General features: G+C 42.8%; 1 protein-coding gene across 2 annotated transcripts; it reads left to right on the top strand.

Annotated features, from left to right (window-relative positions):
- Positions 1–45,286: 45,286 nt before the first annotated feature.
- LOC110520177 (contactin-associated protein-like 5) lies at positions 45,287–106,965 on the top strand. Of its 2 annotated transcripts, XM_021597311.2 has the most exons (24): positions 45,287–45,514; positions 57,572–57,682; positions 62,175–62,368; positions 71,551–71,698; positions 72,924–73,127; positions 73,825–74,009; positions 74,130–74,273; positions 75,282–75,549; positions 76,369–76,512; positions 81,702–81,870; positions 89,830–89,936; positions 91,062–91,181; positions 92,421–92,621; positions 94,349–94,505; positions 94,992–95,119; positions 95,315–95,485; positions 96,149–96,367; positions 98,122–98,361; positions 99,847–100,071; positions 100,182–100,315; positions 100,949–101,036; positions 102,821–103,024; positions 104,837–104,911; positions 105,598–106,965. In XM_021597311.2, the coding sequence occupies exons 1-24, from the start codon at positions 45,430–45,432 to the stop codon at positions 105,831–105,833; spliced, it is 3,957 nt and encodes a 1,318-aa protein (XP_021452986.2). In that variant the 5' UTR covers positions 45,287–45,429; the 3' UTR covers positions 105,834–106,965. The 2 variants fall into 2 exon arrangements, with proteins under 2 accessions (XP_021452986.2, XP_036830456.1); XM_036974561.1 differs by lacking the exons at positions 45,287–45,514; positions 57,572–57,682; positions 62,175–62,368 and adding an exon at positions 69,928–70,056.
- The last annotated feature ends 37,214 nt before the right edge of the window (positions 106,966–144,179 follow it).

The following is a 144,179-nucleotide window of genomic DNA, read 5'->3' on the forward strand; positions in this document are numbered from 1 at the left end:
TATACCTATAACTGGAACCTCCAACAGGAGCTAGCCAGCAAACTAGCTAGTAGCTACTCCTATTCCCCAGACTCTCTCATTTGTTGACTTCTGTAACCGTAAAAGCCTTGGTTTCATGCATGTTAACATCAGAAGCCTCCTTCCCAAGTTTGTTTTATTCACTGCTTTAGCACACTCTGCCAGTCCTGATGTCCTAGCCTTGTCTGAATTCTGGCTTAGGAAGGCCACCAAATTTTTTAAAATCTCCATCCCCAACTACAACATTTTCCGTCAAGATAGAACTGCCAAAGGGGGCGGAGTTGCAATCTACTGCAGAGATAGCCTGCAGAGTTCTGTCTTACTATCCTGGTCTGTTCCCATACAGTTCGAGCTTCCACTTTAAAAAATCCACCTTTCCAGAAATAAGTCTCTCACTGTTGCCGCTTTTTATAGACCCCCCTCAGCCCCCAGCTGTGCCCTGGACACCATATTTGAATTAATTGAATTAATTAATTGAATTATCTTCAGAGTTCGTACTGTTAGGTGACCTAAACTGGGATATGCATCCCGGCCGTCATACAATCTAGACTAGATGCCCTCATTCTCACACAAATTATCAAGGAACCTACCAGGTACAACCCTAAATCCGTAAACATGGGCACCCTCATAGATATCATCCTGACCAACTTACCCTCGAAATACACCTCTGCTATCTTCAACCAGGATCTCAGTGATCACTGCCTCATTGCCTGCATCCGTAATGGGTACGCAGTCAAACGACCACCCCTCATCACTGTCAAACGCTCCCTAAAACACATCAGCGAGCAGGCCTTTCTCGAATGACTGCCTCGCCTGATTCATCAACTACTTCTCAGATAGAGTTCAGTGTGTCAAATCGGAGGGCCTGTTGTCCGGACCTCTGGCAGTCTCTATGGGGGTGCCTCAGCCAGGCAGAGACAGCAAGGGCAGTTCGTTGCTCCAGTGCCTTTCCGTTCACCTTCACATTCCTGGGCCAGACTACACTCAATCATAGGACCTACTGAAGAGATGAGTCTTCAATAAAGACTTAAACGTTGAGACCGAGTCTGCGTCTCTCACATGGGTAGGCAGACCATTCTATAAAAATGGAGTTCAATCGGAGAAAGTCCTGCCTCCAGCTGTTTGGACAGAAAATCACTGATTTTTGAAATGTTACGTAAATGGAAAAAATCTCTGTTTTGTCTGAGTTTAACAATAGAAAGTTTGCAGCCATCCACTTCCTTATGTCAGAAACACAGGCTTCCAGCGAGGTCAATTTTGGGGCTTCACCATGTTTCATTGAAATGTACAGCTGTGTATCATCCGCATAGCAGTGAAAGTTAACATTATGTTTTCGCATGACATACCCAAGAGGTAAAATATATAGTGAAAACAATAGTGGTCCTAAAACGGAACCTTGAGGAACACCGAAATGTAGAGTTGATTTGTCAGAGGACAAACCATTCACAGAGACAAACTGATATCTTTCCGACAGATAAGATCTAAACCAGGCCAGAACTTGTCCGTGTAGAACAATTTGGGTTTCCAATTTCAAACAAAGCCTCCTTTACTTATGCTGCTAAACACAGACTCGTAAAACTGACTATCCTACTGATTCTTGACTTCGGCGATGCCATTTACAAAATAGCCTCCAACACTCTACTCAGCAAATTGGATGTAGTCTATCACAGTGCCATCCGTTTTGTCACTAAAGCCCCATATACTACCCACTACTGCGACCTGTATGCTCTCGTTGGCTGGCCCTTGCTACATATCCGTCGCCAAACCCACTGGCTACCAGGTCATCTATAAGTCTCTGCTAGGTAAAGCCCCGCCTTATCTCAGCTCTCTGGTCACCATAGCAACACCCACCTGTAGCACTTGCTCCAGCAGGTATATTTCACTGGGCATCCCCAAAGACACCACCTGCTTTGGCCACCTTTCCTTCCAGTTCTCTGCTTCCAATGACTGGAACGAATTGCAAAAGTCACTGAAGCTGGAGACTCATATGTCCCTCTCTAACTTTTAGCATCAGCTGTCAAAGAGCTTACATTTCATGTGCCTATACACAGCCCTGTAAATAGCCCACCCAACTACCTCATCCCCATATTGTTATTTTTTTTCTCTTTTGCACCCCAGTATCTCTACTTGCACATCATCATCTGCACATCTATCACTCCAGTGTTAATGCTAAATTGTAAAAATGTCACAACTATGGCCTATTTATTGCCTTACCTCCCTAATCTTACTACATTTGCACACACTGTATATAGATGTTTCTATTGTGTTATATACTGTACGTTTGTCTATCCCATGTGTAACTCTGTATTGTTGTTTTTGTCGCACCATGTCACAGTTGTAAATGAGAACTTGTTCCCAACTGGCCTATCTGGTTAAATAAAGGTGAAATAAAATAAAAATAAAAAAGGAAGGAGCTTGTTCAGACCGTGGATTTTAGCCAAGGACTGTTCTATCCATTTGGCTAGCTGTGACAAAGAGTACATTTCTTTATATTTGACAGGTGAAGCCATTGAGCAGGTAAGTCTTTGACAATAGTGGAATGCATTTTGCTGATTCAGGTATTATTACAAATCTCCTTCAAAATGAGAGCGGGTTCTGCAATATATCAGAATGCCGGATAGGAGGAGTACCATGTCCGTGAGTGATTCCAACCACCAGCAATGCAACTCTTCACGCTTTTTTTCATTTCTGTGGTAAAGATGTGGTAAAGATCTGTGGTAAAGACAAAAATCCCATTTCACCTAAACAGAGTGACTCCCACATGAATGATCTATTCACGAGAGAGAAAATAATTCTGATATAAAAATAATTTCCCCATGTTTATGCGAAAGTATATTCAGAAACATACTGTAAATGATAGAAGAGCATAATGAATTCATAATGAATCATATTCAATAAATATTCAAATAAAAAATACAATTTTAGGGTGTGTAGACTTGACCGTAAAATGCTTGTTACGAGCCCTTCCCAAAAATGCATAGTTAAAAAGAAATAATTAAAGTTAAGTTAAAAAGAAATAATAATAATTAAGTTTCATACAGGGAGTACCAGTACCAGATCAATGTGCAGGGGTGCAAGGTATTTGAGGTAAATACAGTGCCTTCATAAAGTTTTCACACCCCTTGACTTTTTCCACATTTTGTTGAGTTACAAAGTGGGATTAAAATGGATTTAATTGTCATATTCTGTCAACCATCTACACAAAATACTCAAAGTGTCAAAGTGAACAAAAAAAATACAAAATGTGTAAAAGTTCATGAAAAATATCTTGACTAGATAAGTATTCAACCCACTGAGTCAATACATGTTAGAATCAGCTTTGGCAGCAATTACAGCTGTGAGTGTTTCTGGTTACGTCTCTAAGAGCTTTGCACACCTAGATTGTACAATATTTGCAGATTATTCTTTTTTAAATTCTTCAAGCTCTGTCAAGTTGGATGTTGATAATTTTCATTCCAATTCAAGTCAAAACTGTAACTAGACCCACACAGGAACATTCATTGTTGTCTTGGTAAACAACTCCAGTGTATATCTGACCTTGTATTTGAAGGTTATTGTCCTGCTGAGAGGTGAATTTGTCTCCCAGTGTCTATTGGAAAGCAGACTGAACCAGGTTTTCCTCTGGGATTTTGCATGTGCTTAGCTCTTTTCTGTTTCTTTTCATTCTAAAAAAATGATCTAGTCCTTGCCGATGACAAGCATACCCATAACATGATGCAGCCACCAACATGCTTGAAAATATGAAGAATGGTACTCAGTGATGGGTTGTGTTGGATTGGCCCCAAACATAATTGTATGCAGGACATAATGCTCTGTTCTAATTTAGTGCCATATTGCAAGCAGCATGTATGTTTTGGAATATTTGTATTCTATACAGGCTTCTCTTCTTTCCATTCTGTCATTTAGGTTAGTATTGTGGAGTAACTACAATGTTGTTGATCCATCCTCAGTTTTCTCCTATCACAGCCACTGGTTAAACTCTGTTTTAATGTCACCATTTTTTTATTTTTGTATTTTTTATTTCACCTTTATTTAACCAGGTAGGCTAGTTGAGAACAAGTTCTCATTTGCAACTGCAACCTGGCCAAGATAAAGCATAGCAGTGTGAACAGACAACACAAAGTTACACATGGAGTAAGTGAACAATTAACAAATCAATAACACAGTAGAAAAAGAAAAAAAGGGGAGTCTATATACATTGTGTGCAAAAGGCATGAGGAGGTAGGCGAATAATTACAATTTTGCAGATTAATAACACTGGAGTGATAAATGATCAGATGGTCATGTACAGGTAGAGATATTGGTGTGCAAAAGAGCAGAAAATTAAATAAATAAAAACAGTATGGGGATGAGGTAGGTAAAAATGGGTGGGCTATTTACCGATAGACTATGTACAGCTGCAGCGATCGGTTAACTGCTCAGATAGCAGATGTTTGAAGTTGGTGAGGGAGATAAAAGTCTCCAACTTCAGCGATTTTTGCAATTCGTTCCAGTCACAGGCAGCAGAGAACTGGAACGAAAGGCGGACAAATGAGGTGTTGGCTTTAGGGATGATCAGTGAGATACACCTGCTGGAGCGCGTGCTACGGATGGGTGTTGCCATTGTGACCAGTGAACTGAGATAAGGTGGAGCTTTACCTAGCATGGACTTGTAGATGACCTGGAGCCAGTGGGTCTGGCGACGAATATGTAGCGAGGGCCAGCCGACTAGAGCATACAAGTCGCAGTGGTGGGTGGTATAAGGTGCTTTAGTGACAAAACGGATGGCAGTGTGATAAACTGCATCCAGTTTGCTGAGTAGAGTGTTGGAAGCAATTTTGTAGATGACATCGCCGAAGTCGAGGATCGGTAGGATAGTCAGTTTTACTAGGGTAAGTTTGGCGGCGTGAGTGAAGGAGGCTTTGATGCGGAATAGAAAGCCGATTCTTGATTTGATTTTCAATTGGAGATGTTTGATATGAGTCTGGAAGGAGAGTTTACAGTCTAGCCAGACACCTAGGTACTTATAGATGTCCACATATTCAAGGTCGGAACCATCCAGGGTGGTGATGCTGGTCAGGCGTGCGGGTGCAGGCAGCGAACGGTTGAAAAGCATGCATTTGGTTTTACTAGCGTTTAAGAGCAGTTGGAGGCCACGGAAGGAGTGTTGTATGGCATTGAAGCTCGTTTGGAGGTTAGATAGCACAGTGTCCAAGGACGGGCCGGAAGTATATAGAATGGTGTCGTCTGCGTAGAGGTGGATCAGGGAATCGCCCGCAGCAAGAGCAACATCATTGATATATACAGAGAAAAGAGTCGGCCCGAGGATTGAACCCTGTGGCACCCCCATAGAGACTACCAGAGGACCGGACAGTGTGCCCTCCGATTTGACACACTGAACTCTGTCTGCAAAGTAATTGGTGAACCAGGCAAGGCAGTCATCCGGAAAACCGAGGCTACTGAGTCTGCCGATAAGAATATGGTGATTGACAGAGTCGAAAGCCTTGGCAAGGTCGATGAAAACGGCTGCACAGTACTGTCTTTTATCGATGGCGGTTATGATATCGTTTAGTACCTTGAGCGTGGCTGAGGTGCACCCGTGACCGGCTCGGAAACCAGATTGCACAGCGGAGAAGGTACGGTGGTATTCGAGATGGTCAGTGACCTGTTTGTTGACTTGGCTTTCGAAGACCTTAGATAGGCAGGGCAGGATGGATATAGGTCTGTAACAGTTTGGGTCCAGGGTTTCTCACCCTTTGAAGAGGGGGATGACTGCGGCAGCTTTCCAATCCTTGGGGATCTCAGACGATATGAAAGAGAGGTTGAACAGGCTGGTAATAGGGGTTGCGACAATGGCGGCGGATAGTCTCAGAAATAGAGGGTCCAGATTGTCAAGCCCAGCTGATTTGTACGGGTCCAGGTTTTCCAGCTCTTTCAGAACATCTGCTATCTGGATTTGGGTAAAGGAGAACCTGGAGAGGCTTGGGCGAGTAGATGCAGGGGGGGGGGGGTGGAGCTGTTGGCTGAGGTTGGAGTAGCCAGGCGGAAGGCATGGCCAGCTGTTGAGAAATGCTTGTTGAAGTTTTCGATAATCATGGATTTATCGGTGGTGACCGTGTTACCTAGCCTCAGTGCAGTGGGCAGCTGGGAGGAGGTGCTCTTGTTCTCCATGGACTTCACAGTGTCCCAGAACTTTTTGGAGTTGGAGCTACAGGATGCAAACTTCTGCCTGAAGAAGCTGGCCTTAGCTTTCCTGACTGACTGCGTGTATTGGTTCCTGACTTCCCTGAACAGTTGCATATCGCGGGGACTATTCGATGCTATTGCAGTCCGCCACAGGATATTTTTGTGCTGGTCGAGGGCAGTCAGGTCTGGAGTGAACCAAGGGCTGTATCTGTTCTTAGTTTTGCATTTTTTGAACGGAGCATGCTTATCTAAAATGGTGAGGAAGTTACTCTTAAAGAATGACCAGGCATCCTCAACTGATGGGATGAGGTCAATGTCCTTCCAGGATACCCGGGCCAGGTCGATTAGAAAGGCCTCATGGTGAATCCCTAAGCTGTTTTCTTCCTCTCTGGCAACTATCTTTGTAGTGACTGGTTGTATTGATACACAATTCAAAGTATAATTAATAACTTTACCATGCTCAAAGGGATATTCAATGTCTGCTTTTTATTTTTTAACAATCTACTGAACCAATATGTGCCCTTCTTTATGAGGTATTGGTAAACCTCCTTCATCTTTGTGGTTGAATCTGTGTTTGTATGTCACTGCTCGACTGAGGGACCTTACTGGTATTTGTGGGGTGCTGAGATTAGATAGTCATTCAAAAATCATGTTAAATAGTATTATTGCACATAGAGTGAGTCCATGTCACTTATGTGACTTTTTAAAGACATTTTTACTCCTCAACTTATTTAGGCTTGCCATAACAAAGGGATTGAATACTTATTGACTCAAGACATTTAAGCTTTTAATTAATTATTGATTTGTAAGAATGTCTAAAAACATGATTCCACTTTGACATTATGGGGTATTGCGTGGAGCAGAGTGATATAACGGCTCTCGTGGGTTGAAGAAGGAGACCGAGGTGCAGCGTTGTAGGCGTTCATTATTTATAATAAACTGAACACCGCAACAAAATAACAAAGTAGAAAAAACGAAAGCACACAGTTCTGTCAGGCAACAAAACAGCTAAACAGAAAATAACTCTCCAACAAAACCCAAATGCAAAATCACAACTTATATATGATCCCCAATCAGAGACAATGATAGACAGCTGCCTCTGATTGGGAACCACACGAGGCAAAAACAACAAAGAAAACATAGATTCTCCCACCCGAGTCACACCCTGACCAAACCAAACATATATATATATATATATATACAGTGCCTTGCGAAAGTATTCGGCCCCCTTGAACTTTGCGACCTTTTGCCACATTTCAGGCTTCAAACATAAAGATATAAAACTGTATTTTCTTGTGAAGAATCAACAACAAGTGGGACACAATCATGAAGTGGAACGACATTTATTGGATATTTCAAACTTTTTTAACAAATCAAAAACTGAAAAATTGGGCGTGCAAAATTATTCAGCCCCCTTAAGTTAATACTTTGTAGCGCCACCTTTTGCTGCGATTACAGCTGTAAGTCGCTTGGGGTATGTCTCTATCAGTTTTGCACATCGAGAGACTGACATTTTTTCCCATTCCTCCTTGCAAAACAGCTCGAGCTCAGTGAGGTTGGATGGAGAGCATTTGTGAACAGCAGTTTTCAGTTCTTTCCACAGATTCTCGATTGGATTCAGGTCTGGACTTTGACTTGGCCATTCTAACACCTGGATATGTTTATTTTTGAACCATTCCATTGTAGATTTTGCTTTATGTTTTGGATCATTGTCTTGTTGGAAGACAAATCTCCGTCCCAATCTCAGTCTTTTTCAGACCCCATCAGGTTTTCTTCCAGAATGGTCCTGTATTTGGCTCCATCCATCTTCCCATCAATTTTAACCATCTTCCCTGTCCCTGCTGAAGAAAAGCAGGCCCAAACCATGATGCTGCCACCACCATGTTTGACAGTGGGGATGGTGTGTTCAGCTGTGTTGCTTTTACGCCAAACATAACGGTTTGCATTGTTGCCAAAAAGTTCAATTTTGGTTTCATCTGACCAGAGCACCTTCTTCCACATGTTTGGTGTGTCTCCCAGGTGGCTTGTGGCAAACTTTAAACGACACTTTTTATGGATATCTTTAAGAAATGGCTTTCTTCTTGCCACTCTTCCATAAAGGCCAGATTTGTGCAATATACGACTGATTGTTGTCCTATGGACAGAGTCTCCCACCTCAGCTGTAGATCTCTGCAGTTCATCCAGAGTGATCATGGGCCTCTTGGCTGCATCTCTGATCAGTCTTCTCCTTGTATGAGCTGAAAGTTTAGAGGGACGGCCAGGTCTTGGTAGATTTGCAGTGGTCTGATACTCCTTCCATTTCAATATTATCGCTTGCACAGTGCTCCTTGGGATGTTTAAAGCTTGGGAAATCTTTTTGTATCCAAATCCGGCTTTAAACTTCTTCACAACAGTATCTCGGACCTGCCTGGTGTGTTCCTTGTTCTTCATGATACTCTCTGCGCTTTTGACGGACCTCTGAGACTATCACAGTGCAGGTGCATTGATACGGAGACTTGATTACACACAGGTGGATTGTATTTATCATCATTAGTCATTTAGGTCAACATTGGATCATTCAGAGATCCTCACTGAACTTCTGGAGAGAGTTTGCTGCACTGAAAGTAAAGGGGCTGAATAATTTTGCACGCCCAATTTTTCAGTTTTTGATTTGTTAAAAAAGTTTGAAATATCCAATAAATGTCGTTCCATTTCATGATTGTGTCCCACTTGTTGTTTATTCTTCACAAAAAAATACAGTTTTATATCTTTATGTTTGAAGCCTGAAATGTGGCAAAAGGTCGCAAAGTTCAAGGGGGCCGAATACTTTCGCAAGGCACTGTATATATATATATAAATAAGGATATCTAAGGTCAGGGCGTGACAAGTGAACAGTCTTTGGCAATGTTCCTGGAGTGCCGCAGGTACCGCAAGATTTTGTTCCAACTAGGCATCATACCTGACCAACTGACTTAATTGATCAGTTCAGTGATTGCCTAAATTCAACAAACCTACGGCACTCCGGGACCAGGGTTGCCTTCCCTTGGTCTATGGCTTGTGTGACTGGAGTCTTTTGCACTTTTACAGGCTTTCCTCTGACACTGCCTGATATAGAGGTCCTGGATGGCAGGGAACTCTGCCCTAGTGATGTACTGGGCTGTCCGCACCACCCTCTGTCGCGATTTGTGTACGAGGGCGGTACATTTTTGATACCAAGGATGCATCCCATCAAGATGCTCTCAATGGTGCAGCTGTAGAAATGTTTGAGGATCCGAGGGCAAGTGCCCTCTTCATGACTGTGCGGATATGTGTGGACCATGTTAAGTCCTTAGTGATGTGGACGCCAAGGAACTTGAAACTCTCTACCCACTCTGCTACAACCCAGTCGATGTGGATGGGGGCGTGCTCTCACCTCTTTCTCCTGTTATCCACAATCAGCTCCATGGTTTTACTGATGTGAGGGAGAGGGTGTTGTCCTGGGGCCACACTGCTAAGTCTCTGACCTCCTTCATGTTCTGTATGCTGCCTAATTGCCATTGGTGATCAGGCCTACCACTGTTGTGTTGCCAGCAAACCTTATGATGGTGTTGGAGTTGTATGTGGCCTCACAGTTGTGGGTGAACAGGGAGTACAGGAGGGGACTAAGCACACACCCTGAGGGGCCTCCGTGTTGAGTGTGGCAGCGGTGTTGTTGCCTACCCTCACCACCTGAGGCAGGCCCGTCAGAAGTCCAGGTTCAAGGTAGGTGTTCACTCCCAGGTTCCCTAGCTTGGTGATAAACTTAGATGGGACTATGGTGTTGAACACTGAGCTGTAGTTTATGAACAGCATTCTCACATAATTATTTCCCCTCTTGTCCAAGTGGGAGAGGGCAGTTTGAAGAGCAATTGAGATTGTGTCATATGTAGATCTGTTGGGGTGGTATGTGAATTGGAGTGGGTCCAGGGTGCCTGGGATGATGGTGTTGATGTGTGTCATGACCAGCCTTTCAAAGCACTTCATAATTATAGATGTGAGTACTACAGGTCGATGGTCATTTAGGCAGGTTACCTTGGAGTTCTTGGGAACATGGACAATGGTGGTCATTTTGAAACACGTTTGAATTACAGACTGGGACAAGGAGAGATTGAAAATGTCTGTGGAGTCACTTGCCAGCTGGTCTGCACATGCTTTGGGAACACGCCCTGGTATTCCGTCTGGCCTTGTGAGTGTTAACCTGTTTAAAAGTTTTACTCACATCGGCCACTGAGAGTGAGACCGGGCTTTCACACAAGACTGGGCTTTCACACAACAGGGCTTTCACACAAGACTGTGTTGTATTCTTCGAAGCGGGCATAAAATGTATTTTGTGGTTTGGGAGTTCTGCATCACTGAGCATCTCACGGCTAGGTTTTCCTTTGTAACCTGCTGTCGTCTGCAAGCCCTTCCACATACAATGAGTGTTGGAGTCGGTGTAATGGGATTCCACCTTCCACCTTCCTCCTACAGTATATTGCACATTTGATGTCTCATCAGAAGTAGGCTTTCTTGTATGCATCTGTGTCCGTGTCCCGTTTCTTGTAAGCAGTAGCTCTAGCCTTCAGCCCAGCGTGAATATTGCCTGTACTCCATGGTTTTTGTATCATCTATGCACTTGTTGATGAAGCCCTTGACTGATGTGGTAAACTCTTCAAAGCTATGAATTCCGGAACATGTAGCCTTGAGTCTGCTTCATCGGACCACTTCCACGTTGTTTGCGTCACTGGTACTTCCTGTTTGAGCTTTTGTTTCTAAACAGGAAGCAGGAGAATAGAGTCGTGGTCAGCTTTGCCAAAATAAGGACAAAGGAGGACCTTGTATGTGTTTCTGTGGGTAGAATAAAAGTGGTCTAGAGTTTTAACACCCATAGTAGTGCATGAGATGTGTTGGTAGAAGTGTCATAGAATGGTTTTAAGTCTCTGTGGGTTAAAGTCTCCGCCCACCAGAAACGCTGCATCTTGTTTGTTTTATGGCTCCGTACAGTTCATTGAGTGCCAAAGTGGTGCTGGCTTGCGGAGGGATGTAGACAGCCATGGAGGAGAGTGCCAGTGGATTTTCTCTTCGTCTCAGTCTCACCAAGATACCTGCTCGTCTGCCATGTATACGACTGCAGTGTTTTGGTAGCCCATGAAACAAAGGAATGGGGTCCTGTATGAACAAGGGAACAGCTGAACTGTCGATCTGATGTCCAAAAGTGCTTGGCAGTCATGTATAATAATAGTATGAACTTTCTGTATAGAAAAAAAAGAGAAGCATGCAATCTTCCCAAATGTTAAGATCTACAATAATGTATTTAAAAATAAATTAACTAGGCAAGTCAGTTTAGAACAAATTATTATTTACAATGTCGCCCTAGGAACAGTGGGTTAACTGCCTTGTTCAGGAGCAGAACGATAGATTTTTACCTTGTCAGCTTGTGGATTCGATCTAGCCACGTTTTGGTTACTGGCCCAACGCTCGAACCAGTAGGCTACCTGCCGCCCCACCATTTATAAATAAGAGTTCACAAAAAAAGAATCAGCTCCAGCAATTCAGCCCCGGAACAATCTCCTGTTTAAAAATGATAAATTGCTCTTGACAGGATAATTCACTAATTTATATTTTTAATCAAATCTTAAGTCCCCCTTGAGTTCATTTCAGGAAGTTTTTTACTCCATTATTCTGCCTCTAACCATTTTCAATAACAAGTCAATCAGCCTCTGGTTATCTGTTCTGGATTCCCTTCATTCCTAACACGCTCCAGCTCAGACTTAGCTGTTCTGCCTGAAATGAACACAGTTTGAGTGAGTGTGTGTCTGTGTGTGCATGTGTGTGTGCGTGCGTGTGTGTGTGTGTATGTGTGTGGTTTTGTCAGATAAACTGCAAATATATCACATCTGAGACATATTCATAATGTCTAATTGTCCGTTTTATCACTCTAAATGCTGCCAGCTATTTAGATTTTTTAATTCACTTTTCAGCAAACACTTGCAAATTGCAAATGAGCTGTCAGGTTGTGTTAATTCCATTTTCATAGAGATAGGCCTGTGGTCCTGCCATCTATACAGGGGTAGTCTCTCAGACAAAAGGACTTTACTTCCTATTGATTTTATACCGTCTCATATAGCCTTATGTTTGGGACTATATACAGTTTATCTATGTAAATAATGGCCAATAGTCAGACTAGTAGTGTGTGGACTACTTACCTCAAGGGATATGCATATAAGAGCATACACATTTTGAATTTCGTATGCCTTTAACTTTGGAAACACTTTGATTTGACTTTGGTTGGATGAACTTATGCTTACATTTTTTACATATGAGGTTTAAAATTCTTAATGTCAAAATGCTGCCATTTCCCCATCAAATACATTTAGACTGAAAGACTCGGTCAAATGCAATATTAAAATGCCACAATCCCCATCTGTTCAAAGGCACTTTGAGGTAGACATTTGCCTTTCAGAAAATCACCATCTCCACGTCATTCATCTTCTTTCATTGGAGGCGCAGAGGTTTTCTCCTGTTTGCTGGATCATTGGGCTGGTTTTCCGGGCGATTTAACTAAGGCGACACATCAGCAGCGTGATGCACATAAAGCAGGCATTCATTCCTTGGTGATCACATTTAATTCCGTTTTTAAATAGCAAAAATTACTGATCTTATCACAGACAGATGAGGGAGTCGCTCTCTGCTACCTCTCAGCTGTGTTACATTATATGGTGGTACAACATCAATATGTAAATTCTCCCTGGTAACCTGTTTGAAGAAGGGGGACTGAATAACTGGGATAGGGAGATCATTTTTATTAGACTGTGCTGGATAGAGGACACATTCAAATGTCAGGAACTAACATTGATACCATACATTTCAGTTGGAACAGTTTGTGGGGTCTACATTATCCTCAGTACTGCCAATCATTTGATCATTGATTACATTAGAATTGGCTGTCAATGCAAGCTTGGTAAACTTTTCAAACTTTAAAATCAAACATTGGCTTGTTATCTTGAAGGGATGGTAGTTATGAAATCATAGTATCATGGTAGACATTATAATCTAAATTGTATTCAGCAAGCTTTCATAATCTGAGAACATTGTGTAGAGATTGTCTGAGAAAGTTTCCTGGTATATCTACAACCTAGTCTGAGTACCCAGACTGAAAGAAAAATCATATTTTTGGACGAATAATTCAATTCTACAAAGATATAATTGGTTTCACAACTATAAATGATCTTCACCCAGGCTTCCCTAAACCAAGAACATTGTGTAGATATTGTTTTGGAGTCTGTGAAAGTTTGTGTGGTATATACAGTGCCTTTAGAAAGTATTCACACACCTTGACTTTTTAAACATTTTGTTAATGTTACAGCCTGAATTTGAAATGGACGAGATTGAGATGTTGTGCCACTGATCTCCACACAATCTCAATGGTACACTTGTTTTGTTTTTTTTACATTTTTACTAATCAATTTAAAAAATGGAAGCTGATATGTCTTGAGTCAATAAGTATTCAATCCCTTTTTTAATGCAAGCCTAAATACATTCAGGAATAAAAATGTTCTTAAAATGTCACATAGTTAGTTGCATGGACTCACTCTGTGTGCAGTAATAGTGGTTAACATTATTAGCCCATCTCTGTACCCCACATGTACAATTATCTGTAAGGTCACTCAGTCGAGTAGTGAATTTCAAGCGCAGATTCAACCACAAAGACCAACTAGGTTTTCAATACCTCACAAACAAGGGCACATAAAAAAAGAAGACACTGAATATCCCTTTGAGCATGGTGAAGTTCAGTGCTTGACTTGGATTGAAATAGGTGCCGTTAATCATTTTGGGTGCCACTACTGTTCATATTTAGGTGCAGGAGCTACACAATACTTTTGCGCTAACATTCTATAAGAGAAACAGGAGCTCAAGCAGTTGAACATTTGAGGTGATGTGCTAAGCTCCGGTGAGCTCCTGCCCAAGTCAAGCACTTTTGAAGTTATTAATTGTGCTTTGCATTGTGTATCAATACACTCAGTCACTACAAAGATACAGTTGCCAGAGAGAAAGGAAACCGTTCAGGAATTTCACCATGAGGCCAATGGTGATTTTAAAACAGTTACAGAGTTGAATGGCTTTGATAGGAGAAAACAGTGGATGGATCCACAACATTGTAGTCACTCCACAATACTATCCCAAATGACAGAGTGAAAAGAAGGAAGTCTGTACATTACAAAAAAGTATTCCCTGTTTGCAATAAGGCACTAAAGTAATACTGCAAAAAAGTGGCTAAGAAATTAGATTTTTGTTCTGAATACAAAGAATTATGCTTAGTGCAAATGCAGTACAACACATCACTGAATACCACTCTTCATATTGTGGTGGCTGCATCATGTTATGGATATGCTTGTCATTGGCTGGGACTTGAAAGTTATTTTATTTTTATTTTTTATTTTTTTTTTGGGGGGGGGGTTAAAATAAACGGAATAGAGCTAAGTTACAGTTTTTATTTAAATCGGCTTGGAAATCTATGGCAAAACCTGAACATGGATGTCCAGAAATGACTGGAAGTCTATGGGTATCTACTAGCATGCTTGCAGATACCCTTAGACTTCCATTGGCTAGCGAAACTACCTCTAACTTCATACTGGACACAGAGCCATAAGAATGTTATGCACAAGTTCATCTAACTCTAGGGAAGTAGAAGAGGGTACGACAAAACCTATTCCCCCTCAGGAGACTGAAAAGATTTGGCATGGGTCCTCAGATCCTCAGAAGGTTCTACAGCTATACCATCCAGAGCATCCTGGTTGAATGGTTGAATCATGCCTGGTATGGGAACCGCTCGGCCTCCGACTGCCAGGCACTACAGAGGGTAGGAGCTGGGACCAAGCTTCCTGCCATCCAGGACCTTTTTACCAGGCGGTGTAAGAGGAAGGCCCTAAAAAATGTCAAAGACTCCAGCCATCCAGTGCCAAGTCTAGGTCCAAGAGGCTTCTAAACAGCTTCTACCCCCAAGTCATAACACTCCAGAACATCTAATCAAATGGCTATCCAGACTATTTGCATTGCCCCCCGTCTTTTACGCCGTTGCTACTCTCTGTTGTTATCATCTATGCATAGTCACTTTAATAACTCTACATGTACATATTACCATATTACTAACCGGTGCCGCACACTGACTCTGTACCGGTACCCCCTGTGTATGGTCTTGCTATTTTTGTTTTACTGCTGCTCTTCAATTACTTGTTACTTTTATTTCTTATTCTTACTCATGTTTTTATTTAAATGTAACTGCGTTGTTGGTTAGGGGCTCGTAAGAAAGCATTTTGCTGGTGCATTCGGCGCATGGGACTAATAAAATTTGATTTTGATTAGATAAAGAACTCCATTTCAAACATCTCAAAGTATCCATTTAAGGGAGTATTTAATGTTTTAAGATGGTGTAAAGAAAGATCAGGAAATTATTATCTATATTTTTTTTACCTTTCTGTGTCTCACCTTTCCATAGAGGATCACATTAGTGTGTATCCCAAACTGTTCACATGCTACAGACAGAATTTGGCAGATCGGAAGGAACCAACTTCAGAGCAAAATGTAGAGGACCAGGGTGTTCATGAGAGTCTCATCTTTCCATCGAGTGGTCAAATTAGTTTGCAGGTCAAACCGTTCAGACGTCACAGACGTTTTTGTGAGAATACCGATTTTAGGAATGTCTCCGAGTCTGACAAACACCGCTGTAGCTCGGCCACCTTCCACTGCACTCAAGTCTCTTTGGTGTCTTCTAGGGCACCTGAGAGGAGCTGCTTCCTCCCAGGCAGATGGTTAAGCAACTCCGCCCATTCATCCCCATCAGCCAATCAAATTAAAAAAGCAAGCGTGCCATCGTCCGTTTGAGCAAGATTAACTATTTTCCACAGTAGTGACCTTCACAGCTAGCTAACGTTAGCACATTGCAAAAAAATACAAATAAATAAATTACAAGATCATTTTCATATTATACTGGCTAACCTTCTACAACACTGAAACGGCAAGACTGTTTACAAACTTTACAGGCAGACATGTAGACTAGCTTAACTGCTTTGCAGGTTAGTTGTCTTTTCAAAGGAGCTAACTAGCTAGCTACATATTGGCTAGCTATATAGCTAGCTAATATTTTTCATCCAGCTAACTACATAATACTGCAAGTAGAGCTACTAATTTTACTAACTGCTTAGCTAGTTATTTTATCTGGAGCAATGGCCTAATATAGCAAGCTACATCTTAGATGGCTGATAGATACAGTACCAGTCAAAAGTTTGGACACACCTACTCATTCAAGGGTTTTTCCTTGTTTTACTATTTTCTACATTGTATGGAATCATGTAGCAATCAAAAAACTGTTAAACATATCGAAATACATTTTATATTTGAGATTCTTCAAAGTACCCCTTTGCCTTGATGACTTTGCACACTCTTGGCATTCTTTCAACCAGTTTCACCTGGAATGCTTTTCCAACAGTCTTGAAGGAGTTCCCACATATGCTGAGCACTTGTTTCCACCAGTCTAATGTCCATTGTCCATTGCATGTTTCTTGTCCCAAGCAAGTCTCTTCATATTATTGGTATCCTTTAATAGTGGTTTCTTTGCAGCAATTCGACCACGAAGGCCTGATTCAGGGTGGCAGAGTAGCCTAGTGGTTAGAGTGTTGGACTAGTAACTAAAAGGTTGTAAGTTCAAGTCCCTGTAGCTGACAAGGTACAGATCTGTTGTTCTGCATCTGAACAGGCAGTTAACCCACTGTTTCTAGGCTATCATTGAGAATTTGTTCTTAACTGACATTTTTTTATTAATACAGTCTCCTCTGAACAGTTGATGTTGAAATGTGTCTGTTACTTGAACTCTGTGAAGCATTTATTTGGGCTGCAATATCTGAGGCTGGTAACTCTAATGAACTTATCCTCTTCAGCAGAGATGCTGTAACTCTGGGTCTTCCTTCCCTGTGGCGGTCCTCATGAGAGCCAATTTCATCATAGCACTTGATGGTTATTGCGACAGCACTTGAAGAAATGTTCAAAGTTCTTGACATTTTCCGGATTGACTGACCTTCATGTCTTAATCCTTTGACGCATATGATCACGTATTTGTGATCATTGTTGAGTGGTCCTTGCAGCGTACCGTCTCAAATATGTGATTTGGAACAGTAGCAACAGAACGTATGACGCAACAAACACGTCTAAACAGCATTGTTGTCTGAACAGCATCTAAATATTTTTTTTTGTGCTAACAGAAAATAAAGGTCTTAAACTTTATTCCTCAATTTGACCTTTTATTGTAAAAGATAAATGCAATCTTCATCATCCAAGCATTACACGGAACACATTCAAAGCCAAACTCATTCCATAAACCAGTCTAAATAACAGGTTGCGCTGACAAAAAAAAAACATAAGTTAGTGACCTAACAGCTAGACTAGTTTACAATGTACCACATCTCTGGTGGGCACAAGAGACTAATATAATTTTGTGAATAAAATAAATGTGTGTCAGCTAAGCTAACAGCAGCTAAATTCTTTATGATGGCAGCCATGTTTGTTTATGTTTGACTTTGCGAAAACTCCCTAATCCCAGAATGCCATTCACTTCAAGATGCAAATAAACAGTCAAAAAAAGTCAAAATTGGCTGTGCTCATTGCCTGAAAAATGTTAACTTAGTTTAGCCACTTTCAGCATATTACAATTCATCCATGTACTTGTTACATTGTATACAAGAACCGGAGCACATGACTTGACAAGTCGTTTGCCATTTTTTACAAATCACAAAGTAATTAACAAAGAAAATAACACACCCAATACAAGTCTACTGTCTAGCCTTTTTTTCACCTTTATTTAACCAGGTAGGCAAGTTGAGAACAAGTTCTCATTTACAATTGCGACCTGGCCAAGATAAAACAAAGCAGTTCAACACGTACAACAACACAGAGTTACACATGGAGTAAAACAAACATACAGTAGAAAAATAAGTCTATATACAATGTGAGCAAATTAGGTGAGATAAGGCGGGTAAAGGCAAAAAAAGCCATGGTGGTGGAGTAAATACAATATAGCAAGTAAAACACTGGAATGGTAGATTTGCAGTGGAAGAATGTGCAAAGTAGAAATAGAAATAATGGGGTGCAAAGGAGCAAAATAAATAAATAAATACAGTAGGAGAAGAGGTAGTTGTTTGGGCTAAATTATAGATGGGCTATGTACAGATGCAGTAATCTGTGATTTGCTCTGACAGCTGGTGCTTAAAGCTAGTGAGGGAGATAAGTGTTTCCAGTTTCAGAGATTTTTGTAGTTCGTTCCAGTCATTGGCAGCAGAGAACTGGAAGGAGAGGCGGCCGAAGGAGGAATTGTTTTTGGGGGTGACCAGAGAGATATACCTGCTGGAGCACGTGCTGCAGGTGGGTGCTGCTATGGTGACCAGCAAGCTGAAATAAGGGGGGACTTTACCTAGCAGGGTCTTGTAAATTACCTGGAGCCAGTGAGTTTGGCGACGAGTATGAAGCGAGGGCCAGCCAACGAGAGCATACAGGTCGCAGTGGTGGGTAGTATATGGGGCTTTGGTGACAAAATGGATGGCACTGTAACAGACTGCATCCAATTTATTGAGTAGGGTATTGGAGGCTATTTTGTAGATGACATCACCGAAGTCGAGGATCGGTAGGATGGTCAGTTTTACAAGGAGATGTTTGGCAGCATGAGTGAAGGATGCTTTGTTGCGAAATAGGAAGTCAATTCTAGATTTAACTTTGGATTGGAGATGTTTGATGTGAGTCTGGAAGGAGAGTTTACAGACACCTAGGTATTTGTAGTTGTCCACATATTCTAAGTCAGAACCGTCCAGAGTAGTGATGCTGGACGAGCGGGCAGATGCAGACAGCGATCGGTTGAAAAGCATGCATTTAGTTTTACTTAAATTTAAGAGCAGTTGGAGGCCACGGAATGAGAGCTGTATGGCATTGAAGCTCTTTTGGAGAGTTGTTTAATACAGTGTCCAAAGAAGGGCCAGAAGTATACAGAATGGTGTCATCTGCGTAGAGGTGGATCAGAGACTCACCAGCAACAAGAGCGACATCATTGATGTATACAGAGAAGAGAGTTGGCCCAAGAATTGAACCATGTGGCACCCCCATAGAGACTGCCAGAGGCCCGGACAAACAGGCCTAACCATAGCGTGAAAGCTAAACAGGGATGAAACTATTTTAGGGGGGTTTGTGGGGGGTTTTCAAGTGCATGGGGGGTATAAATGGGGGAAGGTATGGGGTGATATGATGCAGGAAATATTACTATGATGGGGGATTTATCAATAAATGGGGGGCAAACACAAGTGAAGTTTATATGTTAAATAAAAATACAAATCCCTGGAAAGGGGGGTTGCCAACTCTGAGTTTCAATCTGATGCCAAGTTCAAAACAATTAGGAACAGGGAAATTGCTGACTTCCAACTTTAGTGTATTCAATACAACTGGGAACTCGGGAAAAACAAGCTCCGACTGGGAAAAATTGTTTTGAACAGTCATCCAACTCCGAATTCCAACTCGGGAACTCGGGCCTCTTTACAGAGCTCCGACCTGAAGATCATTGATATCATAATTTTACCTATTATTTTTTCAGAGTTCACAGTTGTCTTGAAAGCACCAGCTTTGGTGTGAAAGCAACATCTTTGGTGTGACAGACACTTACGTGACAACCAGAATGCATTGTATGATGTCAACAAACATGGTGCCACACAAAGCCACAAATAGCTTAACATTAGCTCATCATAATCAGTACAAACTTCATAAAAGTATTTTACACACATCACATGTGCTATTACAATCTATGCAAGAATTGGAATGCATGATTTGTCACCAGAACTTGAAAACATGTGAATAAAACGGTAGATACATTATGATCCATACAAACATATGTTGTGCTACAGCAGAAATGACACCAAGATATACAGAAAATAAGCATCTTACTTTGATAGGAACGCACACATGTCCAAAGTCCAATTTGTAAGGAAAACAACCATGAAGGCATGAAGGGAGCCAACCAGAAAATGTGCTGGGGGAAATGTTTGAGCAAGGCCTGTTCTGACTAGAGATGCACAATGTCTTCATACTTGATCTGGGGAAACACTGGGGAAGTGCTTGGGCTCTAGTTGAAGAGAGAAGTTGTCCGCTCATAAATGCCTCAAACATAAGTTGTCTGCAACAGTGAAATGGGCTACTTCTTATGTGAATTAACGAGGAGGCGGAACACACCTCAATTCAAACTGTTGTTTATAAAACCTGTTAGAAAATGATTTGAAATTGACAAGTTGAAACATAACCTATAGATAATGAGCAGGCGGCGTGTCATGATTTGAGGGCAGTGCAGGTAACTGTCCTGTTGCATAACAATTGGGCTCTACAGACCCTGGTTCGATCCCGGGCTGTATCACAGCTGGCCGTGGTCCCATAGGGTGGCACACAATTGGCTCAGTGTCGTCTGGGTTAGGGAAGGGTTTGGCCGGGTGACAGTCATTGTAAAATAAGAATTGACTTGCCTAGTTAAATAAAGGTTACATTTAAAAAAATACAAATCACATTTTGGAACAGTGAAAGCATTCTGACCTCATGACCTTATGTGCATGAAAAAACAGTTAGAGATATTTGGAACTCACACGTGAAAAGGGAAAAGTAATGATGGACTGTATTTTCTCTTTGCTTATTTGAGCTGTTCTTGCCATGGTATCAAAACTTTTGACTGGTACTGTATACAAATATATTTTCTTCTTACTAACACTCACAGGCTGGTAAGGATAACTAGCTAGTTGCCTCACAGGCTGGTGTATAATAATAGGTTCCTCACATTCTGTTTTATAAAGGCTCCTCACAAGCTAGTAAGGAGAAATAGCAGTCTCGCAGGCTGGTGTATAATAAAAGGCTCCTTGCAGGCTGGTGTATAATAAAAGGCTCCTCGCAGGCTGGTGTATAATAAAAGGCTCCTCACAGGCTGGTGTATAATAAAAGGCTCCCCACAGGCTGGTGTATAATAAAAGTCTCCTCGCAGGCTGGTGTATAATAAAAGGCTCCCCACAGGCTGGTGTATAATAAAAGTCTCCTCGCAGGCTGGTGTATAATAAAAGGCTCCCCACAGGCTGGTGTATAATAAAAGTCTCCTCGCAGGCTGGTGTATAATAAAAGGCTCCCCACAGGCTGGTGTATAATAAAAGGCTCCTCACAGGCTGGTGTATAATAAAAGGCTCCTTGCAGGCTGGTGTATAATAAAAGGCTCCTCACAGGCTGGTGTATAATAAAAGGCTCCTTGCAGGCTGGTAAGGAGAAATAGCAGTCTCGCAGGCTGGTGTATAATAAAAGGCTCCTCACAGGCTGGTGTATAATAAAAGGCTCCTTGCAGGCTGGTAAGGAGAAATAGCAGTCTCGCAGGCTGGTGTATAATAAAAGGCTCCTCGCAAGCTGGTAAGGATAAATAGCTGCCTCATAGATGGGGAAGACCGACATTGGCGGATCCGGTGAATTGAGACACAGCCCTTGCAAAAAAAATATAGATATTTTTATTTATTATGCTAATACATTTTTCTGCAGGGGTGCGGACATCGACTCTATGGGGGTTAACAAGGTCCCCAGGACCAGCGGAAGCAAAATAGGCATGAAGGTGGGGTCTAATTGTAGATTTGGAGACTTGGTGACCTGAAGATGCGACAAAGTTCTGTAACTTGGGCACTTGGATTTTTCTTTGCCTCTCAAACCATCTTCCTCGCTGTGTCACTGTTGCAGTGGTTTTAAACTTCTTAATTGTTGCCATGATGTTGGTAAGTGGTATGTTAAATTTAGTTTACTTTTATTTATTTACACCCATTGACTGATTTAAGGTACAAGTTTAACTGAATGAACAACAAAGACGGAATGCAATTTGACATTTTATTAAATACACTGCTCAAAAAAATAAAGGGAACACTAAAATAACACATCCTAGATCTGAATGAATGAAATATTCTTATTAAATACTTTTCTCTTTACATAGTTGAATGTGCTGACAACGAAATCACAAAAAGTATCAATGGAAATCAAATGTATCAACCCATGGAGGTCTGGATTTGGAGTCACACTCAAAATTAAATTGGAAAACCACACAACAGGCTGATCCAACTTTGATGTAATGTCCTTAAAACAAGTCAAAATGAGGCTCAGTAGTGTGTGTGGCCTCCACATGCCTGTATGACCTCCCAACAACGCCTGGGCATGCTCCTGATGAGGTGGCGGATGGTCTCCTGAGGGATCTCCTCCCAGACCTGGACTAAAGCATCCGCCAACTCCTGGACAGTCTGTGGTGGATGGAGCGAGACATGATGTCCCAGATATGCTCAATTGGATTCAGGTCTGGGGAACGGGTGGGCCAGTCCATAGCATCAATGCCTTCCTCTTGCAGGAACTGCTGACACACTCCAGCCACATGAGGTCTAGCATTGTCTTGCATTAGGAAGAACCCAGGGCCAACTGCACCAGCATATGGTCTCACAAGGGGTCTGAGGATCTCATCTCGGTACCTAATGGCAGTCAGGCTACCTCTGGCGAGCACATGGAGGGCTGTGCTGCCCCCCAAAGAAATGCCACCCCACACCATGACTGACCCACCGCCAAAACGGTCATGCTGGAGGATGTTGCAGGCAGCAGAACGTTCTCCATGGCGTCTCCAGACTGTCACGTCTGTCACATGTGCTCAGTGTGAACCTGCTTTCATCTGTGAAGAGCACAGGGCGCCAGTGCGAAACATCAGCCAGGAAGCATAGGAACTGAGAAGTGGTCTGTGGTCACCACCTGCAGAACCACTCCTTTATTGGGGGTGTCTTGCTAATTACCTATAATTTCCACCTGTTGTCTATTCCATTTGCACAACAGCATGTGAAATGTATTGTCAATCAGTGTTGCTTCCTAAGTGGACAGTTTGATTTCACAGAAGTGTGATTGACTTGGAGTTACAGTGTGTTGTTTAAGTGTTCACTTAATTTTTTTGAGCAGTGTAGTTTGGGGAATGGGCTCATCTCAGAGGGAAGATCCTCAGATCCAGATGATGTCATGGCAGGTAGCCCTATGCGGGACTGCTGGCATCAAAACCACCCGCTGGGTGAAAGGAGTTCCAATGACAGGCCTTAAGGTTATTATAGTTGCTGGTGGTGTGGAGATGGATGGTTGCCGGAAACTGTTGCTGAAAAACAGCAAGTAAGAGAACGAAGGTAAATTGACATAAATACTTCCCAAGATTTACGTCCATTGGTTGAGAGAGAGGAACGTGATCATTGCAAAAGTGAGCCCAAAGGTTAAACAGCAAGTTTGAGGAATGTGCAATAGTGTTCCGGGCTTATAGGCTATAAGGTGAATATGTGAATGACATTCCACACATGGCTAATAGGAAAGAGGAGAAGAAACAAGATGCTATGCTGATGATGATACGTTTGTCATTCCCACTATGCCAGTAGATTAGGAAACAAAAGTGAATTATGTTACGCTCACTGAATGAAATTAAATGAGCATTCAGACCAGCCTTCCTGATTGAACCTTTGTAAACTACATTTTTCTCTTTTTTCTCTTTGCCTTTTCCCATGGTGACAGATGACAAAGTGATTTTACATGTGTGTTACGTCATTTTCATACCCCAGTGAAAGAGGAAGCCATGGAAGGACACAATACACTTCCTTAAAATGAGAGGTTTCATTTTTCATTTTGTTTGATTTTGCTTGTGCAAAATCTCTGCAGTTCATCCAGAGTGATCATGGGCCTCTTGGCTGCATCTCTGATCAGTCTTCTCCTTGTATGAGCTGAAAGTTTAGAGGGACGGCCAGGTCTTGGTAGATTTGCAGTGGTCTGATACTCCTTCCATTTCAATATTATCGCTTGCACAGTGCTCCTTGGGATGTTTAAAGCTTGGGAAATCTTTTTGTATCCAAATCCGTCTTTAAACTTCTTCACAACAGTATCTCGGACCTGCCTGGTGTGTTCCTTGTTCTTCATGATGCTCTCTGCGCTTTTAACGGACCTCTGAGACTATCACAGTGCAGGTGCATTTATACGGAGACTTGATTACACACAGGTGGATTGTATTTATCATCATTAGTCATTTAGGTCAACATTGGATCATTCAGAGATCCTCACTGAACTTCTGGAGAGAGTTTGCTGCACTGAAAGTAAAGGGGCTGAATAATTTTGCACGCCCAATTTCTCAGTTTTTGATTTGTTAAAAAACGTTTGAAATATCCAATAAATGTCGTTCCACTTCATGATTGTGTCCCACTTGTTGTTGATTCTTCACAAAAAAATACAGTTTTATATCTTTATGTTTGAAGCCTGAAATGTGGCAAAAGGTCGCAAAGTTCAAGGGGGCCGAATACTTTCGCAAGGCACTGTATATATATATATTTTTTTTTCATCTGTAAAATAAAATAATAATTATATCATTTTCTCACCACTCTAATTTCTCTGTCACACCCACAACAGTTTCAGATTTTGAACTTCAGTCAAGCTCGTGCCGCGAGTTCATCACGTTCTGCGTGAACTGTGTTGCCTGGCAACTTTGTACTTGCTAGCTACGTTAGCTGACATGAATAAAAACAAACAAACGTCGCTGGAGAGCTTCTTCGGGAGGGGTAAGGGAGATAAAATATAAAAAATATATCGATAATGCAAAGACAGCAGAGCCCGAGACTGCAAAAAAACAAAACATCCTCATTCAATGGAAAATACGATGTCCTTCCTAAAATATGGCTTTATTGAGACAGGTTACTCTCATGCTCCAAGCCCCTGGTGCATTGTATGTGGAGATAGGCTATCTAACAAGGCTGTCCAGGGGGAGATCACTTGCCAGAGTGTTTGAGTGACGAGAGCCGCTACAGAGATTTCTTTCAGAAAAAAAGTCACCACTGCCGGGCACATTTCAATGATGGGAATGGGTCACATAACCCGCTTACCTGTGCGACACATTCAACCTACTCAACAAACTCAATCTGTCACTTCAGGGGAGAATGACAACTGTCTTTAATTAAGTTGGCAGATAAAGTGGCTGCATTCAAAGCCAAACAGGAACTGTGGGGACGGCAAGTGGACAGGGGCGTATTTGACATGTTCCAAACATTAGAGGGGATGTTGGGAGAGACTGAGACTGGGCCGTCTTTCTCCCAGCTGCAGCGCAATCACCTAGCTTCGCTGTCAATGGAGTTCTAGATTTACTTTCCATCCGCCAAAGACCCTTGAAGTGCGAAGGAATGGATCCGCGACCCATTTGTGAATGTCCCAGGTGAAGCGTCCATGTCCGTGCAGGAAGAAGATCAACTCCTTGAGGATACAAATGACGGTGGCCTTAAAAGTATGTTTGAGATAACTTCATCTCTGCCGACCTTCTGGATTAAAATCAAGGCTGAATATCCTGAGATAGCCACAAATGCACTGAAAACATTGCTTCCATTTCCAACATCCTATCTCTGCGAAGCAGGGTTTTCCGCAATGACGGCCACAAAAACGAAATTACGGAGTAGACTGGACATAAGAAACATGGCACTGTCTTCCATCACCCCTAGATGGGACCGTCTTGTTGCTGGGAAACATGCTCAGGGCTCCTCTGTTGTCTAGAACGCATGTGCCAAGACCAGCTTGGGCATGTTAATTATTTTTTATTTTTTTACAAAACCGTCAGTAGAGTTGAAAATGCGATGGAAACCCATTTAACTTGTGTTCTTTATTCAGTACATTGGAATTGAACCGCTAAATATATTTTGCTGCACTCCATTATCATGCACAGCCTTTTATCCGCAACAGGTCAATTGGATGGAAACACATCTCTGGTGGTAAAATGCGCAAATTGTTTTTATGCACATTTTTTTATATTCACATGAAAATCTGTCGCCAATTGGATGGAAACCTTGCTAGTAGAGTACTTAATTGTTACCCAGAAATAAAAATGACTGTATTGGACCTTTAATGAAAATACACTTGTCATTGACTTCTCCCAGTTTTCCCATAACATATTCTACTCAGTGATGATAAGCACTTCCGGATTTCCCATTTGGGCATTTGCCTGGGATTAAATGATTCAGATGAAAGTGAGGATGAAATGAATAGGCTTTTCACTGGGAAGAAAAGCTGTGAGAGAGCAATAAAGCAGGGTGGGACTTATAAAGTCAATGAAACAAGAAACATTATCTTTAGAAACGAGCTCCATAATCCGTGCAATTAAAATGAAATGGCTGACAATGACAGTTAGCTTTTTCCGTTGTGCTACTGCAGCACTTCTCTTGGAAGAATCCTCCAGCAACTGTTTCCTTTGATATCGGAGTGGCTGCTGTGTTGCATGGTCCAGAAAAACACTGCAATGTAATCTAGTATGGTAAGTGGGACAGAGTGTAGACAAGTACAATCACATTGGAGATAGTGCTCTGCTTGCACTGTGGCACAAAAACCTAGTGCTAGATGGAAAATATGCATGAAATCATGCCCAACATATGGATCTTGGGATTGTGTGAGGTTTGTGTGAGGTTGTCACGTGTGAAATATTTTCGCTACCTGAGGAGAACAGTAGGCAAGATGGCCTCTGGGGACAGGTCTCACAGATCACCTAGATCTCAGACACCTCACTGATTGCTGCATTCTCAGGTTCTCCTCTCCATCACATTACTCTTCTGTGGACATCCTCATATGCAGCTACTGTGGAGAATTTAATTTGGGAAACAGAAAGGATGCCCATAGTTTCACTCATATGGATGATAGATGAGGCTGAGATCTCAGATGCAAAAAACTCTCATATTTAAGTTATTCTGATGACGACTCCCTTGAAAAATTGTTCTCTCACACAATCACAAGACCCAAGCAAGCAGAAAACATAATTTTAGGTCTCTGGATGAGGGTACCATTTTAGAAGTTTACATAGTCGAAATAAGTATTTCTATGATTTTCTGGCATATGTGCTATATTTTTTAGGATTATAATTTGTTAGTGTGAAAGGGTAATTATACAAACAGCTCACATTATTGTATTCTTTCTTGATTACACAATTTTTGTCATGTAATTAACCTAAAGCTCAGCTTAATCCATCAAGCAGATACACTGCAGTCTGTCTTTTACATCCTGCTAAACTGATTAGACTCTCTTTGTTTTTTTTCAGTGAGCTAATAAATGTATTTTAATCATAAAGTTATATTGTTTACTTGGTAGCAATTTGAAAATAAAGCCTTGTTTTCTTTTTGTCTGATGTATTGCGGGGATCTTGAAGCAATATTGGCATTTCCATATAAAAAGCCAAATAAGTGCTAACATGTGAAGTTCATAAGATCACCTTTGGTGTCAGAAGAGTCTACATGTTTTGAATTAAGGCATTCAGTATATACACTTTTTCAAGCATTTTCACTCCTGAAAAGTAGGAATTAGCGAAGGCTTTGATATCTGGTCAAACAGATGGAAAAGGGGTGTTAGAAAACATCTAGCAGACAAAGTCTTAAAAGGTATTAGAAATAAATCAAACTGATGTTTAAGTTAAGACCCCTGCTGATTAATATCAACATTTATATTTAGTTTTGCAGAAACAATTTGCCTTCTGTAAGTTGAAGAAATATTTCCTAGTGTCTTGTCATTCTGTTACCAAAAACCTGAATATCTTTAAGATATTTTATCATTTCCCTCCCTCATGAGGAGGGGAGATAATGAAAGTTTACAGAAGTAACAAGTAAAGGTAGACTTACTGATAACAATTTCATATATGATTCATTAAGTGATTAAAATGTGTCATTCTGTTACCAAATCGGTAACATAATTATCCAAACATCTCTAACAGAATGAATGAAATGGAATTGTCTAGTATGGGAATTCATGGTTGCCACAAACCACAGTTGGGTCACCTGCTACTCTTTCTCCCTTCCACTGGCATACTGTGATGTTCAGCTATAACTGCTTTCTTTCTCCTTCTGTCATGTGGTAGTCATAGCAAGATTGTGAAAACAGTCAACCCAGGACAACCCCTCCCTCTCTTTCTCCCTGTCTCTCTTCTCACTCTCTCCAGTTAATGTCACCTATCCCAGCTCTTACTGACCGATGAGGCCCCTCTCTTTCCATCTTCTGTAACCAGCCCTCTCAACCACTGAGCACCGACTGACACTAGACATCCATGGACATTGAAAAGTACTTGAAATTTGATCAGTCCAAATCTGAACCAGTCATAGACATCTGTTTTAAAAGTTTTGACAGCACAGTACAGTACAGTACAACAAAGAAAAGAGTAGAGTAAGTACAATACAGTACAGTTGCACACAGTAGAGTACCGTATAATTTACTATACTGTACTCCCCTCAACTGTACGGTACTATACTCTACTATGCTGTACTGTACCGTGCTGTACTGTAGTGTACTGAACTCTACTATACTGTACTCTGCTGTGATGTGCTGACTGTGCTGTGCTCAGTGCTTAGTTTGTCAATAGGGAGGTGCCAGAACAAAAAGTGAGCATGAGAGGGGGTGACCTACCGTAGGGAGCTCTGAGGTACCTGAAAAAAAAAAACTTTATAATAAAGCATTGCATGCTTATCATCGCATTTACGTATTAGCATAGAGCAGTAGAGTAAAGGGCACTTACAAAAATTGCTTACATAGGGAAACATTCTAGTAGCCTAGTGTTCGGAAAAAAATGGGTCTTCAATAAACGCATTTCATGCATTTCTGTGTAATTTTACGACTGGAGACTTCGCAGAATCTTTTTAATACAGCACAAATGATCGAAATGACAGGCTACTTTGACACTGACAAACTGAGAATCTGAGATCAATAAAAAATACTTTGTCTTGAAACCATCAATAGCCTAGGCCTAGGTGTGTGGAGAGACACATGCAGGCTACAATATAAGGTGGAAATTATAGTTCTAAAAATGCTTTCCAGTTTCACTGACTCACTTAATGATGCGCAGCTCAATCGCCGGTGACGGCTGATGCGTTCCTGCCAAAAAGCCTATCTCTCTCTTGTTGTACTTTGTAAAACAATATTTGGAAGTTGATCAAATATTTTGGTAGCCTTCAGCAGACAGATTAGAGTCTTCTCTTTTCAGCAGGAGCCATTTGCTTTCCAACTAGTGTTTTCCCGGGATTGTTTTTGAAATATTGTGAAATGCCTGTTTTTCCTGCATGCTGTTCACTGACAGATTTGCAGTGTTCTCGACTATAGGCTTTGCTACATTCGACTTGGCTACATACAATCCACAGCTAGGCAATTAAAAAAAAAAAGCTATTCATCCTCTGTGGCAAAATGATCGACCTTCTCATGGTGTAGTAGGCTATTCTGAATTATTTCATTTCTTTCTGAATAGTCAGAAGAAATTCTATAGCTTTGGCAAATTGATTTAAATTCATCAGGGGTATTGCAGCTCCTCCAGAACCCTTTGCGTGTCTATGATTCTATAAGGAAATAAAAGATTATGTGCAACGCTGGAGAGCTCAGAGTTACAGGATCATGTCTATCAGAGCAGAGAGAGGGAGAGATATCAGTATGAGTCACAATGCACATAAAACCTAGAGGCCAAACAGGGAAATAGTTCCAACTGTTTTTCCACCATTGATTTTCCCCATAGGGGACTTTAGAAACCCTTTTAATTAAGGTTTGTGTTTCAAGTAGGCTAACCCTGGCATGTCATTTTGGTAACCGTGTACATCAATATATTTGCCTGTATTTACCCCCCCCCCCCCCCCCCCCCCCCTCACACACACAAAAAAAATGAAACGCTAATTAGCTGCTAATGTGGCTATCATAAAGAACTACAAATGTCATGATGATCTGGACGAGACTGCAAAACCGAGGCAAAGGTAAGAATCTCTGGATTAACTATCTAATGTTAGCTAAATGTAATAATGAATAAATTGGCTACATTTATTTAAATGTACAATTTTGTGAACTGTTTTGTGCAAGTTTTAAATTGACAAAATACTGTACCTGTTAGCAAAGGTCTCAGCTAGAGATGACATGCACGAGCTTGCAGGGATTTGTCATTTTGCATGATTTCTACTTTGATGCTTAGCATTTTTGAACCTGAGAGTAAATGGAGCTGAATATATTGATAAAAGTAACCTTGTCTGAGAGAGATTTACATGGTTATCAAAACGTCACGCCAGGGTAAACCTACACGAAACACAGCCCGTGTTTTAAGTTTTTCTAAAATCCCCTATTGAAAAAATGTATGATGGATAAACGATTGGAACCATTTCCCTGTTTGACCACTAGGTTTTATGGGTATTATTACCTCCACAGTGGGGCTGTATTCTAGTTCTGTGAGAGATACAGGCGTGCTTCTCACACAGCCAAGGCTACACGTTGGTCTCAAGTCAGTGATCAAATTAAGCACTAACTGACTCTACTGTGCTGTTTTTTGATATCCAAAGTTGTGAAAAATAGATGTCTATGATTGGTACAGATTTGGTTCGGTCCGGATCAACAAAATTCAGTCTTGTTTGGGGGCAGAACTCATTATACTTTTAGAAAAAAGGGTTCCAAAAGGGTTCTTTGGCTGTTCCCATAGGAGAACCCTTTTTGGTTCCAGGTAAAATCATTTTTGGTTCAAAAGTATAATCCTTTTGGGTTCCATGTAGAACCCTCTTTGGAAAGTGTTGTACGTGGAACCCAAAATAGTTTTACCTGGAACCAAAAAGGGCTATACAGAAGGTTCTCTTATGGGGACACCCGAAGAACCCTTTAAGGTTGTAGATAGCACCTTTTTTGCAAAACAACCTCTCATTCAGCATCAACAAAACAAAGGAGATAATTGTGGACTTCAGGAAACAGCAGAAGGAGCACCCCCCTATCCACATCGGGACAGCAGTGGAGAAGGTGGAAAGTTTTAAGTTTCTCGGCGTACACATCACGGACAAACTGAAATGGTCCACTCGCACAGACTGTGTGGTGAAGAAGGCACAACAGCACCTCTTCAACTTCAGGAGGCTGAAAAAATGTGGCTTGTCACCTAAAACCCTCACAAACCTTTACAGATGCACAATTGAGAGCATCCTGTTGGGGTGTATCAACGCCTGGGATGGCAACTGCACTGCCCACAACCCCAAGGCTCTCGAGAGTGTGGCGTGGTCTGCACAATGCATCACCGACAGCACTGAATGTCACAGGAAGGTCAAAAAGATCATTAAGGACAACAACCACCCGAGCCAGTGCTGTTCACCCCGTTACCATCCAGAAAGCGAGGTCAATACAGGTGCATCAAACCTGGGACCGAGAGACTGAAAAACAACTTCTATCTCAAGGCCATCAGACTGTTAAACAGCCAACACTAACACAGAGAGGCTGCTGCCTACATACAGACTTGAAATCATTGGCCACTTTAATAAGTGGATCACAAGTCACTTTAATAATGCCACTTTAATAATGTTTACATGTCTTGCATTACTCATCTCACATGGTATTTTACACAATCTATTGCATCTTGCCTATGCCGATCTTTCATTGCTCATACATATATTTATATATATTCTTATTCCATTCCTTTACTTAGATTTGTGTGTATCAGGTAGTTATTGTGGAATTGTTAGATTACATGTTAGATATTGCTGCATTGTCGGAACTACAAGCACAAGCATTCCGCTACACTTGCAATAACATCTGCTAACCATGTGTATGTGACCAATACAATTGTATTTCATTTGATTTGAATTGAATAACAGCCAGTGTGTAAAATAATACCCATTACCAAACATGCAAAGGAGGATATTACATGTTCTACCTTTACGTTCCTATTCAGAATTATATATTTCGGTATAGTACATAATGATACAAAAAAATATACAGTATGGCACATGGAAATCAAGAGAGGGTGGTCTACGGAGATAAAGTATGTGGGATGGGCTGAGAGTAGCTAAGGGGTGGGATTAAAAGCTCATGATCTGTAGTGGCTGGGGCCAAGAGAACATTGTATCATGCATGCCACATATGTCTGAAGGCCATTTTGTGTGGTGTGTATATAGAATTGTGCTATGTACAGTATGTGAAATGTACGTAGCAAAATATCTGTAAAAACAAGAGGTTGTAGGAAAATAAATAATACATGTTTTATTGTTTTATATATGTGTTGAAATTACATATATACTCTGTATACTATATATATATATATATATATATATATATATATATATATATATAGTATACACAGTATATATATAATTTACATCTGCACTGTGTTTGTGTAACATTTTCTGTGGAAATTGTTTAAAGAATTTTTACTTTGCAATCAATGGTTTTTGTTTGGCATACTTTTAAAGAGAAAAATCTGACTCTCACTGTCATTCTGTTACAGTGGAATTGCCTATATCCGTGCTCCTCTTTTGTATTACCTAGAGAAGGAGGGCATCCAATCATGGCTGCATTAGCCTTTTCAAATTAGCTCTAGTCTTCTTCCTCTGTTGAAGTACAGCATGAATGTTACAATGGGAGGGAGCTTCAATAACATTTACATTAGCCAAACTTTTGTAAAGCACGTTCAATCTCAAGAACGAATGGAGTACAAATATATTTCACAAGAGATAGGGTACAACCATTTTACCCACTAAGACGCAACACAGTGGAACACAATCACAGATGCAATTGTCAGAGCCATGTTTGCCTACTTATATGTGGTTGTTGCATTGAGTAGTGTATAGTTTGTCTGTCTAAGTATATTCATTCCATTTGGGTCATGGGTCACTGGTCACATGTACACTATATAGGCACACTACCATTCAGAAGCATCTTCAAACTTTATTACATTTTTAATCTGTTGGAGGAAAACGATTCCATCCGATGTCCATGACCTAATCCAATCTCCTCGAGAGTGTTACGGTGCGTGAATGAGGACCCAAAAGCGAATTAACGTAAACAGAACTTCTTTAATAACAAAACATAGGTAGGCTCAGATGGACCGGCAGATTCCGACAGGACAGGACAAGGTTGCAGCAAACATGACGATAGTCTGGTTCAGGCATGAAAAACACAAACAAGAATCCGACAAAGACAGGAACAAAAACAGAGAGAGATATAGAGGACTAATCAGAGGGAAAAAGGGAACAGGTGGGAAAAGGGGTGACGAGGTAGTTAGGAGGAGACAAGGAACAGCTGGGGGAAAGAGGGGGAGAAAAGGTAACCTAATAACGACCAGCAGAGGGAGACAGGGTGAAGGGAAAGGACAGAAACAAGACACAACATGACAATACATGACAGTACCCCCCCACTCACGAGCGCCTCCTGGCGCACTCGAGGAGGAAACCTGGCGGCAACGGAGGAAATCATCGATCAGCGCACGGTCCAGCACGTCCCGAGAGGGAACCCAACTCCTCTCCTCAGGACCGTACCCCTCCCAATCTACTATGTACTGATGACCACGGCCCCGAGGACGCATGTCCAAAATCCTACGGACCCTGTAGATGGGTGTGCCCTCGACAAGGATGGGGGGGGGGGGGAAGACGAGCGGGGGCGCGAAGAACGGGCTTGACACAGGAGACATGGAAGACCGGGTGGACGCGACGAAGATATCGCGGAAGAAGAAGTCGCACTGCGACAGGATTAATGATCCGAGAAATACGGAACGGACCAATGAACCGCGGGGTCAACTTGCGAGAAGCGGTCTTAAGGGGAAGGTTCTGAGTGGAGAGCCAAACTCTCTGACCGCGACAATATCTAGGACTCTTAGTTCTACGCTTATTAGCAGCTCTCACAGTCTGCGCCCTATAACGGCAAAGTGCAGACCCGACCCTCTTCCAGGTGCGCTCGCAACGTTGGACAAAAGCCTGAGCGGAGGGGACGCTGGACTCGGCGAACTGAGATGAGAACAGCGGAGGCTGGTACCCGAGGCTACTCTGAAAAGGAGATAGCCCGGTCGCAGACGAAGGAAGCGAGTTGTGGGCGTATTCTGCCCAGGGGAGCTGTTCTGACCAAGACGCAGGGTTGCGAAAAGAAAGACTGCGTAAGATGCGACCAATAGTCTGATTGGCCCGTTCTGCTTGACCGTTAGACTGGGGGTGAAAGCCGGAAGAGAGACTGACGGAAGCCCCAATCAAACGGCAAAACTCCCTCCAAAATTGAGACGTGAATTGCGGACCTCTGTCCGAAACGACGTCTGACGGAAGGCCATGAATTCTGAAAACATTCTCGATGATGATTTGTGCCGTCTCTTTAGCAGAAGGAAGCTTAGCAAGGGGAATAAAATGAGCCGCCTTAGAGAACCTGTCGACAACCGTAAGAATAACAGTCTTCCCCGCTGACGAAGGCAGTCCGGTGACAAAATCTAAGGCGATGTGAGACCACGGTCGAGAGGGAATGGGAAGCGGCCTGAGACGGCCGGCAGGAGGGGAGTTACCGGACTTAGTCTGCGCGCAGACCGAACAAGCAGCCACGAAGCGACGCGTGTCATGCTCCCGGGTGGGCCACCAAAAACGCTGGCGAATGGAAGCAAGCGTACCCCGAACGCCAGGATGGCCGGCTAACTTGGCAGAGTGAGCCCACTGAAGAACGGCCAGACGAGTAGGAACGGGAACGAAAAGAAGGTTCCTAGGACAAGCGCGCGGCGACGGAGTTTGAGTGAGTGCTTGCTTTACCTGCCTCTCAATTCCCCAGACAGTCAACCCGACAACACGCCCCTCAGGGAGAATCCCCTCGGGGTCAGTGGAGGCTACTGAAGAACTGAAGAGACGAGATAAAGCATCAGGCTTGGTGTTCTTAGAGCCCGGACGATAAGAAATCACGAACTCGAAACGAGCGAAAAACAGCGCCCAGCGCGCCTGACGCGCATTAAGTCGTTTGGCAGAACGGATGTACTCAAGGTTCCTATGGTCAGTCCAAACGACAAAAGGAACGGTCGCCCCCTCCAACCACTGTCGCCATTCGCCTAGGGCTAAGCGGATGGCGAGCAGTTCGCGGTTTCCCACATCATAGTTACGTTCCGACGGCGACAGGCGATGAGAAAAATACGCGCAAGGGTGGACCTTGTCGTCAGAGAGGGAGCGCTGAGAAAGAATGGCTCCCACGCCCACCTCTGACGCGTCAACCTCGAAAACGAACTGTCTAGTGACGTCAGGTGTAACAAGGATAGGTGCGGATGTAAAACGATTCTTGAGGAGATCAAAAGCTCCCTGGGCGGAAACGGACCACTTAAAGCACGTCTTGACAGAAGTAAGGGCTGTGAGAGGAGCTGCCACCTGACCGAAATTACGGATGAAACGACGATAGAAGTTCGCGAAGCCGAGAAAGCGCTGCAGCTCGACGCGTGACTTAGGGACGGGCCAATCAATGACAGCTTGGACCTTAGCGGGATCCATCTTAATGCCTTCAGCGGAAATAACAGAACCGAGAAATGTGACGGAGGAGGCATGAAAAGAGCACTTCTCAGCCTTCACAAAAAGACAATTCTCTAAAAGGCGCTGGAGGACACGTCGAACGTGCTGAACATGAATCTGGAGTGACGGTGAAAAAATCAGGATATCGTCAAGGTAAACGAAAACAAAGATGTTCAGCATGTCTCTCAGGACATCATTGACTAATGCCTGAAAGACAGCTGGAGCGTTAGCGAGGCCGAAAGGAAGAACCCGGTATTCAAAGTGCCCTAACGGAGTGTTAAACGCCGTCTTCCACTCGTCCCCCTCCCTGATGCGCACGAGAAGGTAAGCGTTACGAAGGTCCAACTTAGTGAAAAACCTGGCTCCCTGCAGGATCTCGAAGGCTGAAGACATAAGAGGAAGCGGATAACGATTCTTCACTGTTACGTCATTCAGCCCTCGATAATCTATGCAGGGGCGCAGGGACCCGTCCTTCTTCTTAACAAAAAAAAACCCCGCTCCGGCGGGAGAGGAGGAGGGGACTATGGTACCGGCGGCAAGAGCTACAGACAAATAATCTTCGAGAGCCTTACGTTCGGGAGCCGACAGAGAGTATAGTCTACCCCGGGGGGGAGTGGTTCCCGGAAGGAGATCAATACTACAATCATACGACCGGTGTGGGGGAAGAGAGGTGGCCCTGGACCGACTGAACACCGTGCGCAGATCGTGATATTCCTCCGGCACCCCTGTCAAATCACCAGGCTCCTCCTGTGAAGAAGAGACAGAGGAAACAGGAGGGATAGCAGACATTAAACATTTCACATGACAAGAGACGTTCCAGGAGAGGATAGAATTACTAGACCAATTAATGGAAGGATTATGACAAACTAGCCAGGGATGGCCCAAAACAACAGGTGTAAAAGGTGAACGAAAAATTAAAAAAGAAATGGTTTCGCTATGACTACCAGAAACAGTGAGGGTTAAAGGTAGCGTCTCACGCTGAATCCTGGGGAGAGGACTACCATCCAGGGCGAACAAGGCCGTGGACTCCCTTAACTGTCTGAGAGGAATGTCATGTTCCCGAGCCCAGGTCTCGTCCATAAAACAGCCCTCCGCCCCAGAGTCTATTAAGGCACTGCAGGAAGCTGACGAACCGGTCCAGCGTAGATGGACCGACAAGGTAGTGCAGGATCTTGAAGGAGAGACAGGAGTAGTAGCGCTCACCAGTAGCCCTCCGCTTACTGATGAGCTCTGGCTTTTACTGGACATGAAGTGACAAAATGACCAGCAGAACCGCAATAGAGACAGAGGCGGTTGGTGATTCTCCGTTCCCTCTCCTTAGTCGAGATGCGGATACCTCCCAGCTGCATAGGCTCAGCACCCGAGCCGGCAGAGGAAGATGGTAGTGATGCGGAGAGGGGGGCAACGGAGAACGCGAGCTCCTTTCCACGAGCTCGGTGACGAAGATCAACCCGTCGCTCAATGCGAATAGCGAGTTCAATCAAGGAATCCACGCTGGAAGGAACCTCCCGGGAGAGAATCTCATCCTTTACCTCTGCGCGGAGACCCTCCAGAAAACGAGCGAGCAAAGCCGGCTCGTTCCAGCCACTGGAGGCAGCAAGAGTGCGAAACTCAATAGAGTAGTCTGTTATGGATCGATTACCTTGACATAGGGAAGACAGGGCCCTGGAAGCCTCCTCCCCAAAAACAGATCGATCAAAAACCCGTATCATCTCCTCCTTAAAGTCCTGATACTGGTTAGTACACTCAGCCCTTGCCTCCCAGATTGCCGTGCCCCACTCACGAGCCCGTCCAGTAAGGAGAGATATGACGTAGGCGACACGAGCAGTGCTCCTGGAGTAAGTGTTGGGCTGGAGAGAAAACACAATATCACACTGGGTGAGGAACGAGCGGCATTCAGTGGGCTCCCCAGAGTAACACGGCGGGTTATTGATTCTGGGCTCCGGAGATTCGAAAGCCCTGGAAGTGGCCGGTGGATCGAGGCGGAGATGGTGAACCTGTTCTGTGAGGTTGGAGACTTGGGTGGCCAGGGTCTCAACGGCATGTCGAGCAGCAGACAATTCCTGCTCGTGTCTGCCAAGCATCGCTCCCTGGATCTCGACGGCTGAGTGGAGAGGATCCGAAGTCGCTGGGTCCATTCTTGGTCGGATTCTTCTGTTACGGTGCGTGAATGAGGACCCAAAAGCGAATTAACGTAAACAGAACTTCTTTAATAACAAAACATAGGTAGGCTCAGATGGACCGGCAGATTCCGACAGGACAGGACCAGGTTGCAGCAAACATGACGATAGTCTGGTTCAGGCATGAAAAACACAAACAAGAATCCGACAAAGACAGGAACAAAAACAGAGAGAGATATAGAGGACTAATCAGAGGGAAAAAGGGAACAGGTGGGAAAAGGGGTGACGAGGTAGTTAGGAGGAGACAAGGAACAGCTGGGGGAAAGAGGGGGAGAAAAGGTAACCTAATAACGACCAGCAGAGGGAGACAGGGTGAAGGGAAAGGACAGAAACAAGACACAACATGACAATACATGACAGAGAGGTAAATTCTTACTTTAGTAGTGGCTAACCTGGTCATTAGTTACTGAGAGCCAGCACAGGGGGATTGCAAATGTCCATAAACGCATGCCAAACATACGTTTCTGCTTTTCAGACATTGATCATTGTTTGGGTGTTTTGCCCATTTATCAGAAGAATAAATGGGAAACTGACGATCTCGTACAACACTGTGTACAACTCCCTTTACAGAACAGCGCAAACTGGCTCTAACCAGAATAGAAAGAGAAGTGGGAGGCCCCGATGCACAAATGAGCAAGAGAAAAAGTACATTAGAGAGTCTAGTTTGAGAAATAGACACCTCACATGTCCTCAACTGACAGCTTCATTTAATACCGTAATTGCTGGACTATAAGCCGCTACTTTATTCCCACACTTTGAACCTTGCGGTTTATACAATGACGCGGCTAATTTATGGATTTTTCCCGCTTTCGCAAGATTCATGCCGCCGCCAAAAAACTGAGCACCGTCACATAATGTGACGTAAATCGAGCGCGCTCAAACTTCCCATCATTCTGATTACGGTAGTAATTTTGTCACCCTCATCATGGCAAAGACACGGAGAAATGCATATGATGCAGCTTTCAAGTTGAAGGCGATCGATCTGGCTGTTGGAAAAATAAATAGAGCTGCTGCATGGGAGCTTGGCCTTAATGAGTCGATTATAAGACTCGATTATAAGACAGCAGCGTGAGGAACTGACTCAGTGCAAAAATACAACAAACCTTTCAGAGGGAAGAAAAGCAGATGGCCCAAAGTATTTGCGGCCACTCGACATCAGCGTAAATCGTGCATTTAAGGTGGCGCTCCGTGTTCAGTGGGAGGCTTGGATGACAAGTGGGGAGAAATCCTTCACTAAAACTGGCAGACTTGACCATAAGTTGCTCTTCGCATGCGAAGAGCAACTTATGGTCAAGTCTGCCAGTGGGTCCTGACAGCGTGGAGCATTGTCAAAAAATTCACTATCATCAACGGGTTTCAAAAGGCTGGACTGCTGCGTGTTGAAGGGGCAGCATGAGCTCAGCGGGGTATTTGTCTCCGGATGAAAGTGACGAGAGCGACAATGAAAACGATCCAACATCGGATGAAGCAATTCTGAGGCTATTCAACTCCGACACCGAAGGAGATGACTTCAGTGGTTTCAGTGCACAGGAGGAGGCTTGGTAGGCTACTGTTTTAATTTTTGTTACAAGCCGTGTTTCGTTAAAGCCTATTTATTTTTGTTACAAGCTGTGTTTCGTTTAAAGGCTGTGTAAAGTTCATTTGTTTCAATGTACCGGTAGGCACCTGCGGCTTATAGACATGTGCGGCGTATTTATGTACAAAATACATATTTTTTAATAATTCAGTGGGTGCGGTTTATATTCAGGTGCGCTTAATAGTCCAGCAATTACGGTAGTACCCGCAAAACACAAGTCTCAACGTCAACAGTGAAGAGGCGACTCCGGGATGCTGGCCTTCTAGGCAGAGTTCCTCTATCCAGTGGCTGTGTTCTTTTGCCCATCTTAATCTATTATTTTTATTGACCAGTCTGAGATATGGATTTTTCTTTGCAACTCTGCCTACAAGGCCAGCATCCCGGAGTCCTGATGAAGATCATCAAAGGTTAATGATTAATTGAATCGCTATTTCCGACTTTTGTGAGCTCTCTCCTTGCTGGAAAATGACTGTATGGTTTTTTGTGGCTAGGCGCTGTCCTAACATAATCGCGTGTCGTGCTGTCGCCGTAAAGCCTTTTTGAAATCGGACACTGTGGTTGGATTGACAAGAAGGTTTTCTTTAAAATTGTGTGTAATACTTGTATGTTTGAGGAATTTAAATTTTGAGATTTCTGTTGTTTGAATTTGGCGCCCTGCAATTTCACTGGCTGTTGTCGAGAAGGGAGACATACGTCGCACTGATGACAGTCCCCTCCCTGACAGAGCTAAGCTCTTGCTTCTGGACTGGGTCGAGGTCCTCATTGCTCAGGACCACCACTGGTACCATTGCTGTCCTGGGTCCCTACCATAACATGGCCAAGGCTGTCCTCTCGTGCCACTTCTTCAACAGGTGCACGTGGTAAATCTGTTGGAGTTTCCGTCTCCCTGGCTGCCATACTCGGTAATTGACAAGTCCCAGCTTCTTGATCACCTTGTATGGCCGTGCCTTGTTGCCAGGAACTTACTTTCGGCCATGGGGATTAAGACCAACACCCTGTCCCCCACCTGGAATTCTCTGGGCTGGGCTCCTCGATTGTAGACCTGGGCTTGGGCACGTCAGGCATTCTCCATATGTTCCCTCATGACTGGCCATATGGCTGTCATCCGCTCCCTCATCGTCTCCACGTGCTCTACCACATTGCGTAAGGGGATCAGTTGGGCTTCCCACACCTCCTTGGCGAGGTCCAGTAGGCCTTGTGACCTCCTCTCGCAGAGGAGTTTGAAAGGGGACAACCCAGTGGAGGACTGGGGTACTTCTCGGATTGAAAACATTAGATGGGGAAATAGCTGGTCCCAGTTATTCCCGTCCTGCTCGATGACGTTCCGCAGCATTTGTTTGAGTGTTTTATTGAACCGCTCGATGAGCCCATCCGTCTGTGGGTGGAAGACAGAAGTCCAGATCTGCTTGATCTGCAGCAGAGCACACAAATCTTTCATTAGACGGGACATAAACTCAGTACCTTGGTCTGTCAGGATCTCGTTCGGGATGTCCACCCGGCTAAAGAGGTGGAACAGCTCCCGAGCGATTCCCTTGGATATCGCCGCCCGTAGGGGAATGGCCTCGGGATACCGGGTGGCATAGTCTACTTTACCAGGATGTATCAGTGTCCTCGTGCTGTTTTTACCAGTGGGTTTTGTAAGTGTGCCTTTGGGGCAGTCATTTGACACTCCGGGCAGCTGCGACAGTAATCTTCAACGGCCTTCCCCATCCCGGGCCAGTGGAACCGGCGGCAATCCGTTCCCGAGGCTTCTCCATCCCCAGGTGCACCCCCAACAGGTGGGTGTGGGCCAGCTGAAGAACTGTTCCCACGTACCGTCGGGGCAACAGCAATACCTCTCGAAGTTCCCCCTTTTGGCGCGAAACCTGATACAAAAGTTTATTCTTGATTTGGAAATGGGGGTATTGCCAGTCACTAACCCCCAGAAGTAGCTGTCCATCCACCGCTATCACTTGGGCTGCGGCGGCTTTCAAGTTAGGATCCCCCCACTGGGCCGTCCCAAATTGTCCCTTCAGTTGGCCCCCAGGGTCTGTCTCGACTGGCCCCTCGAAATCGAGGAGGGGGAGGCTGGGCTCTTCCTCTCGTGGTTCCCCAGGGTGGTCGGGTTCCGACACCCCCTCTGACTCCGACTCCGGACCCGTAGATACAGGTTGTTCAACCGTTTGCTTCCGGGCCGCACAGGCGATGGGTCGTCCTTGTTCTCGTCTTCTGCCGGCTCTTGACCTTCTTCCTCAGCTCGTGCCCCCACAAGGCCGCGAACAGCGGACAATCTTGTCCCATTAGGAGAGGTACCGGCAACTCTGGTACTGCACCCACCATCATCTGGCAGTTCCCTTGTGGTGTCACAATGTTGACCCATACGGTTGGATACCAATTTGTGTCCCCGTGAACACAGGAAATGGACACATCTCCCTACCAAGTTCGGTATCCTGGTTCAGCAGGCTCATGGTTAAGAGGGTAACCATACTTCCAGAGTCTAATAGAGCTTCCGTGTCGTGTCCATCAACCTTCACCGGAACCATTGGTGCAGTTGATTTGTGGTGTGCCCAACAGGAGGGGACGTAGTTCACTGCATGATCCACCTCGCCTCCCGGCTTGCTGATGGCATCGACTCCTCTCGAGCCAGGCAATTCCAGGCAATGTGCCCCCGGGCGCCACACTCAAAACACCTCCTTTGGTCTCCATCTACCTGGGGTCGTCGGTAACGGGTCGGCCCTACCCCAGCCATCTCTCACGGTTTTGCGGTCCTTTGGCCCTGCCGACTGTCGGTTCGGGGTACACAGCAGTGGGACTATCCTTCCAACTCCTCGAACGGGTCGCCGACTCGGCCCGGCTCCTACTCAACAGGGCCTGAGTGTTCTGATTTGTCTCCACTGCTTCCAGGAGGCCCTCCAAGGTCTGGGGCATGCAATGACTCGCTGCCCTTTTCATGTCGTGGAGTAGTGCCTGTAGAAAGTGATCCAGGACCACTTTGTCTAAGATGGATAGGGTGGATACATCGGTTAGGAGCCATCCCCTGGTGACGTGCAGTAGGTTGCTCATCTGGGCTCGTGGGGATGCGTCAGCTATGAACCTCCAGTTGTGGAATAATTGAGCCCGATGGGGCAGGCTGTACCTGTAGCGGCCTGTTCATCATTCAAGTCCCAATATGCCTTTTGGGCATTCCCAGAGAGGAACGGGGCCAGCAGACTGCCCCACTTCTGCCTTGGCCATCATTCCCGTAGTGCTGTCCAGTCAAACGTACAGAGGTAGGTTTCGGTGTCGTCATCTTCTGTTAGTTTGATTAAAAACTTGTTTGGATGTGCTTCAGTAGACGCTCCTCCTTGTAGCTTCCTGATTTCCTCAATGAGGAGGACATTTTCTAGCCGCTGTTGCTCCAGCGTTCGTTCCTGAACCACCTGTTGGGCTTGTTGGCCCGGATGAACTGAGCTATCAACTCGTCCATGTTGATGCTGCGTAAACGTCAACCCTGATCTGACCATGTTATCAGAACGCCCGCATTCTCCACCACTTGTGGCAGACCAGGAGGTTGGGTCAAAACGTTTACACAGATCAGACACGGACAGAGTAGGATTAGCTCAGTTTCAAAGGTGTTTATTAAAATAATAGTCCAAAAGAAAATAATCTCTGGGATACCGTCTTCTGGGCTCTGGGTCTTGCTGTATTCTGTGGGGATCAAAAACTGAACTCCCGCCTGTTACCTCTGGTACCGTCCCCAACTATACGGGAGTCCTTTCCTCCCCCAGTCTCTCTGCTGTGCGCTGCCTTTCTGGCAGCTTTATGGGACTTGTACAGCTGGTGAGCAATCAGCCCTTGATTACTCACCAATCCCCAATCAGCCCCAATTAGTCCTGGCCGGAGAGCCCGTGGAGACCTTGCACGTCCAGCAGATGGAGCCATCGCCTCGTGATGTATACTCCGTCTGTCACCAGGCCTCGACGAGTCTCCCCCTGGTGGCTAACCTGCTGTACGCCACTATATATAAATTAATATATATATATATATATATATATATATTTGATTTTATGCATGTTTTTTTCTTCACATTTTCAAACAGTCCATTTTCCGACAGGGCTATACATTTGATTTTTTCTGCCTGAGTAGCCTTGTTTCACTGCCAAAAATAAAATTAAACATCTAGTGTACAGCGAAATAACAACACAATGTCAAATACATGTAGTCTCGTCAAATAATTAACATCCAATCACATTAACTCTCTTGCGGGGATTCCACTAACTATGTAGCCAAATGTAGCTGCTGCTCATGTTGGTATCTGTACTGATGGCGCAAAAACCATGACAGGGAGACATAGTGGATTGTTAAAGCGCGTGCAAGCACTGCTGATGCTATTTGGGTACACTGCAGCATCCACCGAGAGGCTCTTGCTGCCAAGGAAATGCCTGACAGCTTGAAAGATGTTTTGGACACTAACGTGAAAGTGGTTCACTTTCATAAGCAAGGTCCCCGAACTCTTGTGTATTTTCTGCACTATGCAATGATATGGGCAGCGACCATGTAACGCTTTTACAACATAGGTGTGCTGGTTATCAAGGGGCAAAGTATTGACACGTTTTTTTGAATTGAGAGACGAGTTTAAAGTTTTCTTTACTGACCATAATTTGTACTTGTCTCAGCGCTTGCATGATGACGAGTTTCTCTCATGACTGGCCTATCTGGGTGATGTTTTTTCTCACCTGAATGATCTGAATCTAGCATTACAGGGACTCTCCGCAACTATATTCAATGTGGGGGACAGAATTGAGGCTATAATTAAGAAGTTGGAGCTCTTCTCTGTCTGCATTAATAACAAGGACAACGCACAAGTCTTTCAATCATTGTATTATTTTTTTGTGTGCAAATGAACTCAAGCTTACGGACAATGTCAGAAGTGGTATAGCGAAGCACCTGAGTGAGTTGGGTGCGCAATTCAGCAGGTACTTTCCCCAAAAGGATGACACAATCAACTGGATTCGTTATCCCATTCATGCCCCGCCTCCAGTCCACTTACGGATATTTGAACAAGAGAGCCTCATCGAAATTGCAACAAGCGTTTCTGTGAAAATGTTATTTAATCAAAAGCCACTGCCAGATTTCTGGATTGTGGTGCGTTCAGAGTATCCTGCCTTGGCAAATTGTGATGTTAAGACACTGATGCCCTTTGCAACCACATACCTATGTGAGAGTGGATTCTCGGCCCTTACTAGCATGAAAACTAAATACAGGCACAGAAAAGGATTTGGAAAAGGATTTAAGACTGAGACTCTCTCCAATACAACCCAACATTTCAGAGTTATGTGCATCCTTTCAAGCACACCCTTTCAAGCACACCCTTCTCATTAACCTGTGGTGAGTTATTCACAATTTTCAATGAACAAATAAGGTTTTATATTTAAGTTAAATAAAGAGCAACATTATTGATTATTATTATATTGTTATTTGTGCCCTGGTTGGGCCTAGGTGCCCTGGTTGGGCCTAGGCCTAGGTGCCTAGGTTGGGACAAAAACTCTCATTCTTATGTTAAATAAATGTATTGTGTGGCAGGCTTTCAATGATGACAAAAAAACAACATTAACATACAGCCTATCTGCTGCCGGGAGGAGAGAGAATTATCCATAAAACCTAACTTCCTCCTAAATTCCTTAATGTAATTTCCTCATCTTATTTTACCATACACATATATATTTTAATTAAACGGATTGCATCTAAAACAATATTTTTCTCCAGTCATAGCCTCTTACATACATTTTAATGTTGGCATACTCTTATCGAAATGAACAGTCACTCATTTTGACTCGAGCCTCCTGCTTGTAGCTGTCCAGCTACTTTGTTGCTGAAACGGTCTAGAGCGCAGCAAGAGGAGCAGCAAAACGAGTTACACTACTTTACAAAATCACACACATACACACGCGCACATACTTCAAGAAAAATACTAGAACTGCCATGACTTGAAACCAACTCATGAAATACTAGAGAGATATACGTTGAGAGAGGAGAGAAAGAGAAGGAGAGACCACGAGAGAGAGATTCTACGGGCTGAGCATCTGTGAAGGACTGCTGATGGGGGAGTGGTTTACTTTTCCACTGGGCTTCAAACACACTGCATGACTCCGTCCGCGCTAGGGACATTTGAAGGCATCGCTTTCATGAGATTTACTCTCTTCCTACAACATAAGGATATATCACAGTAGGGAGAATGGAATTGCGAAAGCTGTCTCGGTTATACATCTTCATTGTCTGTCTTTTGAGTGCCTCCAGCTCTGCGTCCGCCGCCAGTCACTGTGAGTATCAGAAGTTGCTTACCAGTACCACTGGTTTTGGAAAAAAACCGCGCGCGTTTTGTGACACGCTTTTTTGCTGTAGTCTTATGACTCATATGGGTCAAAACATAGATGTATGCTGAAAAGCCCGAAGAAGCAAAAGCCTAGATAATAACGTTATAGCTATGTTTCCTTTTACCAGTAAATGTATAGGTGTAGGGCCGTGTGTTGCAACTATAACGTGAAACATTGGATTACTTGTCTTTCTAGTGTAGTTTAAGATGACACTTTTTTGATTTGGCTATTGAAATATCAGTAAATTATATTCTATAACCTATAATTGCAGCATAATTCGCAGTAACATAATTTGGTGGAAATTATATTCACCCCAGCATCGTTGGCATTAAATTATCATTCAATTGTCTTTGATTTGTTGTGCCAGCATCTGTTTAGTCCAGTTGTTTTGATGTTGTTGTCGCTAGTGGTCGTCCTTCCTCACCTGAGTTTTTAGGTGGAGGATAAGCGGTGTATTGTGCTAAATCGGTAACGATTTGTTATAACTCCATATCAAACATGTTAAACAACTATATCATTGATTCGTGCATGATTCATTACGTTATTGAAGGAAATTAACTTAAAATACTAATTGTTATCCAAAACATAGAGTTGATGGGTGGCTTTGAGACCTGGTACCTGTGAGATAGGCTTAAAAGCAGTTTATTCTAGTGATGTAACCCAGTGAACTGAGCTAAACTGACAGCTAGATTATTCATTTATGACCTTCTTGTGGTCACTCAAATGTATCCAGTGATCAGAATTGACATGCTGCTCAGAGATGAAATGGCTAGATTCTCCTAGAGGACAAGCAAATGGCCGTTCTCATATTTACCTTTGAGAAACAAAAGGAGAAGCCCAATATCCATCATGGGTGGTTTGTGTAGCCCCTGTGTCAGGTGACAGAGATAATGGCAGCCACATCCTCCCAGGGGAGCATGTCCTCATGCTCCTAGGTCTGGTGTCCTATGAAGGCTACCGGATCCGTTGCTTGCAAATATTCATAATTGATACTGAACATCTACTAAATAACCTATTTCATCCAATGATTTCCAGCATATGCTGCTGGGCCCGTGGGCCTGTAATCTTAGTGCTATTCAAATGGTTCACAGTGAAGTTCAGCAGGTGGTTGGACTTGCTTTATCATTTGCCTTATCTTATTTTTATAAAGGCCAAAGTGTGGTGCTTGAAAGGGAAAGTTTCCAGCTGTGAGTGAAATTATGATTTTGAAAGTTGCCTTTGGATGAAAACAGCGGGGGCTTTCATTGCCAGAGCTGTCTCTTGACATCACTCACTTCACCATGCCTCTGTGGGTGGAATATTGCTCCAGGTTTACAGTAATACTATCACAGCTACCATAGCCCACAATATTATGCACATACTTATATTGCTAACACTATAAACAGTCACACGGACAACACCATACTATGTTTTATTTGCTTGGATTTTCCGTTCGGTTTCTGATTGTATTATCTTTTTGAGCAGACCTTTCAGAGTAAATTACATATATCCCATAGCAGAGGCACTTACTGAAGTACATTTGGTAAAGTACTGTACCATCCCACATTGCAGCAAAGATGACAGCATCATATTGATGCTTGCATGTGTAAAAGCAGTCCTGAGTCCTCACCATATTCTACTAGCTGATTAATGCAAAGCAGGCACTCACTCAGTCTCAAGAATGGAAGGAACTCCTACTGTTGTAGAGATCCATAAAAGGGTGATGTATTTATCAAGAGATAAATGAGGCAGAACACCGCAGTAGGGAGCTCCCACTTCCTCCAATGTGTAGACGGAAGTCTCCAGTATTTGTATAAAAAAATCAAATAAATTGTAAACCTTTATTTAACTAGGCAAGTCAGTATGGAGAAAGAGCTCAGCTAGCTAGAGCCTGGGAGATCCAAACCGGCAGAGGCAATGAGTGTTCAAAAGTCCATCACATGAACGGGTCGATGTACAGTGCATACTGTATGTAATAACATGGAAAGGCCATGGCACACAGTAGAAGTAAAATGAGATGTTAGTCACTACACATAATTATCCAATGAAATGTTTTCCCTTCTCGATAATGGTTCTGGATTTCCTTAACATATCTGACTTTGCGTAATGGTCCAATTATGGTCATTTATTAGACAGTATAGTGCTGTCATTACTGTTGCTGGTAGTGGATCAGAGATGGACAGCACACGTGCAGTTAAATATGGAAAGATAATATTAGTCTATCTCCCCAGTGGTATGGTGGATGGCATACAGCAAAACAGATTGACATTCAACAAAATATCCAAATGAAAGGGCACCCACTGATAAAGACAGCAGCATCTTATGAGCTACACTGATGATAGGGTTATTGAATGTGTGACTTGGGGCTGGTACAGTCCTAAAGGCAAAGGTGCTCTCATCCATGTTCTGCTTTGTTGATTGTGTGGATCTACACACACAGCCAAGAATCACATAGACAATATGACGTCTATGAATCAGGTTGATTATAATAGATTTTCTTTTCAGGACGCCTTATTCATAGAGATTCCTACATGTTTCCCAGAAGTTAACAGTTCAATTACTACATGGTTAATTAAGTGAAACATGTTTCTCTGTCTTTTGTTCTATGTAGTGTGGATGGCTGGATGTGGATGGATGGGGCTGTTTTGCACTTCCTTTCATGTGTGACTTCGAGGAGCTTGTTGTTCATTTGAAATGCCAAGAAAAAAAGACTGTGGTTCTGTGGTTCTTTCAAGGTGTTGACGATCATCACATTAGAATGCAGTTCTTGGCAACCTCCGGCTTGTGCTATAGACGGGGGTTACGTTTGGTACAGGAGTCAACATCCTTGAATGTAGCCTAATGTATTTAGAGATAGTATGGTCGAGGAGCATGCCTTGTTAAGCTAATGAATGAAGAAAGGGGTATGGCAGTATTAAACCAATGATATACTTACTGTATGTTGGAATATCTCCCTAGTTGTTGCTATGGTACACCCCATTATGTAAAAGTATCTTTGTAAGGTGTTGTTTTTTGCTCCCCTACCATACACTTGTGCTTGTTCATGTTATCGCCCCACGGCCACACATAATATACTGTATGTGCTGAATACTGTAGGGAGAATAAAGCCTATTTTATCACTGTAAATGTATTTAACCTTCATTTTGACAAGGAGTCAGTGCTGAGACCAAGGTCTCTTTTCCAGATGAGCCCTGTATAGCACCACAATACACTTCAAAATGCACATTCATATACACAATAAAATACATGTTACTATACACAACAATATACCAAGAAACAGAAGCATTTCTCAGTAAAAAGGTCCCCTAACAACTGTCGTAATTACGCTAGAGGCACCAATTCCTCCAAATTTAAAGTGCATTGTAGATCATTCCACACGTAAGGTCCAAGGAAATTATAGGCTATTTTACCTAACTCGCGAGACACCAAGGAGTCTCCAGAGTTAACCAACCTTGTGAACGGGTTTGATAACATGTCATTTTAAGTCTTAACAGTGATGTTAAGTAAGTTGGAAGTTTGAGGAGCAGGGCTTTGTAAACAAAAAAGACCGTAATGATGTGATCTACGTGACTTAAAAGAAGTCCAGTCAACCTTTTGGTAAAGAATACAGAAATGACTAATAAAACTGTCTCCTGTGATAAAACGAAGGACACTATAAAAAACGTAATCCAAGGTTTTAAGAGTAGAGGCAGCTGCACTTTGATAAATAGTATCACCATAATAAAGAACAACCTGCTTCCTGTTGACAACCTGCTTCCTGTTGACTGGAGAGAGACGAGATCTATTTAAATAAAACATTTAATTCTTAACAAGCTCAGTCATGTTTTTTTTTAAACGATAAATCATTGTCAGTCAAAATACTAAGGTATTTGCGTCTTGAATGCAGCTCCAAAGATTTTCTGCAGCCTGTGTGTTCACCTAAAATCATGTGACCAGGATGTGCAACAATTGTGTATTATCTTAGGGTTGTTTATGATACATATATTTGGTCTGGACAGAGGAGAGCTAACTGGTATTGTGCAATGCTAAAACCAAACCCCCCAAAAAACGAACAATATATGATATAAGGCTATTTAGAGCAATAATATATTGGCTCCCCTGGGAGAGGAAAAAACTATTTGATGAATGTGGCGCCGGTGGAGGCCTTTGCATTTCCAATCGTATCGCTCTCACACTGATGGTACACCATTCCCAATCTATAGAGTGCAATGAATATGCTACAAATAGCTGTATAGTCCGTAAGTTCCATCTTCTATTTATTTCTGGTGTTACTGGCAAAGGATTGCTAAGGATTACAAGTGACCACTTACTATTGACCGTGCCGATAAGAGAATACTGGTGCTATGCAGGGCTTTGACTGCGTGATAATAATAACCAGGTAATGTTTCCGTACTTTCCATCTCCAAAGTAGACTGAGCAGACAGGAAGCACAGTTTAAACTTGGGAAAACCGCCAGACATTTTCTGTCAGTAGCTATTACTCTGTAACTCCTTATTTCTGTGAGAAGGAATCTCATACACACACTTTTCAATTGATGATCCAGGGCTTGATGATACAGGTGGATCCTGCAAACGTTTTGAGCAGGACTCATGATTGAGCCAGACAGGTAGCTATTGCAGCATAGCTTCTGTAACAATATGACCAAATTAGTACATCTGGGTTTGGGAATTGATGTTCTGAGAGCGAACAGTCAAACATTTATCTAATCTGAAACCTGCTGTCTTTATTTTGACCATCTTTGGACAGCTTTTAAATGTATTTCTCCAGAAAGTATTGTTTGAGTTATTTCCCAGTTCTAATGAAGGTGAGCCTTCAACACTTAATCTGCATGTATTTAAATGTAAGCGGGCTTGGTGACATTTCCACAGGCAGGCGAGAGGATGGCCGTATCAGGACCACCATCTGGGGCTGCTTGGATATGGAAGCCAAGCTGTCATTTTTGTCCAATGGGAGTCTCTCTTTTCCAATCTAGTATTCACCAGGGGCTAATCAGCCAGTAACCTATGGTTTCTTTGCATAGTGACACATAGTGTTGGCTAATGGTGAGTTCAGTGTGGGGTAGTGTATCACACAGAGGTGACACAACCAGAAAGACTAATCAGAAAGGGATATGAATCAAAAGAGCAGCTGCACCGCCATCTATGCCAACTTGATAATGATTTGAAAAATGAACAGAGTTGTTGACAATGTTTCACAGTATGTGTTACTTCTCCTTTGTGCCTTGATTGAGAATTCTCACCAGCAGTGTAAAATCTCTTGAATTTATGAAGTGAGTGATAGTCACGTGATCGCTCGGTCTGTAAGTAAACCTAAACATATCAGCCTTCAGATCAGTTATCAACACTTTCTCTCTAAACTATGTTTTGCTGCTCACTCTATCAGACACATTATTGGAAATTAAGTGCTACAGTACAGTGCTGTGTTTCTCAATCACACGTATCGACCAGCACTTCCTCAAATTCAGCCTGCGTCTGTAGCTAATTGTCAAACGATACCTCAGCCATACTCAATGTTTCTGCCTGAACAGAGATGAGATGGGACCAGTCTATAAATACATGTGAGGTATCGTATTCTGCTTTATCGATACTACCCGGAGGTGTACATCCATTCTTTACTGGATCATGTCATTGTTCCTCTGGATCCTTTTGGAGTGATGCATCGTGGGTAGACAGGGCGGTAGACACTGCCTGCTGTGCCTAGCACACAGGAAGCTCATTTGAGCATCTTTGTCTTCTTCAAGTCTCTCCATATAGTTCCATAGAGATAATAATGGATTTAGGATTTAAGGATCTTATTTGGATAGCCATTAGCTTTTGCAAAAGCAGTTTTTTCTTCCGTTTAGTCTCAGAATTTAAACAGCTCCACAACTTCTGCTCTGACCATGCTGCTAGTCATCTGCAGGTGCGCTGGGGCCTGAAACGGAGCTAAAAATATTCCAGCCGCATACGCTACAAAAGGCAGTTTGTTGGCGTAATTGAGCTTGATTTCTTTGTGGAGCGCTGTTTGTTTAGCACAAAGACTAGGAGGGGATGCTGGCTAATGAGCAGTGTGAGGGATGGAAGTCAACTCAGGGGCCTTTGTGTTGTAAAAAGTTGTTGCACATTTTGAAGAGAGCAAGTTAGGTGAAGTAGATTGGGTTTGAAAGTCACGTTTGAGATCTAGCAAAAAGCTTGAATAAATATAGTGTGAAAAGCAGAATCAAGGGCAGTATTTTGTGGATTTGAATGAGCTAAATCTGGCCATCAAGTTTGACTGGATAATGTGGTTGTTTTTCTAAAACTGACAATAAAAATCACAAATTACGTTTGGTTTTGTACTCTAATGTGCAGTCATATTGATGTTTTCAACCTCAAAATAGCCTAACTTCCTTCCACTTGAATAGTCTTCCCACTAAATTAAGTATGGGTCATTGTGTTACATGACAAAAATATGTTCTTTATGGGCCTTGAGGAAGTGTATAGGCCAAGGAGAAAAAAGAGAGCTCACAGTGTGCATCTAAATGTGTTCACAGCCATCTATCTTCCCATGCATCACTGGATGATGGCACACCTTGGGGAACAGAGGGAAGTGGAAGGGAGTGCAGCTTCTTTTCTTTTTTTTAAATCCCAAACACAATCACTGATAACCTCAGCTATGTTCTACTAGCCTGGAGGTGTCAAGATGTCTCTCACTGGTGTGGATACTAAAATCACAGTGTCGCTATACCCTGTCAGGATCTACTGTACAAGCTATGAGTTTATAGAAAGGGCTGGCTCCTAGTTCAGCTTTCTTTTCCAACTTTGTTTGTGTTTGTTTCTGTTCATCTCTCTGTGTGTGTGAGTGTGTGTGCGTGTGCGCGCGTGTGTGTGTGTGTGTCTGCTTATGGGAGTGAGTGTTTAAGATTTAAGCCCAAGCACTTTGCATAGCGAGTGTGCTGTGGCACGATCACATTCATAGCTAGGATAGATTTTCAATTATCCCAAGGCAAGGAGGCACTGAGCAGAGCAGTACAGCTTTGCAGGCAAATCATCCTCTACCCATAATTCTTCCTGATTGACAGCCCAGCTATTGGCTCGGTGCCAAATAACTAGATGGAGGCTATAAACAAAAACACTGTTCATAAAACACACATTTTATAAGTGAGCTACCGTAATTGTCTTTGTATTCAGGGGCCTCTTAGAGTTATGTCCTTGCCGATTGCTTCACGTTATATGCTGCTGTGACATAAACATATTATTGGTGTACCCTTTCCAGTGTACAAAGGTCTCATAGGTGTGTTAAGATTTGGTGTAACCATCAGATGAAATGGAGCAGGTACTTTTACAGAAGTGGAAAGACTAACCTGACATTGATGAAGATGTTTGTGAGAAGGCCGTCAGGATCAAAGGTGTTTGCTTTGTTTCAAAGTGGTTGCATGATCCCCAGAGTCTGATGGATTGTGTGAGAGATGGAGAGATGGAGAGATATAAATAGAAAGAGATAGACAGAGTCATGCTTAGAGTGCTTAAGTAGTGGGTAGGGATGATTAAAACATTTTACTACACTGGGCTAAATCAGAGATGTAATGTATTACATGTTGAGGTTGCATCCCAATATTACACTTTATATACATCACAAAATAATGAAATATAACAAAACCATCTGACCAAGTTTTTTTGAAATTATGTTTATTCTTTATGAATTTAGGAAAAATAGGAATTACATCCCACCCATGAGGCGATTTGGTCAATTGACTGCAGGAAATGGCTACAATGTAATGTAAGGATTTTCACTAGAAACAGAAAACATATTTGCCACACAATGTTTAATAACATTAGGTTAAAAACGTATAATTCCTTGTGAAATGATGGGATTTTCCTCAAAAGTTGGGCATCTGTGGCTATATTGCTGCATGTATATATAAGCTGTTTTTTTTATTACATCTATATCCTTTAAAAAAAACAGCTTGATCCACTTGAGTCAATCTGTAAATCAACATTTAGAGACATCTGCTGGCAAGTGATATAAGTGCAGTCAATTCAGGTCAGCTGAAATGTGGTGGGCTGTCTGTCCTCAAAGATACTTCCAAAGTGTCGCAAACAGGCTCCTGCTGTCATTTTCAAAATGAAGTTGTTGTCTACCAGATGAATGTTCATTAGTTACTGCAGATGTTTCCAGGATAAATTCAACATGGAGTGGATGGAATCCAAAACAAAATGATGTAAAGAGAGAAATCGATGAATGAGTCACTGATGGAGAGAGTACAGTGATCATTGTAATCAAGCTGTTGCCAGTTCTTTTTATGTCCTGGGATCCTCTTTAGCAGCCACACAGTGATGCACCAGAAGCCACACTGCTCAGTGGAAACAACAAAGGAGAGTTGTGGTGCAGTAGCTAGCTAAGTGAATGAGCTCCACCCCACTCACTGCTCTTATTGGGGCCTGGCAGGCAGGGCTGGATCAGTGGAAGATGAGGCCGACAAGTTCAGATCACTGACCTCTTAATCTCCTTCTGCCTGGTGGAAGTGATCTAATCTGATGGATTAGGAGGAACACTACTGACACTCGCACGTGCACACACATGCACACACACATACACACACACACACGCACACACACACACACGCACACAAACACATAGGGCTGCCTAGGGTACTGTGGATTCTACTGTCCTCTTTTTAGGGGTCACTGCTTGAGTTAATGGACTGCTGGGGAGAGATGGGGAGAGATTTGTGGAGTGGTTAAGTGAGGCAGCCCTGCTATTTTAGCAGTACTTGCATTTAGACCCCATACCGTGCTGCGCTTGCAGACACAAACATAATTTTCCATAAAATTGCGAACAATAAGTGATCATATATTTCACCTGGTTTCACCTGGTCAGTCTGTCATCCTAATGTTTTGTACACTCAGTGTATACTGTATATTATTTATATATATATATATATATATATATATATATATATATATATATATATATATATATATATATATATATACACAGTGGGGGAAACAAGTATTTGATACACTGCCGATTTTGCAGGTTTTCCTACTTACAAAGCATGTAGAGGTCTGTAATTTTTATCATAGGTACATTTCAACTGTGAGAGACGGAATCTAAAACAAAAATCCAGAAAATCACATGCATGATTTTTAAGTAATTAATTAGCATTTTATTGAATGACATAAGTATTTGATCACCTACCAACCAGTAAGAATTCCGGCTCTCACAGACCTGTTAGTTTTTCTTTAAGAAGTCCTCCTGTTCTCCACTCATTACCTGTGCACCTGTTTGAACTCGTTACCTGTATAAAAGACACCTGTCCACACACTCAATCAAACAGACTCCAACCTCTCCACGATGGCCAAGGCCAGAGAGCTGTGTAAGGACTTCAGGGATAAAATTGTAGACCTGCACAAGGCTGGGATTGGCTGCAGGACAATAGGCAAGCAGCTTGGTGAGAAGGCAACTTCTGTTGGCGCAATTCTTAGAAAATGGGAGAAGTTTAAGATGACGGTCAATCAACCTTGGTCAGGTGCTCCATGCAAGGTCTCACCTCGTGGGGCATCAATGATCATGAGGAAGGTGAGGGATCAGCCCAGAACTACACGGCAGGACCTGGTCAATGACCTGAAGAGAGCTGGGACCACAGTCTCAAAGAAAACCAATAGTAACACACTACGCCATCATGGATTAAAATCCTGCAGCGCATTCAAGGTCCCCCTGCTCAAGCCAGGGCATGTCCAGGCCCATCTGAAGTTTGCCAATGACCATCTGGAGGATCCAGAGGAGGAATGGGAGAAGGTCATGTGGTCTGATGAGACAAAAATAGAGCTTTTTGATCTAAACTCCACTCGTCGTGTTAGGAAGAAGAAGAAGGATGAGTACAACCCCAAGAATGCCATCCCAACCGTGAAGCATGGAGGTGGATACATCATTCTTTGGGGATGCTTTTCTGCAAAGGGGACAGGACGACTGCACCGTATTCACGGGAGGATGGATGGGGCCATGTATCGCGAGATCTTGGCCAACAACCTCCTTCCCTCAGTAAGAGCATTGAAGATGGGTAGTGGCTGGGTCTTCCAGCATGACAACGACCCGAAACACACAGCCAGGGCAACTAAGGAGTGGCTCCGTAAGAAGCATCGCAAGGTCCTGGATTGGCCTAGCAAGTCTCCAGACCTGAACCCAATAGAAAATCTTTGGAGGGAGCTGTAAGTCTGTATTGCCCAGCGACAGCCCCGAAACCTGAAGGATCTGGAGAAGGTCTGTATGGAGGAGTGGGCCAAAATCCCTGATGCAGTGTGTGCAAACCTGGTCAAGAACTACACGAAACGTATGATCTCTGTAATTGCAAACAAAGGTTTCTGTACCAAATATTAAGTTCTGCTTTTCTGATGTATCAAATACTTATGTCATGCAATAAAATGCAAATGAATTACTTAAAATTCATACAATGTGATTTTCTGGATTTTTGTTTTAGATTCTGTCTCTCACAGTTGAAGTGTACCTATGATAAAAAAATACAGACCTCTACATGCTTTGTAAGTAGGAAAACCTGCAAAATCGGCAGTGTATCAAATACTTGTTCTCCCCACTGTGTGTATATATATATATATATATACTGCTCAAAAAATAAAGGGAACACTTAAACAACACAATGTAACTCCAAGTCAATCACACTTCTGTGAAATCAAACTGTCCACTTAGGAAGCAACACTGATTGACAATACATTTCACATGCTGTTGTGCAAATGGAATAGACAACAGGTGGAAATTATAGGCAATTAGCAAGACACCCCCAATAAAGGAGTGGTTCTGCAGGTGGTGACCACAGACACTTCTCAGTTCCTATGCTTCCTGGCTGATGTTTTGGTCACTTTTGAATGCTGGCGGTGCTTTCACTCTAGTGGTAGCATGAGACGGAGTCTACAACCCACACAAGTGGCTCAGGTAGTGCAGCTCATCCAGGATGGCACATCAATACGAGCTGTGGCAAGAAGGTTTGCTGTGTCTGTCAGTGTAGTGTCCAGAGCATGGAGGCGCTACCAGGAGACAGGCCAGTACATCAGGAGACGCAAATTTGCCACTGGCGCCCTGTGCTCTTCACAGATGAAAGCAGGTTCACACTGAGCACATGTGACAGACGGGACAGAGTCTGGAGACGCCGTGGAGAACGTTCTGCTCCCTGCAACATCCTCCAGCATGACCGGTTTTGGCGGTGGGTCAGTCATGGTGTGGGGTGGCATTTCTTTGGGGGGCCGCACAGCCCTCCATGTGCTCGCCAGAGGTAGCCTGACTGCCATTAGGTACCGAGATGAGATCCTCAGACACCTTGTGAGACCAAATGCTGGTGCGGTTGGCCCTGGGTTCCTCCTAATGCAAGACAATGCTAGACCTCATGTGGCTGGAGTGTGTCAGCAGTTCCTGCAAGAGGAAAGCATTGATGCTATGGACTGGCCCGCCCGTTCCCCAGACCTGAATCCAATTGAGCACATCTGGGACATCATGTCTCGCTCCATCCACCAATGCCACGTTGCACCACAGACTGTCCAGGAGTTGGCGGATGCTTTAGTCCAGGTCTGAGAGGAGATCCCTCAGGAGACTAACCGCCACCTCATCAAAAGCATGCCCAGGCGTTGTAGGGAGGTCATACAGGCACGTGGAGGCCACACACACTACTGAGCCTCATTTTGACTTGTTTTAAGGACATTACATCAAAGTTGGATCAGCCTGTAGTGTGGTTTTCCACTTTAATGTTGAGCGTGACTCCAAATCCAGACCTCCATGGGTTGATACATTTGATTTCCATTGATAATTTGTGTGATTTTGTTGTCAGCACATTCAATTATGTAAAGAAAAAAGTATTTAATAAAAATATTTCATTCATTCAGATCTAGGATGTGTTATTTTAGTGTTCCCTTTATTTTTTTGAGCAGGGTATGTTTTTATTATTTTATTATGTATGTTTGACACCCCTGCTCTAGTAGATAATGATGGTGCTAAAGCTCTATATATTGTACCCAACCATGAACTTCATACAGCATACTCTCTTTTTTACTCTTACAGATATTTGTAATGGCCCATTGGTATCCATGCTGCCCCCAGCTTCTTTAGAGAGCTCCTCACAGTCCTCTGTCAGTAACGCTCCACACTTTGCCAAGATCAACAGAAGAGATGGTGAGTTACAATGGAAAGTTATATTTTTTTATTTAAAGGTTCTGAACAATACCTAGAGACAATCAATAATACTTTATCTAAGGTGAAAGGACGGTGTTTTAGTTTGCTAAACAGCTCTTATGGACCGTAATATTAGGATATCATGAAAAATAAAAAAATCTTATCCAGGATTAGTTTGAAATAGCATTATGCTTATTATTGCATTAAGATCCACCTCATGAGCCTCTTAAATATATATCCCTGATACAGTACTCATTGTACACGTCAGCACTGTTTAGCCAATTTAAAATGTTGCTCTTAGCCATAACAACAAGAGTCACAGATCAATAAATTGATATATAAATGAGTCTACTGTCTGAAACTAGATAATGATTCTCAATGACTTGGGATATTAGGGTGAACACTTAGCCTAACCCGACTGACCCCATGTCATGTTTTACCTCTGTAACAGTATGTGAGTCTGTAACAACCAAAATTATCCTGGGGGGGGGGGGGGCTCTGTAAATGATGCTTCCTCTGTGACTGAGACACTGGTTTAATATTCAGAGCTCATCTGCTCCCATGGTGTTGTGTCCCAGCCCACAGCAGCTGAGTAATGAACATGAACTGACCTGTTTCTTCTGCCTGATAGCTGGGCGGCTGAATCTACTAATTGTACACTGCACCGCCATATCACACTTTCACATGAATGTTTGGATGTAGATACTGAGGTTATTATTCACCAGTGTATTTATCATATTAGTCCAAGGGCCATCCACCAAAAATGTTTTGTTCCGTGACCCAGGAAACAAAACGGCAAAATTTCAACAACATTATATAGATAATGTTATGAATATGAGCACATTGTGGTTCAAAACTTGTAAAAGTTGCATATCCATTTGTTATTGTTAGCAAAAGTTATGATTTTTTGGGGGTAATCTTGGGTAATTTGCTGCTATGTTTCACCTTCTTTCCTTTTGTTGCACACTGGTGCACAGAACACAGATCTATTTGAGCGTTCGGTGTTTGCCCTTGCATAAGCTCAAGCAACAGGTTATCGGTCTTTGACTTATCCAGATGAACCCCAAAATTAGGAAATAGGTTTTAAACATGTACCTGTACGGTGGTTTTCGTAGTTAATATAAGACGTTTTAACAGTAGAATTTAGCCGACAAGGGCCCTCATTTCTTTTGCCTGCTAGCCAAACTAAAGACAGCACAACGTTTGTTAGATAACACAGCTCTCAAAACATTCAAGGTACTGACAGCTACATCGGCGATGTTCTGGCATCTGAGACAAATTTATTTAGCACCTTTCAACAACTTCTTATCTCGTATTATTTCCTCTGGTCCGGTACATACAGTATGTTGCTATCTGCAAGTATGGACAACAGAACGTGTGTAACAATTGTAACCAAGGTGTGACACCGCAACCTCATAGTGTTGCTAGGGGAATTTACCCAAAATGTGCTATGATTTCAAAATCGTACCTTACATTTATAATATTTCATTAATGTGCAACTTTTAAAACTTTTTAACCACACAGTGTTCATATACATAAAATGATCTACGTAAGGATGTTGAAACTTTGCAGTGTTGTTTCCCAGGTCACAGAATGCCTTTTCTGAAGCCTTTTTTGCCATTTTACCTACCAAGATAATTCTTGTCAGTTATATTCACAGCTGTGTACATTCCCCCTCAAGAGAACACCAAGACGGCCCTCAAGGAACTTCACTGGACTCTATGTAAACTGGAAACTATATATCCAGAGGCTACATTTATTGCAGCTGGGGATTTTAACCTCTCTGGGATATGTGGGACGGTAGCGTCCCACCTGGCCAACATCCAGTGAAAATGCAGCGCCAAATTCAAATAAATTACTATAAAAATGTAACTTTGATGAAATCACAAATTCAATATACCAAATTAAAGCTACACTTGTTGTGAATCCAGCCAAAGTGTCAGATTTCAAAAATGATTTACGGTGAAAGCAAACAATGCTATTATCTGAGGAAAGCACCCCAGTAAACAAAGAGAAAAGAGCATATTTCAACCCTGCAGGCGCGACACAAAACACAGAAATATAAATATAATTCATGCCTTACCTTTGACCAGCTTCTTCTGTTGGCACTCCAGTATGTCCCATAAACATCACAAATGGTCCTTTTGTTTGATTAATTATGTCGATATACATCCAAAATGTCCATTTATTTGGTGCGCTTGATCCAGAAAAACACTGGTTCCAACTTGCGCAACGTGACTACAAAATATCTCAAAAGTTAACTGTAAGCATTGTCCAAACATTTCCAACTACTTTTGTAATACAACTTTAGGTATTTTTTAACGTAAATAATCAATAAAATTGAAGACGGAATGATCTGTGTTCAATACCGGAGGAAAACAAAGTGGAGCGTGCTTTCAGGTCACGCACCTCTAACACAGAGTGCACTTCCCTCGAGCCTCATTCTGAACAGTTTTATTCTTCATTTCTCAAAGGAAAAACCTTAACCAATTTCTAAAGACAGTTGACATCCAGTGGAAGTGGTAGGAACTGAAAGAAGGTCCCTTAGAAATGAATTGAAAAGAGAGTGACCTCCAAATAAAATCTGAATGGTTTGTCCTCGGGCCTTCCAAACAAGTTCTGTCATACTCACAGACATGTTTCAAACAGTTAGAAACTTCAGAGTGTTTTCTATCCAAATCTATTAACCATATGCATATTGGTCAGCAAATCCGACCATGACGCCATCTTGCTCGAACCGTCTTATAGGCAGGAACTCAAACAGGATGTACCAGTGACGAGAACCAGTCAACGCTGGTCTGACCAATCGGAAGCCACACAACACGATTGTTTTGATCACGTGGACAGGAATATACGCTGACTCGGTAAGTGCATTTATAAAGAAGTGCATTGGAGATGTTGTACCCACTGTGACTATTAAAACCTACCCTATCCAGAAACCGTGGATGGATGGCGGCATTTGCGCAAAAGTGAACGCACAATCCCCTGTATTTAACAATGGAAAGAGGTCTCGAAATATGGCTGGATATAAACAGTGTGGTTATTCCCTCCACAAGGCAATCAAACAAGCGAATTGTCGGCAAAGGGACAAGGTGGAGTCGCAAATCAATCGTGGACTTCAGGAAACAGAAGAGGGAGCACCCCCCTATCCACATCGAAGGGACAGCATTGGAGAGGGTGGGAAATTTTAAGTTCCTGGGCGTACACATCACAGACAAACTGAAATGGTCAACCCACACAGACAGTGTGGTGAAGAAGGCGCAACATCACCTCTTCAACCTCAGGAGGCTGAAGAAATTTGGCATATCCCCCAAAACCCTGACAAACATTTACAGATCCACAACTGTAAGGCTAACTGCAAGGGTGGTGCGGTCTGCACAACACATCACCGGGGGCAAACTACCTGCCCTCCAAGACATCTACAGCACTCGATGTCACAGGAAGGCCAAAAGATCATCAAGGACCAAAACCACCAGAGCCACTTCTTGTTAACACCGCTATCATCCACAAGGCGAGGTCAGTATAGGTGCATCAAAGCTGGGACCGAGAGATTGAAAAACAGCTTCTATCTCAAGGTCATCAGACTGCTAAACAGCAATCACTAACTCAGAGAGGCTGCAGCCTACATTGAGACCCAATCACTGGACACTTTAATAAATGGATCACTAGTCACTTTAAACAATGCCACTTTAAATAATGCCACTTTAATAATGTTTACATGTCTTTCATTACTCATATCACATGTATATACTGTATTTTATACCATCTACTGCACCTTGCCTATGCCGCTCGGCCATTGCGCATCCATATACTTATATGGACATATTCTCATTCAACCCTTTAGATTTGTGTGTATTAGGTAGTTGTTGGGGAATTGTTAGATTACTTGTTAGATATTACTGCACTGTCGGAACTAGAAGCACAAACATTTCACTACACTCGGATTAACATCTGCTAACCATGTGTATGTGACCAATACAATTTGATTTGATAATAAACCGTAGCAGCAGCGTGTCAAAAGAGCTAAAAACAAAAAAGGGTAAATGCCGATAGTTAAATAGTTAACCAATAGCTACCCGGACTAACTATTTAGCAGTCTTATGGCTTGGGGGTAAAAGCTGTTCAGGGTCTTGTTGTTTCCATTCTTGGTGCGTCGGTACCGCTTGCTGTGCAGTGTCAACGAGCACAGTCTATGACTAGGGTGGCTGGAGTGTTATTTAAACAAAATAGAGTTTTCACACTCCATTTCATACAGCATGACAGAAGGGGGTTATTAGACAGCATGATAGAGGGGGTTAGTTAATATTACAGAGGAATCTAGCTTTCACAGGATACTCCCCATGCAGGCAGAAATGCAAGAATTCAGCATCAGTTCCATGCAGGCAAGGCCCACAGGTTAAGGGTTACTGGACAAAACACCGACCACAATTCGATCCAAACTGTGCAGCGACAGAATGCAAAAAAATGATATTTTCTCTCTCTGGTCTCCCAGGAGCTGGAGGCTGGTCTCCCCAGGTGACAGACAGCCAGCCATGGCTGCAGCTGGACCTCAGGGACAGGATGGAGGTGACGGCCGTCGCCACACAGGGGCGCTACGGCAGCTCAGACTGGGTCAGCGGCTACCTGCTGCTCTTCAGTGACACAGGCCAAGCCTGGAAGCAGTACCGACAGGAGGATGGAGTGGGGGTGAGTTGTATCATACTGCAGGTTTACTGTTGCCATTGTGAACACTGATGTGCTATTCACTGAGGTATTGCCTTGGCTTTAGCTCAATGGGCTAATACGGGTTTCAACCCAGTCAGTCACATTGATTTGAAAATAATAATCTAAGCTTTGACTTTTCTTTTCACTTGGCACACTAGGATGAGTGAGTAGCTGTGTATTGAGCTGTAACTCAGAGTAGGTCAGAGCTCCAAGGGTACACCTCATAAAATAAGACGTTACGTCCCTCTCTTGTACTTGAGTTAGTGTCCTCCACCTCTGGTGTGTGAGAGAGAGTAGATAGCTAAACATCTCTGTCTTTGTTTTGCTCTCCCCAGAGGTACCATGCTTTGTGGGAAAACGATTAGGAGAATTCAGACTCTGTAACTCAATTTTTATCTCATTGTTTCACATCCTTGTGAAGGAAACATTTTGTTAAGTCTGACAATAGTCTGGGATGAACTGTGTGGATGTACACTACACACATCTGGCTCACTCTACATATATCCTACTCCTCCTCTACTATGATTTTATAGCTAGTACTTGGCTAGCATGTGTGCATAATTGAGTTAACATCTAAAAAAAAATGCCTGTTTGTACCTCATGATGTTGGTGTGCACATACATTCTTTATAAGCCATTGTGCTCGCCCCAGTTATGTCAAATTGCGTGACGGAAATCTTAAATTGGAAGCACTGAAAAAGAATGAGGAGAGAAAATGGAGACAACTCAACATTCCTACCATTTTTTTCTGAACAAGTTTCTCTCTTATGGTGGATAATGAATAGTAGTTGGGGTTACAAGTACAAACAGCGTGTCCAGTACGCTACAGCAGCCTGTCTTCTATTATTTATTCTCTTCTTCGACTTAAAAAAAATCATTGTTTACACTCCAGTATGGGAATGTGGCATGGTGTAGAGATGCTGGTGTAGTGGATAAACCCTGGGAGACGTGTTTTGAAATTGTTTTCAATGATTGCTAGGGACTTAACAATAATTGGGATCTACAGTGCATTCAGAAAGTATTTAGGCCCCTTGACTTTTTCCACATTTTGTTACGTTACAGCCTTATTCTAAAATGGATTAAATAAAACAAATTCCTCATCAGTCAACACACCATACCCCATAATGACATAGCGATAACAGGTTTTTAGACATTTCTACAACTGTATTAAAAAATTCCAACAGAAATACCTTATTTACATACCTTTTCCGACCCTTTGCTATTAAACTCGAAATTGAGCTCAGGTGCATCCTGTTTCCATTAACCATCCCTGAGATGTTTCTACTACTTGATTGGGGTTCACCTGTGGTAAATTCAATTGATTGGACATGATTTGGAAAGGCTCACACCTGTATACTGTATATAAGGTCCCACAGTTAACAATGTATATCAGAGCAAAAACTAAGCCATGAGGTTGAAGGAATTGTCCATAGAGCTCCGGAACAGGATTGCGTCAAGGCACAGATCTGGGGAAGGGTACCAAAAAAGGTTTGCAGAATTGAAGTGGCCTCCATCAATCTTAAATGGAAGAAGTTTGGAACCACAAAGACTTCCTAGAGCTGTCCGTCCGGCCAAACTGAGCAATCAGGGGAGAAGGGCCTCTGTGGAGATTGGAAAACCTTCCAGAATGACAACCATCTCTGCAGCACTCCACCAATCAGCCCTTTATGGTAGAGTGCCCAGATGGTAGCCACTCCTCATTAAAAGGCACATGACAGCCTGCTTGGAGTTTGCCAAAAGGCACCTAAAGGACTCTCAGACCATGAGAAACAAGATTATCTGGTCTGCTGAAACCAAGATTGAACTATTTGGCCAGAATGTCAAGTGTCATATCTGGATGAAACCTGTCCCTATCCCTACGCTGGAGTATAGTGGTGGCAGCATCATGCTGTGGGGATGATTTTCAGCTACAGGGACTGGGAGACTAGTTAGGATCGAGGGAAATATGAACAGAGCAAAGTACAGAGAGATCCTTGATGAAAACCTGCTCTACAGAGTTTAGAACCTCAGACTGGGGCAGAGGTTCTCCTTCCAACAGGACAATGACCCTACGCACACAGCCAAGACATTGCAGGAGTGGCTTCGAGACACGTCTTTGACTGGCCCAGCCAGAGCCCGGACTTGAACCCGTTCTAATATCTCTGGATAGACCTGAAAATAGCTGTGCAGCTATGCTCCCTATCCAACCTTACTGAGCTTGAGAGGATCTGCGGAGAAGAATGGGAGAAACTCGCCAAATACAGGTGTGTCATACCCAAGAAGACTCTGTTGTAATCGCTGCCAAATGTACTTGAACAAAGTATAGAGTAAAGGGTCTGAATACTTATGTAAATGTAATGTGTCCGTTTTATGTATTTTTTATAAATGGATCTTAGAATAGTCCCATGGCTTTGCTGTAGTCAGACCAAGAGTATTTGTTTTCCAGAATATAATTATATTTATTTGGACAGCATTTTACACCAGGGATTTCTTTGAGTTACTAAGTCAGATTGGGGAAACATATTTATGTAAATATTGAAATTGCTGGTATAGTTGAATGTGAGGTCATCCTTATGAACTGTCTATATATCCAATAATTATTTCATGAGCTTATATGATACACAGGAAAGTGACCCCATTACTTTATATATCCTGTTGTAGATACCTGACACGTCTTCACTATTAACTCAAAGAAAATGTAATGTATGCTTTTTGATTGGAAATGTACTTAATAAATAAGCTGTACCAGACAGTTGTAAATGCATCTCACTCCATCTTTGATTTCCAAGCAAATAAACCCTCTCTCTGGTCTGTCAATACCTTTCACTAACCACAAGCTTCTAACTGTAAATCACATAGTGTTCTCAGCAGCTTGTTTTCTCAGCAGTCTCCTATTACGAAGACACTATGGCAGCCCACAGTTTAGTGGCTGGCTACACTCTAGTCTATGTAATTAATATGGGTTTTATTAAGAATTAAAGCAAGGAATGAGCGTGTGGTGTTAATTTGATTCGTTCTTCAGTGAGTTAAAGTAAGCGGATGTAGAGCCCATAGAATTCGAATGAGAGATGAGAATAAGCAGCCCATGGCTTTTAAGCTATAACCCCCCCCCCCCTCCCTCTACGCTTGGTATAAATGCCATGCAGTGCTTTGAAATCAGTCAAGTAGTTTAGATGATACAGTTGTGGCCAAATATATTGGCACCCCCACACTTTTCTTAAATAATTCCCTATTTCTTAAAAAATAAGTTCAAATTGATGAAAAAAAGTGTTTGGTCCCCACACCTAGTTATTATATTTTTAACATTGCAGAACCAATTGCACAACCAACTTAAGTTTACCATTTTAATTGAAAAAAATAAAGACAAATTCAATGGACAAAAATATTGTTCTGGAGTAGCCAGAGAAGAGTGTAGATATGAATCACATCCCTAACCAATGTCGAGAGCTGAAAGCAGCAGTTGGTGGAGGGTACCCCTCAAACATTGAAGAATTAGAGCAGTTTGCTACTGAAAAGTGGGCACATTGCCAGTAGAAATGTGCAGCAAGCTCATTGGTGGCTCCAAGAAGCATTTGTTGGAAGTTATCTTGGCCAAAGGCTGTGCTAATTCCTAAGTGCCAAAAATTGTGTCCATGCCATTCGTCTTTATTTTCTCAATAAAAATTGTAAACTTAAGTTGACAAAAAATAAAATGGCTTCTCCAATGTTGACAATCCAATAACAACATGTGGAGAATAAACTAATGTTTTATTTATTTAAAGAAAAATTGGGAATTAATTAAGGAAGGTGCAAGAGTGCCAAGCGTGTGACTCTTGGATGCATTTGCTCAACTTGTTTTGGTTTTGTTTCAGATTATTTTGTGCCCTATACAAATTAATGGTACAGAATGTATTGTGTCATTTTGGAGTCAACATTATTGTAAATAACAATAGAATATGTTTTTAAACACTTCTACATTAATGTGGATGCTACCATGGTTATGGATAATCCGGAATTATTCTTGAATAATGATGAGTGACAAAATTACAGAGCCATAAATATCCTACCCACCCATAAAATGCTAAACTCCTCTGTAGGTTAGGATGTCTTTGGGGTGTGATATTTGTGCGTCTGGAACTTTCTCACTCATCATTATTTACGATTCATTCAGGACTATCTGTAATCATGGTAGCATAGACATTAATGTAGAAGTGTTTAGAAACATATTCTTGTTTACAATAAAAGGGACAAAATGACATAAGACATTATTGACCATTCATTTCCATTGGGCACAAAATAATATGAAACACAACCAAAACAAACAGCGAATGCATCCAACAAGTTTGTGGAGTCACAAGCTTGATGTAATCAAAATACTAAACATTGGACTACTTTAATAATCATACATATAAGTGAATTTGTCCCAATAGTTTTGGTCCCCTAAAATGGAGGGACTATCTACAAAAGGTACTGTAATTTCTAAACGATTCACATGATATTGACTAAAACACCCTCAAATTAAAGCTGACAGTGCACTTTAACCGCATAGTCATTGTATCATTTCAAAGTGCTGGAGTACAGAGCCAAAACAACAACAAAATAATCACTGTCCCAATACAATCACTATCACAAAGCTTCCTGCCACCCAGAACCTCTATACCAGGCGGTGACAGAGGAAGGCCCTAAAAATGGTCAAAGACTCCAGCCACCCTACTTATAGTGTTCTCTCTGCTACCGCACGGCAAGTGGTACCAGAGCGCCAAGTCTAGGTCCAATGGGCTTCTAAACAACTTCCACCCTCAAGCTATAAGACTCCTGAACACCTAATCAAATGGCTACCCAGACTATTTGCATTGCCCCCCACCCCTCTTTTACACGGCTGCTACTCTCTGTTGTTATCATCTATGCATAGTCACTTTAATAACTCTACCTACATGTACATACTACCTCAACTAACCGGTGCCCCCGCACATTGACTCTGTACCTGCACCCCCCTGTAAATATTGTTATTTTTTCCTGCTTCTCTTAAATAACTTGTTACTTTAATCTCTCATTCTTGTCCGTATTTTTTGAAACTGCATTGTTGGTTGGGGGCTTCTAAGTAAGCACTTCACTGTAATGTCTACACCCTGTTGTATTCGGCGCATGTGACTAATACAATTTGATTTGATTTGACTTTGAGCTCACTGTATTAGGCCGCAACTATATTTCAAGTCATATTACCGAAGTTGAGACTCATCAATCCTCAGTTAATTAGTTTAAAAAAACGAAGAACATTCCAGTTGTTTTTTTTGTCAATCAATCAATGACACACAGAATACTACATCTAACTAACCGGTTAAATAGTCCTAACATTTCTTCTGTCAATGTGAGAAGATAGCAGGTGTCATTTGGTTTTGATCCATGCCTGAAGAAACAGAAACGGTGGGATCAATTGGATGAGTGGCAGCTAGTTAGTGAGACTCCCCTAATGAAGGCACTCCAAAGGTGGGCGACCAATTTGAACCTGCACGCCACACGGAGATATGAATTGACGTCAGTCTGGCATTTTAACAAGGGAAGTTCAAAGGTAATGGCCTGCTGACGGCGGTGCAGGCTGAGAAGGCTAATGAGAGAACACCAGCTGCCTGCGTCTGCCAGGTTGCAGCAACTCTGCACCTGTAAGGTTAGCCATTATTATGTGCTGTGTATGAAAAGAGTGGTTTTATAGCACTTAAGCTACACACATGGGCAAAGGCACGTTCTCTTACACACCCACTCTCCCTCTCCTGCTTTCTCTCGCTTTCAATGACACACTTACACTTACACTTACACACACGCACACACAGAGACACACACACACAGAGAGACACACACACCGACACCCGCAGCCTCAAGACACAGCCAGAGCTGCAGTCCTTTTATCTCTGCTCTGTGCCAGACCAGGTCACAATGGCAACATGATTATCTATTCTTGGAATTCTCTTCAGTCTTTGTCTCTTAGGAGTCACATAGCAAGGCCAGCACTGCAACGACACAACAGGGAGTATAAAGCCATGTTGGGAACAACAGGGAGTATAGGCCATGTTGGGAACAACAGGGAGTATAGGCCATGATGGAAACAACAGGATGGCACTCATGAAACAGTTGTTAATCATCCAATTAGACAAAGCCAGAGAGAAAGAAAGGAAAGGAATGACTCATGTTTGTGGGTGACCAGCTAACTATTAAGTTATGAAATGTTGTATCATTTAGTACATATAGTCTAACAATGTTGTTCTTTTTTTGTACCATTGTTTGTTGGAACTTTGTTTACTTTGGTATTTGTGTTTCCGTCAGTTCGTTTGAGAAGATTGATGCTCTCTGGTCCAAATACACATCATAAAGAAATTTCAAATTTCAGTTCCAATGTTTAGGTATTTTCATGTAAACCCCTCTGTGCTTATTAAGGAAGTTGTATTTTCCGTCAATTAGCAAAAGCCTCTACCCCCGGAGTGAAACAGTGTGCAAAACACAATTTAAGGTTTGTTGAAAAAAACTGTAGACTACAGTAATGACAGAATAGAAACATATTCAGATAACACCCTCATCCTGACGGATTGAAGAGGAGCTAAGGGTGTTTAATCAAGGATTGATATGCCTGTTAGCTGTGTATGCAGAAGTGTTTGTGGTGTTTAGGTTTGTGTCGAACATTAGGTTGGTGTTGATGAACAAAAGTGAAGTAAACTTTTGGACAACTCTTTAAGATTAAGTTGCTCTTGTGCTATATCTCCTTTATAACTACTTTGGTAAACAGAATGCAAGTCATATAGATCTGATTAGGCTCGTTTTGCACTGGGTGAAAGTTGATCGCATTCCAGTTTTAGAACCGGTGCTGCCTCCCGTCCGTGAGCCAGGTGCCCCGTTCAAAGCCCAAGGCGAAGTCAATATTTACATTTGAGTCATTTAGCAGGCAATCTTATTTAGAACGACTTACATGAGCAATTAGGGTTAAGTGCCTTGCTCATGGGCACTGACAGATTTTTCACCTAGTTGGCTCAGGGATTCAAACCAGTGACCTTTCAGTTACTGGCCCAATGCTCTTAGCCTAGATGTTGCCTAGTAAGTTCACGTTAACAAGCAAGATAACTTAGCTGGTTAATTTTTGCTCATGTGAGGAAGTTAGGGTATCAAGCATTTTAGTTAGGTAGACTAAGGTAGACTAATATGGACAGCCACATGTTATTTAGCAATATTGATTGGGCAAAATCGTTTTTGGTGTATTTTTCACTGTATTAGACAAAGTGTATATAGCCTAGTTGATTTAATGACGTTGAAATGTTTAAGTTGAAATGGTGCTGGAATAGCGGAGGCAGTGCTCCTGTTTTCTTTGTGCTGACTTGCGTTAACTCTCCATTGGTCCAAATCAGTAGGTGTTTAGTAAACTGTCAGAAACATTAACGTGCTTGAACATGCTGTACACCAGGGATTGGCAAATCCAGTCCTTGGGGGCCTGATTGGTGTCACACTTTTACCCCAGCCCCAGCTGTCTCCAATAATCAACTAATCATGATCTTCAGTTTAGAATGCAATTAGTTGAATCAGCTGTGTTTGCCAGGGATGGGGAGAAAAGTGTGACACCACTGGAGTTGCCCATCCCCGCTCTACACTATTTCACTGTTTGTTACATGAAATATTTGCTTTGTGGATTTCACATGGACAGATGTTGCTCTCCGGCTTTGGGATGCAACAAATGTATATGTGATTGAATTTATTCCACCACTGTGGGACGGATGTCATTTTGTTGTGTCTGCCTTAGTGTATATCATGGTGGTGTATGAACAAATAGGTTATAGAACAAACAATGCAATTATCTCAACATAGGTTGCAATATGGATATTTTCCTGACTTGGCTTGGCTTCCCCAGGGATTTTACCCACACAATGCTACTGGTGGATATTGACAAATAGCTTTTTCTCAGTAATGAATATGTATGCCACATTTTGGTGTAGCAAACGTTTATCAAATTGTATTTGCTAAATAAGTTACTTTACATTGTGGAGGATATGCATTGCAATAGCCTGCATGGTCTGAGTGGATGAGTAAACCCCAGTGAGTTTGCAAATGCTTATCTTGCACAGACATGAGTTACATTTGTAATTGCTTAGCTTGCACCTCTTCTAAAATACAGTCACCAGGCTCCACTTAAATGGACTCACAATAAAAAAGCATGGGTATAAATCAAAATAATAGCCTAAATAGTTACCTTGTAAGACTGCCTCTTCTTCATTATCTTCATTATCTCCAGAGACCAATCTCTGTAGAGTCTATCCCTCAGAGAGGTAACACCATACTCCATGTGTGTGTGTAATTTGTGCTTCTTCTACTACCTCCCCCATCTGCTATTGTGTTTTCAGCTGCAGGGAGAAGTGAATTAATGGCATTTCTTGACTCTGTTGAGCCTGGAGCTCCGGTGTCAACAATCCATCTTTCCTTTACTCTGTGATACACATCATTATCGATTTAGCTCGTCACCTGCCTCGAATTCGTTATGACGGCTGCTTGTGATCAGTCATCTGAGTTTCCTCTCTCTCTTTCTCTCTCTCTCGCTCTCTCTCTCTCTGTTCACCCCCCTAAGCCTCCATGGTGCAGATTATTAATGCAGTGGAGGGTAGGGGGACAGGGGGATGGAAATTACGAAGAATAATGACATCTCACAGTTTCAGTGAGAGATATTCATTGTTATCTGCCTGGGAGCAGACAATATGATACCAATTGTTTTTTCCCATCTACTTGCCACAGAAGTGTGTGTTAGTGCAGTGGTGGATATCCTCCCAGGATCCACCCAGGATCCCCAACCCAGGCAACACATTTGATATGTTTTATCTAAAAGTAGGGTCAGGTGAAGAGAAACATATGGCCCAGGTTTTGTTTTGTTGCAGAATACTAATACATTATCTTTAACAGTTATTGGAAACTAACCCTCTTTAATGTTATGATCCTAAACATTAAGTCCTAGACGACACAAAACCCTTTTTAATTCTTTAATTCCTCTGGAAGATACAAGGTCAGTTCAGAGAGCCATGCTTGGTTAACAGTGACTCCCTTGATAACGGAGCTGTAATTTCTGGTTTTGTTTGATGAATACAGTTCCCTCAAGAATACCCCGCCCCTGTATATTAACACTTGGCATTGCATCTAACTCTTCTGTCTTTTCTCCCTTCCTCTCTCTCTGCTGTGTGTCTCTAGAGGTTTGTGGGGAACGTGAATGCTGACAGTGTCATTCACCACAAGTTGTCCCACTCTATCAGAAGCCGCTTCCTGCGCTTCGTCCCGCTGGACTGGAACCCCAGTGGCTGGGTGGGACTCAGAGTGGAGGTGTACGGCTGTGCCTACAGTGAGTGACCAGACCACCCCTACCTCTAACATACAGACCATACACATTAGGGTGTGCCTGCAATAAAGGGACCACCAGGCCTTACACACAGACCATACACATTCAGCTAATATCATAATTCCACAGTGATTGACCAGAGCACCCCTTACCTCCAGAACACCCTACATTTGTGTATACACTTTGATGAAAGCAGGACGTTTGAAATAGAGATAGCGAGTATTTTGATATTGATGCTCTTCTCTCATTTATCACAAATGTTCCCACCAGCTAACAGAGACAAACAGTGACTGCCAGGCAGGCATGACAGTTGAGAGCCAGTCTTTGCCTGGGTAATACTAAATGCACTGAACAAAACTATGAATGCAACATGTAAAGTGTCAGCCCCATGTTTCATGAGCTGAAATAAAAGATCCCAGGCATTTGACTGATTTCCTGATGTGAACTGTAACTCAGTAAAATCTTTGAAATTGTTGCATGTTGCATTTATATTTTTGTTCTGTATAAATAAAAGGGACACTGGGACGCCTCTCACACACATTCTGAAGCAGCATTAACTGGATCAGCCAGTGAATTACTGCTCTGTGAAAGACAGTTGTATTTAACTCTGAGTGAGCACTTTCATAATGCCGAACTGTTCCACAGCATGATCCCTGTATTAATGTTGGATGAATGTGTGCTCTGCTAATAAATGCTGTGTGACATGCACCTCAATGCATCTCGATGAGGAGAGACCATACACATCTCAATTCAAACTATAAAACAGGTTGATCAATTCACGATACAGAGAGCAGAGATAGAAAGAGAAGAGAAGAGAGAGAGATGAGAAGAGAGAGACTTGCTATGCAATGTCATTACAATACCGGCGTTACAGATTCATGTATCTATGCATGATTCCTCTAGGTCTTCCAATGACTAAATTACGTTGGAAAATCTGAAAATGCCCCCATGACAAATTCATAACTTGCATTCTTGAGGACTTACAGGAATCCATTTTGTAGTATGACTGAAAGGGGTGAGCACTAGAGCATGTGCAGTAATTATTAAAATAACAGGTGTATGTCAGAGATTGTTCCTATCCAGTTACACATGGAAATGGCTTCCAGCATAATTCATTTCAATGCCATCATTGATATAGCCACATTACCATAACAGGTATGAAGCTCACAGTGACAGGGGACAAGTATCCCAATGACAACCCATTTCACTGTCTGTTGATTGCCTTCAGAGTCAGACGTGGCAGACTTTGATGGCAGAAGCTCCCTGCTCTACCGGTTTAACCAGAAGTCCATGAGCACGGTGAAGGATGTGATCTCGCTGCGCTTCAAGAGCCACCAGGCTGAGGGGGTGCTGCTCCACGGAGAGGGTCAGAGGGGCGACTACATCACTCTGGAGCTGCACCGGGGCAGGCTGGCCCTCTATCTCAACCTGGGTGAGTTTGTCACACCGGGGCAGGCTGGCCCTCTTCCTCAACATGGGTGAGTTTGTCACATCGGGGCAGGCTGCAAGGCACATGCACAGATAAGGCTCTAGTGGTGCTGGACCACCTGCCTGTTTGCTCGCCTAGGAATAATGTGCCCTTTTTGATTGGTGGCATTTAAAAATATATATTTGTACTTATTTTAAGTCTATTTTCTCTTTTGTATTGTACATCTAAATGTTGTGAATTGTGCATCAAACAAGCAAATTTCTCATAAACTTTGACTGGAAAATAATGTGCACAGACCTGGCAGGCTGGCTCTCTACCTCAACCTGGGAGAGGTCATCAGAAAGGTCAAGGGGCAGAGGTAATGGGTAACAGGACACAAGGGACTCTGGGTACAGATGAAGGAGTCTTTTGAACCATTTAAAATGAGCCTGGGGAGCAGTCTGGGAGGGTAACTGAATGTTTGTGTTCTGCTGCCCTTCCAATTACCACTGCACCTGAGCTCCATTTACTAGCTGGACTCAGACTGTTAAGGATCCACATTGTGTAGAGCTGAGTCTGGGGAAGACCATTCTCAAGTAGTTTGTTTTCAGAATGTCTATAAGAACTCCCTCTTCCTCGATAAACCATCCTGTTTTATGATCAATATCTATATCAATATTAAAGTAACCATATGATCTGTTCTCTGTTTCTTTGTCTTCAGATGACACCCGGCTGCGGTTCAGCAGTGGTCGTGTTGCTGTCACTTTGGGCAGTCTTCTGGATGACCAGCACTGGCACTCTGTCCTCATCGAGCGCTTCAACAAGCAGGTCAACCTCACCATGGACACCCACACACAGCACTTCAGGACCAAGGGGGAAGGAGACTCTCTGGAGGTGGACTATGAGGTGTGTTTATGCTAACATATACTGTAGAATAGTCAGATACTTATTCAGACCAAGTAAATAGTTCAACCAAGTTATCTTACTCTGAGGATGTTGTCATTTCACCCTTTTTCCTCATCAAAGCTCAGCTTCGGAGGCATCCCACTGCCAGGTAAACCTGGTACCTTCCTGAGGAAGAACTTCCATGGCTGCATCGAGAACCTCTACTACAACGGGATCAACATCATCGACCTAGCCAAGCGACGCAAACCTCAGATCTACAGTGTGGTAAGACAACTATTCTCATCTACCGTACCATAGATTATTAGTACATCCTTAAAATAGTATGGGGACAAAGTAGTTAGTCAAAAAATGCCTATTAAAAGGTCACAGACCGTCTGTTTTAATTGCACTGTTGCTGTGAGATTTCACATTTTGCTACAATGTGATTCTGTTTAATCACATTTGTATTTGAGTTAGTCACATAGCCTTCTCCATGGTCCCTCAAACTGTATGAGATCCAGGGCAGAGACACTGTCCGTAGAGAAAAAAAATGTGGTTCTATCTGATCCTCACTACTGTGTCATTAAGTCTAAATTCATGAATAGATTCAGCCGTAGGCACACCCTATAATTTGGACACCCTCCCCCCAATCAAATCAGACAGAAGCCAAAGCGTTACATTGCATCACAGACACCCTATTCCCCTCGGAAATCTGATTGCTATGTTAAAAGGCCTTTACTTACAAGTGAGAGAGTGACTGCGATGATGGAATCCGTAATGGAATTTCAATGTGGAATACTATCTGGTAAGGGATCACAATGAGAGTCAAAGTGCTGCCGATTGCTCTTCTCTGCCTCTGAGGCACTGGGATTGATGGGCCGCTGACCTCAATTGACATGGCTGCTCTTTTGGTCCGTGTAGCTCACAAGGCCTCTGGATCACTTGGAATTAAGGTGTGTTCTTTCTCTGCCCACCTGACGGCTAACCTAGATTGGAGGGGAGAAACTCAGAATTTTATAGTTTGATATTATATGACACTTCTGCCTGTAGTCCTTTTGTACTGCACCTTTTGAATTCCAGATAGTCATTCAGCTTTATATGGCGTTATCAAGGAAATGTGCGATTCTTGCAGGCGAGTTAGTTTTCTAAATATAATTTTCAGTAAATCTCTTTATCAGCTCACTGTATTTTATTCTGCTCAGATGAATGGTACAGTAAAAGTACAGTAAATCCAACATGTTGATGGTATGAGTGAATAATTCCATGATCTGTGTTTTCCATGTGTGTCACCAGGGCAACGTGACCTTCTCGTGCTCGGAGCCCCAGCTGGTGTCCACCACTTTCCTGAGCTCCAGCAGCAGCTTCCTGTCGCTCCCGGCCACGCCGTCTGCTTCAGCGGGCTTCGCGGTGCGTTTCCAGTTCAGAACATGGAACCCAGAAGGGCTACTGCTCTCCACCCAGCTGGCCCTGGAGCCCCAGCGACTGGACCTGCAGATAAGCAACAGCCGGCTGCGCTTGACCCATCACACGTCAGCCCAGCAGAAAGAAGAGGTCTCCACCGGTGAGGGCCAGACCAACAGCCTCTAGCCTAGCTGTCCTACACTATGGGTTGGAATCAGTGTACACCCAGGGAGACAGAAAATATAAAACAGTCTTTATTCCAGTGAAGTAGACTGACAGTGAAAAGCTAATCCATCATCCAGGGGGAGACTATCTGTGTTTGGTTTTGCACATCATTACATCAACATCATTCATATGACCTTTTGCCCCCGAGAAACTCAAAGCACATTTAATCTTCTTGGAATGGCTTGAGGAAAAATGTCATCCTTGTATTTTGGACGTGAGCGCTACAGGATTGCAGTCAGAGAGAAATAACATGTATAATTACGTTGGATTGCAGAGCCCAGACTTTCAGCAGATGGCAGGCACAGAGGGAATTATAGACACACAGAAAGACCATTACAGCTTGGAAGCCCTTCACTATAAAGGACAATCAAAATGGATATACCACAATCTGCTATGTCTGTTTGAAGCTTGAACCTACGGTCAAATGAATGTTTCATCCAATAATAACCATTACGTTCTGTCCTCTGGCAACGATTAAGCTTCAATCTGACCAGCCACACTTGTCGTTCATTTTCATTTCCATGTCATCTTCCATTCTTGTTTAGAAATGTAGGACAGTTATTAAGACACACCATGTGACCATACTGTAGCTTACACAGCGATTGATAGGCTATGATTTATAATGTAATATGTAGCCTAGTACCTACAGTATGTTGGAGATCCCAATCCCAGTAATCCCTGAATGAACATGTAGTTGATGTTTGATGAGCCTGTAAAAGTATCACACAGAAAACACACCCTGCTGTCTCCACAGGTCACAGAGTGAACGATGGACTGTGGCACTCTGTGAGTCTCAGCTCTCAAGGTCTTCAAGTCACCACGACCCTGGACAATGAGCCGTCCTCAACCATCGAGCTGGGGGACCACATGGAGGCAGGAAACAGCCTCTACTTCGGAGGTAAGATCACACACAATGAGTCTTGTTGTCTGCATCACTATCTCATTTTCACGACTTCCACCGAAGGTAGTTCCTCTCCCTGTTCGGGCGGCGGTCGGCGTCACGGGCCTACTAGCCATCACCGATCCCTTTTTCCTTTTCTGTTTGTTTTGTCTTTGGTTCTTTCACACCTGGTTTCAGTTGCCTTAATTTCTGTGTGTATAATTTACCCTGTTGCCTGCCTAGGTTTGTGCGGGATTATTTTATTGTGAGATTGCTCGGTTAGGTTGTGCCCATTTTTGTTTCACGCATTCATACTGAGTGTGTATAAATTGAGGAGCTTTGTTTGTTCCTCCTTTCGTGATTAACGCGTTTCTCTGTTGTCGAGGGCGTCTGATTTTTGTATTGTGCCTCACCTGTATTTGGTGGACTTGCCCATTATAAGTACGCATCTCTGCTCTCCTGCTCCTGACTCCTTCACCTACCTCCAAACGCAATATTGTCACAGAATCCTGCACCAGCTTCGATGGAGTCAGCAGGAGCTGACGCGCTCCCAACATCTATGGAGGAGCACATTCAACACCACACGGCAGTGTTACACTGGCTGGGGACCACGATGGATCAGGTGATGGCGACGATGGAAATATGAGAGAGAGGTGGCCTTCCTACACCTCCACCAGCCACACTCCAACCAGTACCACAACCCTCTCCTTCGTTGCCTGGTCCCAGTGTTATTCGACTCCCGAGGGAGTACGATGGGACGGCGGCCGGGTGCCAGGGGTTCTTACTCCAGATGGAGCTATACCTGGCAACCGTTCATATGGCTCCTTCGGGAGGTGAGAGCGTGAACGCCTTCGTCTCCTGCCTCTCAGGCAAAGCCCTGGAGTGGGCCAACGCCGTATGGAACGATCCAGACTCGGCGAGGGACCACTACCCAGACGGGTGAACGTCTGTTCCATCTAAGGCAGGAGAAGAGGAGCGCACAGGACTTCGCCCTAGAGTTCCGGACCTTGGCTGCTAGCGCGGGATGGAACGACAGGGCCCTGATCGATTACTATAGGTGCAGTTTGCGCGAGGACGTCCGTAGGGAGCTAGCCTGTTGAGACACCACCCTCTCCTTGGACCAGCTGATAGACATGTCCATTCGGTTGGACAACTTGCTGGAGACCCGCGGACATCCGGATCGGGCCCTGTCAGTTTTATCCCCCAGCCCCTCCACTCCAACGCCCATGGAGCTAGGAGGTGCTGCGGCGAGGGCAACCGGAGGAGCCCTTTCCTGTACCAGCTGTGGTCGTAGAGGGCACACTGCTGACCGGTGCTAGAGGGGTCCTTCTGGGAGTCGAGACGCCAGGCCGAGCACTGCCCGTACACCCCAGGTGAGTCGGCACCAGGCTCACCCAGAGCCCCCTGTTGGTCACATGTATGTGTTAACTTATTTTCCTGAATTTTCCCCTCATTCCCGGCATAAGGCGCTAGTAGATTCAGACTCAGCAGGCAATTTTATTGACCGCGGTTTTGCGCATTGTTTAGGGATCCCCCTTGTTTAGATTGATAAACCCTTCCCAGTGCACACCTTAGATAGCCAACCATTAGGGTCAGGGCTAGTCAGGGAGGCCACGGCTCCACTGGGCATGGTTACGCAGGAGGGTCATGAGGAGAGAATTAGTCTCTTCCTCATTGATTCTCCTGCATTTCCGGTGGTGCTGGGGATCCCCTGGTTGGCCCGTCACAACCCCAAGATTTCGTGGCAACAGAGGGCTCTAAAGGGGTGGTCAGAGGAGTGCTCAGGCAGGTGTGTAGGGGTTTCCATCGGTGCAACGACGGTGGAAAGTCCAGACCAAATCTCCACCGTGCGCAATCCCTCAGAATATGCCGATTTGGCTATCACCTTCTGTAAAAAGAAAGCTACCCAATTACCACCTCATCAACGAGGGGTTTGTGAGATAAATCTCCTGGTAGACGCTGCACTTCCCAGGAGTCACGTGTATCCCCTGTCACACTAGGAGACGGTGGCTGTGGAGACAAATGTCTCTGAATCTCTGGGGCAGGGGTATCTCTGGGGCCTCCTTGAGTTTATTTTTTGTGAAGAAGGAGGGAGGTCTGTGTCCCTGCATTGACTATAGAGGTCTAAATTCCATCACGGTGGGGTACAGTTACCCGCTACCTCTCATTGCCATGGCGATTTAGTCATTTCACGGGGCATGCTTTTTCACAAAACTGGATCTCAGGAGCGCGTATAACTTGGTGCGTATCCGGGAGGGAGATGAGTGGAAGATAGCGTTTAGTACCACATCCGGCCATTATGAGTACCTCGTCATGCCGTACGGGTTGAAGAATGCTCCAGCAGTCTTCCAATCTTTTGTAGACGAGATTCTCAGGGACCTGCACGGGCAGGATGTGGTGGTTTATATCTATGACATTCTGGTCTATTCCGCTACACACGCCGCACATGTGTCTCTGGTGCGCAAGGTACTTGGGCGACTGATGGAGCATGACCTGTACGTACGTCAAGGCTGAGAAATGCTTGTTCTTCAAATGGGCCGTCTCCTTCCTAGGGTATCGCATTTACACATCAGGGTTGGTGATGGAGTGTGACCGCATTGCAACCGTGTGTAATTGGCCGCCGCCAACCACGGTAAAGGAGGTGCAGCGGTTTTTAGGGTTTGCCAACTACTACCAGAGGTTTATCCAGGGTTTTGGGCTGGTGGCTGCTCCCATTGCGTAACTGCTGAAGGGGAGGCCGGTGCATCTTGGGTGGTCGGCTGAGGCGGACAGAGCTTTTGGTCGCCTGAAGGCTCTGTTTACCTCGGCTCCCGTGCTGGCGCATCCGGATCCCTCTTTGGTATTCATTGTGGAGGTGGACGCATCCGAGGCTGGGATTGGAGCCGTGCTCTCACAGCGCTCGGGTACGCCATCGAAGCTCTGCCCTTGTGCTTTCTTTTCGAGGAAGCTCAGCCCGGCAGAGCAAAACTATGACGTGGGGGATTGGGAGTTGTTGGCTGTCGTCAGAGCTCTGACGGTGTGGAGACATTGGCTTGAGGGGGCTCAGCACCCTTTTCTCATCTGGACTGACCACCGTAATCTGGAGTACTTCCGGGCGGCGAGGAGACTGAACCCTCATCAGGCAAGGTGGGCTATGTGTTTCACCCTATTTCGGTTTACTATCTCATATAGACCAGGTTCCCAGAACACTAAGGCAGACGCACTATCCCGACTGTATCTTATGGAGGAGCGGTCCATCGATCCTACTCCCCGATGGGAGGTGGACGCAGACATCGAGCGAGCATCACGTGTAGAGCCTACTCCACCGCAGTGTCCAGCTGAATGGGTGTACGTTCCGCTGGAGGATCGTGACGGGCTGATTGGTGGGCTCACACGTCCTCCTCTGGTCATCCTGGCATCGGTAGGATGGTGCTATGTCTTAGTGGGAAGTACTGGTGGTCCACTTTGTTCAAGGACCTGAGGGTTTATGTGTCCTCCTGCTCGGTGTGCCCTCAGTGCAAGGCTCCTAGGCACCTGCCCAGAGGGAAGTTACAACCCCTTCCTGTTCCACAGCGGCCTTGGTCACACCTGTCGGTTGACTTCCTGACCGATCTGCCTCCGTCACAGAGCAACACCACGATCCTGGTCGTTGTGGATAGGTTTTCTAAGTCCTGTCGTCTCCTCCCTTTGCCCGGTCTCCCTACGGATCTACAGACTGCAGAGGCCTTGTTTACTCACATCTTCCGGCACTGCGGGGTACCTGAGGAAATTTTTTTGATAAGTGTCCCCAGTTCACATCTAGGGTGTGGAAGGCAGTAATGGAAAGTTTGGGGGTCTCGGTCAGCCTTACCTCGGGTTTTCACCCCGAGAGTAATGGGCATGTGGAGAGAGTGAACCAGGATGTGGGTAGGTTTCTGCAGTTGTATTGCCAGGACCAGCCAGGGGAGTAGGCAAAGTTCATCCCATGGGCAGAGATGGCCCAGAACTCAATCCGCCACTCCTCAATGAACCTGTCGCCCTTCCAGTGCGTGTTGGGATATCAGCCGGTCCTGGTACCATGGCATCAGAGCCAGACCGAGGCTCCTGTGGTGGACTATTGGGTGAGGCACTAGAGGGAGACCTGAGAGGCCGCCGGAAACCGCAGCGAGGCCCCGGTGTTCGCACCGGGGGACCGGGTCTGGATCTCGACCCGAAACCTGCCCCTCCGACTGCCCTGCCGGAAGCTGCGTCCGCGGTTTGTGGGGCCGTTTAAAGTCCTGAGGAGAATAAACGAGGTGTGTTATAGGTTACAGCTTCCCCCTTACTACCATATTAACCCCTCGTTTTATGTGTCTCTCCTCAGGCCGGTGGTGGCTGGTCCGCTTCAAGAAGCTGAGGTGTGGGAGGTCCCTTCGCCCCCCCCCTGGACTTTGTGGGGGTGCCTGCGTATACAGTTCGGGCATCGGGTGAGGGGCCTTCAGTACCTCGTGGATTGGGAGGGGTACGGTCCGGAGTAGAGATACTGGGTGCCGGTGGAGGATGTATTAGACCCATCTATGCTGAGCGAGTTTCACCGCCTCCATTCAGATCGCCCTGCGCCTCGTCCTCCGGGTTGTCCTCGAGGCCGGCGTCAGTGCGCTGCGGGAGCCACGCGTCAGGGGAGGGGGTACTGTCATGACTTCCACTGAAGGTAGTTCCTCTCCCTGTTCGGGCGGCGGTCGGCGTCACCGGCCTACTAGTCATCACCGATCCCTTTTTCCTTTTCTGTTTGTTTTGTCTTTGGTTCTTTCACACCTGGCTTCAGTTGCCTTAATTTCTGTGTGTATAATTTACCCTGTTGCCTGCCTAGGTTTGTGCGGGATTATTTTATTGTGAGGTTGCTCGGTTAGGTTGAGCCCATTTTTGTTTCACGCAGTCATACTGAGTGTGTATAAATTGAGGAGCTTTGTTTGTTCCTCCTTTCGTGATTAACGGGTTTCTCTGTTGTCGAGGGCGTCTGATTTTTGTATTGTGCCTTACCTGTATTTGGTGGACTTGCCCATTATAAGTACGCATCTCGGACATCTCTGCTCTCCTGCACCTGACTCCTTCACCTATCTCCAAACGCAATATTGTCACACTCATGAAACCAGGACTTGATGGTCAGGTCTTGTTGCAGCATCTGAAGACATTATCTGAAGATGTATACAGGACATGTTGAATGATGAAAATGCAACTATTTAGCAACATTTCTTCAATCTGTGTCACAGGTTGTCCATCTCTGAACATCTTAGGCTGTAAGAACCCCACGTTGGCGTTCCAGGGGTGCATGCGTCTCATCTCCATCAACAGCCAGCCCATGGACCTGAACCGGGTGCAACAAGGACGGCTGGGAAACTACAAGGAGCTGCAGTTTGACACATGTGGCATCCATGACAGGTAAGCCTTTAGGTGGGGCTCCAATCCCAAAATGTGTTTGGATGACGAACTAAACAGATTTAAACGGTTCTGTCTTTATTTGTTGAGGAGGTTATTCTGTCCAACACAGCCCATGCTTTAGTATCGCTGACAAGTCAGCTAATAGAGATAGGCTTACAGACTGGATCTGCCAATTAGATCATGCAATGGAGTCTGGTACTGTTGCACTATCATCCTGGCTCAGGGCCCCGCTAACAAGTGTGGCGTGTGGCGTCCTCTCTGTCCCTCACTACCCCGCTCTGATTGTGGAACCGATGGGTGGGATTAGTACACGCTAAATATATCTCATGGCAAAGTTGAGGAAACCTGAAACACATACAGGGAGGAGACAAACAAAGGACTTGGTGAGTTGGTGCTTTTTCTTGTATTCACCCTGAGGGGAATCCTACTACTCTGATGTCAGATCGCAGCTACACCTGATTCTTCGGTTTAGAATGCTAACCGGCAGATGTAAAGGCTGTTGGAGTGTGTGGAACACAACAGATGAATAAGCCCTACAGGGCTGTTAGTAAAATACATGAAATGTGTAAAAAGACGGAATGTGACGGTTCCCATGAAAACAAAACAGGTGACAGCTGTCTGTGTGCCCTATATTGGCTGCCTCTCGATGAGCCTTCCACAAAGAGATGTACGCCGAGAGAATGTTTTGTATATTTCACTACCATGCAATATTACCCCTTATCCCTCATTTTATAGGGGAGGTTTATGCTCAGTATTGTTCACCGTTCTATAAATCTCTTCATTGGACTGTAATTCATTGTCCATCGCAGAGCCATGTCTTTGTGTAACGACCAGAACTATGCTTCATTAAAGGATTGGAAGATTAACCTTTACGAGTGTTAATCTACTTTTCTTTGTGTCCAATCAAACTCCATGACTACATTTTTTGCAAGTGTGCACTTCTGTGCCACGGCTTCTGTAATTTCATGACCTGTGAGGGCAGCCGTGAACACATCAATAGAAATAGCTCTACGGTAATTAAACCATGGCCTGCAACCTTATCCACGCCACAGTCACTCTGCTCCATGGCAATTAATGGGAGAGAGATGAAAATGTATGAAATTATAGATGCACGCTTGAAACCCGGGCAATTATGTGAAACTGAAGGAGGCTTGAGGAAGGTACTATTAATCAGGAAAGCGTGGTTAGGAGAGGGATTTCCATGAAGCGCTGGGTGTTCAAAACCTGTAAATACGTGCTCTGGGTTTGACTTGATGCTGCTGCTTCTTCTTTTTTTAAACACACAACAACACAGTACTGGCAAGTGTTTGTTTACCATTTGCCTCAACAATTTGAGTTGGAATGGTACTCAATTCATTTGGGATTTACTGAGCGGCCTTGTAAATCGTAAATAAACAACGGCAAAGGAAATGCACAAACTGTGTTTGCCTCGCCTCTTGAGTACTCGGGTGCCAGACCGTGCCTTGATAATGGCAAGGAAATGAAAAGGGGAGTCTGCTTAACAGATAATGAAAGGCTGAGGATAGTAGGCTTTGACACGAAGACAAACCTTGTTTTTTCCCTTTTTACCCTACAAAAAGGCTTGGCAAATCTGACAGATAAGTCTTTATGCTTTTTAAAAACTTTAATTATTTTACCAACAAATCTCATTTTATCCTTTGATATTTCCACAATCGTGTTGTGAGATTGTTTGTTTATCACTGCACAAGTCTTTAATTTAAAAAACAAATAACTAGTATATATCAATGTTTCTACCTTATCAATGTTCATCTTTTCCAATGTATTTATGTTTGCTTTTGTCACTATGAATACCCTGACATGTGTTAATGCATAGTAAAGATATGTATATACATAGTAATGTAATGTACAGGGCCTTCAGAAAGTATTAATACCCCTTGACTTATTCCACATTTTGTTGTTAGTCTGAATTCAAAATGGATTAAATCATGTTCTCTCTCACCCATCTACACACAATACCCCTTAATGACAAAGTGAAAACATGTTTTTAGAATTTTTTGCAAATGTATTGAAAAAGAAATCAAGAAATGTATAATTGACATAAGTATTCACACCCGAGTCAATACTTAGAAGCACCTTTGACAGAGATTACAGCTTTGAGTCATCTTAGGTATGTCCGTATTAGCTTTGCACATCTGGATTTTGAGATTTTCTCCCATTCTTCCTTGCGGATTCTATCGAACTCTGTTAACCTTTTACTGCTGTGGGCTAAATCAGGGTCACAGAGTGTTTATAGCACACCTCACACACATTTTTATAGCCTTAAAAAAAGAAGACACCTGTACCATGTCAAATTGAAATGTATTAAATTGAGTTTGCATCCCAATATTACACTTTGTATACACTGAAAAGTGGTGGAACAAGTGCCCAATTGTCATACTTAATATTAAAAAAAAGACTCCCAGTAAAATACTACTTGACTAAAAGTCTAGAATTATTTGGTTTTAAATGTACTCAAGTATGTATCAAAAAAAACTATATTAAGCTATATCAAAAGTAAAAATCATTTCAAATTTCTTATATTAAGCAAACCAGACATCACCATTTTTTTTTTTACGGGTAGCCAGGGGTACACACCAACACTATGTGTTTAGTGAGTCCACCAGATCAGAGGCAATAGGGATGACCAGGGATGTTCTCTTGATAAGTCCCACTGGGCACACATTGGTTGAATCAACATTGTTTCCATGTCATTTCAATATAATTACGTTGAACCAACGTGGAATAGACGTTGAGTTGAGTCTGTTCCCAGTGCGGTGTGTGAATTGGACCATTTTCCTGTCCTTCCAAGCAGGGTAAATGGGAAAATGTATGGAGTGAACAGTACAGAGACCCATAAAAACTACTTAAGTAGTATTTTAAATTATTTTTACTTAAGAATTTTACACCACAGACACTGAGTATACAAAACATTAAGGACACGTGCTCTTTCCATGACATAGACCGACCAGGTGAATCCAGGTGAAAGCTATGATCCCTTAATGATGCCACTTGTTATATCCACTTCAATCAGTGTAGATGAAGGGGAGGAGACAGGTTAAATAAGGATTTTTAAGCCTTGACAATTGAGACGGATTGTGTATGTGTGACATTCAGAGGGTGAATGGGGAAGTAAAAAGATTTAAATGCCTTTGAACGGGGTATAGAAGTAGGTGCCAAGAACTGCAACGCTGCTGGATTTTTCGCACTCAACCGTTTCCCGTGTTTATCAATGATGGTCCATCACCCAAAGGACATCCAGCCAACTTGACACAACTGTGGGAAGCATTGGAGTCAACATGGGCCAGCATCTCTGTGGAACGCTTCCGACACCTTGTAGAGTCCATGCCCTGACGAATTGAGGCTGTTCAGAGGGCAAAAAGGGTTAGGGCACCTCAATATTAGAAAGTTGTTCTTAATGTTTTTTTACACTCAGTGTACATCACAGAAGACTGAAATATAACAAAACCGTTTGACATAAACACCGGATTTTGAGCTGTTTCATATTCTTGTTCTGAAGACATTCCAGCATTGCTTTGGCTATATGCGTGTGGTCATTGTCATTTGCACTCTGAAGCATGTTCTCATCAATGATTTGCCTGTATTCATTGTTCCCTCTATCCTTGCCAGTTTCCCAGTCCCTGCTGCTGAAAACATCACCATAGCCAAATACCATGCTTCACAGTAGAGATGGTGTTAGACAGGTGATGAGCTGTGCCTGGTTCTCAAGACATATCACGTTGTATTCAGACCAAAGAGTAAAATGTTTGTCTCATCAGACCACATAATCTTTTGACTTACGATCTCTGTGTAACGGGGTTCTTCCATCAAAGGAGAGGCGGACCAATACGCAGCATAGTTGAAAAGCAAACTATGGTCAGGGTGTGACAGTACCCCCCCCCCCCCCCCCCCTCCCCAGAGGGGCAGCTCGGGACAGAGGGGCGGGAGACTCCGGCAGCACCAGACAGGCGGGAGCAGCTGTAGGGATAAGACGGAGAGACAGCCTGGTGCGGGGGGGGGGGGGGCTGGTGCGTAGAGGTGGTACCGGATAGACCGGACCGTGCACTGGAGCTCTTGAGCCCTGAGCCTGCCCAACCTTACCTGGTTGAATGCTCCCGGTCGCCCTGCCAGTGCGGCGAGGTGGAATAGCCCGCACTGGGCTATGCAGGCGAACCGGGGACACCATACGCAAGGCTGGTGCCATGTAAGCCGGCCCAAGGAGACGCACTGGAGACCAGATGCGTAGAGCCGGCTTCATGGCACTTGGCTCGATGCCCACTCTAGCCCGGCCGATACGCGGAGCTGGTATGTACCGCACCGGGCTATGCACCCGCACTGGGGACACTGTGCGCTTCACAACATAACACGGTGCCTGCCCGGTCTTTCTAGCCCCCCGGTAAGCACAGGAAGTTGGCGCAGGTCTCCTACCTGGCTTCGCCACACTTCATGTTTCCCCCCCCAATACATTTTTGGGGCTGACTCTCAGGCTTCCATCCACGCCGCCGTGCTGCCTCCTCATACCAGCGCCTCTCCGCCTTCGCCGCCTCCAGCTCTTCCTTGGGGCGGCGATATTCTCCAGGCTGTGCCCAGGGTCCTTTTCCATCCAACTCATCCTCCCATGTCCAGTACTCCTCGCGCTGCTTCTGCTGCCTGTCACCACGCCGCTTGGTCCTGTTGTGGTGGGTGATTCTGTAACGGGGTTCTTCCGTCGAAGGAGAGGCGGACCAATACGCAGCGTGGTTGAAGTTCATGGTTTTTTAATAAGAAAAACTAAACATGAACAAACTACAAAACAATACATGTGAAAACCCGAAACCAGTCCCCTGTGGTACAAACACTGACACAGGAGACAATCACCCACAAAACCCAACACCAAACAGGCTACCTAAATATGGTTCCCAATCAGAGACAATGACTAACACCTGCCTCTGATTGAGAACCATATCAGGCCAAACACAGAAACAGACAAACTAGACACACAACATAGAATGCCCACTCAGATCACACCGTGACCAAACAAAACATAGAAACATACAAAGCAAACTATGGTCAGGGTGTGACACTCTGAATGTTTGTGTTTTTCTTTTGCGTTTTTTGTTATTTTCCATATTATGTTTATCTCTGAGAAGCTACCCATGAAATGGCTGAACATGGCCATGTTAATATATTTAGCCATAGAAAGAAGGTTAATGAAATCAATACCTTTCTAACATCAAATAACATAATATATTAGCCAATATTAGCCATTTCTGAGAATCACTTAGATAATTCCTATGATGATACAGCAGTAGCAATACATCTATAGAAGAGACAATAATGCTTATGGGGGAGGTGTTGCTATACATATACAGTTGAAGTCGGAAGTTTACACACACTTAGGTTGGAGTCACTAATTTTTCAACTCGTTCAACTCATTTTTCAACTCGTTCAACTCATTTTTCAACCACTCCACAAATGTCTTGTTAACAATCTATAGTATTGGCAAGTTGGTTAGGACATCCACTTCGAGCATGACACAAGAAATGTTCCCAACAATTATTTACAGACAGATTATTTCACTTATAATTCACTGCATCACAATTCCAGTGGGTCAGAAGTTTACATACACAAAGTTGACTGTGCCTTAAACAGCTTGGACAATTCCAGAAAATTATGTCATGGCTTTAGAAGCTTCTGTTAGGATAATTGACATCATTTGAGTCAATTGGAGGTGTACATGTGGATGTATTTGAAGGCATACCTTCAAACTCAGTGCCTCTTTGCTTGACATCATGGGAAAATCAAAAGAAATCAGCCATGACCTCAGAAAGATCTCCACAAGTCTGGTTCATCCTTGGAAGCAATTTCCAAACGCCTGAAGGTACCACGTTCATCTGTACAAACAATAGTACGCAAGTATAAACACCATGGGAACCACGCAGCCGTCATACCGCTCAGGAAGGAGACGCCTTCTGTCTCCTAAAGATGAACGTACTTTGGTGTGAAAAGTGCAAATCAATCCCAGAACAACAGCAAAGGACCTTGTGAAGATGCTGGAGGAAACATGTACAAAAGTATCTATATCCACAGTAAAACGAGTCCTATATCGACATAACCTGAAAGGCCGCTCAGCAAGGAAGAAGATTGTGGGAGCTGTACTGTTAACTGAAATATAAGTCGATATTATTGACCATAACCTGCTGTTGAGAACTTATTTTTTTCATGGCTTTTTAACCTCTGCCATTGTGGATTCAGAACTTCAATATCTATCTAATAGAACTCAGAGGGTTGTTGGGTGTGATGTACCACAGGGCAGCTATCTAGGCCCTCTACTCTTTTATATTTTTACCAATGACCTGCCACTGGCATTTAACAAAGCCTGTGTGACCATGTATGCTGATGATTCAACCATATACATGTCAGCAACCACAGCTAATGAAGTCACTGAAATCCTTAACGAGGAGGTACAGTCAGTTTTGGAATTGGTGGCCAGTAATTAACTGGTCCAGAACATCTCTAAAACTAAGAGCATTGTATTTAGTACAATACATTCCCTAAGCTCTAGACCTTAGATGAATCTGGTAATGAATGGTGTGGCTTTTGAACAAGTTGAGGAGGCTAAATTAAATTACCTTAGATTCTAAACTGTCATGGTCAAAACATATTGATTCAATTGTTGTAAAGATGGGGAGAGGTCTGACAACAATGAAGAGATTCTCTGCTTTTTTGACACCACATTCCAAAAGAAAGTCCTGCAGGCTCTAGTTTTGTCTTATTTTGATTATTGTCCAGTCATGTGGTCAGGTGCTGCAAAGAAAAACCTAATTAAGCTGCTGCTGGCCCAGATCAGGATGGCACGTTTTTCTCTTCATTGTAACCAGAGGGCTAATAAAAATACTATACATTACAAATTGTTTGCATAGTCAACTTACGCACAGCTCTGACACAGTAACTTGCCCCATCAGACATGCCACCAGGTGTGTTTTCACAGTCCCCAAATCCAGAACAAATTCAAGAAAGCGTGCAGAATTATATAGAGCCATTATTGCATGGAACTCCCTTCCATATCATATTGCTAAAATGAACAGCAAACCGGTTTCAAAAAACAGATAAAGCAACACCTCACGGCACAACGCCTCTCACCTATTTGACCTAGATAGTTTGAGTGTATGTAATAATATATTGGCTGTGTGCCATTTTTATTTATTTATGTAGTTCTTTCATTGCGCTGTTCTTGTCTGTTAATGTTCTGTATTACAGTATGTCATGTTTAATGTTTTGTGTGGATCCCAGGAAGAACAGCCCCACATCATTATTCCTCCTCCACCATACTTTACAGTTGGCGCTATGCATTGGGGCAGGTAGCACTTTCCTGGCATCCGCCAAACCCAGATTCATCCATCAGACTGCCAGATGGACACGTTTCCACTGTCCAATGGCAGCGAGCTTTACACAACTCCAGACGACACTTGGCATTGCGCATGGTGATTTTAGGCTTGTGTACGGTTGCTAGGCCATGGAAAACCATTTCAAGAAGCTCCTGACAAACAGTTATTGTGCTGAAGTTGCTTCCATAGGTAGTTTGGAACTCGATAGTGAATGTTGCAACCGAGGACAGACAATTTTTCCCATTTTGTGAGCTTGTGTGGCCTACCACTTCACAACTGAGCCGTTGTTTCTCCTAGACGTTTCCACTTCAATAACAGCACTTACAGTTGACCGGGGCAACTCTAGCAGTGCCGAAATTTGATGAACTGACTTGTTGGGATGGTGGCATCCTATGACTATTCCACGTTGAAAGTCACTGAGCGCTTCAGTAAGGCCATTCTACTGCCAATGTTTGTCTATGGAGATTGCATGGCTGTGTGCTCAATTTTATACACCTGTCAGCAACGGGTGTGGCTGAAATAGCCGAATCCACTCATTTGAATGGGTGTCCACATACTTTTGTATATATAGTGTATATTACTGCTGTCTCTCCAGATGTCTGCCCAACTTCTGTGAACATGGAGGGCAGTGTTCCCAGTCCTGGAACACCTTCTACTGTGACTGCTCTGGAACAGGATACACTGGAGCCACATGCCACAACTGTGAGTTATCTAGACTTCCAACTTATACAGTATACTATACACTTCCCACACTTTTCTCAAACTTGATCTCAATGATACTGCACAATCCAACCCAAGCCAGGATATATAATGTATTTAAATGCAGCACACAATCTCACAATCACATAGAACAGTTATCCCTGTGGTTCATTCATTGTAAAGTGCAATTCAAAAGGGTTGGTAACAACATCAATGGTTCAATACCAGAGTGACCTTATAGTAATCAATCCCCTGGTATTCTGCCTGGCATAGCTACCTGGGAATCTGGTAAACCCTGTTCGCTATATTTTTTTTTTTTTTTTACCTTTATTTAACCAGGCAAGTCAGTTAAGAACAAATTCTTATTTTCAATGACGGCCTGGGAACAGTGGGTTAACTGCCTGTTCAGGGGCAGAACGACAGATTTGTACCTTGTCAGCTCGGGGGTTTGAACTCACAACCTTCCGGTTACTAGTCCAACGCTCTAACCACTAGGCTACCCTGCCGCCCCAAATCCTATATGTCAAGAGCCTCAGTTTAAAATATGGAAGTTTCACCTCTCATCTGTCGTCTCCAGACATGCACAGACTCCCCTTTGATATTCACCACTGAGCGCGCTCAGAATCCTTGTGCGAGAACCCTCTGCTCCTGAATACTGATTTCTTGTTTACTTGCCAGCGGATGCAGTTGTCCTTGCATGTTGGAGTGTACCTTGACATGAATATGCACCACATGAATGAAAATGTGGCCACTTACTTTGAACATCGTCTTTATATGCGTAATGGTGTCTAGCTTGCTACCTTTTCTACAGTAAGTTATGCATATGTGTCCAATTTAAAATATGCAATATGGGGAAAAGTATGGGGAGGCTACAACATTAGTATTAAAAGGTCAAATTGTATGAAGTATGTCACTTATGTATATTAATATGCCATATATTATATTAATATTTTGTGAAGGTGCGTGTCTTTGTGTTTTAGAGCTTGATCACTCAGTGCTATTGCTAAATGTTTACCAGCCACTGTGCAATAATGTACATGCTACCCATTAAATTAGTTAACTTCCTCACTGAGATTTCTGTCAGCCATTTTAGAGCATTATGTACAGCATATCTGTGTTTGTCTGTAGCCATCTATGAGGCATCATGTGAGGCCTACAGGCTGACTGGCGGCTCCTCAGGCTTCTTCTCTGTTGATCCAGACGGCAGTGGACCTCTGGGGCCGACACAGGTCTACTGCAACATGACAGGTAAACTGCCACTGGGGGCACACCGCCCAGTCATCGCCTCTCTGCACTCCCCTGAAACGCGTAAGACCTCTGAGGTCGTGGCAGAGGAGAGGCAGAGTAAACAAGATCTGATTCAGTCACTTACAGACACATTGCATTGGCCCACAGCACAACCGATGACTGACAGCCAAGCTATCAAGTGGAAAATCATTAGGGTTACTTGATATGGATCCAGCCCCTGGTTACAATGATGGCTCCAAATACAGATTTGTCAAAATGTCTGCTGTAAATAATACATTATTTGTGCAAAAGTGTGCAAAATGACCCAATCTCAAAGTGAACGCACATTAAAAAAATACCAGAGCTCTGATTCAAGTCTGTGTCATGTCTTCACCTTCAGGGCTCAGACTTTTCACAGACAAGAGTAAAGGAAGGAGAGCTCGATGCCTGGATGCTGGCACACAAGACAATATCCATCACCTTGCTGTCATGAGCTTACAGCTCTGACCTTTCCGGAGGTTAATGCAACATTTAAGTCATTACGGAGGTGGCTGGCTGCTGCTGACTGTTGATAGTCTGGCTCAGGATCACAATATATTTTGCTTTTTTTATGCCACAAATCCTAATCATTTTACATGGAGCTGCCTCAGGTTGACCTCAATTAAAGAATCCATTAGAGATGTAAATAACTCTCAGCTTGACAAACTGGGATGTGAATAATCACAAAGTGGAATAGGATTTCCTCTCAGGCAAGGTAAACACCGAATTCCCCATAATACATCAAATGGGGGGATGGAAATGAATTGGAGTCCTCACCTCAATTAATCTCACAAGCTTTTAACCCTTGGTTTGAGAGCCTACAGGAAATATGTGGATTACTGCAGTAGCGTGTCCATAAAATGTTGAATGGGGTGACCAAGGTGGAGCACAGATCTAGTTTAGGGGGGCCATAACATTTTGAGCCTTAATCAATGCAAGGTGGATTTTTGTCAATATAATTATGATGTTTCAACACATTAAATGCATCAGCTTTGATTGATACATTTCCCTTTTCAAATAAATCATAAATCAATTATTAAAGCGTTTGCATTGAAGGTCGGATTTTATATAAGGGTGTTAGCATACAGCAGAAAATTCACTTAAAAGTGCCATCCAGAGTGCGAATTACAGTGCATTCGGAGAGTATTCAGGCCCATACAGCATGTTACACGTCAAAATGTCTTAAGGTTTGACATGTGTTTTGTTCCATGTTGTTTGTAGAAGACAAGGTGTGGACAGTGGTGACCCACAACAGCACAGATCCAGTCAGGGTCCAGGGTTCTACTCTCCAAAAGCCCTACGTTATGAAGTTCAACTACAGCGCCTCACCTGAACAACTGATGGCCCTTGTGGCGGGGTCAGAGCAGTGTCGACAGGAAGTGATGTACGGCTGCAGGAAGTCCCGCCTCTTCAACACTAGAGGTGAGTTGGGATAGCACCCTGTTCATCCTATGACGTCAAACTTAGACATGGTCCCAGACAGACCTGTTTCCTAATATAAATGGTTAGTATTCTGAGAATGAACCTGACTCTGACCTGAGCGTGTGAATATACAGTACATCTTCAACCATTTCTCCCGTTATCTTGCAATAACTTCAAAGGCTACCGCCGAGCATGTCTCTGAGCATTCATCTTCAATTGCTTTGGGAGCAAACGGTCTCCCAGACGTCCCACATTTGCTTCTAAATCATGAAACATTCATGAAGTGCTGAATTCCCTGATTCCCCGGCTGTCATGTGCGTGCAAACAAACAAGTTCATTATCACAGTGGATCCAAAAGAGAAAATAAAAAAGTTATTGTATGGGCTATATATGAACAGTGTCAGATGGAACATCAATAGGTTGTTTCTGCTGGCTGTCGTGCTTGAACACAGATATTCTCTACAGAAGATGAATGATATTCAGCCCCTCTGTCATACACACCATGTCTCTCAGCTGTTCAATGAATAGCAATTCACTAATTGTTTATTATTAGACCAAGTTGGCCCATGGATTATGTAAATGTACATGATTTAAAAAGTGGCTTTTTGTGAACTCAGACACCACAACGTCATGCATGCGTAACCTACACTCATTCATGGAATATGGTTCCCTTTAGTTTAATATGTTTGATTATTGTTATTAATTTGTTTAATTGTCATTTTCATTTGTTTAATTATGTGGCTGTAGTGTTCGGCACAGACAACAGCTGCAGCTTGTAATATGACAAGAAAATACCAATTACCATCCACGATGACAATGTCATTTTAACTCGTCTTCTCTTTTCATATTACCGTTTCATTATCTGTCAACGTGCAGTTTGAATACTAAGGATTCACATTTGCACATTCTTTGTCATGTCCACAAGAACAAAACAATAAACAACAACTAATTTGTCTAGTATTGATATGCTTTCAAATGCTTGACCAACACTGGGACCTATTCTGACTAAATAAGCAAGCAACACTTGTGCCATAAGAGACACTGTTACTGTCAATATTGTACTGCAGTTTATTTCAAGACCTCTTGCAGATTAAGTTCAATGAGAGGGCGTATATAATGTATGCAGGTTTAGCATGCAACATCACGAATCCGCAATGCACAATGCAGATGTGTTGATAGTAGCCTATAGCTGTGCTGAGAGCTGAGGGGCTGCTCTCTACAGGCCTGCAGTGTCTCTAATGCAGAGTCATATTGTCTGACGGATGGCTGTAGCAGGGCCACTTACAGATGCTCCAGGAAATGAGCCCTGCCTGTCTGACTGGCATCACTGTGGGTTCATTGACACAATGCCATGGGATGCCAACAGATGCCAATGGCTCTAATCACAGTCACTGTGCAGATAGCCATACTGCAGAGATAACCCCTGGATTATTAGCTGTTCTCTAATAGGATTTGTCCGAGTCTCACTGACCAGCAGGGTATTGGAATATTTGAATACGGATGAGATTGTGTATTCCAAGGATTTCATTGCTAAAATGTTGGCAATTTTTCTAAGCATCTGGCTAGTCTATCTGATACAGTAGTTATGCTTTTGAACTAACTGTATAACTAGCTACTGTAAAGCTTTTTCTCTTAGTTGCATATTTCCTATATTTATATGTATTTTTAATTTACTGCATTGCTATAATTGCTTATTTTTGTATGAATTATGTTGTGCTCTGCTGTAGATGGTACCCCATTGTCCTGGTGGGTGGACCAGGGTGGAGAGAGACGGACTTACTGGGGAGGCTTCCTACCGGGGGTTCAGCAGTGCTCCTGCAGCCTGGAGGAAAACTGCATGGATATGAACTACTTCTGCAACTGTGATGCCGACACAGACTCATGGTAACAATGCAAATATGTCTCGTGTATCTCTGGGCTGTTCATTAATGAATATGCTCGACAGGCCTTTGGGTTTGTCTAGTGACCATCATTATCTAAAAAAAATATATATTTATATAGAACTTTGAATACAGGGATGTTTCTATCACAATTCAACAGCTGAAATGCAAAAATGACTATATGAAGGTGTAAATTACTATCAAAAACATATTAGGCTTCAACTGCAGATCTTATCATGATATTCTTTATTACATACTTTATCTTTAACTTGAATTACGTTGTCTACATTTATTCTCATCCAATGTGTCCCTGTGCAATTTTGCATTTGGGGAACCTCATTTGCATATCTCCTGAGGCACCCGTCCACACCTTGATAGATCACCCCATCTTTATAGTGTTTACTCTAAAGTTCCAGGCAATGCTGACTGAGGAATGGATTAGTTTATCTGTTGTGAAATGAAGAGGCTTCTCTCTCTCTCTGTATTGCAGGGCTAATGACACAGGAGTCCTCTCCTACAAAGAGCACTTACCAGTGAGTGAGATCGTGATTGGAGACACCAACAGAACAGGCTCTGAGGCACTCTACAGAATCGGCCCACTGCGTTGTTATGGTGACAGTAGGTGAACTCTCCTGTTTTGTAAGGGCATCCTTTTGGGCATCCTTTTCCAGGCCAAATGCTGATTAAATATTGAGTATGTTCAAACGCTCCACTTAGTTCCAAGACATAAACCCTTTTTCACTCATCTCTGTATCCTTATTATGTGAGTCAAGACTTTCCTCTAAGAAGAAATTACTGTTTCCTGTTTTCTAGAGTCTGTGTGGAATGCGGCGTCCTTCTACCAGGAGTCATCCTACCTGCACTTCCCGACCCTCCAGGCAGAGCTCAGTGCTGACATCTCCTTCTACTTCAAGACCAGCGTCCCATCAGGAGTCTTTCTAGAGAACCTGGGCCTCAAGCACTTCATCAGGCTAGAGCTCAGCTGTGAGTCTGTAGGCCCCACACACACACACACCAAAATCCATTTGGAGGAGACCAGCAGTGTGAAATCATCAAGATTCTATTTTCTGATGAAAGCACTTCCCAGCTACAGTAGCCTACATTTGACATGCAGTTGAAACATGTCACTCCTGACCTGACCTGCACTGCATAATGTAATCCTAATGACACACACAGTGCTCTAATATCAAGCTGTCAAATTAACCTCTAATAGCACTTGTTGCGGTAACCATATAATCAAAATATCCTCACTGAATATAGAAATAACTGCTGAAGAAAATAATGGTCAAACTGCATTGTGAATGTACTAAAATGAATAAAGAGGAGGACAACTTAGTTGTTGGGCTCAAAATGCATCTGAAAAAAGCTTCTCTATAGGTACTTTGTAAGAGTCCATTCTCTCACAGGACATTTGCAGCACTGAAAAAATCTGCAGCGTCTGAAATGTGAGGCGCATTTACAAATATTGACAAGCTGTCAACACTGCCCTACATAAAACCATACAGGTCATCAAAGCCTTCTAAGTCTCAATGCATCACATTGCATGCCATCGACATAAAACGAAATTGTGTATCATATAAAAGAGGAGTCTCAGATTCAATGCTAACCTGACTGACTGTTAGCTTGTGTCCCAAATTGTTTTCTCAGCTCCCTCTGTGGTGACGTTCTCCTTTGATGTGGGAAACGGGCCAGTGGTCTTGGCCGTTAAGTCCCACGTGCCCCTGAATGACAGGCAGTGGCACTATCTGAGAGCAGAGCGCAGTGTGAAGGAGGCTTCTCTGCACGTGGACCAGCTGCCCCTGCGCTTCCTGGAAGCCCCGTCTGACAGACACCTCCGCCTCCGGCTCAACAGCCAGCTGTTTGTGGGTAGGGATAGGGTGAACAGCCCTTCTGTGGATTAATATGTACATAGAGCAGTTATAAATCAAATCAAATCAATTGTATTGGTCACATACACATGGTTAGCAGATGTTACTGCGAGTGTAGCGAAATGCTTGTGCATCTAGTTCCGACCATGCAGTAATATCTAACAAGTAATCTAACAATTTCACAACAACTACCTTATACACACAAGAGTAAAGGAAGGAATAAGAATATGTACATATAAATATATGGATGAGCGATGGCCTGAACGGCATAGGCAAGATGCAGTAGATGGTATAGAGTAGAGTATATACATATGAGATGAGTAATGTAGGGTATGTAAACATTATATCAAGTGGCATTGTTTAAAGTGACTAGTGATACATTTATTACATCCAATTTTTAATTATTAAAGTGGCTAGAGATTTGAGTCAGTATGTTGGCAGCAGCCACTCAATGTTAGTGATGGCTGTTTAACAGTCTGATGGCCTTGAGATAGAAGCTGTTTTTCAGTCTCTCGCCTTCTGGAACAGGCAGTGGCTCGGGTGATTGTTGTCCTTGATTATCTTTTTGGCCTTTCTGTAACATCGGGTGGTGTAGGTGTCTTGGAGGGCAGGTAGTTTGCCCCCGGTGATGCATTGGGCAGACCTCACTACCCTCTGGAGAGCCTTGCGGTTGTGGGCTGAGCAGTTGCTATACCAGGCGGTGATACAGCCCGACAGGATGCTCTCGATTGTGCATCTGTAAAAATTTGTGTTTTTGTTGACAAGCCAAATTTCTTCAGCCTCCTGAGGTTGAAGAGGCGCTGTTGCGCCTTCTTCACCACGCTGTCTGTGTGGGTGGACCATTTCAGTTTGTCCGTGATGTGTATGCCGAGGAACTTAAAACTTTCCACCTTCTCCACTACTGTCCCGTTGATGTGGATGGGGGGTGCTCCCTCTGCTGTTTCTTGAAGTCCACGATCATCTCCTTTGTTTTGTTGACGTTGAGTGTGAGGTTGTTTTCCTGACACCACACTCCGAGGGCCCTCACCTCCTCCCTGTAGGCCATCTCGTTGTTGTTGGTAATCAAGCCTACCACTGTAGTTTCATCTCAAACTGCAAACTGAGTTGGAGGCGTGCATGGCCACGCGGTCGTGGGTGAAAAGGGAGTACAGGGGAGGGCTGAGAACGCACCCTTGTGGGGCCCCAGTGTTGAGGATCAGCGGGGTGGAGATGTTGTTTCCTACCCTCACCAACTGGGGGCGGCCCGTCAGAAAGTCCAGGACCCAGTTAAACAGGGCGAGGTTGAGACCCAGGGTCTCGAGCTTTATGACGAGTTTGGAGGGTACTATGGTGTTAAATGCTGAGATGTAGTCGATGACCAGCATTCTTACATAGGTATTCCTCTTGTCCAGATGGGTTAAGGCAGTGTGCAGTGTGATTGCGATTGCATCGTCTGTGGACCTATTGGGGCGGTAAGCAAATTGTAGTGGGTCTAGGGTGTCAGGTAGGGTGGAGGTGATATGATTCTTGACTAGTCTCTCAAAGCACTTCATGATGACGGAAGTGAGTGCTATGGGGCGATAGTCGTTTAACTCAGTTACGTTAGCTTTCTTAGGAACATAAACAATGGTGGCCCTCTTGAAGCATGTGGGAACAGTAGACTGGGATAGGGATTGATTGAATATGTCCGTAAACACACCAGCCAGCTGGTTGTACATATTAGAACACAGAAATGCCATATTAATTCGTTATAACCTGTGGTCCCTCCTCCAGGGGGAACAGCGGCCAGGCAGAGTGGCTTCCTGGGATGCATCAGAACTCTGACTATAAACAGTGTGACCTTTAACCTGGAGGAGCGGGCTAAGATGACCCCGGGGGTAAGCGTTGGCTGCCCCGGCCACTGCAGCGGCTCCAGCAGTCTCTGCCACAACAGAGGGAGATGCATTGAGAAGAACAGTGGCTACGTCTGTGACTGCTCCCAGTCTGCTTACGGAGGACCCTCCTGCAAGGAAGGTGTGAATCTTATAGTAACTTCATCATAGAGATTAAGCCTTGGGGTTAATTTAGCTGTATCGTACTTTCATCTAATCATTCTGATGCTGTTTTGACACCCCAAATCTATGATTCTAACATGCAACATGTAACTTCAAGTATACACACAAAACATGCACTGTTTGTAAAGTATCATTTTTAACACGTGGGTGTAAAAGTTCCCTAGTGAAGTGCAATCGGCTGCAATCAGGGGAAGTTGATTAGCTTAGAGCTGTAAGATGTCACAACAGCCATCTGTTGCAAAATGTTGTGTTACATTAACAGAAACCTAACATCGCTCAGAGTAGGGTGTCCACCTTATGTTATAAATACATTTTACCAAGACAAATATGATTCTTTATGTTATGAATCGTAAGCTAATACTTCCAATAGTAAGCACCGAGCTCTGTTGACAGAGTAGTGCCACTTCTCCCAGCGACTTTTGAAGATTTTACATGTTGTGGTGGTCTTCTGCAAAGTTGTTATCGCGGGTCACAAAAAGAAACATTAACATGACAGGAGAGATATGCTTGTTTTTCTGATAAATATTTTTTTTTAAACAGGAATTTCGCATTAATATGAAAAGTGTACACTAAAATAGGAAATGTCATGTCTCAAATTCGATATCTGTCTTATCTCTATATTGTTTTATGTCCTCCGGTTTCGAGAAGAAAGATGACGAGTTGAATGGTGAGCCTGTAAGTTTGCCTTAATTCTCGCACAGCATCCAGTCTAGCTGACTCAATGGTATTTTCCAGATGTTTTACCACATTCTTTTCTCTGGGCTCCATTGATTTAGTCATTCTAATCTTGGCCGTCCTACAACGGTAAAAACTCCAAAAACGCTTTAACGGGTTATGATAGAAACATAAGGTGTGGACCATTGGTTTCCGTAGAGGAGTATCCATACAATTAAACATACTGTATTATTTTACCCATTGGTCAAAAGATGCGTTTTTGATTGGACAGAGGTGAAAACATTACATTTTTGTTGTGTTTTCTAGTGAAATATTCAACTACAGCAAAGATCTTAGGCTGCTTCAGTCCTGATGATGTTCACTTGCTCTTGAAGTTTTGGAGTAGAGGTGCTGAGATCAGTGGCATTCAGAGTGCAGATTGGAAAATAGATCAAAGAGGGAGAGGATGAGATGACTGCTCTGCTGTCTCTGGTCTGTCTGAGAGGATCCGGCTCTCACATTCACACTAATCTATGCCTCCATTATCATGGAGCAGACCCGCCTGAAATATTCCACTGGTCTGAATTACAGTAGTCCCACTTTGATTCATTCCCACTTCCATGGAGTGGGGGTGAACTTATTTCATATTAACCGAATGGCAGATATTATAAATGCTGCTGGCCCTGGGGCTGAGGCTATCCTCAAGTAAAAGGTGACCACATTGTGCTGGACTATCGCCATGATATAATGCAGTACCTAACCCATCTTCTCTCTCTCTGTGTCCATGCAGAGGTGTCTGTTTCATTTGACAGAGAGTCGTCTGTGACCTACACCTTCCAGGAGCCTTTCTCTGTGATGCAGAACAGGAGCTCCAAGACCTCCAGTGACTACAGAGAGAGCAGCAGGGCCAGAGAGAACATAGCTTTCAGCTTCATGACCACACAAAGCCCTGCCATGCTGCTCACTGTCAACACCTTCAGCCAGCAGTACATAGCAGTCATCCTGGCACGCAACGGTATGGACCCCTCTACTCATTTTTCACTACAATAAATAAGGTAGGATTATCAAGGTAGGATTCTTACCACTGAATTGACAGTTTAACCCAGTTTGTGTTGTGATCAACAGGGAGTCTCCAGATCTGGTACAGTATCCATGTGGACAGGAAGCCAGATGTGTTCAGCCCCAGCCCCAGCAGCCTGGCAGATAGACGCCTCCACCGTATCAGAATCCACCGTCAGGGGAAAGATGTCTACCTACAGGTGAAAGAAGGGGATGTATAAACATATGGGATGTTAATATTTGCATGAGTCAAAGGGAAATGTAGATGCAGGGGAGTGAAGAGAGTGAGGAGCAGGGGAGTGAAGAGAGTGGGGAGCAGGGGAGTGAACAGAGTGAGGAGCAGGGGAGGGAAGAGAGTGAGGAGCAGGGGAGGGAAGAGAGTGAGGAGCAGGGGAGTGAACAGAGTGAGGAGCAGGGGAGTGAAAAGAGTGGGGAGCAGGGGAGTGAAGAGAGTGGGGAGCAGGGGAGTGAAGAGAGTGAGGAGCAGGGGAGTGAAGAGAGTGAGGAGCAGGGGAGTGAAGAGAGTGAGGCACAGGGGAGTGAGGCACAGGGGAGTGAACAGAGTGAGGAGCAGGGGAGTGAACATAGTGAGGAGCAGGGGAGTAGAGAGGATGTGTACAAGTTGTATTCAAACAGTTGGGGCTATATAAAAAGATGACGTGAGCAGAGAGGAACTACACTGTACTTGGTCACCATGAGCAAATACCTTGTTGGGAAAAATGTTTTTACGGTAGCTAACACTAGCCAATGTGTTGGATTATCCAAGTATACTGTATGTGGTTGAATGTGTTCTTCACACCTCCTTGTCCTTTTTCCCTCTCCCACTCCACTAGATTGACAAGGACATGAACCTAAAGTACAGCCTGTCATCAGACGCAGAGTTAATCTCCATCAAATCGCTGACTTTGGGGAAAGTCACAGGTGAGCCCACCATAGAAATGAGGACCTGTTGGTCAATGTGGTTTGAAATGACAACATGACTGGGGGCTACTGTCAATGTTTTTTTTGTTCTACATGGAGGAAATTAACAGGCTAGGACATGATGGCAGGGATTAGAAGAATCCGTCTGCAATAAAAGCAAAGCTTGTAAGCTGGAAGAGATAGAAGAGACATGTCAGTGATATCACATGTGTTATAGGCATTCTACAAATGAGATTTGGTCAAATATCTTAATCACTTCTTGCATCTGCTGTAGAACTGACAAACAGATGGGGAGGGGTGTGAGCCACTCTCATCACCACCCTACCAAGACATTGTATCTGTCTAATAATCAGTCTCACATGTTGCACGCACAGCAAATCTTGGGAGTATTGCACTCAAGCTTATCACTTTGAGCATTAGTCAGAAGCTAAATGGAACTCTTATGTAAATCAAGCCTAATTTGTCTAACAAAGATTCTCAATAGCTTGGGGAACTAGCAAATCTATGCTAATTGACAACACAATTTGCATTTCAAAACAAATGTATTCATCTTATCATTAAGGTACCACAGATCCCCACGGATGAATACATTTTATATAGAGATTTTGAGAGCAACATTCTTTTTTGGACATTGGTCATTGGCAATGTATAAGATATTTAGAGCCGGTCAGCCTTAATCATTCTAATGGTAATTTGCTGTATTTCCAACTTTTTCATCAAACTCAAGAAGAATCATGAGAGTAGAGTTAAACAGACAAAATCAAATCTCCTTTATGCATGCCAAATCAGGGCTTTTACTATATAGGACATAACATTCCCTCTAAGGTATGCTGTTTCTCACTCTCAGCCACATTGTATTCATCTGACTTCAGCACAGCACAACAGCATCCACTTGTTCTCTAAAGGACCAAAGGAAAGACATTTACCTTCTTGGCTGGGTTATGTCTCCCAGGGATCTATTAAGTCAAAATTAATGCTGCAGCGCCACAAACAAAAATCAATGATAGACCATTGTGGCGATGATCATTGTACAACTTTTTTGGGCCAACTACTTCCTCTACAATAAATGTGTCCCCCATGAGAAGTATGCTGGTAATTATAGATTAGAATATTATTTTAAAGGGAAGATGCTGTTGAATGTTCACCCAGTCTGATTAGCTCCATTATTTAACTATAGAAAGTACTGTATAGGAAGAAGACAATAGTACATCTTTAATGGAATGACAGGCACACTCCCATCTCTGTTGTATCTTAAATTCACATCTACTCTTGTCCTTAACACAAATCAAAACCGTAAATTGCATCTCAGCTCTCCTATTGCTGATGAGTGATATTCAAGTGCTTTAAGCAGCCATGATGCTAGCTGCATATGTGGCAGTCGTTATTGATTACTTTCCTGCAAATGACGAGAAATCTTTAAATAAACGTATGGTGGAGCTCTAATTGCATTTGCATACATTTCCTATGCAATTACAGACTCTCCCGTTGAATACGACAAGCAGGGACAATTTTCATACAGTCTCAAGAGAGCCTGCTCAATGGGTCATATCTCACATTGACAAAGAGAGATTGTTATAAGGGATACTATACAACATGCCCATTAGTCAAATGTATGCATGCATGACTGTACGTCACTTTTGATAGAAGTGTCTGTTAAATGGCATATATTATATTACTATTATTCAAGTTGGATGCTGTTGTAATGGTGACAGTGGATGTTTGAATGTTTTATGAACATCCAGATGAATCGACAAATAAGTGAGTACCTTACTTATTGTTTACAGGAGTGGATGCTGTGGATGAGGAAGTGATGCGGGCAGGATCTAAGGGCTTCATTGGCTGTCTGTCATCAGTCCAGTTTAATCACATGGCTCCACTGAAGGCAGTGCTACTAAATCGTGGCAGCTCATTGGTCACTGTCCGGGGTCACTTGGTGGAGTCTAACTGTGGGACGTTGGCTGACTTGACAATATTGCACTCTCAATCAGGTATTGTGTGATGTATTCAAAATGTAATGTATTTAACTTGTAGAGTTTTAACTATGGAAAATGTCATTTAAAGTAGCTGTCCAGTGTTTCCAGATTTTTATGAAATATGAGCTATAATTAATTACAATATGAGTGAAATGGTTTTTCCTTCCAAATGTTTTCTTCACAAAAATTGTAATTAGGTACAGTATGTTAAAAAGCTGCTTTTCTGTGTTTGAATGGTGTGGGCCTACCCCAATAACAGAATGGTGTGGGCCTACCCCAATAACAGAATGGTGTGGGCCTACCCCAATAACAGAATGGTGTGGGCCTACCCCAATAACAGAATGTTGTGGGCCTAGCCCAAAAACAGAATGGTGTGGGCCTACCCCAATAACAGAATGGTGTGGGTGTTAGTGATGCATGGGTTCACTAGTAACCCGCAGTCCCCTTGATTATATCCGCGGGGCAGGCGGGTTTAGGGTCATGAATTATTGTGTGGATGAAAGGCTGGTGGGGCGGGCGGTCGGGCTGAATGAAGAGAAAGCAATACCTTCAAAAAATCCATAAATGTATAATTATTGTGCAATTTATGTCTATAGGCTACATTGAGGGTTCCTTTCATTATTTTAGGCTATCTGGCATTAGTGCGTAAGCCTAAGGTTCAGAGCCTGACTGTATGTGTGCCAAATAGCCTATACGCCAATCGCCAAATACATTTAGGAACAGGCAGAAAAAGTTAACTTTTTAACAGCAAAAAGCTGTGAAATGGAGAGTTGGAAATAAAGAGAAGGGAGGGCCTGAAAGCTCATGTTTGGGAAAGAGTTGGTGAAGTGGTACAGAAGGATGATAGCAGTGTTATGTGTGATGTTATGGCTATGTTATGTGTGATGATTGTGAGGCCCTATGCAAATTTGACAGTCACAAGACAGGGACCTCAAATAGGCCTATTGTAGCCTACTGTTCAGATGGGTTAAATGGAAACTGAAATCTAGACACTGACTGTAGGTCTGTAACCTCTCACATAGCCTTAATATTTTGACAATGGAACAGAAGTGGAGAAATATGATTTCTTTCTTTCAGCATCTTCAGAGAATGTGAATGTGCAGTTAGATACAATCTGTAGAGGTATTGTCTTTATCAGTATCATAAAAGCTGATAGTATTACTTTCTAGTTCCTTACAACCGGTCAAACCGATGTCATTGGGACATTTTGCACAGAAAATCGTTGCCGTGGAATTATTATTATTTTTTTTGTATTTTCTCCTGGTGCCTAAACATCTCCACCAAAGAAGCTGAGATGACAGAGAAAACGGTACTAATGTCAATTAGATAGAAGTATTAATTCTATCGATTTATTACATTATTCTCGTGAGCAAGGGTTAATTTTTCTTCTAGGGCAACATATAATGACAGGATAGCCAGCGTTTTGTGATGATAAATGTGGAAATAGCAAGCATTTTTTTATCAGTCTGTTAAGATAAGTTTGAGGTGGGATTTTTTTCAATACTTTTTGGTCTTATTTATGCTTTGGCCACAAGTGTGAGTATAGGAAGAGTCAACATTAGTTGTGTATAAGTTATCAGCCTTCAAAAGTGCGATTTTCACCGGACACAGTTACTTTAACATTTCAATCTTGTCAACACCGAAGCCAGGATAGAGTTTTCAGTCTGTCAGATTCTTACACTGTCACAATGATGGTACCCAAGTGAATGTTGCTTTTCCTTATATGTTTGTTTTTCATCTATATCCTTCGGTCACCCAGTTCTCATATAAATGACAGATCAATGATCTAATCCATTCCTCATTGCTCTCTCTTCCCTCCTCCGGTAGATCATTCAGAGACAGTCAGCAGAGGCAAGGGGCCATTAAGGAAGGCTTCAAAAAACAACTCAGTGGTAATTGGAGGTGAGTTTTCCAATTCAGAGTTGTTAAAGTGCTCAATTGCCAAAGTCAGTGTGATGTGAAATGAGCCCCAGCGATCTCTGCCTCTCTCATCAGACGTTTTCTCTGAATAATGTGTGTCTGTCAAGATAGGATAACATGCCACAGTTTTAAGGTATTTCCAGCACTGGAGAGACTTCCAAAGTAATTACCCAGAAGCGATGTTATTTGAACTGTAAAGTAAAAGGTCTTGTAAATTGACTTTCAGTCAGATATGATTGTATGCCATGGAGTTAATGGATTGACTGATCTAAATATATATATATATATATATATATAGCCCAATATATATATATATATATATATATATATATATATATATATATATATATATATATATTCCTGAGTAAATTCCTAGTGAGAGACATTTTTGTCAAGGGATTTTAAGTTCAAACAATTATCTGTGCCACTGAAGTTAAAAGATATGGAAGGTCATTTTGCTTAGCCTAAACAGCCAAATTGCCATCAAATCAAATGTTATTTGTCACATGCTTCGTAATCAACAGGTGTAGAACAACAGTGAAATGCTTACGGGCCCTTCCCAACAATGCAGAGAGAGAGAAATGACTTAATAGATATAATATAGACATAGAAAAACATTTATCCTAATAGAGGATCCACTAAAGATGACTGCTATTTCTCCCCCACAGGAGTAGTGTCAGCGGTGGTCTTCATCACTCTGTGTGTGGTGGCGGTGATGACCCGTTTCCTGTACCAACACCGGGAAGCCCAGAGAGATGCCAGCATCAAGGAGAAGGAGCACCGACACGACCTGGAAACAGCCTACAGGAGAGAAACTGCGTACCAGGCAGAATCAGCCTACCGAACAGAGCTCCACCTCCACCACAGCTCCACCCTCAGGGACAACAGGGAGTACTACATCTGAACACCAGTGTTCCAGTACCCTTGGTCATCAGGGAAGACCTGTTCTCTGTTAGTGGATTTGGAAGTGGAGATGTTGCTGCAGAATCATGGACAACATTCCGGACAAACAAAAGAACCCAGAGCCCAAGCCCAATACCCTTTCACAGGGATTATGCCAGGGCCAATGTCTGATTGTTACAAAACATGTAGGTAGTGGACAGCGAGTTTAGCCAATTTGTAGGGCTGTAAGTGTATTATGTGGTTGGTGGAACTGTTAAACAATATGGAGTGAATATGCAGGTGTGATTGTGAACCATTTCTCAACCAGCAGAAGTAAGAACTGAGATAAAGAAGGAAGGGAAACATAAGTGAATCTCACCTGCCACACCTACTGAATGTGTACAAATTTCCGAAGACATCATTATTCTTGTAACCCCCAATATTCTTCAAGATTTCCCACGGAGTTCTGTGGAGCGTCCTAAATTACATGTGAAAGATACGAACGTACTGTAGGTCTGTAAGTGACGCCAACTGTGAACTTTCCAGTGTGGCAAGGGGCCTATACTGCCTTCTGTAAGAGTGCCTCTTCATATTGTTTTAACCTATTTTTTTAACAACCCTTTACAACTTGGTTTCAACTCATTAGTGTTAACTTGTGTTTTGAATGTTGTATAAGGGAATCAATCACACATCTGAACATGACCCACCTGTACTGTAAAAACATCCTCTGTTTGAACCTATAACAAATGAAAGGTGTATTTTGTTGTAATTACACAATGCTGTAATTTATGTTTAAATGATGCATTATGCTCAAAGGGGAGTATTTTGCTAACTACAGTATATGTTCCACTTCAAAAGTTGTGCTGGCCCAGATCATTGAGACATCCCTGTGACTGGAATTTGCCTACAAGTTTGCCATTCAAATCAATGCATGGCTGTGCGAAGATTCAAGTCACGAAGTTGTCTCAAGACAAGAAATGATCAGATGTCTCTATAGAAAAACTTTACTAACCACTAACAATGAGATTTTACTCATTGTTTTATTACAACATTTGTCATTTATTTACCGTTCCTTCTTTATGATTTGTATAGTTGCAGTTGTACAGGTATATTGTATAGATGTATATTTATTAATAAACGGAAGACATTCTTAATGATATGTTGTAATGTACCTTATTCCCTTCTTACATCCCTTGGAATAGTTCAGTTGACTGTGATGTCAATTAAAATTATATGGATTTGCAAGTCAATCCAATCTTCAGAAATGTAGTAACCGACATTAAAATATGTTGATTGAAATATAATATGAAATGCATGATTATAGGATCATGTAATATTCCCCAAATCCTCATCTAACCTCTTGTGATCTTCCAGGCAAATAGATACAAACACTCCCCACTTTACATGCTCAATGGAGGGTTGATACAGTCAGTTTGAAATAAAACAACTAGGGCATGAGCCGCTTAAAAAATATATCTCTGACAGTGTATATGTAAAATAAGTTCAATCAAATCAAAATGTATCAAGACAAAGGTTGATGTAAGGCGTGCGTACTGGCGGTAGAGAAGTCAGGCGCAGGGGAGCAAAGACTGTGTTACAACGGAGGTGTTAATGATAAAAATCACAGTTAACAAAAACAATGTATACAATGGGACAAAACCCCCAGACATAACGTTCACAAGCACTTACAATAAACAATACCGGACAAGGACATGTGGGGAACAGAGGGCTAAATACACAACATGTAATTGATGGAATTGAAACCAGGTGTGTGGGAAGACAATACAAAACACATGGAAAATGAAAGGTGGAACGGCAATGGCTAGAAGACCGGTGACGTCGACCGCTGAACGTCGCCCAAACAAGGAGAGGGACCAACTTCGGAGGAAGTATATATATATATATATATCCGCCACACTGAACCTCAACACGGGGGCCCCTCAGGGGTGGGTGCTTACTCAACTCCTGTACTCTCGGTTCACCCACGACTGCATGACCGTGCATGACTCCAACACCATCATTACGTAAGCTGACCACATGACGATGGTAGGCCTGATCACTGAATACGATGAAAAAGCATACTGGGTGTAGGTTAATTACCTGGAAGTGTGGTGCCAGGACATCAACCTCTCCCTCAATGTCAGCTGATTGTGAACTACAGGAAACAGAGGGCCGAGCATGGGCCGATCCACATCCTGTAGTGGAGCGGGTCGATAGCTTCAAGTTCTATGGTGTCAACATCACTAAGGAATTAACACAGCAACACTGTTGAAGGCATGACAACGCCTCTTTCCCCTCAGGAGGTTGAAAATATGTTTTACAATTATTATTATTATTCTTTTTTTATTCTTTACACAGAAGCATCCAGGGTCAATGCCCTGATCAAGGGCATGTTGACCGATTTACCACCAGGCCAAAAAACGTGAACCCAAACCCTCCAAGATCCCCTCACAGTTCCCCAATAGCTGTCCTTCAACCATGCGAGACCCCTCCCAAAGTCCCCACAGGAAGAAAAATTAAAAATAAAATGTATTCCGTTCCACACCCCCAAGAACCCCCCAATGCTATACAACCAAGAGAATGAACTAAAGAGAAAAAAGTAAAAGACAGAGGAAAAACGAAAACAACAATGCAAAAAAATTAATTTAAAATAAATGACATCAAGTAGGACAACTAAAATCATAACAGCAATGCCAACTGTATATGTTTGTGTGCATGCCTGGCACGATTACATGTATGTGTGTGTTCTTGTATGTGTTTATTTGAATGAGAGTGTGTGTATATGCATTTATTTTGACTTTTTTAATTAATAAATGATTCATTGTATCTCCCACACAGCAACTCCACTCCCACTTGTCTCCAATTCCACATACCAACCCTCAGCTTCCCTCAGCCCATCCCATCTATCTCTGCTGGTCACACACTTCGGGTTTCTACGCAACACATATCTTTCAACTATGCCGTGATGTTTAACGTACAATTTCAATCTATCTAATCAAATAGATTCCACAGATTGTGAGTTGAAGATAAATAATTTTACTAAGAGTATTAGTATATTAGTAATTGACAGACCCCGTCTCTCCAGATCTCCTAACAGTACTATTTCTAGGGTCAATTTTAGATCAATGCTATGCATTTTCAGCCATTCCTGAACCTGTGACCAGAAACAGGCTACCTGAGGGCAATACCAAAATACATGGTCTATTGATTCTGTATCCTCACAACAAAATCTGCGGAGCTTTGATGATTTTATGCCCCAAATATTCTACATTTTGTTGTTTGCAAGAATTCTATGTAATACTTTTAGCTGAAAAGTACGAAGTCTTGAATCTTGCATTGTTTTATATATCATACGAAGTCCATGGAATCGGTACATCAAAAATCTCTTCCCAACTAGTTTGCAATCTGTATGGCACAGTTGTCAACATCCTGGTCCTCAAATGAAACTAGTATGCTTTCCTATTTATGCTATTTTTATTCCTCTGCCAGTTTTGATCCTTTATATTGGGCAGACAGACCAGTTCCCTACCTCCTCCCGCTGCCACCTGCCTCCTCCATTTTTGGGGTAACGCTGTAATCAATTGGTTGTACTCTTGGATTGAACAGACCTTTCCGTACAATTCTGATAACTACATAAGGGACATAACTACCATTCCAATGTACAACATAATTTAAGAAAAAAATACCCCTTTCAAACATCTTTCCAATAAATACAGGCATTTTATCAACCAACACATTTGAGTTCAGCCATAATATTAGTTGCAATATTTGTTCTATCTTTTCAGGGGGGTGAAATTGAAATTGTAGCCAGCTCTTCAATGCTTGTTTGAAAAAGAGAGATACTATTTGTCACGGTGAGTGAATGAGGACCCAAAAGCGAATTAACTTAACAGAGCTACTTTAATAACCAAACATAGGTAGGTTCAGACAGACCGGCAGATTCCGACAGGACAGGACAAGGTTACAGCAAACATGACGATAGTCTGGTTCAGGCATGAAACACAACAAACAAGAATCCGACAAAGACAGGAGCAGAAACAGAGAGAGATATAGGGACCTAATCAGAGGGAAAAAGGGAACAGGTGGGAAACGGGGTGAATGGGTAGTTAGGAGGAGACAAGGAACAGCTGGGGGAAAGCGGGGGAGAAAAGGTAACCTAATACGACCAGCAGAGGGAGACAGGGTGAAAGGAAAGGACAGAAAGACACAACATGACAATACATGACAGTACCCCCCCACTCACCGAGCGCCTCCTGGCGCACTCGAGGAGGAAACCTGGCGGCAACGGAGGAAATCCTCGATCAGCGCACGGTCCAGCACGTCCCGAGAGGGAACCCAACTCCTCTCCTCAGGACCGTACCCCTCCCAATCTACGAGGTACTGGTGACCACGGCCCCGAGGACGCATGTCCAAAATCCTGCGGACCCTGTAGATGGGTGCGCCCTCGACAAGGATGGGGGGGGGGGGGGAAGACGAGCGGGGGCGCGAAGAACGGGCTTGATACAGGAGACATGGAAGACCGGGTGGACGCGACGAAGGTATCGCGGAAGAAGAAGTCGAACTGCGACAGGATTAATGACCCGAGAAATACGGAACGGACCAATGAACCGCGGGGTCAACTTGCGAGAAGCCGTCTTAAGGGGAAGGTTCTGAGTGGAGAGCCAAACTCTCTGACCGCGACAATATCTAGGACTCTTAGTTCTACGCTTATTAGCAGCCCTCACAGTCTGCGTCCTATAACGGCAAAGTGCAGACCTGACCCTCTTCCAGGTGCGCTCGCAACGTTGGACAAAAGCCTGAGCGGAGGGGACGCTGGACTCGGCGAACTGAGATGAGAACAGCGGAGGCTGGTACCCGAGGCTACTCTGAAAAGGAGATAGCCCGGTCGCAGACGAAGGAAGCGAGTTGTGGGCGTATTCTGCCCAGGGGAGCTGTTCTGACCAAGACGCAGGGTTGCGAAAAGAAAGACTGCGTAAGATGCGACCAATAGTCTGATTGGCCCGTTCTGCTTGACCGTTAGACTGGGGGTGAAAGCCGGAAGAGAGACTGACGGAAGCCCCAATCAAACGGCAAAACTCCCTCCAAAATTGAGACGTGAATTGCGGACCTCTGTCCGAAACGACGTCTGACGGAAGGCCATGAATTCTGAAAACATTCTCGATGATGATTTGTGCCGTCTCTTTAGCAGAAGGAAGCTTAGCAAGGGGAATGAAATGAGCCGCCTTAGAGAACCTATCGACAACCGTAAGAATAACAGTCTTCCCCGCTGACGAAGGCAGTCCGGTGACAAAATCTACGGCGATGTGAGACCACGGTCGAGAGGGAATGGGAAGCGGCCTGAGACGGCCGGCAGGAGGAGAGTTACCGGACTTAGTCTGCGCGCAGACCGAACAAGCAGCCACGAAACGACGCGTGTCATGCTCCCGGGTGGGCCACCAAAAACGCTGGCGAATGGAAGCAAGCGTACCCCGAACGCCAGGGTGGCCGGCTAACTTGGCAGAGTGAGCCCACTGAAGAACGGCCAGACGAGTAGGAACGGGAACGAAAAGAAGGTTCCTAGGACAAGCGCGCGGCGACGGAGTGTGAGTGAGCGCTTGCTTTACCTGCCTCTCAATTCCCCAGACAGTCAACCCGACAACACGCCCCTCAGGGAGAATCCCCTCGGGGTCAGTGGAGGCTACTGAAGAACTGAAGAGACGAGATAAAGCATCAGGCTTGGTGTTCTTAGAGCCCGGACGATAAGAAATCACGAACTCGAAACGAGCGAAAAACAGCGCCCAACGCGCCTGACGCGCATTAAGTCGTTTGGCAGAACGGATGTACTCAAGGTTCCTATGGTCAGTCCAAACGACAAAAGGAACGGTCGCCCCCTCCAACCACTGTCGCCATTCGCCTAGGGCTAACCGGATGGCGAGCAGTTCGCGGTTTCCCACATCATAGTTACGTTCCGACGGCGACAGGCGATGAGAAAAATACGCGCATGGGTGGACCTTGTCGTCAGAGAGGGAGCGCTGAGAAAGAATGGCTCCCACGCCCACCTCTGACGCGTCAACCTCGACAACGAACTGTCTAGAGACGTCAGGTGTAACAAGGATAGGAGCGGATGTAAAGCGATTCTTGAGGAGATCAAAAGCTCCCTGGGCGGAAACGGACCACTTAAAGCACGTCTTGACAGAAGTAAGGGCTGTGAGAGGAGCTGCCACCTGACCGAAATTACGGATGAAACGACGATAGAAGTTCGCGAAGCCGAGAAAGCGCTGCAGCTCGATGCGTGACTTAGGGGCGGGCCAATCAATGACAGCTTGGACCTTAGCGGGATCCATCTTAATGCCTTCAGCGGAAATAACAGAACCGAGAAATGTGACGGAGGAGGCATGAAAAGTGCACTTCTCAGCCTTCACAAAAAGACAATTCTCTAAAAGGCGCTGGAGGACACGTCGAACGTGCTGAACATGAATCTGGAGTGACGGTGAAAAAATCAGGATATCGTCAAGGTAAACGAAAACAAAGATGTTCAGCATGTCTCTCAGGACATCATTGACTAATGCCTGAAAGACAGCTGGAGCGTTAGCGAGGCCGAAAGGAAGAACCCGGTATTCAAAGTGCCCTAACGGAGTATTAAACGCCGTCTTCCACTCGTCCCCCTCCCTGATGCGCACGAGATGGTAAGCGTTACGAAGGTCCAACTTAGTGAAAAACCTGGCTCCCTGCAGGATCTCGAAGGCTGAAGACATAAGAGGAAGCGGATAACGATTCTTCACTGTTATGACATTCAGCCCTCGATAATCTATGCAGGGGCGCAGAGACCCGTCCTTCTTCTTGACAAAAAAAAACCCCGCTCCGGCGGGAGAGGAGGAGGGGACTATGGTACCGGCGTCAAGAGCTACAGACAAATAATCCTCGAGAGCCTTACGTTCGGGAGCCGACAGAGAGTATAGTCTACCCCGGGGGGGAGTGGTTCCCGGAAGGAGATCAATACTACAATCATACGACCGGTGTGGAGGAAGAGAGGTGGCCCTGGACCGACTGAACACCGTGCGCAGATCGTGATATTCCTCCGGCACCCCTGTCAAATCACCAGGCTCCTCCTGTGAAGAAGAGACAGAGGAAACAGGAGGGATAGCAGACATTAAACATTTCACATGACAAGAGACGTTCCAGGAGAGGATAGAATTACTAGACCAATTAATGGAAGGATTATGACAAACTAGCCAGGGATGGCCCAAAACAACAGGTGTAAAAGGTGAACGAAAAATTTAAAAAGAAATGGTTTCGCTATGATTACCAGAAACAGTGAGGGTTAAAGGTAGCGTCTCACGCTGAATCCTGGGGAGAGGACTACCATCCAGGGCGAACAAGGCCGTGGACTCCCTTAACTGTCTGAGAGGAATGTCATGTTCCCGAGCCCAGGTCTCGTCCATAAAACAGCCCTCCGCCCCAGAGTCTATTAAGGCACTGCAGGAAGCTGACGAACCGGTCCAGCGTAGATGGACCGACAAGGTAGTGCAGGATCTTGAAGGAGAGACAGGAGTAGTAGCGCTCACCAGTAGCCCTCCGCTTACTGATGAGCTCTGGCTTTTACTGGACATGAAGTGACAAAATGACCAGCAGAACCGCAATAGAGACAGAGGCGGTTGGTGATTCTCCGTTCCCTCTCCTTAGTCGAGATGCGGATACCTCCCAGCTGCATAGGCTCAGCTCCCGAGCCGGCAGAGGAAGATGGTAGTGATGCGGAGAGGGGGGCAACGGAGAGCGCGAGCTCCTTTCCACGAGCTCGGTGACGAAGATCAACCCGTCGCTCAATGCGAATAGCGAGTTCAATCAAGGAATCCACGCTGGAAGGAACCTCCCGGGAGAGAATCTCATCCTTTACCTCTGCGCGGAGACCCTCCAGAAGACGAGCGAGCAAGGCCGGCTCGTTCCAGCCACTGGAGGCAGCAAGAGTGCGAAACTCAATAGAGTAGTCAGTTATGGATCGATTGCCTTGACATAGGGAAGACAGGGCCCTGGAAGCCTCCTCCCCAAAAACAGATCGATCAAAAACCCGTATCATCTCCTCCTTAAAGTCCTGATACTGGTTAGTACACTCAGCCCTTGCCTCCTAGATTGCCGTGCCCCACTCACGAGCCCGTCCAGTAAGGAGAGATATGACGTAGGCGACACGAGCAGTGCTCCTGGCGTAAGTGTTGGGCTGGAGAGAAAACACAATATCACACTGGGTGAGGAACGAGCGGCATTCAGTGGGCTCCCCAGAGTAACACGGTGGGTTATTGATTCTGGGCTCCGGAGATTCGAAAGCCCTGGAAGTGGCCGGTGGATCGAGGCGGAGATGGTGAACCTGTTCTGTGAGGTTGGAGACTTGGGTGGCCAGGGTCTCAACGGCATGTCGAGCAGCAGACAATTCCTGCTCGTGTCTGCCTAGCATCGCTCCCTGGATCTCGACGGCTGAGTGGAGAGGATCCGAAGTCGCTGGGTCCATTCTTGGTCGGATTCTTCTGTCACGGTGAGTGAATGAGGACCCAAAAGCGAATTAACTTAACAGAGCTACTTTAATAACCAAACATAGGTAGGTTCAGACAGACCGGCAGATTCCGACAGGACAGGACAAGGTTACAGCAAACATGACGATAGTCTGGTTCAGGCATGAAACACAACAAACAAGAATCCGACAAAGACAGGAGCAGAAACAGAGAGAGATATAGGGACCTAATCAGAGGGAAAAAGGGAACAGGTGGGAAACGGGGTGAATGGGTAGTTAGGAGGAGACAAGGAACAGCTGGGGGAAAGCGGGGGAGAAAAGGTAACCTAATACGACCAGCAGAGGGAGACAGGGTGAAAGGAAAGGACAGAAAGACACAACATGACAATACATGACACTATTTTCAATTAATCAAAAATGAGACATGGCAATCTGCACACATGCAAAAAGGCACATTTTAAACAATGGATGAGCTTTTCTTAGTAATCTACTTGAGAACCATTTAGGGTTCAAATACAACTTTTGAATAAGTGAAGCTTTAAGAGAGAGGTTAAGTGCTTTTATATTTAAAATCTCAACCCACCCAATTCATATTCATTATATAGATAGGCACATTTTATTTTGTCTGGTTTAGCATCCCAGATAAAGCGAAATATTTTTCCTCATATGATTTGAAAAATGAATCATCATGAGTAGGCAGTGCCATAAGTAAGTGAGTAAACTGAGATATGACTAAGGAGTTATCAGGACATGTTTTCCATAAATAGACATGTATTTACCTCTCCATGGTTGCAGGATCTTGTCTATTTTTACAAGTTTTCAATTGAAATTCATTGTGGAGAGCTTATTTATATCTTTTGTGATATGAATACCGAGTATGTCTACTTCACCATCAGCCCATTTTATAGGTAAACTGCAGGCTAATGTAAAAGTTGTATTTTTTAAGGATCCAAAATGTAATATTGTACACTTATCATAAATAGATTTTGTTACAGAGGGTACAGAAAACTTATCTAGATCTTCAATGAGACATTGCAGGGATCTAGCGTGTGGACTTAACATAAAACTTGAGTCATCGGCATACATGGACACCTTTGTTTTTAAGTCTTGGATTTCTAATCCTCTAATGTTGTCATTGGATCTGATTTTAATAGCTAGCATTTTGATGGCCATAACGAATAGATATGGTGACAGCGAACACCCTTGTTTAACTCCTTTTGACAATTCAAATCTCTCTGAGAAGTAGCCGTTATTTACTATTTTACACCTAGGGTTGCTATACATAATTTTTTTACCCATTTTATAAGAGAATTACCGAAATTGAAAAAATCCAGGCATTTATAAATAAAATCAGTCTTACTTTATCAAATGCATTTTCAAAATACGCTATAAATACCATTCCTGGCTTCTTATATGTTTTATTATGTTACTATTATTTCTAGTAGTTGTCATATATTATCTCCAATGTATCGTCCATGTAAAAAACCTGTCTGATCAGGATGAACATGTCACGATCGTCGTAGTGAGGAGACCAAAGCGCAGCGTGATGTGAATACATCTTTTTAATGAAAGACGGAAAACACGAAGTACACTAAACAAACAAACAAAACGAACGAACGTGATCGCTATCAAAACTGAGTGCAAACATGCAACATCACATAGACAATAACCCACGAAATACGCAAAGAAGATGGATGCCTAAATATGGTTCCCAATCAGAGACAACGATAAACAGCTGCCTCTAATTGAGAACCAATCTAGGCAACCATAGACATACATAAACACCTAGATGGTAAACAACCCCATAAACCTACAAAACCCATAGACAGTACAAAAACACATACATCAACCATGTCACACCCTGACATAACCAAAATATATAAAGAAAACAAAGAATACTCAGGTCAGGGCGTGACAGAACAATACCTGGTAAAACCCTTTTAATTCTGAGTGCTATGCATTTTGCTAGTATTTTTGCATCACAACATTGAAGTGTAAGGGGCCTCCAGTTTTTTAGATAGACTGGGTCTTTATATTTGCCATCTGGGTCTTGTTTTAAAAATAGAGAAATCAGACATTCCTGCTGAGTACCTGACAGACTACCATTTCTATATCAATCAATCAATCAAATGTATTTATAAAGCCCTTCTTACATCAGCTGATGTCACAAAGTGCTGTACAGAAACCCAGGCTAAAACCCCAAACAGCAAGCAATGTAGGTGTAGAAGCACGGTGGCTTGGAAAAGCTCCCTAGAAAGGCCAGAAGCTTGGAATAAACCTAGAGAGGAACCAGGCTATGAGGGGTGGCCAATCGTCTTCTGGCTGTGCCGGGTGGAGATTATAACAGAACATGGCCAAGATGTTCAAATGTTCATAGATGACCAGCAGGGTCAAATAATAATAATCACAGTGCTTGCTGAGTGTGCAACGGGTCAGCACCTCAGGAGTAAATGTCAGTTGGCTTTTCATAGCCAATCATTCAGAGTATCTCTACTGCTCCTGCTGTTTCTAGAGAGTTAAAAACAGCAGGTCTGGGACAGGTAGCACGTCCGGTGAACAGGTCAGGGTTCCATAGCGGCAGGCAGAACAGTTGAAACTGGAGAAGCAGCACGGCCAGGTGGACTGGGGACAGCAAGGAGTCATCAGGCCAGGTAGTCCTGAGGCATGGTCCTAGGGCTCAGGTCCTCCGAGAGAGAGAAAGAAAGAAAGAAAGAAAGAAAGATAGAAAGAAAGAACGAGAGAAAGAAAAAGAGAAAAAGAGAGAAAGAGAGAGATAATTAGAGAGAGCATACTTAAATTCATACAGGACACTGGATAAGACAGGAGAAATACTCCAGACTATAACAGCCCCCCGACTTATAAACTACTGCAGCATAAATACTGGAGGCTGAGACAGGAGGGGTCGGGAGACACTGTGGCCCCATCCGATGAAACCCCTGGACAGGGCCAAACAGGCAGGATATAACCCCACCCACTTTGCCAAAGCACAGCCCCCACACCACTTGAGGGATATCTTCAACCACCAACTTACCATCCTGAGACAAGGCAGAGTATAGCCCACAAAGATCTCCGCCACGGCACAACCCAAGGGGGGGCGCCAACCCGGACAGGAAGATCACATCCCCCTCCTAGGGATGGCATGGAAGAGCACTAGTAACTAGTAACTAGCCCCTGTAATAGGGTTAGAGGCAGAGAATCCCAGTGGAGAGAGGGGAAACAAGTTAAAACAATCTAACAATGGAGCTTTTAGTATATCAAAAAATACTTGATATACCTCTACCGGTATGCCATTAAGCCCTGGGGTTTTTCCAGACTGAAAGGATTTAATAGCCTCAAAAAGTTATTCCTCCGTAATTTTGCCTTTGCACTGATCTTTGTTCATTTTCAATTTTTTATATTATTTGGAAATAATTCCTTGCCATAATCTTCATTCAGTGGGAAAGGATGAGACGGAAAAGAGAACATCTGCCTAAAATAATTAGAACATCTGCCTAAAATAATTAGCTTTTAAAATATAATTTGGAGAATCATAGATGACTCCGTCTTCAGTAATGAGTTTCTGTAAATTCATTTCGTTAGCGTTCCTATATTGGACATTTTTCTCCCTATTCTATCCAGTTTGCTTTATTTTTGTAATAGATTACATTAGATCGTTCTTGAATAAGTTCCTCAAGATCTTTTTGTTTTTCCTCTAACTTATTTTGTATCTCTGTAGTATCACTTTTATTGCTATCTATCTGTACTATTAGTTCATGGATTACCCTTGTTAGTCTCTTTAGCCAGAAACTGCTTTGTTATTATTGATGAATATTGAATTGAATGACCCCTGAAGGTACATTTAAAGGTATTTTAAAGGATTTGCTGAACCTATATTATACCGGAAAAATTCAGTTATTAATTATTTTGTATTAGTTAAAAATAAGTTGTCCTCCAGTAAACTTTGATTAAATTTACAATATCCCCATCCACGTGGAAAAACTATAAGAGTTATGTGAATGCCAATTAGATGATGATCCGATCGCATTCTGTCTCCTATTAAAACTTTTTAAACCTTTGATGCAAGAGAGAAAGAGACAAGGAACTAGTCAAGACGACTAGCTTGATTAAGTATATGTATGTATATCTCACTAGGTCGGGGTTTTTTAGTCTCCAAATATCCACTATTTCTAATGTGTCCATAATATTTCCTGACGGGCATGGTGGTGATAGTTTGTAGAGTGATTACCTTCAAGGTCCATTGTGTTATAGTAACACTGTGTTATAGTCTCCTACCATAATGATTAGATAATTTGTTGCCTGTAAGTTCAATAAATTGGTATAAATGTTTTCAAAGAAGTGTGGATCATCCTGATTTGGACCATATAGATTAATAAGCCAAAGCTCTTTTTCGTCCACTTTCATATTCAGAAGGATCCACCTTCCTTGCGAATCATTCCCGCCTGTTTGACAATTCAGATCGAAATTTTTGCTAATTAATATCATTACATCCTTTGAATTCCTTTGTCCATGACAGAAAATTACAGTGCCTTGCGAAAGTATTCGGCCCCCTTGAACTTTGCGACCTTTTGCCACATTTCAGGCTTCAAACATAAAGATATAAAACTGTATTTTTTTGTGAAGAATCAACAACAAGTGGGACACAATCATGAAGTGGAACGACATTTATTGGATATTTCAAACTTTTTTAACAAATCAAAAATTGAAAAATTGGGAGTGCAAAATTATTCAGCCCCTTTACTTTTAGTGCAGCAAACTCTCTCCAGAAGTTCAGTGAGGATCTCTGAATGATCCAATGTTGACCTAAATGACTAATGATGATAAATACAATCCACCTGTGTGTAATCAAGTCTCCGTATCAATGCACCTGCACTGTGATAGTCTCAGAGGTCCGTTAAAGGCGCAGAGAGCATCATGAAGAACAAGGAACACACCAGGAAGGTCCGAGATACTGTTGTGAAGAAGTTTAAAGCCGGATTTGGATACAAAAATATTTCCCAAGCTTTAAACATCCCAAGGAGCACTGTGCAAGCGATAATATTGAAATGGAAGGAGTATCAGACCACTGCAAATCTACCAAGACCTGGCCATCCCTCTAAACTTTCAGCTCATACAAGGAGAAGACTGATCAGAGATGCAGCCAAGAGGCCCATGATCACTCTGGATGAACTGCAGAGATCTACAGCTGAGGTGGGAGACTGTCCATAGGACAACAATCAGTCGTATATTGCACAAATCTGGCCTTTATTGAAGAGTGGCAAGAAGAAGCCATTTCTTAAAGATATCCATAAAAAGTGTTGTTTAAAGTTTGCCACAAGCCACCTGGGAGACACACCAAACATGTGGAAGAAGGTGCTCTGGTCAGATGAAACCAAAATTGAACTTTTTGGCAACAATGCAAAACGTTATGTTTGGCGTAAAAGCAACACAGCTGAACACACCATCCCCACTGTCAAACATGGTGGTGGCAGCATCATGGTTTGGGCATGCTTTTCTTCAGCAGGGACAGGGAAGATGGTTAAAATTGATGGGAAGATGGATGGAGCCAAATACAGGACCATTCTGGAAGAAAACCTGATGGAGTCTGCAAAAGACCTGAGACTGGGACGGAGATTTGTCTTCCAACAAGACAATGATCCAAAACATAAAGCAAAATCTACAATGGAATGGTTCAAAAATAAACATATCCAGGTGTTAGAATGCCCAAGTCAAAGTCCAGACCTGAATCCAATCGAGAATCTGTGGAAAGAACTAAAAACTGCTGTTCACAAATGCTCTCCATCCAACCTCACTGAGCTCGAGCTGTTTTGCAAGGAGGAATGGGAAAAAATGTCAGTCTCTCGATGTGCAAAACTGATAGAGACATACCCCAAGCGACGTACAGCTGTAATCACAGCAAAAGGTGGCGCTACAAAGTATTAACTTAAGGGGGCTGAATAATTTTGCACGCCCAATTTTTCAGTTTTTGATTTGTTAAAAAAGTTTGAAATAACCAAAAAATGTCGTTCCACTTCATGATTGTGTCCCACTTGTTGATGATTCTTCACAAAAAAATATAGTTTTATATCCTTATGTTTGAAGCCTGAAATGTGGCAAAAGGTCGCAAAGTTCAAGGGGGCCGAATACTTTCGCAAGGCACTGTATTTCACCACCCCATTCCTTTTTCCTGTAAACAGCACATGTTAAATTTTCTTTTAGCCATGTAAAGGCTGATCTTCTTTTTTTATCTGCTAAACCATTACAATTATAACTGGCTATGCTTATTTTCCCCCTTACAATAACTAGATACTATTCTCAGTCTAAATTGACCATAATTCGTGCTTGTAAAGTTACTGCCATCAGAGGTATTGTGAAGGTCAAAGCTTTCAAATCTTTCAAGTCTGATATTTAGAATTCAAGAAATAGGTTCTAGCAATATTTGTTTAATCCCTTGCCTGTTTGACTGTGAGCTGTGTACATCTGATGTGTGACTGATGTGTGACTGTGTACTCGGTGGAAAGCCACTTTGTTTACAGTCTCTATGTGAAGTTTCAAGGCGGATTGCATGAATTCTCTGATCGCGCCCTCTGGATTATTGGATGCGTCTTCAGGAATCCCAGAAAAAAAAATATTTTCATGCATGCTACGACTTTGTATGTCTGGTAGCGACTCCTTCACCCTATTTTCCCTGAGTAGGCAATCCATGTTGGAATCGTATATTTTTACCTTGGCTGTGAGTGCCTTGTTTTCTCTTTGGAGCGTGAGAATTTCACTCTGTCTGAACTCCAAACACCCCCTCAGCCCTGCTACCTCCTCAAACAACTTTTCCAGTGTTGCATGGATTCCAGCCAGAGCACTAGCCTCTACCTCAATGGTAAGTAAATCGTCCATGTCTGTAGAATCATCTGTTTTTCTTTTTTTTGTCGGGTTAAAGTTATTTTGTGAGGTGGTCGGATCTTTCCATGATGGAGTATGTTGTTCCTCCATAGCGTAAAGCTGTTGGTACTCGTCGATTTCCCTCAGGATCTCCTTAGTATCCAGAATGGCTCTTTACTGCAACCAGTTGTTTTATGAAAGATAATGAGTCTTTCCCACGACGACGACAGGTGTCTGTAGTACAGCCAGCTAGCACTCATGGAGTCCATGCAAAAAAAAGGAACACAAACTTGCAGTCCCAGCCGTAAAGGCTAACCACGTCGTGGAATCCTTAGCAACAAAAGTTTAGTTCGGAATAAAATCGATTTAATGAAAATGTTTTAATATAAACAAACTGAGTGTAGACAGTACTGTGTTCTGTTGCGTGCTCTGATGGTTGAAAAGGTTTGGTTTGGGCCCTCAGATTCTCAAACAGTTCTACAGCTGCACCATTGAGAGCATATTGACTGGTTGCATCACCGCCTGGTATGGCAACTGCTAGGCCCCCGACTGCACTAGCCTCTGTAGCAAGACGCTACATCACTGGGGCCAAGCTGCCTGCCACCTAGGACCTCTATAGCAGGGGGTTTCAGACGAAGGTGCTAAACATTTTCTGAGACTCCAGCCACCCAAGTCATAGACTGTTCTCTCTGCTACCACATGGCAAGCGGTACCGATGCAAGTCTGTAACCAACAGGACCCTGAACAGCTTCTACCCCCAAGTCATAAGACTAGTAGATACTTAACCCCGCCCCCAAAAAACTAACGATTTGCATTGACCCCCCTTTTGCTGTTATTCTGGCTGCAGAGGTTGACATGACTGTGTTAGCCTTAGTTGGCTAGCTAGCAAGCAAGAAATAAGAATGTTGCCAAACAGCATGGCAACCGAATAAAAAGAATGAACAATCCAATGCCTGTTACATCCAATACCTGTTTGCCTGAGTCTGATGCAGCGCAGGTGCTTGTTCGCATGTACACATGCATATACACACAAACGCATTCAAACGCACACATATGCATTTTTGTTTTTAGTTGTTGGTGCATTGGGGGACGGTAGCCTGTGGGGGGGCAGCTCTCGGGGAACTGTTGGGGGATCTTGGATGGTTGGTGACCTGGCAGTTGGGACCTTGGGCCGGTGGACAATAGGTCGCTGGTTCGGGTCCCCGTTTTGACTTGATGGGAAATCTGTCGATGTGCCCTTGGGCGGGGTGCTAGACCCTGGCTACTCCTGTCGGTCACTCTGGATGGGAATCTGTTAGATGACTGAATGTAATGTAAATGTTCTGCGGCTTCACTGCAGGTAGATTGAATGTTTTCATATTCTATAATAGAAAAACTATAATAAAATAAATAAGGCATGTAGTTTATATGGGTAAATGTGTGCTTTAGTATTGTTTTGTTTGTCCGTTATGTACTTTACCTTGGATAAATTCAACCGCACTCATCTTCATGCTCATCCATTATTTCCAAGGTAATGTACAGAACATCAGTGTTTATCCCTTACTTAAATTATGGATTATGCTCAAATGGGAGCATTTTGCTGTAAATGGAAGGATGAGTAAAGTGTATAACCCACTTCAAAAGTAAAAAAAAAACTGCAGACAAAATGTGAATACCTGATAGGGTCAATTCCCAGTGGGGAGGATTTGCAAGTCAATCCGAAACTTTCCGAAATGTAGTAATTTACAATGAAATATTGATTGCAAAATCAATGGCAAATGCAAGATCATAGGATCATCTGCTTCAAATTCCCCCAATCCTCATCTAACCTCTTGTGATCTTCCAGGCAAATAGATACAAACACTCCCCACTTTACATGCTCAATGGAGGGTTGATACAGTGAGTTTGACAAAGAACAACAAGGCCATGAGCTGCCTACAAAAAGATGTCTCTGTTGACACTGCCGATGTAAAATAAGTTAAATCAAATCAAATCTTATCTAGACAAGGGTAGGGCTGTTGAGATGATAAACTGACAGATATGTCATTCATTCACTGATTGAGTTGTTGAAGAGACATCTGTTCTGAAGATACTATAGTGCTGAACATGGTCTTTACCTTTGTCTGACTGGGCAGGGGGCGAAACTTCAGTCTCTGAACATCCTCCTGATTTCTATGGTGTTTTTTGTTTGTTTTTATCCACCAAATCACAATAATACTCTTTGTTTGTGAGGTTATCATCCCTTCAATGGCTGAACTGGATGAGACCCTTCTTCAGATCTGTAACTTCACCAGTGTGGTGAATCTATCTTCAGTGACCGTCAACATCGGCCCAATAACGGACAGCTTTTTGTCTGGCTGAAGAGACACATCAAGAATGTGTTATACATTGGTCTCATTTTGGACAAGAATTGTGCTTCTTGGCAGTCAGCTGGCTATACTCATCATCAATTCATCATCCTACTTCAACATCACTGCAGAATTAGGCACCAATGTTTTCTTAATCCTCTACTTTAGGACCATGAATCTGTCTTGGAGCAGCACCTGCGAAGACACATGAAGAAGATGGAGGTGAGCAGTGGCCCTTTCTCCCAGCCACAGCTACAGAGCCAGATGAGGGTGACTGTTACAGGTTTAGTCCAGGCTGTTCTGTATTTGCCCTGCTGTTTATGGACAATGAGTGTGATGTTTCTTGTCAGTCTGGCAATATATGAGGACTTTGATCCCCATGATTTTATCCAGGTCACAGTTTCCTCTCTGTTTGGCTTATGCAGCTCTTTGTGTCTGGGGCTCTCCCAAACTGTCTTGTGATCAAGAGTGTAGTAGTTGTCCAGTAAATACTAATATTAGGCCAACTGTTTTTAACTTAGAGGGTAATTATATTGCAGTAGTTACATGCTCTCATTAGCTAGCTACATAGATCTGCTGTGTTCTAGTGATGAATAGGATTTTGGGGAAATTCAAGCAGGCTCAAAGTAAAACAAAGTAAAACCACAATTCATTGAGTTGGATTAGTGTCTGCTGAAGCAAAATATATTGCTGAACTTTAATCACATTAAATATAGGTATTGTCTTTGCATTTTGTCTCCTGTGTCCTCCAAATGTGCAGGGGGTAGATGTTCGGCAGCCTCTTAAAGTCCTACAGATTTCTATGGTGGTGTTTAGTTTTTATCCACCATTTTGCCCTCAGTCCTTTTGTTAAAGGACTTTATTTGACCCTGAAGCCATTTACTTCATCAATGTGGTCAACCTTTCTTCAGTGACCTGGATCACCATCAACATTGTGCCCAACAATCGACAGCTTTTCGTGTGGATAAAGAGACATCAAGAACATGGTGTACTTTGTTCTTGTTGCGGACAGTGCTATTGTTCTAATTGCAGGGGTATTTGGACTACGTGTCTATACTTGACCCAGAAGAACAACCCTTGAATTCATATCTCTTTCAAGCCACTACAGAATTAGGCAGCGATAGGGATATATTTGTCTATCTGGGGAAAATATGCACCACAATATATGTCTTCCATCTACTAATATCTTCTTGTACTATGGTTCTGTCTTGGAGCAGAACCTACGTCTACTTCTGAAAGAACATGAAGAGGATGGAGGAGAGCAGTGGCCCTTTTGTCCCAGCTACAGAGCCAGTTGAGGGTCATTTTACAGGATTAGTTCAGGCAGTGCTGTTTTTCCACCATGGTCTGTTAATAATTACTCTTGTATTTACAGTATGCCTGGTTATGCTAACATTGATCCCAATGATAACATCCAGACCACAGCATCTCTGTTTGGCCTATGCAGTTCTGTGTACCTGGGGTTCTCTCAATCAGTCTTCAGACAGTGTCACATCCTGACCTTAGTTCCTTTTTTATGTCTCTATTTTGGTTTGGTCAGGGCATGAGTTGGGGTGGGCATTCTATGTTTTTCATTCTGTTTTGTTCTGTGTGTTGTATTTCTATGAGTTTGGCCTGGTATGGTTCCCAATCAGAGGCAGCTGTCAATCGTTGTCTCTGATTGAGAACCATACTTAGGTAGCCTGTTTCCACCTGTGTTAGTGGGTAGGTGTTTTCTGTATTGCACCTTACAGAACTGTTCGTTTGTTGATTTTTGTTCAAGTGTTCGAATTTATAAAACGCATTATGAATAATTACCACGCTGCACCTTGGTCCTCTTCTCCTTCTCCCGGCGACAATCGTTACAGACAGAGGGTGGTGTGAAATCAAATCAAATTACATTGTATTCATCACATGCTTTAGAAACAACACTTAAAGATAAAAAATATTAAATACAAATAGAAATAGTGACATGAAGAATAAATACACATTGAATAACAATAACTGAGTAAAAAATTACCTTTTATTATGGATCCACTACCACATATCTATATTACTAAATCCATGTGTATGTATAGTGCGTGTGTTAATGTGTGTGTGTGTGTGTGTGTGTGAGGGGAGGTGTATGCATGTGTCTGTGCCAATGTTTGTGTTGCTTCATAGTCCATAAGGTGTTTTTTCTGTTTTTGAAATCTAATTTTACTGTTTGCGTCAGTTACTTGATGTGGAATAGAGTTCCATGTAGTCATGGCTCCATGTAGTACTGTGTGCCTCCCATAGTCTGGGCTTGGGGACTGTGAAGATACCTCTTGTGGCATGCCTTGTGGGGTATGCATGGGTGTCCTAGCTGTGTGCCAGTAGTTTAGACAGACAGCATTCAACACCTCTCATAAATAAAAGTAGTGATGAAGTCAATCTCTCCTCCACTTTCAGCCAGGAGAGATTGACATGCATATTATTAATATTAGCTCTCTGTGTACATCCAAGGGTCAGCCGTGCTGCCCTGTTCTGAGCCAATTGCAACAAAAAAAGTCATTTTTTGTGGCACCGGACCACACGACTGAACAAGGTGCGACAAAACTAGGGCCTGTAGGACCTGCCTTGTTGATAGTGTTGTTAAGAAGGCAGAACTTCGCTACATTATAGACGGACTTCTCCCCATCTTAGCTACTACTGCATCAATATGTTTTGACCATGACAGTTTACAGTCTAGTGTTACTCTAAGCAGTTTAGTCATCTCAACTTGCTCAATTTCCACATTATTTATTACAAGATTTATGGTTTAGTGAGTGTTTTGTTCCCAATACAGTTTTAGAGATATTTAGGGCTAACTTTTTCCTTGCCATCCACTCTGAAACTAATTGCTGCAATTTGTTGAGTGTTGTAGCTGACGTGTATAGTGTTGTCATTCGCATACATAGAAACTCTGGCTTTACTCAAAGTCAGTGAGTGGCATGTCATTAGTAAAAAATGAAAAAAGCAACGGACCTAAACAGCTACCCTGAGGAATTCCTGATTCTAACTGGATTATATTTGATAGGCTTCCATTAAAAAACACCCTCTGTGTTCTGTTAGACAAGTAACTCTTTATCCACATTAGCAGGGGGTGTAAAGCCATAACACATACATTTTTACAGCAGCAGACTATGATCAATAATGTCAAAAGCTGCACTGAAGTCTAACACGGAACCCAAACCGGCTGCGCTATCGTGCACCATCGCCATCGTGCTCTATCGTGCATAAATTTATTTTGTCCCCCTACACCAAACGCGATCACGACACGCAGGTTAAAATATCAAAACAAACTCTGAACCAATTACATTAATTTGGGGACAGGTCGAAAAGCATTAAACAAGTATGGCAATTTAGCTAGTTAGCTTGCACTTGCTAGCTAATTTGTCCTATTTTGCTAGCTTGCTGTTGCTAGCTAATTTGTCCTGGGATATAAACATTGAGTTGTTATTTTACATGAAATGCACAAGGTCTTCTACTCTGACAATTAATCCACACATAAAACAGCCAACCGAATCGTTTCTAGTCATCTCTCCTCCTTCCAGGCTTTTTCATCTTTGAACTTATATGGTGATTGGCATCTACACTTTTACCACGGCAACCGGCAAAACATTTCATCTTTCAATCACGGGTACCTGCTTCTATAAACCAATATGGAGATGGGAGAGGCAAGACTTTCAGCACGATCTGCATCAGAAATAGAAAGGACTTCTATTTTAGCCCTTGGCAACGCAGACGCTCGTTGGCGCGCGCGAGCATTGTGGGTGCAATAATTGAATAACATGGATTTCTACATTTGTTTTGCAACACTCACGCACGCGACGTGTCTGGTCTGGTCAGCATGTAACATGACAGCCCCCACAATCACTTAATCATCATCATCATTTATATTGTTCTCTCAGCCAATCATCAGTAATTTGTGTAAGCTTGTTGAGTGTCCTTCCCTATAAGCATGCTGAAATTCTCTTGATAATTTGTTTACTGTAAAATAGCATTGTATCTGGTCAAACACAGTTTTTTCCCAGAGGTTTACTAAGGTTTGGTAACAGGCTGATTGGTAAACTATTTGAGCCTGTAAAGGGGGCTTCACTGTTTTTGGGTAGCGGAATATCAGTGGGCTTTGTGATGAATGAGCCATCTGATTCAATAAATGAAGGAGCCGAGTTGGCTTTTTTCCCACAATTTCTTTTAAGGTGCCCCAAAGCTTTTTACTATCATTCTTTATATAATTTATCTTTGTTTAATAGTGGAGTTTATTTTTATTTTTATTTAGTTTAGTCATATGATTTCTTAATTTGCAGTATGTTTGCCAATCAGTTGGGCTGCCAGACTTAATTGCCATACCTTTTGCCTCATCCCTCTCAACCATACAATGTTTTAATTCCCAATCATGGATTGATGAGGGGATTTAACAGATTTTACAGTAATGTTCTTAATGGGTGTGTGCTTATTAGTAACTGGAATAAGTAGTTTCATAAATGTGTCATGTGCAGCGTCTGGTTGCTCCTCATTACACACTACAGACCAGCAAATATTCTTTACATCATCAACATATCAATCACTACAAAACATCTTGTATAACCTCTTATACACTATATTAGGCCCAGCCTTTGGAACTTTGGTTTTCATAGATATGGCTATTATATTGTGATCACTACATCCTATGGATTTGGATACTTCTTTAAAGCAAATATCTGTAGCATTAGTAAAAAGGTGGCTTTCTTAGGCTACATACGTTGATATGGGATATTTTTAGTACTTTTCTGGGTTGCTTGATTGTTTTTAATGCACTACTGGGAAGCTTATCAGAGGTAGACTGACTCTTGTTATTTACATTGGAGCTGATAGTGCAGGGTGAGCTGCATAAGTGGTCTTCCTACTATTGCACACTGACTCAGTGATAACAGTGTAACTCTGGTGTATAGGCTCATGATTACTGCTCACAAGAGCTGTAGTAGTATAAACAGATGTATTCTGTGAAATTAGGGGTAAATAAATTAAATTACTGACATTGTGTTTGCCAATGCCCCTAAGATCATGTACATTTGATACAGCATTATGACGACTCGTTGTCACTATGGTAGGGATTAACTGAGCTGGTCTTGGATCATTTACCAGTCATTGATTCAACGCAGCAGTGTGGACAGAGTCCAGGAGCCAAGATGATTTGGATGGATCATTCCTGTAGATTATCTTCTGTTTCCAGAAGGTGTTAAAGTTATCAATTAAAGTAACTCCAGCAGAGCTACAGTAGGTCTTTTAAAAATCATGTTAAATCACTATTACTGCACACAGATTGAGTCCATGCAATTTATTATGTAACTTGTTAAGCATATTTTTATTCGTGAACTTATTTAGGCTTGCCATAACAATGGGGTTGAATACTTATTGACTGAAGACATTTCAACTTTGTATTTTTTATTATTTTGTAAAAATGTTGAAAAACAAAATTCCACTTTGGCATTATGGGTTATTGTGTGTAGGCTAGTGACAAAACACTCATGTTGATACAGGCTGTAACACAACAAAATGTGGACAAAGCCAGAGGGTGCGAATATTCTCAGAAGGCACTGTATGTATATTGAACTTTGTTTCACACACACACACACACACACACACACACACACACACACACACACACACACACACACACACACACATACACACACACACACAGTAAACTTGTATCCTTGAAACCAGAGGGATGAAATGGAGTGATTAAAATCACTTTCTTTGCTTATTTATTAGATTCAGCAATTACTTAATGACTTCAGGGCCATCCATTGTAACTTTGGGGGACACTGCTCATCTCGTTATTTTACTGCCTTATGAACACTTAGAGGCAAAGTTTTTCCAAAACATCACGACTAATGAGCTATGGTTCAAATAGCTCCCTGCGAGGCCAGTTAAAAAAAAATCTGCTTGGAGTTTCTTAGTGTAAGTATATTTCACATAAGGTTGATGTAATCGAATTTCAGGGACTGAAAATGTACTTAATTATTTGGGGGGGGGGGGGGGGTGCTAAACTGAAATACGGAATTGTTTTGAAATGGTCATACTACAGCTCATTTAGCTATTTGATGTGGAATTTTAGGACCCCTTTAGGTATAAAACAAAAAAGCCTTTACTACTAAAGTTCATAGAAATGCATTGAATAAAACATTATCAATGGCAAAAAGAACAGCCCAAAAATAAATAATAAAAAACAAGATTTTGAAGTGTTGCCTTCCATTAGTTATTTTTTAAACGGTGCCGGTTACCTTGAGACGAGTCCTGTGATACAGAGAACACCATTGTGTTTGTGAGAGTCTCCCCGTTCCATAGAGTGGTCATGTTAGTTTGTAGGTCAAACCGTTTGGAAGCTACAGACGTTTTCGTGAGAATAATGATTTTCGGGATCTCATGTTCTAACAAACACCGCTCTAGCTACGCCACAGTGAGACACCGGCGGATTTGGATGATTTTGATGGATTTTGATTGGGATTTTTTGTTTTATATCATTTTTGGTTTTATTGACTCTAGGGGTTAAATAAATGACAAAGAATTGAAAAAGTCACAATACTTTAACATAACTACTTTTTGAGCTCTGACAGAAATGCTGTGTGGTTTTAAATGTTATAATGACATCCTGAAATAACCCTGTACTGCTTATCTTAAAAATAAAAAAGAACAAATAATGTGACATAATATCTACGTAAAACGTGCACCTGTGAAACGTTTGTGGAAGCAGGTCCCCTTATTGAATATAAAAGCAGTTTATCTAGGGCATGGATTCTAGGCATTTAGAGGGACTGGGTCTTCAAATTGTTCTCTACTTTTCTATACCATGTATCGTATGACCGTGTACAAAACAGAAATTAGCTTAGTTTTCTGCACAATGATTTCAGCTATTTGGTAACTGTAAACATATAATAACTCTAAGCTACGACCATAACCTGCAGTTAATTTAGAATTTGCGTCAATAATATACAGTTGAATTCAGAAGTTTACATACACCTTAGCCAAATACTTTTAAACTCCGTTTTTCACAATTCCTGACATTTAATCATTGTAAAAAGTTGATCACCACTTTATTTTAAGAATGTGAAATGTCAGAATAATAGCAGAAATAATTATTTACTTCAGCTTAAAATTATTTCAGCACATTCCCAGTTGGTCAGAAGTTTACATACACTCGGTTAATATTTGGTAGCATTGCCTCTAAATTGCTTAACTTGGGTCAAATGTTTCGGGTAGCCTTCTACAAGCTTCCCACAATAAGTTGGGTGAATTTTGGCCCATTCCTCCTGACAGAGATGGTGTAACTGAGTCAGGTTTGTAGGCCTCCTTGCTCGCACACATTTTTTCAGTTCTGCCCACACATTTTCTATAGGATTGAGGTCAGGGCTTTGTGATGGCCACTCTAATACCTTGGCTGTGTTGTCCTTAAGACATTTTTCCACCACTTTGGAAGTATGCTTGGGGTCGTTGTCCATTTAGAAGATCCATTTGCGACCAAGCTTTTACTTCCTGGCTGATGTCTTGAGATGTTGCTTCAATATATCCACATAATTTCACTTCCTCATGATGCCATCTATTTTGTGAAGTACACCAGTCCCTCCTGCAGCAAAGAACCCCCACAATATGATGCTGCCACCTCCGTGCGTCACGGTTGGGATGGTGTTTTTCGGCTTGCAAGCATGCCCTTTTTCCTCCAAACATAATGATGGTCGTTATGGCCAAACAGTTATATTTTTGTTTTCATCAGACCAGAGGACATTTCTCCAAAAAGTACGATCTTTGTCCCCATGTGCAGTTGCAAACCATAGTCTGGCTTTTTATGGCTTTTTTGTGGCACTGGCTTCTTCCTTGCTGAGCGGCCTTTTAAGGTTATGTCGATACAGGACTAGTTTTCCTGTGGATATAGATACTTTTGTACCTGTTGCCTCCAGCATCTTCACAAGGTCCTTTGTTGTTCTGGGATTGATTTGCACTTTTCACACCAAAGTATGTTCATCTCTAGAAGACAGAATGCGTCTCCTTCCTGAGCGGTATGACCACGCAGCCGTGGTCCCATGGTGTTTATACTTGTGTAACATTGTTTGTACAGATGAACGTGGTACCTTCAGGCGTTTGGAAATTGCTCCTAAGGATGAACCAGATTTGTGGAAGTCTACAATTTGGAGGTCTGGCTGATTTCTTTTGATTTTCCCATGATGTCAAGCAAAGTGGCACTGATTTTGAAGGTAGGCCTTGAAATACATCTACAGGTACACCTCCAATTGACTCAAATTATGTCAATTAGCCTATCAGAAGCTTCTAAAGCCATGACATAATTTTCTGGACTTTTCCAAGCTGTTTAAAGGCACAGTTAACTTAGTGTTTATAAACTTCTGACCCACTGGAATTGTGATACAGTGATTTATGAGTGAAATAATCTGTCTGTAAACAATTGTTGGAAAAATTACTTATTTCCTGCACAAAGTAGATTTCCTAACCGATTTGCCAAAACTGTAGTTTGTTAACAAGACATTTGTGGAGTGGTTGAAAAACAGGTTTTAATGACTCCAACCTAAGTGTATGTAAACTTCCGACTTCAACTGCATTTAGCGGTGTACATGGGTGACAAACATATAATTAAATATCGCATGCATGCACACCGCACACCGCACACCGCACCCCCCTTCCCCCCCTCCCTCCTACCCCAAAAGCACACACAGTGTATCAACACATTTACTTCATCAACTCCATTGCCATAATGGTAGTAATTACAGCTATAGTTGGATCAGGTTTGCACAATTTACCTCTGATTGATTCCAGTGTGTGTGTGTGTGTGTGTGTGTGTGTGTGTGTGTGTGTGTGTGTGTGTGTGTGTGTGTGTGTGTGTGTGTAGTCCTCTGAGAAAGTCAATCAGAGGTCTGTCTGGGCCTGCTGGCCTTGGGAATATAGCACTCTTTTTATAATAAACAAGCGTCAGTCTAATTTATAAGGAGACTGCATCAACGCTACAGCTGGTTAAAAATGCTACAGCCAAAAACTTGGATGTTTGTTATAAGCATGGAAGTCAAGTTAATCCAATGCTTTAGTGTTCATCTGTTGGTTGTATTGGTATAAGGACACCAACAGCATCTTACTAGAGTAAGACCTACAGTGCATTCATAAAGTATTCAGAGCCCTTTACTTTTTTCAGAGTTTGTTACGTTACAGCCTAATTTGAAAATGGATGAAATAAAACAATTATTCTCAAATTAATTTAAGTGTTTTTTGCCTCAATCAATCTGCACGCAATACTCCATAATTCCAAAGCAAAAACAGATTTTTAGATAAATGTGCACCAAAAAAATTACAAAAACTGAAATATCACATTTACATACTGTAAGGATTGAGACCCTTTGGCAACGATTACAGCCTCGAGTCTTCTTGGGTGTGACGCTAAAAGCTTGGCACACATGCATTTGGGGAGTTTCTCCCATTCTTCTCCACAGATCCTCTCTGTCAGGTTGGACTGGGAACGTTGCTGCACAGCTTTTTCAGGACTCTCCAGAGATGTTTGATCAGGTTTAAGTTCAGGCTCTGGCTAGGCCACTCAAGGACATTCAGAGACTTGTCCCGAAGCCACTTCTGCGTTGTCTTGGCTGTGTGCTAAGGGTTGTTGTCCTGTTGAAAGGTGAACCTTCACCCTAGTATGAGGTCCTGAGCGCTCTGCAGCAAGTTTTCATCAAGTATTTCTCTGTACTTTGCTCCGTTCATCTTTTTCCCAGTCCCTGAAATCGATCACCACAGCATGATGCTCCCACCGCTATGCTTCACCATAGGGATGGTGTCAGGTTTCCTCCAAATGTGACGCTTGGCAGTTTGTTCTGGCGGCCAACTCTAGGAAGTCTTGGTGGTTCCAAACAACTTCCATTTAAGAATGATGGAAGCCACTGTCTTCTTGGGGATCTTCAATGCTACATAAATATTTTCATACCCTTCTGCAGATCTGTGCCTCGACACAATCCTGTCTCGGAGCTCTACGAACAATTCCTTCGAAAAGGTGTGTGCCTTTTCAAATCATCTCCGATCAATTAAATTTACCACAGGTGGACTCGAATCATGTTGTAGAAACATCTCAAGGATGATCAATGGAAACAGTATTCACCTGAGCTCATTTTCGGGTCCCATAGCAAAGGGTCTGCATACTTATGTAAATAAGGTATTTCTGTTTTTTTTGTAAAATATTTTCAAAAAATTCTAAAACCCGGTTTTTGCTCTGTAATTATGCGATATTGTGTGTAGATTGATGAGGGGGAAAATCATGTAATCAATTTTAGAAATGTGGAAAGAGGGAAGGTGTCTGAATACTTTCCGAATGCACTGTACTTTGGTTTCCGCTATACAAAACATGCTACAACAGGCTATGGCAACTAACAAACCGTCAGACAGAAAGGGCCTGTTGTCTATTGAAAGGTTATGTGAAAGTTCATGTAGGTTAAGTCAATCCATAGTCAGAACTGCATCGTAATGATATTGAATGATACAAATGAGTGCCTGCAGCTGAGTATCAAGTGGAAATGAAAAGGGGAACCATGCGAATAGATGTACTCATTCTAGTGCACTCAGTAAATAGACCTATCTGATGTTTTATGCATATACTACAGGGTAGGCTACAATCTGTAATACACAGGGTAGGCTACAATCTGTAATGCACAGGGTAGGCTACAATCTGTAATGCACAGGGTAGGCTACAATCTGTAATGCACAGGGTAGGCTACAATCTGTAATACACAGGGTAGGCTACAATCTGTAATGCACAGGGTAGGCTACAATCTGTAATGCACAGGGTAGGCTACAATCTGTAATTCACAGGGTAGGCTACAATCTGTAATACACAGGGTAGGCTACAATCTGTAAATCACAGGGTAGGCTGCAATCTGTAATACACAGGGTAGGCTACAATCTGTAATACACAGGGTAGGCTACAATCTGTAATGCACTGGGTAGGCTGCAATCTGTAATGCACAGGGTAGGCTACAATCTGTAATGCACAGGGTAGGCTACAATCTGTAATGCACAGGGTAGACTACAATCTGTAATACACAGGGTAGGCTACAATCTGTAATTCACAGGGTAGGCTGCAATCTGTAATACACAGGGTAGGCTACAATCTGTAATACACAGGGTAGGCTACAATCTGTAATGCACAGGGTAGGCTACAATCTGTAATGCACAGGGTAGGCTGCAATCTGTAATGCACAGGGTAGGCTAAAGGGCTTCTAGAAGGCAAGGGGCATCAGTTGTTTTTCTCTTTTTCATTGGGGTCTGGTCCTAATTGTTTTTGCACTTCGGTGTTTTAAAATCACATCTGATTAAAGCTGGGAGCCATTAAAGCAGGGAAGATTGCAGGGATATTCATCAAGTTGAAGTTCAGCATCATTGCATTGTTTATCATTTTCAACAGGTTCATTTGATTTGAAATAAAAAGGCTTTTACTAAGGATGGAAAGAGGCCGAGCGATATTGAAGATGTAAAGTAATTATACCTTGGGTCATAATTTCATATCCTGTCATTGTCAGAAATATATATAAATGTACTTATAGAGGCCAAGGAGAAGAAGCGGATGGTTCATGTTTATATATGTGTGATTGTGTGCCTGCTGATAGCCAGGGTGTGTGTGTGAGAGAGATAGCTGGCAGCTAAATGTGTTACCCTTTACCACAACCAGAGAGATGGGACAGACTTTGCGTTTGTTAGTGTTTTTGTTTTATTTTGTTGTGTTTGTTTTGGTTTTGTGTCCACACCTCATGTATACACTCTAAAAACACATGAAATAATACATCAAAAAACATGTAATACACACACACACACATACACATATACACTCCTGACATCTGCATGCACACCTACCTACATTCCATAGATTATCTCATTGTATGTCACAATACATATTCAATGTTGTTACACTTATACCTGCAGCCGTGTACAGTACACGGCATGATGTCATTGTACCGACATATCTCATTAAATATTTTAGAAAAAGGCTGTTAAACTTGAAAGGGGAGTGTGCTGGAGTACTGAAAACAGTGCTGACAATCATTTTGAACAATATCTTTTTTGTATAGTTTTACATTTCTTGTTAAACAAAATATCTTACTCTGAGCAATTTTATTAGTATAAAATCACAACAATATAGCTCAGTATATGTATTAATTATTTTACACAGTTTTACTTGTTGTTGCTTATGATGATCAAGGGCTAATAATGTTGGATCACAGTGTATCTTCTTGTTGTTTATATTTAGTTTCCTTTTACATTTGTTTTAGATTATCAAATTATTACTACTATATTTCTTTATATAAAAAAAATATCTCTTGAAATATTTATATGTACAGTGGTGTCCGAAATGATTGACACCCTTGATAAAGATGAGCAATAAAGACTACATAAAATAAATAATTCAAATCTACACTACATGGGCAAAAGTATGTGGACACCTGCTTGTTGAACATCTCATTCAAAAACCATGGGCATTAATATGGAGTTGATCCGCCTTTGCTGCGATAACAGCCTCCTTCTTCTGGGAAGGATTTCCACTAGATGTTGGAACATTGTTGCGGGGACTTGCTTCCATTCACCCACAAGAGCATTAGTGAGGACGGGCAAAGATGTTAGGCGATTAGGCCTGGCTCGCAGTCGACATTCCAATTCATCCCAAAAGTGTTTGATGGGGTTGAGGTTAGGCCAGTCAAGTTCTTCCAGACCGATCTCAACAAACCATTTCTGTATGGACCTCACTTGGGGGCATTGTCATGCTAAAACAGGAAAGGGCCTTCCCCAAACTGTTGCCACAAAGTTGGAAGGACATTAAGATGTCCCATCCTTGCAACCAAAGGGCCTAGTCCAAACAATAAAAAACAGCCCTAGACCATTATTCCTCCTCCACCAAACTTTACAGTTTGCACTATGCTTTGGGGCAGGTAGCCAAACCCAGATTCGGCCAACGGACTGCCAGATGGTGCAGTGTGATTACTCCAGAGAACGCGTTTCCAGTGAGTCCAATGGCGTCGAGCTTCAAACCACTCCATTCGCCGCTTGGCATTGCGCAATGTGATCTTAGGCTTGTGTGCGGCTGCTCGGCCACGGAAACCCATTTCGCAAAGTTCCCAACAAACATTTCTTCTGCTGACGTTGCTTCCAGAGGCAGTTTGGAACTCGCTAGTGAGTGTTGCAACCGAGGACAGATCTTTACATGCTACGCGCTTCAGGACTCGGCGGTCCCGTTCTTTAAACTTGTGTGGCCTACCACTTTGCAGCTGAGCCGTTGTTACTCCTAGATGTTTCCACTTCACAATAACAGCACTTACAGTCGACCGGGGTAGCTCTAGCAGGACAGAAATTTGATGAGCTGACTTGTTGGGAAGGTGGCATCCTATGACGGTACTACTTTGAAAGTCACTGAGCACTTCAGTATGGGCCATTCTACTTCCAATGTTTCTCTATGGAGATTGCATGGCTGTGTACTCAATTTTATACACCTGTCAGTAACTGGTGTGGCTGAAATAGCCAAATCCGTTCATTTGGACGGGTGTCCACATACTTCTGGCTATGTACTGTATATTGTACAGTCCAAAACATTGGGAAATTGTATTATTTTATATTAATGCAATTGCTCAGAGAAACAGATTTACTAAGTAATAAAAAAATAATCTAAAAAAGGTAGGGGTCAAAATTATTGACATCCCTGTTTTCAATAACTCACCTTGCGTAAATAACAGCACTGAGGCTTTTCTAAAATATTTTATGAGTTGGACAACACATTGGGAGGTATCTGAGACCATTCCTCCATACAGAATCCTTACAGATCCTTCATATCCTTCATCTGAACTTGTGGACGGCCTCTTCAATTTAAACCACAGGGTTTCAAGTCTGGAGACTGAGATTTTTTTATTATGTTCTAATAAACAATTTCTTTGAGGATTTTGATGTGTGCTTCAGGTTATTGTCTTGCTGGAAGATCCAGTTGCGGCCAAGTTTCAGCCTTCTGGCAGAGGCATCCAGGTTTTTGGCTAAAATATCATTGTACACTGTACATTTCATGATCCCTTTGACCTTTACAAGGGCCTCATAAGTCCAGCAGATAAAAACAAAATATACTCAAGATCATGCATTTTATGATACAATTATCAAACTTGGTACACTAATATTACATACCTTAAGGAACATTTTAAAGATTGGAGGCAGTCTGGGAAGGCTGTCAGTCAACCAGGGCAGCCATTTTAATTCAATTTCCTGTTAGAAGAAAAGCGGGTAAAATCAAACAATATCAAAATGATTTTGTAATGTTATCTACCCAATAAATAAACCCCACAGATAATATAGACAATCATACTAATCATAAAGTACTAATAAGATGTTCATGGGGTCATATTGAGATCATTTTGACCATAGTCCAGAGGCTACGCAAAAGTTTTTGGGAATTTGTGATAGAGCCAAGAAATTTCACACACAACTAGGGCATTATAAATATGTTTTCTTTGGCTATAGTGCCATTGCAGATTTTGTCCATTACCCCACCGAAGGCCATTTCCAATATGGCCATCAACCAGCTGCATGAGGCCATATTGAACATGATTTACATGGCTACATCTCCATAAATAATTGGTACATACAGCCCAATGATGGCTTAAAATCTTCAAGGGGGTCTGGAAAACACAATAAAATGTGCCAAATATCTCATATAAATGTAAATTATTGTCTTTTGTGAATGTTTTCAATGCTAGTTCCAATAGTGTACATGTAAACACTCTAAAAAGTTACATAACATGACGTTCTGTTTTGTGTCAATTTTAAGAAATGTGAGAGGAAACCTTCCCTGTACACGTCACTTTAAGTGAAATCCCATAGGAATGAATTATGTCCAGCAGAGAGACAGGTAACCCATTTTAACCAAATGCTTTTATGATGAGACATTTCAGCCTTCAAACAAAGTAAGTAAAAGTCTAAATAAATAAATTACATTGCAGATTTAACCTATTATATTCTAATAGACCAGTTTTCCAAATTGACCGCCAACCAGCTGCATTGGTTCTAATTGGACATGATTCACATGATCATATCTCAATAAATAATTGGTACAGCCCAAAGATGGCTTAAAATGTCCAAGGTGGTGTGGCAAACACAATAAAATGACCCAGGTATGCCATATACAGTGCCTTCGTAAAGTATTCAGACACCTTGACTTTTTCCACATTTTGGTTATGTTACAGACTAATTCGAAAATGGATGAAATGAAACTTTTTCCTCAGCAATCTACACACAATACCCCACAATGACAAAGCAAAAACAGGTTTCTTAGAAATATTTTCAAATTGATCAAATAAAAAAAACAGAAACACCTTATTTACATAAGAATTCAGACCCTTTGCTATGAGACTCGAAATCGAGCTCAGGTGAATCCTGTTTCCATTGATCATTCTTGCGATGTTTCTTCAACTTGATTGGAGTCCACCTGTGGTAAATTCAACTGATTGGACATGATTTGTAAAAGTATAAACCTGTTTATTTAAGGTCCAAAGGTTGACAGTGCATGTCAGAGCAAAACCAAGCAATGAGATCGAAGGAATTGTCTGTAGAGCTCCGAGACAGGATTGTGTCGAGCGAGCCACAGATCTGGGGAAGGGTACAAAAATATTTCTGCAGCATTGAAGGTCCCCAAGAACACAGTGGCCTCCATCATTCTTAAATAGAAGAAGTTTGGAACCATCAAGACTCTCCCTAGACCTAGCCACCCGGCCAAACTGAGAAATCGGGGGAGAAGGGCCTTGGTCAGTGAGGTGACCAAGAACCCAATGATCACCCTGACAGCGCTCCAGAGTTCCTCTGTGGAGATAGGAGAACCTTCTATCTGGACAATCATCTCTGCAGCACTCAACCAATCAAGCCTTTATGGTAGAGTAGCCAGACGGAAGCCTCTGTAAAAGGTACATGACATCTTGCTTGGAGTTTACCAAAAGGTACCTAAAGACTCTCAGACCATGAGGAACAAGATTCTCTGGTCTGATGAAACCAAGATTGAACTCTTTGGCCTGAATGCCAAGTATCACATCTAGAGGAAACCTAGCACCATCCCTATGGTGAAGCAATTGTGTGGCTTAAATAGCTAATTTGGGATGTGGATGTCCACATACACTATATATACAAAAGTATGTTCAAGTCATCTTCACCAATCAACTGTATTACAGTCTAAAACAACTTTGACTACAACCACTGATTTCTGTATGCTAGCTTCACTTGAAAATGACAGCTTCTAAATGTTATGCAGCAGAAACAGCCAAATATATCAGAATCAGACTTAGAGTAAACACATTGTGGGCCTGTTACATTATATAAATCATGAAAGATCTGAAAAACAGTTAGATCAGATTTGTTGAATGTGCGCCAATCCTGCATGCCACTGACCCCTTTACCGCATCTATGGACAGAAGCCAATCCAATAAAACTCTCCCTTTTTAAGTGGGATGTATGGGACATGACACGAAGGCAAATATTACTTAACATGCAAGGACTGTTTTGGTACATGTTATACATCATTCTGATCCACAGATATCAATGTTTTGAAATCATTAGAAGCATGCTGAAATGTGATCCTCTCAATCGAGGGATCAAAATATCAACAAAAATCTGTGATTTGGTTGCCATTTCGGTCAAATTTTTTATAATATTTTCAAAATTGTGGAAAAAAGGAAGGGGTCTGAATACTTTCCGAATGCACTGTATATATATATACAAAAGTAAACTCAGCAAAAAAAGAAACGGCCCTTTTTCAGGACCCTGTCTTTCAAAGATAATTCGTAAAAATCCAAATAACTTCACAGATCTTCATTGGAAAAGTTTAAACACTGTTTCCCATGCTTGGTCAATGAACCATAAACAGTTAATGAACGTGAACTTGTGGAACGGTCGTTAAGGCACTAACAGCTTACAGACAGTAGGCAGTTAAGGTCACAGGTCCCTGCTCATCTGTGTGAACATGCCTTAGGCATGCTGCAATGAGGCATGAGGACTGCAGATGTGGCCAGGGCAATAAATTGCGATGTCCATACTGTGAGACGCCTAAGACAGCGCTACAGGGAGACAAGATGGATAGCAGATCGTCCTCGCAGTGGCAGACCACGTGTAACAACACCTGCACAGGATCGGTACATCCAAACATCACACCTGCGGGACAGGTACATGATGGAAACTGCCTGAGTTACACCAGGAATGCACAATCCCTCCATCAGTGCTCAGACTGTCCGCAATAACACATTTATTCAAATTTATTTATAAAGCCCTTCTTACATCAGCTGATATCTCAAAGTGCTGTACAGAAACCCAGCTGGAGCGGGATCGATTTGGAGGTGGAGGGTCCGTCATGGTCTGGGGCGATGTGTCACAGCATCATCGGACTGAGCTTGTTGTCATTGCAGGCAATCTCAATGCGGTGCGTTACAGGGAAGACATCCTCCTCCCTCATGTGGTACCCTTTCTGCAGAATCATCCTGACATGACCCTCCAGCATGACAATACCACCAGCCATACTGCTCGTTCTGTGCGTGATTTCCTGCAGGACAGACATGTCAGTGTTCTGCCAAGGCCAGCGAAGAGCAAGGCCAGCGAATCCCATTGAGCATGTCTGGGACTTGTTGGATCGAAAAGTGAGGGCTAGGGCCATTCCCCCCATAAATGTCCGGGAACCTGCAGGTGCCTTGGTGGAAGAGTGGGGTAACATCTCACAGCAAGAACTGGCAAATCTGGTGCAGTCCATGAGGAGGAGATGCACTGCAGTAGTTAATGCAGCTGGTGGCCACACCAGATGCTGACTGTTACTTTTGATTTTGACCCCCCCCCCACCCCCCCCCCCCCCCCCCCCCTTTGTTCAGGGACACATTATTCCATTTCTGTTAGTCACATGTCTGTGGAACTTGTTCAGTTTATGTCTCAGTTGTTGAATCTTGTTATGTTCATACAAGTATTTACACATGTTAAGTTGGCTGAAAATAAAACAAAATAAACGCAGTTGAGTTGATAAACTAAATGTACTGTATGATGCTTTGCTCTGGTCTCCTCAAAATGACAGAAAAGGTCAGTTTGAACACTGAATTAATGTTTTATTGATTAAATAAAAGTTTGCTGAGACAATGTGAGACAAACAAATTGAGAATTAAATATATTTTTCTTCTTTGATAAACTAAACTTTCAGCTATGGTTAAATGCACACAGTGTATCACGATCTATTGTTCCTTATTGCTATATTGATCTCTCCTACACATACTTTTTTACATCTTTGTAATGTCAAATCCATCAATGTTTGACATTGTTTACTTTCTCTCATTTGTCAAAATAAGCAGGACAAACAATGTCTATGTTTAGAATGATGGATATCACACCTCCTTACATATTTCTCATCAATCCATGCCATTTTTATTGACACACTAACCTCCTCAGGAAATCAGTGAGAAGGTCAAATAATGTAAGATATGTAAGATAGCACAATATATGCTACTGCATTCTTTTCGTTCAGTTATTTGATATCATAGAATTGCAATGGGCCAAATTGATCCATTATAGATATCACAGTGCCACTCAGCAGATTGACAGTTCTCATACTACTTTCTGGCATTGTATTTATCATTATAAATTTGAATTTTAAATAAAGTTATTGTAATGTACTATGGAGTTCCCACCTCACACGTTTACTTAATAAGTGAAATACATCATTTAATTAATAAGAGAATAGGTTAAATAGATGTCCTAACTCACTAAGGGACTCATACTTCAAAAGTTGACATCACACGTTGCAAAAATACACTTTACTGCATAATAAGTGAAACACATATAGTATATGCAAAATATGCACACTACCATATTCTACCTCAATCACATCAGCACAAAGTCCCAAATCGCACATGTCATTCTTCCCATGTCTAATGATAGCGGCAGCATTATAATTTCACGCCTAACATGGGAAGGGCGAAAACGAGCTGGGAGAGGATGCTTGGGAGCTGAAAGAAGTGCTGTACGTTGTCAGTCATGGAGCTTAGTACTCATGTTCCATAGGAAGCAGCCTACGCTTTGTTCTCTATCTATGCGAGAGGGCTCTGTATTTCAGAGGGCCGTTCAATAGGCAAGCACTTTTTTAAACGTCCCTCTAAAGTCCTTGAGAACAAATGAGGAGTCAGCGTTAGATCGTTCCTCGTTTAAGAGCTCAGATGAGCGGAAATGAAAAATCCACCCACAGCCCCAATTATCAGAAGAAAGAGATGCTTTATCGTCATTCATCTCATGCTGCTATTGCTCCTGCAGCATAAGGAGAACTAATATAAGAGGGTGAGACACAAGGTAAAAAAGATAAGGAAATAACTGGGAAATTACATTTGCCCAATGCGATCATTCATATCAGTCACAAGGTAATAAGGAAAACGTCCATTCATTTTCATCCTTGTCATATCCAGATTGATCAAGAATTTAGGAATGCAAATGAACCCTGTTTAAAGATTGAACTGTGCATAATTAACATCAAATTATCAAGGAGGGATTGTTTAAGACTTGCAAGTCTGACTAAAGAGGCTTTCTTGAAACTTAAATCTAGATCACATGCACATCTACAGTGCCTTCGGAAAGTATTCAACCCCTTGACTTTTTTTCACATTTTGTTAGGTTACAGCCTTATTCTAAAATGTATTCAATTGTTTTTCCGCATCAATCTACACACAAAAAAAATACAATGACAAAGCAAAAAAAATGTTTGCTAATTTATTCAAAATAAAAAACTGAAATATCACATATACATAAGTATTCAGACCCTTTACTCAGTACTTTGTTGAAGCACCTTTCGTCGCAATTACAGCCTCGAGTCTTCTTGGGAATGACGCTACAAGCTTGGCACACCTGTACTTGAGGTGTTTCTCCCATTATTTTCTGCAGATCCTCTCAAGCTCTGTCAGGTTGGATGGGGAGCATTGCTTCAGGTCTCTCCAAAATTTTAGATCGGGTTCAAGTCCAGGCTCTGGCTGGGCCACTCAAGGACATTCATAGATTTGTCCCGAAGCAACTCCTGCATTGTTTGGCTTGGTGCTTAGGGTCGGTGTCCTGTTGGAAGGTGAACCTTCGCCCCCAGTCTGAGGTCCTGAGCGCTCTGGAGCAGGTTTTCATCAAGGATCTCTCTGTACTTTGCTTCATTCATATTTGCCTTGATCCTGACTAGTCTCCCAGTTCCTGCCTCTGAAAAACATCCCCACAGCATGATGCTGCCACGACCAAGCTTCACCGTAGGGATGGTGCAAGGTTTCCTCTAGATGTGACGCTTGGCATTCAGGCCAAAGAGTTCAATCTTGGTTTCATCAGACCAGAGAATCTTGTTTCTCATGGTCTGAGAGTCTTTAGGTGCCTTTTGGCAAACTCCAAGCGGGCTGTCATGTGCCTTTTGCTGAGGAGTGGTTTCCGTCTGGTCCTGCTCCCAAATTTGCTAATAATTCTGAAAACCTATTTTCGCTTTGTCATTATGGGGTATTGTGTGTAGATTGATTTAGAACATGTTTTATTTAATCCATTTTAGAATAAGGCTGTAACGTAACAAAATGTGGAAAAAGGGAAGGGGTCTGAATACTTTCCGAATGCACTGTATAGAGATATACAAAGGTATGTGGACACCCATTCAAATTGGTGAATTTGACTATTTCAACCAACTGGTGTATAAAATCGAGCCCACAGCCGTGCAATC

This window comes from Oncorhynchus mykiss, chromosome 3 (assembly GCF_013265735.2).
Source record: "Oncorhynchus mykiss isolate Arlee chromosome 3, USDA_OmykA_1.1, whole genome shotgun sequence".
Classification (NCBI taxonomy): domain Eukaryota; kingdom Metazoa; phylum Chordata; class Actinopteri; order Salmoniformes; family Salmonidae; genus Oncorhynchus; species Oncorhynchus mykiss.

What these genes read in the sequence shown, in the direction of transcription:
- LOC110520177 (XM_021597311.2), top strand. Translation starts at nt 45,430, where the DNA reads ATGGAATTGCGAAAGCTGTCTCGGTTATACATCTTCATTGTCTGTCTT. An exon ending in GAAAGAAGAGGTCTCCACCG is followed by an intron (nt 75,550 to 76,368) that starts GTGAGGGCCAGA and finishes CTGTCTCCACAG; the next exon opens with GTCACAGAGTGAACGATGGA. An exon ending in AGGACCCTCCTGCAAGGAAG is followed by an intron (nt 98,362 to 99,846) that starts GTGTGAATCTTA and finishes GTGTCCATGCAG; the next exon opens with AGGTGTCTGTTTCATTTGAC.